The sequence below is a fragment of the Pezoporus flaviventris genome, unplaced genomic scaffold, assembly GCF_033815535.1.
Source record: "Pezoporus flaviventris isolate CSIRO_AGI_PZ_B2104156 unplaced genomic scaffold, CSIRO_AGI_Pfla_v1 ptg000031l, whole genome shotgun sequence".
Lineage (NCBI taxonomy): Eukaryota > Metazoa > Chordata > Aves > Psittaciformes > Psittacidae > Pezoporus > Pezoporus flaviventris.
Genome location: NW_026892579.1, coordinates 43,739,731 through 43,883,909, shown reverse-complemented (window position 1 = coordinate 43,883,909; position 144,179 = coordinate 43,739,731). Strand labels below are relative to the sequence as shown.

Here is a 144,179-nt window from a genome sequence, read left to right as displayed (position 1 = left end):
GCTGTTCATGTTTATTGGGATTCCACCTGTCATTCCCTAAACCTTTCCTGTCTAAAGTGATAAATGCTTTTGCCTCATAAATAGGAAATCACTATGGGAAAAGGATGCCATCTACAGGGAACTGCAGGATGCCTCCATTCTTTTACTGTTGCATTTACATCGTGGTTTGCATCAATGAGTTCTGCGTCATGATCAATAAGTCGAAAGGCACTTACAGACACGGCACTTCTTATATGCCTGTTAAAAGCGTTTGCTGTTCACTGAGAACTGAAAACTATACTTAGTGCCCGGCTATTAGGAGAGAGTATCCTATGTGTATTGGGTGACAAGGATTTTTGATTCTCATTGGAGACCTCTTGAGAGCTTGCAACTCTATACCTACTACAGCCCACTTCTGTTTAGTAACAATGAAAAAAATCTCATGAGTAAGAGTATGCATCTTTCATTACAAGGAAAATGCATTACAAGTTTAGTTTTCTCAGGCAACAGCAGTTGTCTGCAAGCAGCACTACTGTACTTGCAGATTCAAGCAAAAGCTTGATTCAGCTTTCTTGTCCTTACTGTCTATCACGCTATTTAAGTCCATAAGCCATATCACCAGACTCATGCTGCCTACTACACTCTGTCTTTGCTGTACTCTCTTATCCTGAGAAAATATGGATACCAGAGCTGAATAGATTGCTGCATTAGGTACTATAGGAAGAACAGGCTAGGAAGTTGGGAACTACTGCTCCATGTAGTAGGGAGCAACCCCAGTTGTCTGGTCAGCTGTAACTGCCCATTCAGCATCTTCCTCAGGGCTGGTAGCAGTGACCAGTACCTGGCACAGTTAATTGTCTCTAGATAAAAACCTGTATAACTCTGAAATAGTGCTCACATATCATTGTAAGTGCCTGTGATTTTATGCTTTATGTCTGGAAACCTGCTTCAGTTCCCAAATTAGCCAGTGAGTATATTACAATTTTGCATTGTTTGTTTATTATCTTTTTTTATCATGTCACTGTATATGGACAAAGACTGTTTGGGGAAACACCTAGTGTAGTTTTTGAGGAAAAATTATAGTTTTGCACTCAGCGACATCAGTCATTCCATGTTTAATTTGCCATCAGTCATATGCCAGGGCATAACAAGAGCAGCGGAGGAATCCACAGGACCTTCCTCTGAGAATCTTTCCTGCTACAGTGTGGTCAGAAAACTGCAACACTGTTCTATTATTTGTTAAAGGTTTTCCAAGCCAGGCACAGAAGTTCAGCTGTTTGACTCACGTGTGGGATCAAATCCATTTTTTCATCACTGACCTGGTAGGCACCAGAGGATAAAGATATGACCAGATGATTTTGCAGTCATTATATGCACCTGCTTATCTTTTCCTCATTTCTTTATGTTAAAAAAGATAAAGATATATTTTTTTAAACATTAACTTTTTAAAAAAGCATTGAAGTAACTGAAAAAAAGAGTAAAATAGAATATGTATAGTCCCTACTAAGTATATTTTGCATATAGGTTGTAAAGAATTAGGCTATTTAAGAGTTTCTAAATATGCTAAGAAATTCCTGAGAATCTGCTGCTGGTTTGTTGACTACAACCATTGGCCAACCATGAAGACAAATGGATAAGCTTTGTAATTCCTTCAAGAAGCATTTCATGATTCCCATCAAGAATAGGAAAAAGAATCATATGTGGAATAGTCGAACATTCTATGGTTTCATTCTGCTTCCCACTGTCCTGGCAGAATCAGGATGAAGGCAAAAATTTTCTTGGCAGTGCCCTTGACTATCAGTCTTGACTGTCTTGTCTATTCATTGAACTTTGAGTGGTTTCCTATTGCGCTTTAAGCAGGGCATGCATGGAGAGCATAGCTGATTCTTCACTCTTAGAATCATAGAATCATAGAATGGTTAGGGTTGGAAAGAACCTTAAGATCATCTAGTTTCAACCTCCCTGCCATGGGCAGGGACACCTCACACTAGACCTTGTCACCCAAGGCTCTGTCAAACCTGGGCTTGAACAGTGCCATGGATGGAGCATTTACCACTTCTTTGGGCAACCCATTCCAGTGCCTCACCACCTCACAGTAAAGAACTTCTTCCTTATATCCAGCCTGAACATCCTCCATTTAATTTTAAACCTGTTACCCCTTATCCTATCACTACAGTCCCTGATGAAGAGTGTCTCTCTGGCATCCTTGAAGGATAACATCCTTCATGTTATCTTCTTTCTGCCTCTTGTACATGGTTTCTTAAGCTGAAGGCTGTGATATTTGGTGAACAATCTCACTCCTTTGCTGACAGACAGATCAGACTCACTGCAACCTTTCCAGATGCACTGCTGCTTCATTTGTATGCACCACAGCCATCCCTTTCTCTGCAGACTAGATCAGTCTCAGTATTAAGGAGATTATATTGCTGTCAGTAAGCCTTCAGCTTTTTGCTCACGTTGCTGTAGCACAAGGATACATATTGAAGAGTAGATGAGCTTGACATTTCATTTCACCCATTCAGTATTTGAAAAAAGGATTTTTCTCAAGGAAAAGGTGATTCTGACAGAACGTTATGTAGTTTACAGAGAAAAGTCCCTCTTCTTTGTGATCTAGTTAAAAAAAAAATTGTTCTCTTTACGTACAGGTGTCATCACTCAAGGACTCATTTAATATTTAGCCAAAACCAACCTGCAAATATTGTAAAGTTCCATAGGCAGCAATGGAAAAAATGGGGAAATAGGATCAAGTTTTCTGAGTTCAGATCCTAGCTATGACTTACTCTATGTGTATACCTTAATCTGTAACAAAGTATTTCTTTCTCTTCACTTCTAAAACTGGGGAGACTCTTATAAGCCTTTAATTGATTTTTGATGAAATCTTGCCAAATATTTTGAGATTAATGATGTAAAAATAAAAAGCTACATGAACTTACCTAATTTGTCTTTCCAACAAAGCTGATTAAACACTTCCAGCTTTGATGGAAGTTCTCTGATGCATAAATTTTGGAATATTTGATACAAAATATAAATTTCAAAAGAAACTTCAGATTTAAATATTTATCTTTCTTAAAATAGACTTCACATTTATTCAAGAGCTGCATGTTAGCTGACTGGCTCAGTAATAGCCTAGCGGTTGCTGGTTTTGTTTTCTCTAATGGAAATCTCCCTGGGGGAAAAAAAATAAAAAATCCTGAACATTAGTCTCAGTTGTGTTTAGATTAAAATAAAAACAAAACCAAACAAACAAACAAACAAAAAACCCAACCAACCAACCAACCAAAAAAAAAACCCCACCAACAACAAAAAAAAGGGGGACAAAAATTGAGGAAGAGCAATGAGAATATTTGCCCAAGATAGACCGGATGATTTCCAGTATGGTTAAAAAGGAATTAGGGTGTGATTCTCAGAAGGGAGAGCAGCATGGGATTTACAGATATTCTCTCTGTAAGACAAGATTCTTCCATCTTTCACTTTCTCACAGCATCCCTGATGCCTTAATTTGCTCACTTGGCTTTGCCGTTATGCTTTTTTTTTTTTTTTGGAAAACTAGAAGTTAGAAAGAAAAACTGACGTGGCTACAGCCTCTCACAACACTTCTGGCTGCATGTCTTGAAATTGTGCATGATCTCTGTTTATGTGAGTGGCACAATAGCTGTTTTCACATTTGGATGTGTAAAAACTGCTAAAGTGGATTCCAGATCCAGGATCCAGCACCAAATTTTGCATGCTCGCTTACTTTGGGTGATATGAAATGCAAATTCCCAGAGGCTTCTGGACTAGGGAGAGTGAATGTACAGTTAGAAATGTCCTAAAAGTAGAGGATGCCAGTGTAATGTTAATGAAAGATTGTGATGGACAGAGTCCCAGACCTTATGTAACTGATGTTGCTGTTTGGCAGCTTGCTTCTTTATCTTGTGATTCCTATTATTAAGTGTCTACATTTCTCATCAGGAGTGTTACTAAGCAAGAGTAACATATATCTCCATTCAGGTTCATGGTGAGGAGTATTGTTTTTTTTTTGGAGGGGTAGGTTTGGGTGTTTTTTCCTTCTCTCTCCTTCTCATTCTCCATTTCTCAGCTTCTGTTAGTCCTTTCTTTTTACCCAGCACTTCCTTCTCCAGAACAATCCGCCAGCCTTTTTGACATTCCTCTTATTTCTTGTGAAATTGTCTCTAGTTTATGTATGCAAATAACTGTTCATTCTTCTACTATTTTTTCCTCAATGTTTATGATATATAAATAAATATTCCAGTCAGCTAATGAAAGGGGAAAAAAAACATGGAAAACTGGAGCTGTAGACATTAGGAAATGTAGTTTGTGAGGAAATTTTGGAAAAATTTGGGGTTTGTGCCAGTCTTTGCTTTTTTTTGTTGTTTTTATATATTAAAATTTGATCTAAGAACAGATGACTGAGCACTAGGTAATTATTTTTTATTTACACACACCCATTTCCTTCAAGATTGAGCTGCTTATTTAACAGCTTATGCATGCCATTTCTCATTTTTCCCAGCAAGAGATTCACAAACGTTACTCAACACAGTCATGTATCTTCCAATATCTTCCAAATCTGTGGTACTTTGCAAGAGCCCAGCTTCACTGTCAGGGCTCTGAGATGAATTCTCAATTCACAGCCCTGAGCTGGAATGTCAGAGATTCTAAACTGGGATTTGGTCTTTAGATTGATGCATACAAGTGACTGGAGGAAGCTGGTGGAATCTGACCAGTCATTTTCTGAATTTAGTTACTTCCATGTGTGCTGAACTCTGATAGTTTAAAGAGGATTTTTTCACTGCAGATTTTTTTTATATCAACATTATGACCCATGATAACAAATCTACTCCTAGCAGATAGCAAAATATGTCAGAAAGAAAGCAAAAAATGAATTTGAAAGAATAATAGCAAGTTAGGAAGACCTCTGAGTTAACGTGTTGTATAGGCCTGACTGAATAATGGGAGAGCTTCACTTATTTTCCACAGTACAGAGTGATGTGAAAATAGAGAAAGGTCAGTCTGTTGAACTCTTACATCAGTGACTTCTTACTTTTGTGAAAGTTCATATCCAAATGAACAGGAAACACCCTGAGTTACCTGTTGCCAGTTTTTAATAACAGTGCTTGAGATTTGACTTAAGCCTCACTTTTCCTTCTTTCCACAAGCATTCAACTCTTACATGGATTTTGCTCAGAGCATAATCCTTTGAAACTAGTGATGCTGAATGCCTTCTCCTGTTGCCTGTTTAAAATATGGCTACTGGGTACATGAGTATTTGCCCAAGCTATTACACAACTGGGACATTTTCAATTTAAGTGTACGTGTTACATTGGGCTTATATGAGCCATTTCAAATAAGCCAGGAGAATTGATGGAGTTGCAATTGTCAATGAAGCCATTAGCTTCAGGGGAATTACTCACTGAAGCTGGATGTGTTTTGGATTCCACTGAGTTTTTCAAAGGGAAGATATGAGCAGCTTGTCTTTCACTGAAAGAGCCCTCCTGATACTCACTAGTCCCTAAGCTCTACATATTAAACTTGTGTTTTTAAATACTTCAAAGCTGCAGGGCTACTTTGAAAAAGTACACACTGGGTATCAGTAAGTTATCTATAGTTATTAGCATGGTTTAAGTTTTGAACATATACCAAATTCAAAATTTTTTTTATGGTTACAGACTGTGCTCCTACAACTATGCAGAACAGTCCTTGCCTTTGGTACACATGTAGTTGATTTCATTAATTTCTTTAACATTATGAAGTGCTAGTCAGTAGAAGTTCACAAATTTAAGTCTGATGGTTTTGGAGAAAAGGATAAAATCTTTACTTGTCTTACTTGCAAGTGAAAAGAGATTTAGAGCCAGAGGCCTATTCTATTCTCTTCATCAGCTTTGGTTTGTTTATTTATAGATTAACTTACAGGTCTTCCTATCATGGAACGTAAGTTATTTCAGACTCCTAGATTTTGCAATATGTCAGAACAGTTTCTATATGAAATTTGTAAAACATGAAGAAGTTTAGCCAAAAAGGAGACTTCACTTTGTGCACTGATATTAACTCTGTATCCTCAAGTAAATTGTTGAAGATTGATGTGCAACACATTCTGACTCCTGAGATTCCAAATCGCTCTGAGGAGGGTGACAAGAATGATTTGTTTGCACCTCCAAAATTGTCTCACCAAGTTCACAGTAAAGTGAAGGAGAAGCACATCACGTTTACCAAAGTTCATTTTTAGAAATTTTCAGTGATTGAAGAGATTTTTTTAAAAGAATATTTTCGTCCTAGCAAGACAAAACAGTCTTCAGTTCCTCATTAAAAATTGGACAGAAGGTTGCTAAGGACACTGCTGATGCTCTTTTGCCTGTCAGCTAACACAGCAGAGCTAGCTAACTGGTTCTTCCTCAGACTTTGGGCTAATATCTGTGTCGTGGTTTAAACCCAGTCAGGTAACTTGTTCACTCACTCCCAGTGAGTGGTGCCGAGCTGACAACAATCAAGGTCCGCGTCCGTCTCCCCCCTCCCTGCACCGGGGCTCTCCCCTTCCCCGCTCCCGGAGGAACGGGGAGGAGGATCGAGAGAGTCCAACTCCTACGGGTTGAGACAAGAACAGTCCAGCAACAAATCACCACCGCTACTATCAGCTAAAACAATGATAAGGGAAAATAACAAGGGAAGAGAATACGATACCACCGGCCAAGAAAACGAGTTCCACCCGGAAGCTGTTGTCCTTCCGGGTAACTCCCCGTTACCCCCCACCCCGGGCATGACGTGCTGTGGTATGGAATACCTCCCCGGCTAGCCCGGGTCAGGCGCCCCGTCTCTGCTTCCTCACAGCTTCCCCTCCTCCCTGGCAGAGCATGAGCCTCACAGAGTCCTTGGTCAGGGTAAACATCACTTAGCAACAACCGAAAACATCGGCTTCACCAACACTGTTCTAAAACTAGAAGTCAAAACACAGCACTGCACCAGTTAACACAAAGGAAAAAACAAGACTGCTACTGCTGAACCCAGGACATTATCCACCCCTTATTCCATACCATTCACGTCGTGCTCAGATCCCACATTTTCAATACACCATCGCTCTCCCACATATATACATCCATATACATACAGACCAAGAGGAAAAAATCATTTTCTTAGTGCATGGACCAATCCCTATAATGCTGCCGAGTCCATTCGGTCCATGATGTTCCAAGTTCATTCTCTGTTGGGATGATGGCTGGAGGGAAGTCAGGGCCAGTCGCTGGTGACCTGGAGACATCTAGTTGATGGGCTATAAAAGCATTACACAGCAGGCAACGGCATACAATTGAGTTCACTGGCTGTTTTCCCCTAAAATCAAATCCCCTTGAGGTATACATCGGACTTCCCCATCTTCCCGCATTACCCACCAAGTATATCCAGGTCCCTGAGCAAAAGCAATTCCACGAGTGGGTTTGCCTTTACCTGAAGCAGGAATAACCCAGACTGTCTTCCCCAGCAAATTCTTCATATGCACCACGGGAACTTTGTCCCCCTCTACAATATGTAAAAGTTCTGACTGGGCTGGGCCAGCCCTGTTGGCAGATCCTCTGGTGTTGACCAACCAGGTGGCCTTTGGTAAATGTGTATCCCAATGCTTGAAAGTTCCCCCACCCATCGCTCTCAGTGTAGTTTTTAACAGCCCATTGTACCGTTCGATTTTCCCAGAGGCTGGTGCATGGTAGGGGATGTGATATACCCACTCAATGCCATGCTCTTTGGCCCAAATATCTATAAGGTTATTCCGGAAATGAGTCCCATTGTCCGACTCAATTCTCTCTGGGGTGCCGTGTCGCCACAAAATCTGTTTCTCAAGGCCCAGGATAGTGTTCCGGGCAGTGGCATGGGGCACAGCGTATGTTTCCAGCCACCCGGTGGTTGCTTCCACCATGGTAAGCACATGGCGCTTGCCTTGGCGGGTTGGTGGCAGTGTGATATAGTCAATCTGCCAGGCCTCCCCATATTTATACTTCAACCATCATCCTCCATACCAAAGAGGCTTTAACCGCTTGGCTTGTTTAATTGCAGCACACGTTTCACACTCATGAATAACCTGGGCAATAGTGTCCATTGTTAAGTCCACCCCTCGGTCACGGGCCCATCTATATGTTGCATCTCTGCCCTGATGGCCTGAAGTGTCATGGGCCCACCGGGCCAAAAATAATTCACCTTTATGTTGCCAATCTAAGTCCATCTGAGCCACTTCAATCTTAGCCGCTTTATCCACTTGTTGGTTGTTCTGGTGTTCCTCAGTGGCCCGACTCTTGGGTACATGGGCATCTACATGATGTACCTTCACCACCAGGTTCTGCACCCGGGCAGCAATATCTTTCCACAGTGCAGCAGCCCAGATGGGTTTACCTCTGCGTTGCCAGTTGCTCTGCTTCCATTGCTTCAGCCACCCCCACAGGGCATTTGCCACCATCCATGAGTCAGTATAGAGATAAAGTACTGGCCACTTTTCTTGTTCAGCAATGTCCAGGGCCAGCTGGATGGCTTTCACCTAGGCAAATTGACTCGATTCACCCTCTCCTTCAGCAGTTTCTGCAACTTGTCGTCCAGGACTCCATACAGCTGCCTTCCATCTCCGATGCTTTCCCACAATACAGCAAGAGCCATCAGTAAACAAGGCATACTGCTTTTCACTTTCTGACAGTTTATTATATGGTGGGACCTCTTCAGCACGCACCACCTCCTCCTCTGGTGACATTCCGAAATCTTTGCCCTCTGGCCAGTCCATGATGACTTCTAGAATGCCTGCACGACTGGGATTTCCTATTCGAGTTCGTTGTGTAATTAGTGCAGCCCATTTACTCCATGTAGCATCAGTTGCATGATGTGTAGAGGAGACCCTGCCTTTGAACATCCAGCCCAGCACGGGCAGCCGGGGTGCCAGGAGGAGCTGTGCTTCAGTGCCAATCACTTCCGAAGCAGCTCGAACCCCTTCATAGGCTGCCAGTATCTCTTTCTCAGTTGGGGTATAGCTGGCCTCAGATCCTTTGTATCCCCGACTCCAAAAGCCGAGGGGTCGACCTCGAGTCTCCCCTGGAGCTTTCTGCCAGAGGCTCCAGGTAGGACCGTTCTCCCCAGCTGCAGTGTACAGCACATTTTTTACATCTGGCCCGGTCCGGACTGGTCCAAGGGCTACTGCATGAACTATCTCACGTTTAATTTGCTCAAAGGCTTGTTGCTGCTCAGGGCCCCATTTAAAATCATTCTTCTTCCGGGTCACATGATAGAGAGGGCTTACAATCGAACTGTAATTTGTGATGTGCATTCTCCAGAACCCCACTGCACCCAAGAAAGCTTGCGTTTCTTTCTTATTAGTTGGTGGAGACATTGCTGTTATCTTGTTGATCACATCTGTGGGGATCTGTCTACGTCCATCTTGCCATTTTAATCCCAAAAATTGAATCTCCTGTGCAGGTCCCTTGACCTTACTCCGTTTTATGGCAAAACCGGCTTTCAGCAGGATTCGGATTATTTTCCTCCCTTTCTCAAAGACTTCTTCCGCTGTATCTCCCCACACAATAATGTCATCAATGTATTGCAGGTGTTCTGGAGCTTGCCCCTGTTCCAGTGCAGTCTGGATCAGTCCATGGCAAATGGTAGGGCTGTGTTTCCACCCCTGGGGCAGTCGGTTCCAAGTGAACTGGACACCTCTCCAAGTAAAAGCAAACTGTGGCCTGCACTCTGCTGCCAAAGGAATTGAGAAAAATGCATTGGCAATATCAATCGTGGCATACCACTTGGCTGCCTTTGACTCTAGTTCATACTGAAGTTCTAGCATGTCCGGTACGGCAGCACTCAATGGTGGTGTGACTTCATTCAGGCCACGATAGTCTACTCATAGTCTCCATTCTCCATTAGACTTTCGCACTGGCCATATGGGGCTATTGAAGGGTGAGCGGGTCCTGCTGATCACTCCCTGACTCTCCAGTCTACGGATCAGCTGATGGATGGGAATCAGGGAGTCTCGGTTGGTGCGATATTGCCGCCGGTGCACTGTTGTGGTCGCAATTGGCACTTGTTCTTCAACTTTCAGCAACCCCACAGCAGAGGGATCTTCTGAGAGAGCAGGCAAGGTGGACAGCTGCTCAATTTCCTCAGTCTCCAAAGCAGCAATACCAAAAGCCCACCGGTACCCTTTTGGGTCTTTGAAGTACCCTCTCTTGAGGTAGTCTATGCCGAGGATGCATGGAGCCTCTGGACCAGTCACAATAGGGTGCTTTTGCCACTCCCTCCCAGTCAGGCTGATTTCAGCCTCCAGCACAGTCAACTCTTGGGATCCTCCTGTTACTCCAGAAATATAGATGGGTTCCACCCCTTGACAGCTTGATGGCATCAGGGTACACTGTGCACCGGTATCTACTAGAGCCTTATACTTCTGTGGGACTGATGTGCCAGGCCATCTGATCCACACAGTCCAGTAAATCCGATTGTCCCCTACCTCCACCTGGCTGGAGGCAGGGCCCCTCTAATGGTCGTCACAGCATTGGACACTTAAATCGTGTTGAAAGGGATTATTCTTCGTTATCACAGGAGCTGGAGTAAAATCAGCTCTTCCACTCCATCTGGGAAACTGCTCACCAGAGACTGAAGCCGTAGCTCTCATGGGACGATCAGTCTTGGCCCTTGCTCCCCTCTTCAGTTCACTCACCCGTCCCTCCAAAGCTGAAGTAGGTTTTCCATCCCACTTTGTCATGTCTTCTCCGTGATCCAGCAGGTAAAACCATAGGGTACCCCGTGGCGTATACCTTCTGTATCTCCTCTCTTGAATAATAGGACGTCTTTTGTTAATAGCTGAGGCGTGTGTTGGTACACGTGAGGAGCTGGATAAATCAGATACATCGTCCCTCAATTTGTCGAGGTCCTGGGACAGTTTTTTCACAGCTGAGATGATGGAAGGAGTGAGATTGTCTTCGAACTCTCGGAGTTTATGAACCATTTCATCCACTGTTAGTGGTACTATGTCATTCCAGGTCACTGTTGCCAATGAATGGGCATATGATGACGGTGCATTCCATGTAAGTTTTCGCCACATGGGTCGTGTACATTCAACTTCATCTGGATCTATAGGTGTATCCCCGTTATTCGGCTTGATGTGATAGATCATCTCTACGATGGCCGATTCCCTCAGAGACTGGATGCCTTTGTCTATAGTAGTCCACTTGGCCGAACGACTCGTAACATCGTCCTTGTACGGAAACCTTTCTTTCACAGCTGCCAAGAGCCGCCTCCAAAGGCTGAGGGACTTTTTCTCTCTTGCGATTGCTTTGTCAATTCCCCCTTCTCTAGCAAGTGATCCCAGCTGCTTGGCTTCTGTACCTTCTAGTTCGTGACCATCGGCCATATGTCCCAGCATCGGAGTAACCAGGTGATGATGTGCTCCCCTGGTTGACGGGTAAAATCTTTTCGCATATTCCGCAGCTCGGTTGAGGTCCGCGGTCGAGAAGTTACCTCTTCTTCTTCTTCTTCATCATGTGATGATGACTCCTGATCAGATTCTGGACCGGGTGGTGAATTCATTGGTTCTTCATCTCGCTTCACCCTTTTTGCCTCCTTTTTGCTTGTTCTCTTGCGTACAGGGGCAACTGATATTGGTACGAATTGGTCCTCTGGTTTGGCTGCAGTGATTATCACTGTGGTTTGAGTAGCGACTGTACTTGTTGCTGGGGGTGGTGTAGCTACCGTGGTTGGAGCTGGGGTAACCGCGCTGTCTGTTGCAGTTGAAGTTTGAGCACCTGCTGTACTTGCCACTGGGGTAGCTGCGCAGTTCATTGCAGCCAAAGTTTGAGTAGCGACTGTCGCTTTGCCCTCAAATCCGCCGATATTCTTTTCCTTTTGAAGGTGCTGGATAGTGTTGAACAAGGCCCTGTAAGCATAGGCCAAGCCCCAGCACGTTGCCGTGATTTGTCCATCTCTGGTATGGCCAGAATGACCACACACCTCATTTAAGTGTTTTACTAATTCTTCTGGATTTTGCAGTTGTTCGGTAGTGAAATTCCAAAATACTGGAGGGGCCCACTGACCTAGATACTTGCCCATACTATCCCACACACCCTGCCACTCATGGCTGTCCAGCCTCTGGGAAAATCTCTCGGTCCTCCTACATCGTTGTTTGACCCCAGACAAGACCCAAACCTGAATCTGCTTAACTCTTGAAATCAGTAGTGGGCAAAACACAATCTGTATGCGTGTTAGCATGGTGATTCCCATCACCATCAGCAAACAAGTCTCAAGAGCATTAAAAGGCCATTTAAAAAATTCAAAACTCTCAAATGTAAATGGTCTGGGGGGACGACTAGGAGGGTAAAAGGATGTCTCCTTCACAGGTTGAGCACCTGAGAAGGAGAAAAAAGATGTGTAATTGCTAAGCACCTCCATCATATACCTCCCAGAGTATAAAGTTGGTGACCACACTGGGAACATAAACCAGATCAGTTTCATGATCAATGATTCTATTGTATTACAAGTCATTACCATAAAGTACAATGGGATAAAAACCTTAGCCCAAGCCCCACACTTGAAAAACACTAATACAGCCAATACCGGATGGACGTAAGATATGGTATACTGAAACTGTGAGATCAAGAGGAAAAACCTTGAGAGCCAATAAATCAGCATTGTGACGAGTGACTATCAATCCAGTCAGATCTGTTCTTATCTCAACCCCTCGTGCCCCACGTTGGGCGCCAAAAAAGAACTGTCGTGGTTTAAACCCAGTCAGGTAACTTGTTCACTCACTCCCAGTGAGTGGTGCCGAGCTGACAACAATCAAGGTCCGTGTCCGTCTCCCCCCTCCCTGCACCGGGGCTCTCCCCTTCCCCGCTCCCGGAGGAACGGGGAGGAGGATCGAGAGAGTGCAACTCCTACGGATTGAGACAAGAACAGTCCAGCAACAAATCACCACCGCTACTATCAGCTAAAACAATGATAAGGGAAAATAACAAGGGAAGAGAATACGATACCACCGGCCAAGAAAACGAGTTCCCCCCGGAAGCTGCTGTCCTTCCGGGTAACTCCCCGTTACCCCCCACCCCGGGCATGACGTGCTGTGGTATGGAATACCTCCCCGGCTAGGCCGGGTCAGGCGCCCCGTCTCTGCTTCCTCACAGCTTCCCCTCCTCCCTGGCAGAGCATGAGCCTCACAGAGTCCTTGGTCAGGGTAAACATCACTTAGCAACAACCGACAACATCGGCTTCACCAACACTGTTCTAAAACTAGAAGTCAAAACACAGCACTGCACCAGTTAACACAAAGGAAAAAACATGACTGCTACTGCTGAACCGAGGACAATCTGAGAAAAGAAAAGTGAAGCTGTTGCAGTTTAAGCCCAGCCGGTGACCCAGAACCACACAGCCACTTGCTCACTTCCCCCCCTTCCTCTCCCCAGCTCCTGGGGAGAAGCTTACCTGACAGAAGCTTGCCTGGTAAGAAGGTGTTGTGATGTTGCAGTATTCATATATCATTAAAACTATACACATATCAAAACCACAGTGTCTCATGACGAGTTGTTCATGGACTATGGCATCAATTAAATAAATGACAAAGTTCTCCCATAGAATGAAGGGTTTTTTCCCATGTGTTTCCTTAGCTTGGGTGCTTATCCCGGCAAAGATGCCACTGATTTTGCCTTACAAATTAAATTTACTATGAAAGTAGACATCACTATTTGCCTCAGCAGTTCTTGCTGTAAATTAACAAACTCATTGACAATGAATTGGCTCCTGATTATTTTTTTTTTCTTTCATAACATTCAGGTAACATTCAGGGTGTAGGATGTGACTCACCTCAGACCTCCATGTGGAGCTGGATGGATGCTGATCAGTACTAGCCGTGCTCTGTGGAAGTCAGACTGAGAGCACTGCTGCCATTATTTAAGATTTAGCAAATAGCATTTTGGAGATGTCTGTAAAGCTGCATAGTCTCATTAAACTTTCTTCTGTGATACAACATTGACATCAATGCTTCTTCCTTACTGGGGGAGAAAAGGATACTAGAACATTAGTTAGCACCTAGGAGAAGTATGTTCGCATCATCATAGTTTCATTAAAGGTAAACGTCACAATGTCACAACATAAGATCAATAAATGCAATGACAAATTCTAAAGCATATACATGCATTCAAGCAATATCTGTTGCAACACAGCTCTTCTTAGGTAGGAACAAAGCAATTGTATCACTGGGGGCAGATGAGTTATGATCTCCAGAAATTTCCAGTATTGTGAAGGGAAAAGGGAGGTTTGTAAAGATGAAAAAATAAAAAGTAATCCTCACCTTGTTCTTATTGCTGCTATGGAAACTGAACAAAGAACAATAACTACTTGACAATTTCCTCTGGCTCCTACATTGAATAAGCCTCAAAAGCTGAGATTTCAAGGACAAGAACTGCTGTCAATAACTAAATATTTTGCTATTCTGTACTTACCAGCACATTACCTTGAAGTTGTTTAGATTATAAACCTTTGTGAAGTTGGGTGTTGTTTTTTTTTTCTGAAGGGCAATGCATTATAAGTACATGAAGCATGCTGTTATGAAAAGGCAATTAATTTTACATGGGGAAATCAACTGAACAGTCAATCTGGTCCTGAAATTAGGAATGTATACACTGTATTTTATTTGTATCTGTAAAGAACAATGCTTTTATAAAAAGAAGAAACGCATTAAAGGTGTGCATAGCCCTACACAATACCTGGGAGCTTATAAGGAATGAAACATCATTCTCGTGAACCTGTCTGAATGGGTCCAGAGGAAGGCCAGGAAGATGATCAAAGACTTGGAGCACCTCTCCTGTGAAGGATGAAAGAGCTGGGCTTGTTCAGCCTGGAGAAGAGAAGGCTCTGAGGAGACCTTAGAGCAGCTCCCAATAACTAAAGGAGGCCTACAGGAAAGCTGGAGAGGGACCTTTTACAAGGGCATGTAGTGATAGGACAAGGAGGAATGGTTTGAAATGGAAAGAGCAGAGATTTAGATTAGATATTAGGAAAAAAATCTTCGTTATGAGGGTGGTGAAGCACTGGAACAGGTTGCCCAGAAAAGCTGTGGATGCCCCATCCTCGGAAGTGCTCAAGGCCAGGTTGAACAGGGCTTTGAGCAACCTGGTCTAGTGGAAGGTGTCCCTGCCTATGGCAGGGGGATTGAAACTGGATGAGCTTTAAGGTCCCTTCTAACCCAAACCTCTCTGATTCTATGATTTTACATTTATTGCCACACAGTTATAATATGCTCATTACATTTGTATCCATGTAAGGGGCTACTGCTGAAACAACCTTGCTTCTGAGTTACACATATTTCATCTGTGCAAGGGAGAAACAGCCAATGTATTTCTGCCCAATAATAACTTAAGGCATGCAATATTTTGTATATTTTAATAACTTTTGACTTTACCTGGAAATGAAGATGCAGCTATTTTAAGGCATAGAGTATGACTTTCAGTATGGTTTCATCATGTTTTCTCACTCAGAAAACAGTAACTAAATCCTAAAATTATTGTAATGAAATGGCAGCATTTATCACTCATTTTGGAACAATTTGTTAGCTGTTGAAATTTAGAATAGAATAGGCAAAATTAACCACAAGGAAGGTTGCATCTGTGGTAAAAAATATCTTCTGGCAACTAAAAGGTGAGAGAATTCACTTCTGTTTTCCTTTGCCTGTATTTACAGTGGGTGGCTTTGTTAAAATATACCTCTTCAGTGAGAAAGGAACATATTCCCTTATTCAAATTCCTCAAAATGCTCTCTACTGTCAGCCAACATCATCTGTATCTTACCCAGTCTGTGTTCAAGACGTGATATTCTTCCAAGTAATTCTCTCTGCCAGATGTTAACTTAAATATCCTCCAATGTGCAAGAAAAAGATATATAGTTTAAGTATCTCTCTGCTATAATTTATCTTACAATATCTCAGTGACATGAATATTCTTGCTGTAAGTTGGAGAGGGAAAGAAAAGTGATGGGGTAGAATGGGAGCTGAAGGGTTTTTAAACCTCAAGGACCCCTTACTTATGAACTCTAAGAAATATTAAATAGCCATCCAATAACATGTTTTAAGGATCTCTTCAAGCAGAGTAGATTAAAAAAAAAGAAAAAACAAAACAAAAAAAAAAAAACAAACAGGTCTGAATTATGAAAAATTTGAATAAAAAATAATAATGGAAATCACAGATGATAGAGAAGGCAACTCACCATCAACAGCATTCCCTAGAAAGAGTGAGTTGGTTATTTTCCTGTAGTATCATTTCTAAGTTGTCTTGCAAGCGCACCTCAGCCATAACAAGTGTGACAATGTGGAGGAGATACTATAATTCACCGTAGTAGCAGCTATAAATACTGAACACCTCAAAATTAACACCTAAATTCCCAAGCATTTCCAATCCAATTAGGCTTTTTCCTACTGAAGAGTTTCATAAATTCATTTCAGACAGTCATTTACAGGAGCCTCTGCAATTTCTAATCTAACCTGCAATGCAAAGCTTTCCTGAATATAATATAAACACAATACAGTATCACCAGTTGTTGCCCTGAGCTTTTATTATATATTTATTTTTAAGACAGAACAACTCTAAAGTATTTCCCTGTCAGGAGTGTATGATTCTGGAAATACCTTTCTGTTACAGCACATAGCACCAGAAGGCTGTGCTTTGAATTTGAAGGAGTTTCCAAATATTAATTTCCTCATAATTTTCCAATATAGCAGTGAATGGAAATGACTTTATCTGGCTGGATATTTTCACCTTGTAATATAGTTATGACACAAATCTTCCTCTCATTTGTCACTCTACCCATAGACAGTAGTCAGTAAAATGTAGAAATTTAAATTGCCTATAAAATCATATAACTGTGGCATTGCAGAACTGCAGGAGTAGGTGGATACAACGCTGAATTTCAAATCAAATAAGAGGGTAATTATTATTTTACTATATCTGTAAAACCCATCCAGTATTTGCCATGTATAAAGTTGGATTTTGAACAGGTTCATTTGCATATCTTGTCTTTTCTTTGTTTTCTACTTCTTAGTAAATGCTGTGATTCTATTTTGACATGTTAGCAATGGAATACACTTAATATTACATGCATAATTAATGACAGTTATATGTAACATACGGGCTTAGGCCAAATATGTGATATGATACATTCATGCAAGTAACTGTAGATGTGCACTAAATAAAGTCTTTCTTAGCTCTACTTTAGTAAGTAGGGCTACTCTTAAAATACATGGAGTGTGGGGGGGAATCTCTGCATTCAGCAGAGACATTTGCAACCCAAATCAACTTAGTTTTGCTGTGCCATGAGTGGAGGGAAATTAATAAACTCTGCAGTCCTAAATATAGCTCCACTAAATTTGTCTGTGATTCTATCAAGACTAATCGTAATTTCGTGTGCTACAGAACATGTTCATCACATGGCAGAAGTTCACTCCAACACTTACAAAATTGCAGGTGGATTTTTGGCTGTGTGAATCTGAAGGGTAAAATACTTGCTACTTTTAGAGAAGCCAAGATTACACCCTGTATTTTCACATGTTTGCAGAAAAAAAGATGTCAAGAATATTGGTCTGCAGGAAGTGATTTCCCTTACACCAGATTTCCTTTAAAAGCACAATATAGCTTGAAGTGTAGTCACAGCTTACACTGGCAAAATTGTGTTTTTGAAGGTATCATTAGTACCAGACTTCCTGATTGAAATAACATTAAATTTAGGCCTCTTAGTATAAAAGCTAATAAGAAAATGAAAGAAAAGTAAGATTAAGTGATATATCAGAATAAAAAAGTATTATTTTAAATATCTGTATTAATTTTTGCTTTTATAACTGTTTTATAGTATCATTGCTTTATCTTAAGAACCTTTTTTTTTCTAGCCTTTCTAGCCATTTTATTTCTAGCCATTAACTAACCTGATCTGTGTTTAACAGTGTTTGGATTGTTCATATCTTCACGGTTTTTGTTTAATGAATGTTGTTTCTGGAGACTAGATATATACCTGTAAATTAGTAATTAGTAGAAGCAGGATTTATTTTGATGTCAAAAAAACCACACTGACCAATATGTCAGGGTGTACAGATGCAGGATGGACTTCTGTGGCAGCTGGAGGCTATGTCAGATCTCTTGCTGCATCTAAAGTCAGTATCTAAGAGCAGGTTAAAATGTTCTGTGATTCCTTATTCCAGTGCACCATAAGCAAAGTTTTTCTGTGAAATGGTTTTAAGATCATGCCAGCAGACAAGCTGACATCAGGAAAGACACTATGTGTTTGAAATGTGATGCATTTCCAACACACACACACAAAAAGAAGTTGGTACTCCTTCCTCCAAATCAAAAAATTATCTGAAATGAAGCAATTCTGACATCTTCAGATAGAAGCATTCAATAATTACTTTAAATATCACCCCCATTTGCTGGACGACACGTCCTTTCCTCTTAACAAACATAATGGAACCATGGAGGAAAATACTGATGAAGAGTTCTTAAAAGGGTTAATAAAAATTTAGCCAAATCATTTTCCAATTAAGAATGGGAGCTTTTGCATGAACATTTCTATTTTGGTTATATTTTCTACAGAGAGCAGGCAATGTAAATCATTCTAGTTTTGTTCTGACATGAACATCTGCCATGTAACCATCCATCCACTTAAATTGCTACGGTCTATGCACGCCTTTGACTCCAGCTTACTAATGCTCCCTCAGACAAAGCCTGAGCATACTTCAGGGTTAGCACATACCAGCAGCATGAACAATAACAGCATTTTGTTTTGAATGCTCTGTTCTATGGGAATAAGGAAGATCAGCTGTAAGGACACAGACTGCTGCATGTTCAAGAATGTGACTGACCTATTTTATTTGCACAGATAGAGCAAACAAGAAGAGAGGGAAGACCTACTCTTGGAAATGTCTCCATAGAAGAATAATGTTCACCAGACAAAAATTGTACTTCTGTTTTAAGACTTGCAAGTATTTCACTAACAGCAGTCTAATTTTTATAAGATGAAACTGAATAGCACTACAGCAGCTTCTGCTCTCATGCCACATTCCCTCGCTGGGGCCTGATGGGACTGAAGAATATTCAAGCTAATTTCTAGTGGGATCTGAAGAAGATGTTTGTTCTTCTGGGTGTATGTGAAGGCAAACACCCAGAATTGTGTAAGGGGTATGTGTACTGTTACAGGATTGATTCGTCACATCAAATAGGTAAGAAAAAAGTGGGAATCGAACAAAAAGACGTTGTGTTTCAGGTAATTATCTAATTATCTCTTGAGTTGTGGGGTTTTGTGTTGGGTTTTTTTTCTTTTAGATCTTTCTCCATGCTAATCCCAGTTATATTTATTTTTGCTTTCTCCTACCTATTGATTTCCCCTTTATCTTTTGGAGGGAAGTTATGCAATAACTTATGTTTCTTTCTGGCTAGCATGAAAGCTCAGTATATTATCATCATTATTCACTGCTCTCTACAGATAAGAATTCATTCTGAATATAACCCTGTTTGAGATTTACTGCAAATTATAGCTCTATGCACAAGGTTACAAATGCCAATAAGATACGGAGGGCTCAGAAATAATACTCAGCACTCTGCAGCCAACATGTAAGGATCAGCCTAGATAACTGAAAGGAAGATTGTTTTCCATCACACTGATAATTTCTATTTCATTTGGCATTTTGTCCTTGCTTAATTATATACTTCATCTACATAAACCAGAATCTGATAAACTTTTTCATTAACTTTTTTGCATCTAAATAAAAAGTAATTAAAATCATTTCTATGCAAAACACTGGAAAAATTTTAGTTTGTATTGAACAGATCATGCTAATGCAAGTAACAACAGTGAAAAGATGTCTTTAAATTGTCTTCCTCTCAAAGAGCAAGCAGTCAGAATGTCAGCACATTTTACTTGATTCCTTACTCAGATCATACTGCTGTTCATTAGCATTCAGCTCCAAAAAATTACCAAAGTAGTGCATCACCTTCTATTTCCTTTTGCAAGTTATTCAAGGTTGCTATTGTATAAGATCTGCTTCCCATGCCTTTGGCCCAGTAACTCCAGACTACATATATGCCATGGTTTAAGCCAAGCTGGTAACTCAGAACCATGCAGCCGCTCTCTCACTTTCCCCCCCTTTTCTCCCCCTTGCTCCTGGAGGGATGGAGATGAGTATCAAGAGAATGCAACTCCCACGGGTTGAGATAAGAACAGTCCAGTAACTAAGGTATCACACAAAACCACTACTGCGACCACCAACAATAATAATGATTAGGGAAATAATGAGGCGAAAGAATATAAAACTAAAAGGGGAAAAGGTAAAGAAAACAATAAACACAAGTGATGCACAATACAATTGCTCACCACCAGCCAACTGATACCCAGACTGACTTGAGCAGCAATTTGGGCCTTCCAGGTAACTCCCCAGTTTATATACTGGGCATGATGCGCTGCGATATAGAATACCCCTTTGGCTAGTTTGGGTCAGGTGTCCTGTCTCTGCTTCCTGCTGGCTTCTTGTGCCCCTCCTCACTGGCAGAGCGTGAAAGACTGAAAAGTCCTTGATTGGAGTAAATATTACTTAGCAACAACTAGAAACATTTTCTGTTATCAGCATTGTTCTCAGGCTAAAGTTGAAAACACCACACTGCACCAGCTACTAAGGAGAAAAATGACTGTTGCAGCTGAACCCAATATGTCATATATAAAATCAAATTACATTGTGGAGGGTAAATAGATTTGCATACTAAGGCACTTAAATCACAGATATATGCAGCGTTATTTACTACACGACTTCCCTATGCTGTGGCGGAGATGGTGGTGAGAGAAAGGAGCCAGCTGGGTGTTAAGAGGCTCCTACATGACTTCCTTGTTCCATGTGAGAGATGGTGCAGTCCTGCGGGGAGGCTTGGTAGTGAGTGTACTGGTTCTTGCTGTCCTATTCATAGTCCTGGTGCAGGGTTGTTTGGTTTCCCCCCTTGGAGTAATTTTTCAGCCATTTTAATTTATCCCAGTACTCTTCAGTGTCCTTAGCTGCAGGACTGACTAAAGAATACCTCGCTGACGATCAGATCATTTGGTTTTTGATTTCCTATTGGTTTATGATTTGTGTCACTATTGTTGGTGCTCACAGTCTTCTGGACACTTCAGGTGGGACTTCTCGATAATCTACAAGGTTTTTTTACCTAATTTGACTATGTATTTCCTTGATCACACCAAAACTCTCTGGTTGTCCAAGGCAAGGGATTGATCATGTTTTCATCTACTTCGTGGGGCACGAAGGGTTGAGATAACGACAGATCTGACCAGATTAATAGTCACTCATCACAATGACGATTTATTGGCTCTCAGAGTTGTTTCTCTTGATCTCACAGCTTCAGAATGTTGTAACTTACGTAGAGCCGGTATTTGCTGTGTTAGTGTTTATCAAGTGTGGGGCCTGGGCTAAGGTTCTCGTCTCACTGTGCTTTATGGCAATGGCTTGTAATACGGGCGGGCTCCAGCAGCAGGGCGGGACGGACGTGGCCGTGGACTTGTACCTGGCCGTCCGGCTGCTCTTCACCGTCCTGGCCCTCACCCTACTCTCCATCTTCGTGAGGCTGCGGGGAGCCGAGGGGGAGCGGCCCCGGGAGCTGGCGGCAGCCGAAGCGGCCCGGGAGAGCGGCCCCGGGGACCAAGCGGCGGCGGGAGCGGGGCCGGAGGCCGTGCGGGGACGGCTGCCGGTGGAGGAGGTCGGGGCGGTCGAGGAGAGGAAGGAGGCGGCTGCCGAGCAGCGGGAGAAGGCGGCGGAGGAGCCGAGCCCCGCGGCCGAGCCCAGCCCCGCGGCCGAGCAGAGCCCCGCGACGGCAGAGACCATTCCCCGGAAGCCGCCCGCCGAGCCCCAGGAGGACGCAGGAGACCACGCAGCACTTCCCCGCAAGGCAGAGGAGGAAGAGCTGGACTCAGGAAAAGAGAAGCTGGCGGTGGGAGAGCCGGCAAGCACAGCAGCTACACCAGCCCCAGTGACAAGTACAGCAGCATCAACTGAGAGTTCTGAAGGTTCTGAATGGCCTTTGGGTATCCTTGGGACCTGCCTGCTGATTGTGATGGGGATCAGCATGTTGGCACACACACAGACTGTGTTTTACCCACAACCGTTTTGTCTGATCTCAAAAGTTAAGCAGAGTCAGGTTTGGGTCTTGTCTGGGGTTAGACGACGATGCAGGGGGACCAAGAGGTTTTCCCCAAGGCTGGAGAGTCATGAGTGGCAGGGTGTGTGGGACAGTATGGGCAAGTATCTAGTCCACTGGGCCCCTCCAGTGCTTTGGAAGCGTCGGAGATGGAAGGCAGCTGTATGGAGTCCCCAGCAACAAGCTGCAGAAACTGCTTAAGGGGACAGTGAATTATTTTGAGCCTGGTGGGCCCATGGCACTTCAGGCCATCAGAGCAGAGATGCAACACAGAGATGGACTCATGATCGAGGGGTGGACCTAGCAATGGACACTATTGCCCAGGTTATTCACGAGTGTAAACACTGCACACAGTCTCTCCTGCTCTGGAAGACTGTTACAAGAGATGGAGCCTGACATCAGGGACCAGATGGACTCAGCAGCTTTATAGGGACTGGTCCATGCACTAAGATAAGAGTGCACTGAGATAAGAGTGATGGTATATTGAAAATGTGGGATCTGAGCATGACGTGAATGGTATGGAATAAGGGGTGGATAATGTCCTGGGTTCAGCAGTAGCAGTCATTTTTCTCCTTCTTGGTAGCTGGTGCAGTGCAGTGTTTTGACTTTCAGCTCAGAAACAGAGCTGATAACAAGGATGTTTTGGTTTGGCCAAGGACTTTGTGAGCCTCATGCTCTGCCAGGGAGGAGGGGAAGCCAGGAGGAAGCAGAGACAGGACACCTGACCCAAACTGACCAAAGAGGTATTCCATACCACAGCACGTCATGCCCAGGATGTAACTGGGAGTTAGCCGGAAGGGCTGGGAGACTGCAGGGTTGGAGGAGGTATGGGTCGGTGCTTGGTCGGGGGCTGGGGGGCCGAGTTATCGGTTGGTTGGTGGTGAGGTGTTGTATTCTCTTCCCTTGTTATTTCCATTATCATTGTTATTATTGGTAGTAGCAGTAGTGATTTGTGTTATACCTTAGTTACTAAACTGTTTTTATCTCAACTCGTGGGAGTTGCATTCTTTTTGATTCTCCTCTCCGTCCCTCCGGAGCAGGGGGAGGGAAAGAAGGGGGGAAGTGAGCGAACGAGTTACCTGACTGGGTTTAAACCACGACATACAGCAAGAAGTTGATTAACATTGGAACAAATGTATTACAAGTTGGACCCACTGGGAACAGTATTGACTCGTACATCTCAAGGAAAGAACATCTGAAAACATACAGATCATCCAAAAAGGCAGAAAACCTTGGCAGTTCCATTTCTGTATTCTCATACCTTAATCTTCATGAAAATGCTTAGACCTCTGATTTGTGAAGAATGAGAATCTCACTGACTGGGATTCAACGCAGAAATTTATTCCACTCTGTTCTAGAAGGAAATTCAGAAATTCAGCCTGGACTATTTATTAAACTGTATGTTTTTTACACTGTGCTTGACTTCCAGATTCTAATGCTGTAAGTACAGAAATTTGTTACCAAGGAAACAAGAAGTATTTCTCTTATTATTCAGTAAATTTGACACAAACTACAAAAGCATCTATCCATTAGCACTCTAAAGCTGGAATGTTGTCCTGCTTCCTTTCCTATAATTCTCTCTGTCTTTAATAAATGACTTATAGCTTCAATGTCAGGTATCACAGATTGTATACAGACCATGGTAGAAGAAATTAAAAAAAAAAAAAAAAAGGCAAAAAACAAAAAGCAATTCTTTTCCTTGGCATAGATGAAGAAGGATTTATGATTTCTGTTTCCTCCATAGATGAAATGTTTCTTGCAGAGCTGCAGCATATTACCCAGCAGTTCCCACAGCAAAGAGTCATAATGGAGGGGTCAAATATTCCAGAATGCTAAGACTAGCTTTCAGACATAGCTAATTCTAAGAAAGTGCTGATAAGAATAATGATGATGTTCTGATTAATGTACATAATGAGGACTAGGAAGACCAAAGTTAATCGTATAGGTTGGATAGAGAATTTTCTGTTCTGTTTAAAGCAATGCTCAAGGTTTCTTAAGCTTAGTTAGACCCCAGCCAGGCTGAGTATTGAAGAGAGTATGAATAGGGATTTTAGTGAAGAAGAGATATTTATTAGAAATAATTAATGCTAAATTAACTCTTTGGCTTCTACTTCAGAAGTAAAAATAACATCATGCATGACTTACAAACAACACTGAATATTCCAGTGTTTGTGGTTATGTTTTGTGGTTTTTTTTGTCTGTCTGCAACCATAAGAAGTGTACCAAATAAAGTATTCTGCACAAACTAGGTTTAGGTTTATCCATGTTGCTGTTGATGCATATACAGTTTGGGTTGCAGACAAGCATCACCCAACTGCCATTTGCAACAAAGCTTTTTTGTGAAATTTGTCAACAATTCGAGAATAAAATCAAGGTGTCAAACTGTGAAGGTGCAAATAACAATCAAGTTACTCAGTGCCTTTTACTACAAATATATGATTTATTTCATCTGTCATAGTACCAAAGCAATTGGTGATTAGTGGCAAAAAGAGGAAGTTAGGGTTGGTGCACACAGAAATTCAGATTAGATCAAAGCATTCTTGTATAGATATACCAGATTGGCAACTTGATATGATTCATGAACTGTTAATTAAATCTCCTTTCTGTGTCAGATTCAATATATGAGTATAAATACCTTGATTTACATTGATAGCAGATAGCCAAACCATCATTTATCTGATGACTGTACATGGCATACTGATGAAAGTCTAGACTCAAACAACGCTTTGTAAATATGACAATGAAAAACAATCACAAGGAGAACAAATTCCTAAGTAAAATTGATAATAAAATTGATAAATAGTACCTGTATTTTCTGTAATCATGTAATGAAAATAATTTTATAAGTTGCAGCTCCAGCAAGTTTGCCAATGACACTAAACCTTGTGGTGCAGTTGACACTCTGGAGGGAATGGATGCCATCCAGAGGGACTTTGACATGCTCAAGAGGTGGATCAGTGCCAACATCATGAAGTTCAACAAGGCCAAGTGGTGAAGCACTAGAACAGGTTGCCCTAAGAAGCTGTGGATGCCCCATCTCTGGAAGTGTTCAAGAACAGGTTGTATGGGGCTTTGAGCAACCTGGTCTAGTGGAAGGTGCCCCTGCCTATGGCAGGGGGGTTGGAACTATATGATCTTTAAAGTCTCTTCCAACCCAAACCATTGTATGACTATTATTTCATATTCAAAGTATTTTATTAAGGTTAAACCACCCATGGTAATTGCTAGAAAAATATTAATTCCTTGATTCTAATAGGCCGCTAAATTTACCAAAGGAAATCTTGTTATTTGCTAATAACTTTTAAAGTATAAAATAGTTATTTTTTATTACAATTGATCTTATGGCTATGATGTATAAAATATAAGAATTAGTTTTGTCCAGCAAATAAAAGCAATATCTGTGGCATCCAATTCCCTGTAGTATAATCTAAGCTAGCTATTTTGTAAAATGAGTTGTGCAAGGATGCGTTTCTCATCATTTGAGACATAAAACAACTTTCACTATGTGGTGTGATATTCGTGCTTTGAACGCTAGCAGCCCTGGATAGAAATTCAGTAGTGTTATAACAAATATTATATTCTCTTCTATGTAGTCTCATCATCTGCTCTGTAACTTCTAGTATACATAACATCATTAGACTTCATTGCAAAAAGCAAGAATGTGGAGCAGTAGAATATTTTAACAGTTAATATGCAGAAGAATATTATAAAAGTTTTATTTTTGTATCTCTGTAAAGGCACACTAAGTCTTGATTTTTGTATTCACTTGAATAATTAAATTCTAATCTTTATAACAGTTCAGAACGCTAAGGTGACTTCCTATTGCTGTAGCATTCTGTGTATACACAGCACCTCTCCTCTAAAAGGGTGACTACAAGCGATAGTTAAATACTGTTTACATTTCTGTCTTTTCTTTCTTTTACCCTTCAGCTATAGCATCTTGGTCTCTATTTCTTGTTGTCTACTATTTTACATCCTATTCAGCATTATGGGAGGTCTAATGCTGATGACATTGCAATTATACTATTTATTAGCAGAGGATAATAGTGAAAATGGAAAGGATCATTAATAAATGTTAGAAGGGGGAACAGGTGAAATTTAGAAAGCATTCTACATTTCCAGTATTACTGACATTATATGTCTATGAAGGAAATTCAAAATACTACACTTCACAGTATTCACTGGTTGCAGTGCTATCACAATTTCTTAGGACATGCTATTACCCCAAAGTAATCAGATTATTAGTTTTGCAAAAAGAATACAGGACAGAATGAAGTGTTCTTGTCTATGTTATGAAACTTTTACACCTGCACAACATCGCTATCCATCACATCATTTCCATTTGATTCTGTGTGATTTTGGTCATATTTATTTTACCTGACTTGAGTCTCTTGCTGTCTGCCCAAAACAGGGAGACAACAGACTTAATTCAGTTGTCTGAATGCACATATTCGTGTCCATTTGAGATAGCCTAGAGAAGCCTCCAGCTGCTGCTACAGGAGGTTGCAAGTCTTGCCAAGTCATGTGTTGTGTTGGTCATGCAGATGTTTGGACAGAGTAGGACTTCCCAAATGATGCTAGACATCCTGTGTTTAGTCATCTGAGTGAGACCACACATGTACATGTGTTCAGAATATAAATCATCCCATTTGTTTGAGGCACATAACTCACAACTATGAAACACATTGAAAGAATGTACCCTTTCTTTGCATTCAGTAGAAGGAGTCTAGGGACTTCATTCGGTTCACTTCTGTGCTTATGCTTGTCGCTATATATGTGTTCGTCATAACAGACAAAAATGGAAAAAATGTTGCTACAGTAATGTTTCATAATACAGAAAAACTGAAAACTGAACCCAAACTAGAAGCCTCTCCACTGCTCACTTTCTCTAAAAGTGCCAACAGAGATTAAGGACATCTTCCCATTGTAAAACTTGAATCTTTAACTGGGAAAAAGCTGTTGGAGAAAAATTAGGAACCATGGCTCATCACCTATGGGATAGTCTTCAAAAAGATGGCAGGAATACTTCTTGTGTTGCTATCACTATTACCAGATATGCTAACTGGTAATAGTAGAAGATAATGCACTTTGGGGAAGAAACCTCTACTGGATAATTTTGCAAATATATTAATAATGTATACAAAAAGATATTTTGCTTGAGACACTGTGGCACTGAAGTCCCAGAAAATAAGTATTACTTAAAGCTTTCATCCTTCTTGAAATCACCTAAACACCTTTGATGTGTTCCTTTCTTGCGGAACACAACATAATATGCCAAAGTCCTGAAACTTGTTTCATTATGAGGCCATTATTGACCACAAGGCATCTACAAGGGGCTAATAGATATGAAACAGGACCTGTAAAAGGCACATGCCTTTCCTTCTAGAATTGCAGCCACAGACCTTGGATGCCCTAGTCATCTGAAATGGTACTAGGTAACTGTGTAAGTAACTGAATTCCAATTACAGTGTTCACCCAATTAATGTAGTGACACTTTTCCTCCCCTTTTCTTACTATAGCAACTCAAAAGTTAGAAAATTAACTACAGTTTAATTTCTACCTGTAGTTTAGAACTTTTTTAAAAATTTGTATAAACACGCTTTAATAATCTTTGGAGCATGGATTAGAAAGCTGATGTTTGACTTTTGTGGGATTGTCCTAACCTCCAACCTCCAGAGCCAGTCTGATGCTCCATCTCGGGCTGTGGCAAGCTTTCACAGCTGCTCCAGAGCAAGGCAAGGCTTCAGTACAGTCATTGCAGGCAAATGCTATAATAATTCATCTTTTAGGTAGTAAAAGAGGAACCCTAATACCCTTTTTGCTGGTTTTGCAAGGATGAGTCTGTCTGTGAGTATGAAATCCTACAAATCCTGTTTCATGCTCCTAAAGAAAGTTTGTTTCAGTACAAAACGCATTTTTAAAACAGCACACACACTCACAGAAGTACTGCAACTTTTCAAGACATTTCCCCCCCTTAACCATCCTTGAGCAGATATTTGCTATGATCTTTGTATGGAAAATCAAACACAAAACAATCGGTCTGAATAGGATGTGTAAATTCTGTAGGAATACCTGTTATTTCTTTATTGTATCTAGATTTTCAAACTTTTCTATGGGAGAAAATTTTAAAATGTTACCTTAAATTTTATAATATGTTATTAGATATTTATAATAAGGAAAAATCATGAAAAAAATTGCAAAACTTTTTGAAAACTCATCATTATGCTGAATCCAAAGCAATTACTCAAACAGCTAATAATCCATTGCTTATTGGTACAACATGTATTCTTCAAGCATCTGGATGGGGGTGTTAAATCCCTAACAGCTGTTAGCGATTCCCTGCTGTATCCCTGTATTTTTATTACTGTAATCCATGTTTTGCTTGAATATTAGAAGCATTTTAATACATAGAGTTACCAAGCAACTGTTCAAGACAGCTTTATTATACACGTTTCTTGCATGCTTCATGAGATTGCTCTGTGAACAGAATTATCAAATAATCATGAGACTGCTCTGTGAACAAAAGAGTAAGTTGGAGAAAGAAATCAGCTAAAGGAAACAGCAGTTTTAGAGGACTAATTCTATGAACTTCACTTTAATAAACCCCAAAGGCTCAAACTGTATAGAGGCTGTTAACTTACTTCAGCTCCAGGCTTCACACTTTGCCGTATGAGATTGGCTGCAAGCTTCTTACCACAAACTTTTCAAGGACTCAAGTCCTTCTGTCTTGGTCCTAAAATTATACTTGGGTAAAGCATGTTCTTAAACATACAACCTTAAGTACAAACCTAATGACCCCAACATAAAAAGCAGCTTAAAATGACACAGTTTGTGTATGTTGGTAATACTCTCCATAAAATGAGGTGTGAACATTTGTCATTTTACTTAGTCTCCGTTTTGCACCCTTTAGGTGCATATTTTTAGGCCTGTTTTCCAATAACAAGAGAGCTCAGAGCTAACATTTTTATAAAAGCCGCATAATTCCTGTAATCACATGATTACTCAAAGATGCAGGGCTTGGTGGGCAGCAATTACATATATATTTGATACATATATTGGTCAGCATACTTTGATAATGGTGATATTCTAAGAAACTGTCATGCCACAGTGTTTATAGAAAACTGCAATTTATCTACCCGCTAATGCTGGAACTGTAGCAAAAATACAGTTTAATAAGAGATGTAGGAGTAAATGGAAAATAATATTCCCTTCTGGAAGACAAAGTGTTTCTGAGAATGCTGACACTGAATGGTATAAAAGAGTGAATGTATGAGTCTTGAAACCTTGTTCATTGAAAGGATTTTGGTTTTAAGGCTAAGTACTTTGTAAGAAAACATAATTTTGTTCAGTATGAAAAATACAGACTGTTTTTCTTTGTTTCTGTACTTCTAACTCCATGTGTGCTATAGAAGCGAGAAATGAATTCTCTGTAATTCTTTTTTCCCTAGAAATAACACCCACAAGAGGATCTGCAGGAGCAAGCACATCTCCTGCAGAGCTTGTGTTCAGGCAAAATGAATAAATTTTTCTGGACAGGAGCTGATATGGAATAGAGCCATGTGTCTTTTCCTTGTAACCTCGAGAGCTCCAGCTTCCGGGAACACAGTTTACTGCTATGGTAACAGGTCTGTTACCTACATGCAGTTGTCTTCGGCTTTGCTAAGTGGTTATGCTGCTAGCTTTGGAAGCAATATAAATGCATTTACATGCTACTATGCTTTGACTCATAATTAATAGTCCAAGCAGAGAAAGTACCAGTGTCCAATCTGCAAGCCAGATAAACTGTTTCTAGATAAATGAGAGTCGTCATTTAGAAATGCTACAGTATGCTTTCATGTACTTAATCATATGGGATACAAGCATGCTGAAAAGCTGTAGCAACCATATTTTGCATTAAAAGGATGCCCACCTTAGAGTTAAAGAAAGTGAAAATCTCTACAGGATAGTTTGAAAAAATATCTGTATGGTATTAGCAGGACAAATCTGATGTGTTTTCCAAAGTATAGTTCAGGATCAAACCAATTTCTGATTATCTGGATCATGAATTCACATCAAAAAACTGTGGCAATCATTTTTTGAGCAACTCAGATCCAAGAGCTGTACTAGTGGTTGCCATAAATTGCCATCAGAGAGAAGGAGGACTGATGAAAAGAGAGGATGACTTTCTCCATCCCATTTAAAACCATTGTGTGAATCAGCGCAACAGCTGAGCATAAGCCTACAGCCTGTTTCATGACATAAAGAACATAATAAACCAGAAGGACTCACACTAGGCACTTTTAATTTCTAAGAGGTTTATCACAACATGCAAAGCCTAGTTTTATGTTGCAAGGACACAAAAAAAATTTGCTTATGGGGTGGTTTGCTTGATCCATTAGTAACTGGCCACACACTTTCACGTATTAACATCCTGCCTTTTTACTGCCAAGCTGCTGTGAAATTCTACCTGCACCTGTGGGTTATAAAGCATTAACCCTTCAGGCATTATTTGAAAGATTCATCTTTGTTAATAAAAAGGTCCACTGTTTTTTGACTAGAGGCCAGCAGAAGTCAGCACTAGAAGGACACAAAGCATGCTGTTGCATGCTGTTGCAGGCATTTTCTCTAGAATTACGCTCACCAGCCTTCCCTTATTCCCCTGAGGAATTATGCAAGATAATAAAGATGGTCTGGACTTCACTTATTAAGACTGTTCCAGTTTAGCTGGAGAAGGAACACAGCACTGTAGATAGAATGCGCTTCTATTAAACTTGTTTCTGCACAATATCTAGAAAAAGAAAACAGCTTTGTGTTTTCTTTTGCGTAAGATATTAACACCCTGTCAGCTATAAATAGATTCAACCTCTTGTCAGATTCCATTTGTATTTCTATTTAATGTTTTCTTCCCCTCCTTTCAGCACACTGTTTGACACTCTTCGGTATTTTACTGGCTGCTTGAAGGTTTGTCTACACGAACAATTAATTCAGCAACTCCTCCGGATATTCCTGTTTTGAAATCACAGAATCATAGAATGGTTAGAGTTGGACAGGACCTTAAAAATCATCTGCTTCCAACCCCCTGCCACGTGCAGGGACACCTTCCACTGTAAGAGTAAAAGATTCTTATTCACTTTTAGGTTTATCTGATTTGTGGACTAATTTGAATAAAATATTCTAATGAGGGTTTCTAAATACATTGATATTCAGGAATAACAACCACAGATTAGATTCAGTCTCTACCTTAACCCAAAGTAGCTTTATAACTTTACTCTTAAAGTCTATTGCTATTAATACTCATCCTTACGAAATGAGATTATGCTTGATGCTGAAACTATAATTAAATGAAGAATAGGCCAGACCAAACCAGACCAGGCTAGACTAGACTGGAATGGAATGGAATTAGTTTTGTTTCATCTATTCATTGCACCTCTGGTCACTTTAAGCCACTAACATAAGGGTCCCTAAATCATTCCATTGACTAGGGATGGAGTCTGGAGGGTTGAGCTGGGAGAATGACACATGCCCTGGGAGGGATGCTAAGCACTGAGACCTATTTTCCACATTGCATCACTGTTCATTTCCCTGCTTCTTTATTGAAATCTCCAACAACATCTACCCAAGACAAATCCTAGGATAAGCTTGGCGGTAGTTTATTCCTTAGTTTATTCCAGTATAATTAACTCTACCTCAAATTAGGTTCTCTCTGCCCCTCAGATCAAATGTGAACGCATAGCCTAGTCATTGCTATATGGTTGTGGGCAGCCCGTCATAGAGGGAGCTAGGTCAGGATTTTGTTAAATAAAGGAGTTTAATTTACTTTTTATTCCTACTCCTTCACTATCATTCCCCCCCAAAAAAATAAAAATATTATTATCCACTCCTGCCAGTGAAACACTTCTTAGACCTGGCATTTAAGACACCTTTAAGAGTAAATTACCTCAGTGCAATATTATATAAATTGTAGATGTCATTACTGAAAATGTAACATTTCTTTTTGTTTGAAAAGTACGTTTCTATATGTATACATATATTACAAGCAAATAAAAGCATATTTTTAACTATAAACTTGTCAAAATCCCAATTTTCTACAGGGTCTTATGTTGGTATATTTTTCTATCAGGTTTTATATGCCAACAGTGCATTTGCTGGAATTAGATTTTGGGGGTTTACACAGGTTAATTTACCTTATGGATTACTTTGGAACACAGCAATTTATCTACTGTACCTGGCACTTAGGTCCTAGAAAACCTTATTTAAAGCAAGAAGCTGTCACAAGGATTCTGCACTCACTCTTAGCCCTATACAAGGCAGGAGGAGCAATATAGCTGTCTCTAACTTCAGAAGATTTTTATTTAGCAAAAGAAAGAAAAAGAAATTGCTTTTTAAATCTACACTTTATCACTTCATATTCTGTTTGTGCTATTTACATATCAAACTTTGAGTTAGGATGCTAGACCAGAATAATGACCTCTTACATTTTAAATGTAGTGAGAGCTGAGATTAACCTGATTTCTGAAGGGAGAGAATTCAGTGGCTTCTCTTTTATTACCAGTAACTTCAGGCATCTGCCTTTGATCTCTCTGCTGGGCCTGGGATTATAACATGGTTTTTTTCTGTGTTAATGGAGGAGGAAAAGAAAAAGAGGAGCAAATGTCAACACAGCGATGTCTTTAAAAGGTCAAAATGAAACATGAAGTTACATCCTTCATGGGAGAGCAGAGCAGTGCACTAAAAAGGGAATGACCATCCCTGAGGAAGTATCCTGGTATTTCTACACCAGACAAACGGCAAGTAGTTTTCACTGTGTTTACCAGCAAGGGCACAGCATTCAACACGGTTTTTTTTAGAGATAATGAAATGCCAGTCTGTGTCCTCTACATAGACTCCACAGCACTGCATTGTCCCCTCCGCATGGAGATGTAACAGGTCCAGCCTCCTAAAAATCTGCTCAGCACTTTCAAAGTCATTGTCAGATCCCATTGACAACAGACCCCAATGCTCTTTTTTTCTTATACAAGGACAAAACAAATATCTGAGATGTATCTGTCTTTCATTTATAATATCTGATTTTACTGGGAAGCAAGTAACTTGTAAATATGGACAATGTTTGACTTATTTTTAGTTTTATTTCTAATCAATATCCCAAGGAATATTCTAAGGATTTTTGTTAATAGTGACTTCAAGCATTAAAATATCTGATTCTTATGCCAAATATTTAATGTAGTATAGTGAATAGTTTGTACTAGGACTAAATCTCAACAGAATGTGCAGAATTTCTCTTAAAAATTCTGGTGCTTTTCCGCAGCAATTAACTGTCATTTCTACTCACATTATGAGGGAGTCTGGTTTATAGGAATCTCAAAGCAGTCTGAATCCCCCAGGATGCCATTAAGGAGCTTGCAGAAGACCTGTCAACAGCTTATCAACACCTCACCTATTCACCAGCTAAAACTCATTATGACTGTTTACCAACGACATTGAAGTATTAGCTGCAGGGTGATCACGAAAGAGACACCAAAATATCTGTAAAGCACAAGAAAACGTAAACAAAACACACACACACAAAAAAAAAAAAGCTTTTCTGCCTTCCTTTTCTTTTTAAAATTTCTTTCTGTGGTGCTGAGCTCCATCTGCTGGATGGTGCCAGCTCACACTAATACCCATCCCCAGGCAGAATTGCTGAGTGAAGCAGATCTTGCCCCCACATACAAAGACAACGCATTTTATAGAAGTATCCTCCCAGTCCTCATAAATGTAGGCGACTGATGTATGTTTTATCATTTATTCCTAAACACTGGAGAGATGCTCAGTATGTCAACGGATTTTGTGCTGTGGTTGAAGTGCTAAAATAAATCAGTGGTCAGTGTTACAGTTGCATACTTGTGTATCAGGCACTAATTTGCTCTTACCACCAAGCAAGCACTGTCCAGAACATGCCGGTGAAACGGCAAACTCTAATCCTAATTATCAGCCCTCATGTTTACGTGCTGTTAGAAGATATAGATGTAAAAATAGGGTTTTAACCTTCCACATTTGTTTTAGGCTTATAACCCTGCCTTGTAATGTAACAGCCATACTCTGGCATATTTGCTCCTTAACAAATTCCAACCAAATTTCTCCAAAAGGTCTGTTTTCACTGACTCCAATACTTCCCCATTACAGACTATTAGGCATGTATGAGGAAAACACAATCTCATCTTCTAAACCCCAAGACACCTACTTTAGATGTCTTACCAATTGCATGCATGTAAACTCCACATTAAAGTGCCAACTCTGGTCTTTATTAGCTGTTTCTTTTTCTTTTTTTACATTAATTTTGTGAAGATTAGTTTTAAGACAGGAGTTTCATGAAAATCACTGGGAAAAAATAGCAATATATTTTTATTATCTGTGCTGTCACTAACATACAATTATTATCAGTGTGGAGCTGAGTACAGTTATAAAGAGAACTGTATGAATTATTTTTAATACAAAAGTAGCCTTGTCTGAGCTACACCTTGAAGAGGAAATATGATAAAGAAGGAAGCCTCTCTTCTAGAATTGCAGGGGGGATTTGTCACAAATATGCTGATTCCTACCTGTAAATTGAAGCAAAATGGAGGTGTTGCTGAAGGCGAAGGCAAAGGCAAGACTAAATTGTTCAGAGGGAGGGAGAAAAGAAAACCACAGGAAAAAAAAAAAAAAAGAAAACCACAGAAGACCACATTTCTATCCACATGCCCCAAAATTCAAGCCATTTACTTCAAGAAAGACACGTGACAAACAAATCACCTCACGAAAATCTCCAGGTTTTATTTTTCCTTTGGTAGCATGGGATATGCAGACCAAGTAGAACGTACAGTTTACAGTGCTTACAGTAAATAAATACCTTCTACTTTTTTTTTTTCTTACTGCCATTCCAAATGATAATATTAAGGATTTTAGAAATAAAGAAATAGATTGCTGGGGGACAGAATAAAAAAGTGGAAAATCATTTTAAGCTATTGATACTCAAAAAATGAAATCAACAGCACTAGCATTATTGTTTTCCAGATTGCACAGTGTTATTACCACTGTGTTCCTATAGAAGTGGAAACAAAAATAAGACTTATGGAAAGATGGAAGGATCCAATGCTCTCACTGCCAGAGAAAAATGTTCTTCTAACTCATGTTAATACTAAAACACATTTACTGAGATAGAATTAAGAAGTCATGGCATAATATAGATTGAAATGGATCTTTGGAAGTCATATGGTCCAACTCCTCACTCAAAGTAGAGCCAATTACAAAGCTGAATCCAACTTTAAAACTATGAGGGCTTTGCCAAGTCAAATTTTGTATCCATGGATGGAGATCTCACAGCATCTCTGGCCAACCCATTCCAGTGTTTCACCACCCTTGTCAGAGTAATTAGTTTTGTTCTGCTATTTAATTGGAATTTTAACAGTCTGCAGCCTGTGCCCATTACCTCTAGCACTGAAGGCTGTACACCTCCAAGTGGAATCTGGCTCCATCTTCTCTACAAATGCCCACTAAACAGTTGAAAAAGCAATCTGCTTTCTCTTCTCCAGGCTGCACGAACCCATCTCTCTACATCTATCTTCATGCCATGTCTATCAGCCCCCCCATTATGTTGATGGCTTTCTGCTATACTCGATTCAATTAATTGCTGTCTTATTTGTGCTTGGGAGCACAAAATAGAACACAGTACTTTAGATCATAGAATCGTAATATGGTTTGTGTTGGAAGCGACCTTAAAGATCATCTAGTTCCAGCCGTTGTGCCACAGGCAGGGATACAGTCCACTAGACCAGGTTGCTCCAAGCCCCATCCAGCCTGTCCTTGATCATTTCCAGGGATGGGCATCCACAGCTTCTCTGGGCAACCTGTGCCAGTGCCTCACCACCCTCACAGTAAAGGATCTTTTCTAAATCTACCATCTTTCAGTTTAAAGCCATTACTATTAAAGATGCAGTTTTGTTAAGTACTACACTGAACAGACAGCAGTAATCATGTCCCTCTTCCTGATGGCTGTGGTCTTACTAATACAGTCCAGTATGCTCTCAGGCTTCACTGCAATACAGACAAATCAGTTGCACAATACACACAAGTCAGTTGCATATAAACTGAACACCGGTGGGCACTTTGTTTCTATAATATAATTGTAATGTCTCTGTGTTGGATTGAATTTCCAGATAAAAACTGTAGTTAACTGCAGTTACTATTTAACAAATAATCATATCATGGAAACCATGTTATTTATTCTTAAGATAATATCAATGAAATTCTATAAGCTGGAGAATCCCTCCTATGCGTTGTACAGCAAAATATCATGTGGGCAGATACACAGCAAACGCAACTGCAGTAGAAATACATACCACTTTGCACTCAGTTAGTTTTATCCAACACTTATGAAGCTTTGTAGAACTCCTACAGAGCAGGTAATTATTACATCCATTTTGCAGAGGGGGAGTAACTGAAGCATAAATAAGCAACAGAATTAATTTTAAAGTCTGCAGGGATGGCCTAAATGACCTCATACTGAGTGGGAGTTTAGGAATGATTTAATTAGAGGACAACTAGGTCAAGGCCAAGTGCTTTTGAAAATCTCACACTACCTTTTCTAACTCAAGGTCAAGAAGAGAACAGAAGTCAAGAGAAGGCCTGCCTTCTAATCCTGTAATTTATTTTGAGTGCATATTATAAACAGTGAATCAGATTCCTTCTCCCCAGGTACTAACATTCCCATTAGGAGCAACACAGAGTGAAAAGGGGGAAAATTGGTTAATTGGGCAGCTCAGGGATGAGGGGGAACATAGCCAGCTAGATAGATGGATGCAGTAGTAGATATTATTGTGCAAACTATTTCAGTAATTTAGATATTCAGTGCTTTGTCTACAGTATGTCAGTGCCCAGGACATTCTTCACCCATTTCAGTAAGATAATTTTCCATGAACCTCATTTTTATCAGTGCAACCTCTTAAGTTTCCCTTTTAACCGCATATTTCCATAGTAGGATTAGGCAGTTTACTTAATTTCAAATCCTGTAAAGTCTTTTAGAAGGGGCAAGGTTTTTTTCTTTTTACTTAACAGTATGAAAAATTTTGTCCAAAGTGAAATAAAAGTTCTCAAAAATGTTCCTGGGTGAATGGGGAAATTTATTTAGGTGGTTTTGGGGGCAATATTTCAAGAATAAACTTGAAGACCTTAAAATTAAGGGTGCTTGTTACCTCATAACAAAAATTAACACTCTTGAAAATGTTGACCGTGAATTATAATGTAACTGAAAAATCAGGAAATTGCTATACGACTGATGACTGCCACAAGATGGCACTGTTTTATGCAACCTGATCTACTCTATGCGTCCTGAAAACCAAATAGGTTTTTTTATAAAAAAAGTAAAAGATGCATATACAGGCTTATAAAAATAAAAAATAATAGCAACAAATTATCAGAAAATATTAAAAAGTTAGATAAATAACTGATTCAGTAGAAACAGAGTACATTGAGCAATGACATATCTGCACTGATGTTACCAGGAGGCAGTCAGGGACTGGAAGTAAAGAAAGACAGCTGGTCTGGTTCAGAATAAGCAAGAACCCATTAGTACAATTGCCAGGTATTTAAACTTTTGTTATAGGTCTTCAGTTTCAGGAAATAATACTTAATTGTCCTCACAGCATTTCTCAACCTTTTTCTTTTCTTTGAAAATTCATCTGCACTATTTGTTATGGTCAGAAAAAAATATTTTGCAAGAGGAAGGAGTTCTATAGTATGGACACTTACACATTTGTGAGAGCCTAAAAGTAATTTTACCCAAGCTTCCCAGAACATGACACAAAGTACCATGTTTTGATCCTGGCAAACAGGAATTTGTTTTGTGTTGGGAGAAAGGAGGATCAAAAGAGCTTCTCAGGCACACCCAATACACTCAGCTTGGCATTGGTGGTTGAAACTTAAGACAGTAGATGCTTATTCAGACCTAGAAAATTTTGGCTCTTCTGTTGGTGGGTTGCTCCATAAAGCTCAGGTAGCTTTCTTCTCCACATTCCTGAATGAGGGAGGGTATGTCCTACAATTTCACTGCATTCCTCAGGGAACATGTTGTTATCAAGGGCATACAGAGGAAGGTATTCATTCTCACTGACTTCACTGGGAAAATGTAAGCCATTCAATTCTGGCCTGATTAGAAATCATAAGTTCAACATAGAAGTCCTGCTGAGGAGTCTGTCCCACATTTAATATATGGCCCGACTTTATGTCAATACAGGTAACAGGAAACTTTCTTACTTGTGGGAAAACGTCTAGCTAAGATTTTTTTTTTAGTATATCTTTGAAACACAGGCCTAGGACAGTTGTTCTTCAAGTTTTGAGTTGCCACTCACCACAAGTAGATCTTTGTTTTCACATAAAGCCAAAGATAACAGGAACGTCCCTGATGAATTTCAAGGAATCTTGGAAATCCATCCCTTTTGGATTCTTTAAATATTACCATTATTTTTCTATTTATATTATGTATTTGGAACATGCACAAAAAGAAAATGTTTTGATATAAAGTGTACATATGCATTTCTTGACAAAGAAAGATCAAACTTGATAAGCACGGCAAGAAGCCTTTCTAAAAAACTAGTGATTTCTTCATTTAAAATGTTTCCCATCCTCTTCTTAATAGAATCATAGAATTGTTTAGATTGGAAAAGACCTTTAAGATCATCAATCCCAAGCATTAACCCAGCGCTGCCAAGTCCACTATTAAACCATGTCAGTGCCACCAGACATTTTAAATACCTCCAGGGATGGTAACTAAACCATATCCCTGGGCAGCCTATTCCAATGCTTGACAATGCTTTCAGTGAAGAAATTTTTCCTAATATCCGACCTCAACCTCCCCTGGAGCAACCTGAGGCTGCTTTTTCTTGTCCTATCTCTTCTTACTTGGAAAAAAAGAGATTGACACCCACATAATCACCCACTATGTGAAAACCACAGCGATAGTCAGTCTTAAAAACCTGTGACACCATTGATCGAATGTCCATTCACCCAACTACACGAAAAAACTTTGCAGCCATTATTTTATCCTCCTAAAAGCAGAAAAAAAGGAGTAGGATGAAGGAGTTGGGGTACTTTATCAAATCAGGAAATTAATAATAAAGGTGAATCTTGGCAAAGGGTTTCTCAGCTTGTATCTTTTTGCTGGGAAGGAAGGAGAGATGGGAGGGGGGAACAGACATAGTGTTTAGAAGATTGGCTCAGGACCCTGAAATACATGTTTGTACACATGATCTGTAGACAGTCCAGTCTTCTCATGTCTCTAAGCAACAAGATATGTAATATGCACTTGCACTAACACAGAGTAAATTGCCTCAAACATGCATAAATTTTAAACCAGATTTGAATCTTTATTTAGTGATTGAATTATTATCACAGTAAGTAGAGGAATAAATATTGTAATAGGTTTAAGACGCTCATAAAGTTTATTATTTTTCAGTATTCATATGAGAATAATATCTAAGGATTATTTATATTCAGAATTCTGACTATGTTCAAAAATGTTGTGTGGCCAAGGTCTTCACCTGTAATAATCACCTTTCGGTATTTTTTCAAGGGTCAGTGATGACAGGATGTAGAAATCTCTTGATTCAGTTGCATTATATTTCTATGTAAAACATGCATTTTTTCCAGTGCTTGTTATCGGTATGACACTAAAGGTTATTAATAAAACAGTAAACAATACATGTCTCTTGAACATAAACTAAATCTAGAAATAATTTGGGTTGAATTATGGAAAAAAAAACAACAAAAAAACCTTTGGCCACTGCATTAGAATGGAATTGCCACATGCAAAATGAATATATTACCTGAACTCAAGATGTTATAAAACATGCCACAAATTAGATATAAATCTTTCTCGCAATTCATGACATGCATTCAAAAACATACAGGTGACATAAGGTATGATTTTAAAAGGAAAATTAATGTTTTGGAGATTAGAAACAAAAGAATATTTATGGGACAGGAAAAGTGGGCTTTTATGCATTGTTTTTTACTCTGCTTTAGGGTCATTAGAAGCATTTCAAAATATAGATTATCAAATTTTACAGCACAGAAAAAAAACATTCTATAACACAAACAATAAAGAGAGGTTAGTAACGGGTCAAATGCCACATTTAAAATGTCTAAATTTGGCTGTTATAGTTGATGCTATTGAAGATGTGGGAGATTCATTTATTCATTAAACATGCCAAAGCAGACATATAGCAACAACATTCCTACAGGGTAACATTTGAGGTCAATGTGCAAGTGATGCAAATTGATATATAAATTTATATGCAGAATGATACAACTTAGTTATGTTGGACAGGAACTTGAAGAAGGTTCAGTGCATTTACCTTACTTAAGTCTCTTTCATTGACAGTCTTCTCTGAAGTATATAGTCTTGAATAATAATAAAAAAAAAAAATCAGATAATTGTTTAGACTTTATAAAATATGATTTCTTCCTTTCAGTTACTGAGTAGCACAGTAGGAATGGGATTCAAATCCAGATTTGGACATCCTGAGCATAATTCAGTCATTGCAAAAATTACCATCTGTTGCTATTTAAGAAATTACAGGACTTTTGGAAGACTTGTGTTTCTATAGCAGCTGTTGGGGGCAAGGTACAATCCTCTGGGGCATCTCATAGACCTTTATCTACCTATATGCAGGGGCAAATCAAGTTTTGTTGACTGTAACAAGATTTTTAGACACCAAGTACATGTACAGACTCCTACAGGTAGAAACCTAAGCATAGATGTCTCTATCTGGAGCTGAATCCCACCCTAGATATGTTTTTACAAAGATAGTAGGAAACTGATCTTGTTGCACGCACATTGAAATGTAGGATTGTTTGATACATCTTAGTGTTTGACCCAGTCCCTCACTGCCACTCCAGAATGGCCTGGATCACTGATGTCATATTTGACAAACTTCTGCAACTCTTTCAAATAACCACGGCATCTTGAAAAGCAGTGGATACCTATGTTTGAGCAAGTGAGTAGAGGATATCTGGTATTTATGAATCCCTTTACTCAGCAAGCACCTAACACCTATAATTTTTCCTGGCACTGTGTAGCTTTAAGATACAATCCTTTCCCCTCCACCATTTCATTCTCCACCCCCCATTCTCCATCCCCTGCTTCCTTTGTGGAATGCTTTACATAGTCTGGTCTCTGCTTTCAGATAAGTTTAAATAGTATTCATTTGTCCTATTTTAGACATCTTCATCTGATCAGGTCTTATAGACTAGTTTTATAGTCAAGGAGACTACGACATACTTCTAGACTACAATTAACTCATCCTAAAGTATGTGGCTAAAACAGGTCAGACGAATCACATGCCAATTTGCCAATTTCTCCTCATTGTCTATAAAGTGTGGCTAGCTCAGGTGCACACATCCAAAGTTAGGTCAGATGAATCATGTAATGCAATATGCCTCAAGGACAGAGTTGGAGGGAGGAGTTACATTCCTTCTCAAGTGACTTGTTACCACAGTGTCTGGGGCTGTCAGAAGTCAGAAAGATTAATTCTACTTATATATTTGTATAAAGGGTGATTATCATTTCACATGTAATTATTTATAAGTCTCAAATAAAGTTTCACACTCAGAAAACTGGTATACTGTTATCAATACTTGACTGAGCATTTTTTGATCACCCAAGAATTTTAAACTAGTTTGGATTAAAACCAGGCATATAATCATGTTTTTGCAGAGTTAGTCTTGAACATATGACACAAAATTTATGTTGGCTTTATGTCTTTCTGACCATCTCTATGCTGAATATGGGAGAATGGCAAGCATTTGACACAACATACAGTGGATCAGATAGACAATGACTTGCTATGCACAAAACCTATTATTGCAATGTCCATGCCTCACATAAATTAATCATTAAAAGAACTTAACACAGCTGGTTTATACAAGAATAGTTATCATGTATTCATTTTATTTTCATCTGGTGCTAGGAGTCCTAAACCTAAATTTACTGCATTCTCTAAACAAAGACTGAAATGTGAATAAGGCCTTGCTGGGGTGGATATTTTACTAAATGCTTTTGTTCAGCATGGAAGAATCCCCTTCTCTTTTCCCCCAGTTCATCAAATGTTCAGTTATGCAAATACAATTCCTTGTAAGCAGTTCAGTGAAATTATGGGAGATAAAAATAACTGGCATAATCTGAAAGTCCAGCAAATAAGAGGAGAAGAAGGAGTAGAAAGCAGGAATGAGGAGGATGAGTAGGCTTCACTGTCAAACTGACTGCTTCAGTGTCAAGAAAATGCCACGTTTGCTACTAGGCAGTAATAACTGCATATGTCCATGACAAAAGCACACCATGTTTCTAAAACTCAAGTGGCTTGAACAGTTGCATAATGACAGGAAAGTCAAAACACCTTCCTGATGGAACTGAGGACCAAGAAACCCATAAAGAAGGAAAAGACATGTAGGACTGAATAATCATTGAATATCCTTCAAAGACAGTTCTAAAGAACTATCCTGAAGTTCAGGTAAATACCAGCTCTTTCACAGCCTGAAGATTTAATATTGAAGGAGGTACGTACATATCCTTAGCCAGAGGACTGTGAAGCAGCTACAAGTTAGTCAGATGAAGGATGAGAGAAACCTTTAGAATCTAAACATTACATAAATACATGTGTTCCTATATTTACATTAAAACTGTGTTTTACAAGCCTTTATGGAAGTATTGTTTATCTTTGCTCAAATGCCTTCATAATGAGAAGACTAATCTCTTTGAAGCTCTCAGTTGGGTGACCTGGTTCTGCTCCCCATTCCCTGAGCCTGGAACTTGCAACAGTTTGACATCATACTGACCAAAGTTTAGCTGTGTTTAACTCTTTGCTACTTCACAGGAATTGAAAACAAAGACAGACAGAAAAGAAAGTAAAGGAAATGAGATATAGAAAATAACCTGTGTTCAAGGAGGTGTGAATCTTTATGTGATTTTATGCGGTTTAGAATTTTTTTAGCTCTATTTTTAAAGCACATTAGTGATTATTTTAACATGGCTTTTTTATTATACCTCCCTGCATTCTGTATCACCTATAACTATTCTATCTCTGGAAAAGCTATATTTCAGTGGTTTTACCATCGTGAATTTTGCACCCTAGATTTTCCACAGAAAAAACAAGGGAACACAACAAAATTTAAGCAAGAATTCAAATGAAAGACAGTCTCGATAAAAAAGAACATCTTGAAATAAGCCAGTAGACCTCCCAGGAATGTTCTATTCCAAATATTGTCATAGTTGGAATGAATACCTCCTGCAACCCAAGCCTGCTACAGTAACTGGTCTGATTTTGTTACAAGGTGACCCAATATAGAAAAAAACACAACCAACACAACCCAAAATTAAAAACCCCCAAAACCCAGAACGGCAGTGAAATTTTAAAGATGTGCAACGACTCTTGAGGGCTATACTCACTGACTATGACACAGACATGTCATGTTCTTAATGTCCCTTCCTACAGTCAGCATTTTAGGATGTGCAGCTATTTATTTATTTATTTTTAAAGAAGATCCAATTTCAGTAGAACTTTTGCAAGGGCTTTTTAGAACTGGTTAAATAGAAGCTGCCACAACCCATATTTACCAGTTCTTTGTACAGTGAAGCCTTCTCTGTAGTGACCTCTCTGGTGGCAGTTGGGTCACCAGCCCTACACTTTGTTACATTTCTTTCAGCAGTATAAACAGAAGTTAACTGAAAGTATATACCTACAAAGAAGAAAAGCCATACAAGCTTGATCAAGAACTGATGTGTATGTTTACAAATGTCTACTAACATTTGACTTGTGACAGATCCCATGTTACATCTGAATGTCTGTAAGTGCCACATACAGGCCTTTGAGGCAAAAAATGATTAAATGACCCAACAGATATTTCAGGGCTGCCAGGAACACCAGCCACTGATGAAGATTTGGAACAGATCTGTCCTAAAAAGGATCACTGGATTTTTAAATAGCTATGAAGAAAAATTATTACTATTTTTTGACACAATCAGCGAGAAGACAAAATTTAGAAACTTTGCTTTTCTTAGAAAACTCTTTGCTCAAGCCTAGATTATCCTGGTTTCTACTAAAAATCATATTTCTTACAGACATAGATTTACAGAATAATTATAACAAGAATGAATTTTGCAGGTCTTGGCCCTGCTGCATCATGGCAGGGGTTGTGGCTGACCCCGGTCCTCCATCCTGGGCTCTGGCACTAGGGAGTTGAGCCTGCGGAGTGAGGGCACCCTCAATTTTCCACACACCTGATGTGGCCAAGAACCCTGCTGCTCCCTGACATGTCATTTGAAATGCAGAAAATCCCAGCTCTTCCCAAGACGTCTTCTGCAGAAAACGAATGGGAAAAGCTCCATACTCCATATCCTTTGCACAGGACCTGCAAGGATATGGCCCAGCTTCAATCACAAGGAGCAGCCAAGCTGTCAGGTAGAGGTGCCTTGCTCTCTGTGTGCATCAGGAATGTGTTGGCAGTTTGTGCCCTCACACAGCTGAAGCAAAATACCTATTTCTGCTTCCTAGAATGGGCTTAACTTGTAAAATAAGGGTGTAGATACTTGCTCTGAAATGGCAGCAGTTTTAAGCAAAGCCTCAAATCAAGGCCATAGCAAACATTACCAATGAAATGCTGAGGTATCTGTGAAATAGTGGGGATTTTGAGAACTGCTTTCCAGATTAAGCCATCAAATTCCAGCCTCATCCCCAATTACCACAACTTGCATTCATCAGCACAAGTATCACCTATATGTTTTTTTAAGATGACAGCTGCTGCAGAAATGTTACATTTTTTCTCAAATGCATTGTAAGATTTCTTCTTTCTTTTTCCTTTATAACATGTATCTATGCTGATATTCCTGACCCATTACTGCTGCTCTCAACAATTTATTCAGGCCACCATGGCCATTATGCCGCACAGAAGTGCACAGAACGCAGCACAGTCCTAATGTGCCCAGCTGTGAATGGAAAACGGGGAGAAGGAATCACATTTTTCCTTAACGGGTGAAAGTAGTCTTTCTGTAACTAAAGCTATTAGAAATATTCTTCATCAGATTCTCTCTTGGGTCCCTGAAGTTCCACTCCCAGACTTCATTAAAACTCAATCTGTGCAATGTTTTTCTATGCAAGGTATACAATGTCTCCCTCAAGAACAATTGCTTGTGAAGTGATGAGTTTTTGTTGCACTGTAAAATAATCCTGATTTTTCTGTATGTACATAGGTTACTTTACACATGCAAGTACTTCACAAGCAATTTGAGCTATATAAACTCATGGTAACATAAAACTGGCCCTTGACAGCTATAGGACTGTGCAAACACAGTATTATAAAAGTTTTAAGACTTCAAAATTGAATTCTTATTATTAGAAGGGTTTTGGGGTTCTATTATATGTACAAAAAGGCTTTAGCCTGAAGGAAAACAGAATGCTCAGGTTTATTTAAGAAAATCTAATAAATATTATTGTTCATTTTCAGCTCTTACTTTACAACTTAATGCTTCATGTTTTCTTGATAAAACTTGTGGTGTGTTTGTGACTTTTCACAAACACTGCAGTCTAAAAGTTCATTGCCAGTTAACTTTGACTTCTATCATTTTTTTTCAATGACAAGAACGTGTGCACATGTGTTTCCTGCTCGAGATGAGGTTCATATTTACAGGATATAGAAAGTTAGCATGACAAAAATAATGACTGCGTAGAAGGAAATTCACTTTCGTTAATAGGCACCTCGCATGATATGCCACATACCATTTCAGACACTCAAGTTCTTTTGGTGAAAACTTCCTGCACAGAAAATGGAAACTTTGACAAAAAATAATAACAATAACAATGACAAAAAAAAAAAAACAAAACAACAAACAAACAAAAAAAAACTCCAGAAGCTGAGTTTACCCTGGAAAAAATGTATCAGTTAGATGTGTTCCTCAGATACACCCATGCAGCTCCCATTGACTCCACTCGCCACATGTGAAATTGATCCCAGAAAATTATACCGAATTATTTCATTTAATAAAAAAATATTAAAAAAATAACCTTTTATTTTTTTTTTTAACCCACTGAATTCTGCTTATTGAGAGGCCTGGCTGTCCTCAAAACTGTTTTCCAAACCCTTTTAATTATGAGTAAAGCTTAATTCTTCTCACAGTTGCTGAGAAAGGATTCCCAGTCAATAGAAAATCACCTGGGGAGACTGGACTATGATCCTCAGCAGCTATCTATAGGATTACTATGGGATGAAGAAGGAAAGCAGTAAATTTGCAATCATAAACCCTCAAAACACCGATCCAGAGACCCAGTCACCAAATTCATAGCATAGTCAAGCCAGCGGCTGGATTCACAATGATGGGTGAACTGAAGAGCTGATACTCTGTCAGCAGGCGGCAACCACAAGAATGAGTCATTTAAAGGAAATCATTTTCCATGCACTTAACACTATCATAAGCCCTCAGCACTTAAAAGCTGGGCTCCATGTGACTGCAACTCAGAGCAATGAAATTATATAAAACAAGGAGAAATTCCCATTAACTGGTGCAAAAATTTTTTTTTAAGTTTTTTTTGTTTGTTTTTTTTTTTTTTTTTAGGGTCTCTATAACAATCATGGGGGGAAATCTGTTTATCTGAATCTTGCCAGAAATGGCACACTTTGCATTTTTGGTTTAAAAATTAAATATTCTGGATGCTGATTTCACTCAAGATTATAATCACCAGCAGCAGTTCTTTTGCAAAGGCTGTTACACTAAAACTTAAAAGGACATGAGAAATTATATTCTGTGAAGCAAGATTTGACCATAAGTCAGCTCATATGAATTACTGAGAGTCATGGAATAATATTCTTCTTTGCTCTCTGATGCATGAATTTAAGTTTGCATAACGATATGGATCACTGAAAATGACCATTTCCAGGGTTATGGAAGAGGTTGGTGCTGATTAGAAATCATAAAGTGCAACTGAATTTAGGTACAAAAAGGCTGAGAATCAGTTTAAAGATCTGAAGCTCTAGCTTTTGAGAAATAGAATGTGTGAATTGTTCATTAGCTACTAAAACAGACCAAGTGTTACAACAGCAAGAGCATGTAGATCTTACTTGTGTAATAAAAATATGGGTGGTAACAAATCATATTGCTGTGAAGAGCAGATGAGGAGAGACGCCTACTGAAACCTGATGCTGCCTTTGAACTTTAAAATTTTGAGTTAATAAGCTCTGCACTGGTGCTGCTTAGCGAAGAGCTGTCATGAAGAGCAGACTGGTTTCACAGCAGAGCTACTTTATTAAAAAATCCCCAGCATTTCCATAAAGTCCCGATTCAGAAACAGAAGGAGGAGTTACACTGAACTTGACTGCTGACCTGACAGTGAGAATGGAGCTATTGTACCCAGAACTGAATATGCATATCTGTGCTTCTTCTTGATGAGCTTCACATGGCAGTTACCCTCGGAGAGAGAGGAACCCTTCAGAGAACTGAAAGTTGCTCTCTGCCAGACACTGAAACCCTGAACCAGACCCTAAAGTCAGCAGGTTTCATAGCTGTTAAGAGGTTAAAATACAACTTTTAACCTTCTCCCTTTTTTCCCCATTTGCTGTAGGGTAATCAATGGACTGCAAACAGCAGCATGGCCCATGTCGTCATCTTTGTGCTATTCAGCAAACTGCAAGCTACATGTGCCCAATTACTAGTAAAGATTATCAGGGAAGCAGAGCTGGAAGTGCTTATTTGGTACCGCATGAATTGAACCTGCTTGTCTGAATAAAACACTAATTGCCTCACTGACTCTTGCATTAAGCCTCCTCTTTGTACTGTGCTTTACTTGGTTGGAAGAAGTTATTACAGTTCAGTACAAAATGTGACACAAACTAATGCTTGGGAAGGAAAAACTCTTAATGGCACATTATGTGTTGCACATTGCATGCATTTCCCTATTACTGATGAACTTTCAGGATAAAGAAAATATCATCAGTAATCACTAGTCGCACAAATAAAGCACACAGAAAGGAAATTTATTCTCTCATCTTGAACCTCAGCAAAAGGCAGAGCAGCATCCACCTAAATCACTTTTTTTTTCCCACATTTTAACTGAATTTCAAACTCTGTAATGGAGATAGATCTGCTTATGATTTGGTCTAGTGATGATGGCAAGAAAAGGTATTTTAGTTGTTTTCTCATCTGCCATCTTTGAGACATAGAGAATGCCTTATCCAGGAGCTTTCTTAATGCGTTTTCGATATTCATCTATGGTTTTCTTCTGTTTTCATCCTGACAGAAGCTGTGATGCAGTTAGACATTTTCTTGTTAAGGCTGCACTGAAACACAGCTCTCAATTCAGTCCTACAGCTCATTTTAAAAGTGACACCAGTAGCAGTAAGCCATCTCTCATAAGCAAAGAAATGTAGAAAATGCACTGAAAGACTTAAAGGAGAGAACATGCTCCACTCCAGTTATGAGATCTGTAAGGAGCTGATGAAAAGCTTTTTTATGACTTTCATTTATTTTATGCAAAATTAATCGTTATAAAATTCAGTGTTCAGTTTTTCCTTCTAATAACTGAATGAACATAATTTTTGCCACAGAAGAAATAGCTCTCTGCTGCCACCTATTAACGAGCTAGAAAAGACTCTGCATACTATGTTGTTAGAGATACACTTTGTTTGCATCACAGTGACAAAGCTGAAATAACTGTACAAGGTAGAACTGCAGAGTATCTAACCAGAGCTATTGAAGAAAGCAATGCCAATGCAACAAGACACTCTCTCTAACCCCTAGAAACTTTTTGTCGCTGGTGGCAAGTGAGGAGCTTCTCTCCCTAGAGTATACGCTCAAGGCAACGTCATGATGTAAGATGGCTTTGGGGGCTTTGGGGTGAATGAATCCCAAAAGACAGAAAGGAGGGTAACAGGTGATTAAGAGAGGTGACATTATTGGGTAAACAGAAGAAAGTGAGATGGTGTAAGATATTTATTTCCTATTCATAGCAACTGATAGGAAAAATGAAGCAAAGATTTGCTATTGTATGTGACTATTAGAGGTGACTAACAGTAACTTTCCCATGCCCATGAGAAAGTTATCAAGAAGACAGGGCCAGGATCTTCAGCATGATGTCTGGCAGGAGTAGGAGATACAATGCATGTATGCTGCAAAAAAGTAAGATTCAGACTGGATTTAAGGAAGTCTTTTCAGCACAAGGACAGTCAAGAACACAACAGCTTTCCCAGAGAGGCTGCACAGTTTCCGTTCCTGGCGGGTTTCAAAACCCAAACGGATAAAGACCAGAGTAACATGGTCTGTTCTCACAGCTGATCCTGCTCTGAGCTGGACATTGGACTAGAAACTGCCTGAGGTCCCTTCCAACGTGAATTATTTTATGATCCTGTGATCCTATGACTGTTCAACTTACTGTGGAAACAAGTCTTTTTTCTACCCATATAAATGAACTTTCCATTTATCCTTATAATTGACTCAGCATTAATTATTGTTCATTATACACATCTGCTTGACTGCTGACTATTGACTTTTCATAATGTTGTGGTTTAACCCCAGATGGCAACTAAGTATCACCGAAACCAGGTTATATAATTACCACTGTATTTATCTTTCAGATAAGTAATATTTGATTTCATTTACATATAAACTCAATGCTTGCATGAAGAGATGCAAGGTTAAACTCAGGAGAATGTGTTTAGCTTTCCCAGTCTAGATATCAGAAAAGGCTGAGATAGTTTACTATTAATGAGGACATTTACCTTTTGTAAGTAGTTTTAACATCATCTATCAGGAGGATAGTATGTGGGCTACAATTATTATATCTTTTATAAGATGATAATGCACTTTTGGAAGTGAAAAAAGCGTTATCTCAATGTTCCTAACACTTCTATGGCTGGGCTGTTTGTATTACAAACTAGATGAATGATAGCCTAAGCTTGGAATGCCTAGATTTGTAGAGGACTTAAACTTTTTTCATGTTGGCACCACGTCAAAATTGAGTGCTGTTACACTTAAATTTTCTTTGAACTTTTGACTAAGAAGCACTCCTTTTTAAAGAGGTGCCATTCTTGACTCTTCAGATTTTAGAGAAAAAAAAAATGGAATGTGGGGGCTTTTGTCAGATGAATAAAATATGTAAGACAATTTTAAACTTATTTATCATCCTTGATCTCAAATAAAAACAGAAAAGAGAGAGGAGTCAGTCTTCTGCTGCTTTGCATGTAGTATAGGTCCCCTCCAATTTGTGAAACACAGGTAAAGGGAAAAAAGCAACCTTCAGGAAAAAAAAAAAAAAAAGATTTACACCTAGTGATTTTTATATATCCTCAGATTTATTTTGGGTACATCAAACCCAATAAACAGGTACAGATAAACCCAAGTGACTTAATGAAATTTATAGCATGTGCTTTAAATATTTTGCTATATCAGAGGAGCCAAATAATTGTAGAATAGGGAACCCAGTTTTGAATGCCTTAAGTTTGCTGGATGCTTAAGCAGATGTGCACTCCAAGAACAACCTGCCCATCTCTCTCTCCACTGGAAGTTGTCACATTTACTCATGTCTTCCTGCAGAGTTGACAGGGTAAGCATATCATTACATGGTTCAGTTGAAATGAGATGACCCAGGAAAGACCTAGAAGTAAAACTGTTTAATCTAACCTGTCTAATATAGTCAATTAGCAAATCATCCCAGCAAATCTTTGGAGACAATAAACACAGGCAAGAAGTTGACAAACAGCTGTGAGCAGTCATGTCCTTTGCATTACAGTAAAACTGAGAAGATAATATCCATTCACAACTTAATGCTCTTTCAAAGGAGAGCCTGGATCCTGCAGATCATTTCCAAATAGTGAGTGGAAGACAGAGTATTACAGTATTTAAAGCTGCAGAGTTAAGAATTAGGATATACCAGAATCAAGAGCTGAATATACTTTTCCTGTAGTCCAGCTGGGCCCCCCCCTCCTTTCTGGCTGAGTCAGAGGCTATGTGTGTTTGTTTATAAACATAAAGCATTCATGTATATGGAGTTAGCAAAAATATCATAATGTATATGTATTGGGATCCACACTGAGATTGTATGGGCAATTCAAACCCTCGCTTTTCCTATTACAAAAGCAACCCAACTGTTACTTTAAACACGCTTGCGTAATTTCCTGTAGCAACTGCTCATCACTTCATACATCATCAAATGGAGTTCTGACCTTTCAACTCTCTAACAAAGATTCCAGTCAAACTTAAGTTCACTGACTGCCATGTAGCAATGGGGCAAACTGAGATGGCTGAAATTTCCATTTTCATCACCTATGTACTCCTCTGTTTTGACAGAGCCAGTTGTACTCAAGGAAGGCTCTACTGGTTATCTCATGAAGCACATTCTGAATACTGTGTTGGTCACTACCATGTATGGATGGGTCCTAAGGCACCTGCATACTTCAGGGACTCAGGAGTTGCTTCATAAACTGTTGACCCATTCTTGCTGTACGTACACTTAGCTCTGCTACAAGGACAGGAAAAGTGACCGAGGACTATTTATTTCAGTTGTCGAATTTGAATTTATTCTGGGTATAACTGAGTCTGGATATACACTGGTGTATCCAGATTATTGTCTTAGAGTGGAACAACAGTAGCCATCATGTACGTTGATGACTAGCTGGCGGGATTCTGGTTCAATGTACCAGCTATGTTGCTACAGAAAGTTTCATTTTTCATTGTTGTTTTAGAAGGAACTATATAGGCCTGGCTTGTTAAGAGTATGCAGGTTCAGTGATTCTGATCCAAACTGAAAGCTCTTGAACACCACAAGTGGAAAAAAAGAAAGAAATTCTTTTTATAGACATTTGGCTCTTATGAAGGTATTATATCAAATGTTTCTGTAAACAGAGCTTTGTCCCAGCAGAACTCCTTAAATCTTCTCAAAGAAACTGTTTTGATAATAAAAGAATATACTGAAGATATACAGGTTTCTGCAAAACCTCTTCTATAGCAAATGCAAACAATTCACACATATCCACCAAAACCAGAAGATAGGCTTCCCTGAAAAATGTCCTTTCAGTGACATTCACACACAATATGATAAAAAACTCATACATATCACTTAAACCTAGTGTTTGCTGTAGGGACTGTATTATCAAATTTTCAAGTCAGCATGCAGTCAAGTCAGATGTGGTCAATGTTTGGAGCCTCTGCTCTTCCTCTTCCCCCTGTAAGTTCTATGTGAGTCTGGGGAAAATTGCAATATTTTCAACTCAGAAAATAACACAGCAGGATGAGGCCTGTGGTGTGGGATAAGCATTACTTCCCAGGACACAGCTTGGGTTGCTGCTGCTTTCCATTTTGGAGTAAAAGTATGTGAACCATGTCAGATAAACATTTTAGTTGGGTAGACAGACTGAAGGAAATGTTTAATAGGTTATTAAAAAAAAAAAAATTCCTCACATGGATTCCTAGTCTTCTATCTATAGCTCTGAATAATAGAAGTTATCCATCTCAAATTCTCGTGATTTTTGCAGTATTGGTTACCTCATTTGAATAAAATGAATAGAATAAATTGTTACGAATCCAAAAATATACGGTTGCCAGGATACATCTTGCTAGATGCAAATGAAAATGGGTTTGTGCTGACCAGCTTAAAATAGTTCGGTACTTAGACATTTTCTTATTAATAGTGATAAATGAAACATTACATATCCAGTGAGCTACTGAAATTATTACTATTTGTTTTGCAGTAGGAATATTATTTCAAGCAAATCTGAGCTAATTTTTTACAATGTAATTACACTGAAATACTCTGCAGTTTCATTGTAGAAGCAGCACACAGAATGAATAAATTTTCTGTGTTTGCTTCTCAATAAACTTTTGAATTAAAAAGGTAACTTTCCTGCTAATTGTTTTTATGATTTTCAGTGCTACAGCATTAACAAGAAGCATGTCTCAGTGTATACGAACACTATTATTACGCTTTGTCCATGTTTATGTGAATAAGGTAGTTACAACTAAGAACCATACACAAAAAAAGTCCTAGGGTCTAATCACATTCCTATACAGTTACATAGCCAAAGTCCCATCACTTAATGTATATGTGTCTTTTAAAGGGGATTTTATTTTCTATATACTGACTTCCAAACAGGTAGATAAATACAGGTCAGATTTCCAGCTGAGACTCCTGTATTTTCAGTGAGCGGCGTAGCTGCTCTAATCTGCCATGGTTGGTCCCTTGTCAGCAAAGATCAGGCTGCCCATGCTTCAGTTGATACAAGAAATAAACCGGAGGGCTTACTGTAGTAAAGGCTCAATGTTATGCTGAGAAAGCAAGCTCTTCAAGCTGACTATATCTACAACAATTGAGATGAAGAAGATATCTCTGCTCCCTTAATAATGATTGTCCCAAGAAGAAAGATACTGACAAAACCACAGCCGCATAATTCTGTCATAAGAAACAATTTCAGACACAATTCAGAGTCGTAAAATAATAGATTAACTCCCTTCTCTGCTCCCTCTGTTTGTCTCAAAAGGCTTTATTGCTAATTTTCAGCAGAAAATTTCAGAGAAGAAAATTCTGTCCCTAAATTCCAAAATAGCACTGGAGTTCATCTTCACAAGTGATGAACAGCTACAATTCCAAACAATATCACTGGTACCATGAATTATGCAAGTGATGACAGGATCCTACTGAATATTCATACAGTTTACTTCATAGAATATATTAGCATTATCCTTTTTTTCTGAGTTAACCACAAAAATAAAGTACTTCCAAACTGAGGATATGATTAAGGGCCTGATTCAATGGCCACTGAAATAGAAGACACTTCCCCTTGAATTTGGTAACCTCTGAACTGAGGTTTAAATCTTTCTTTTTCCAAGGAATGCTCTTCATACTAACCTTCATTTCAGTCTGCACAAAGCTAAAATGAGCATTAAGAAAGATGTCCTTTTATTCACAAATTGATTCCTACATGCAATGCTTAAGAAAACTGCTAGATAAATACATTAGTTCTGCTTAGCAAGCTAAACATCAAAAGCTGAAAGCTCATATTCCCATCTGTTCTGAGACCTCTGTTTGCATCCAGATGACTGTTAGTGCAATTTTGCACAAAGCCATGAATTTCAAGACTTGCAAGGCACCAACCTCTACAAAAGACTAAACAATTCTCTTCCAGGTAGACAAAAATTCAAGTATCTGCCAACATTGTAAGTGACTTGATGAATCATTCCTGATAAAAATACAACCAAAAAAAAACCAACCAACCAACCCACAAAAAAAAAAACAAAACAACACCAAAAAAACTCAAAACTGTGACAGCATTCAAAATACAGCAGATGTTATAAGGGCAGAATCTTAAAAAAAAAAAAAGTGTTCAATTTGCCTGACATTTGAGATTGCAGACTGGTTTGGATGAGATTCAGTGTGGGATTCAGGCTCTTAAATTTTAGATGTCTGTATGAAGGTGTCTTCAGCTAGGTGTCTAAGGTTCTACTGTAGTTAAGACACATTCATTTGCATAGCAATGGGCATTCTGAGTTACCTGAGATAGGTCACAAGGACCTACAAGAGATCTGATGCTTTTGAAGAGCAGTAGAAAACAAGGCATGATACCCAAGTGCACCTTAAGAAGCCCTGAATACATCTGCTTACCCTACCTGTGGAACAGGACCTGTGTCAACAGAGCCTGGGTAGCTTTGATCTGTGATAACACAGCCTCTTTGTGGATGGTCCATTGTGTGGCTCACCAGGGAACTGACCGTAGGCACCTACCTGTTTCTCATGATATGCAAGACAAGTGTATGAAAGCATCAGGCCTGGACCCTACTCCTGACTAATGGGAGAACAGATACCTAATTAACATCTAATAACATGCAGGTGTTTGTATACCTACATTTAGAGGCACAATTCACATGTGTAAATGCAAGCGCATTCTTTCATCTGAGAAAGCTTAAGGTGTTTGAAACACTGGGATGGGGCTGGTAGCCATGAGACAGAATTTTAATGGGAGTCCTGCACTTCTTCAAAGACAAAACTTGGGCACTATATGAGATCCCTCACAAAGTCCAAGGAGTAAGAGGTGACTTCATTGAGGAATCTGAAACCTACCGATGTGCCTCAAAATTGATTTGTCTCATGCCACCACTAGCATAACAGTTTAGCACAGATAGCTACTGTTGTCTTGGATAATATAAAAGTAGCCAGTTAAACAATTATTTCCTGGTCTCTAACATGATTGTGCAAAGCTGAGAATCTGAAATGTGTCACTTGCCTGCCATGCCACTACAGCCTGTTCAACTTCAGTCTTTAGCGCAGTATGTGATGCTAAAGCTATGTAGATGTTCTACAGTTCATTTCATCAATATATAACGGTCCCTTTGTTTTGCAGGATTTAAAAGTTGGACTTTTCTAGCTCCTAATTACTATCTGTATCAAGAATCAAAATATTCTTCTGTCCTTGATGCATTCAGTGCAGACAATCTGAGTGCATACACATAACATGCACTAATGGAGTCAGAATATTTCCAGATGATCGGTGACAGCTGCCTCTTCTTTTATAAAAGCATCCAGCTAAAGACATGCCCATTACACAGCAGTCAGAAGGCATGCCCCAGAAAAATAAGAGAACATTAAGCTGCTGAGAATCTGAGGTTCAGTTCTCTCTCCTGGTTCCAGTTTTCCATGTGACTGTTCTTCCTGTTTGAAAGTGGAGCAATGTGATTTATTTCTTTTAAAAGGTACTTTGAGACTTGAGGATAAAAAATGCAAGCCAGCAGCTTAGTGTTCTACTAAGCTGGGTGCTGCAAGGGTTCCTATATTAAATATGTGCTTCAGTAACAGATACCAAGGCTTTTAATAGACTAAGTATGTCACTCAAATTATTTTCTAACTAGAAAATTTGGAATTTTCAGACCAAAGAACAATTCAAGGACATCTGGATACAGCCTGGGTAAAGGCAAGAAGTTAAAAGCATTCAGTGATGCTACTCTGGGATGCTTGCTCAGAGGGTGTGAAAGGGCAGAGGGTCAAGCCGGCAGCAAATCCTACGTGCTCACAGCTCTACCAAACCGCTCGGCTTCCCAGCGCTTCACAGCTTGCCTTATTCATGAGAATCACACCTCTCAGTGCACCCAGACCCTTCCTTCGAGGCGTTCGCCCCAGGCAGAACGCAGCTGTGAGCTCTCTGGTTCACTGGCACAGAGCTGTACTTGCTGGCTTTGCGGTCAGCATCATGGCTTCTCACATTTAAAGAGCTCGCCAAGCAAACCCCTGGTATGAACAAATATCTAGATATTTTTATGCCGTGCTTCCAATACTGTAACTTGTAGGCTTTTTGTTTGTTTCTTTCTGTAAATGACTCACATACTTGTCTTTTAGGGAAGGGGGAGACCAAGCGCTGCTCCACCACTCTTGCAACTTCTAACCTTATTTAACCCTCAAAACAGCAAGAGGAAGTACAAAGTATTTTCACGAGCTGTGAACGGGCTCAGATCTGGTTTTGACGTCTTGAGGAAGTGCTGCCTTCTGCAAAGCCAAAAATGCGAAAAATGTATGCGCAGTCCTACTGATCTCAAACACTGACACACACGCAGTCCGGCTCTCCCCCTTCCCCAAAAATAAGAGCCGACCAGCTGGGAGGAGAGGGGATGGGATCTCTGCAGATCTGGGCGGATTTGGGTCAGTACCGATAGCCCCGGGCGCGGGGGGACAGCACGGGTGATGGCCGCTCCTTTCCCTGCCTTTATCTCCAAGCAGACGCCCAAGCTCCCCTTTCCCCTCTGCATCTGCGGAGCGGACGGACTCCCCGTCTCTCGTTCCCGTCGTTCACAGCCGCCCGGCCTTCTCCCTGTCCGCAGCCACACCGGGGACCCCTCCTCCTGCTCTGGGCCCCGCAGAGTGCCCCATCCCCACCCCAGCCCGCGGCGGCTGGAGGCGGGTCCGAGGGAGCCGCACGCAGCCACCGTGGGGCGGGCCCGGGAGCGTTGCGCTGGGCTGGGCTGGGCCGGGCAGGGCAGGGGCGCGTCGCCGGCTGACTGAGGTGCGGGGGATGGACGAGAGTCGCTGCAGCAGCGAGCGGCGACGGGCGGTTCAGGTAAGCAGGAAGGGCAGAGGAAAGGGAGGCAGTGGGGCTGGGTGCTGCCGCCTGCCCGGGACTGCGCAGTGGCGAGCGGGCTGAGCCGCTTCTGCCGCTCGTTCCCGCAGCGCCCCCCGCATCAGCCCCGCAGGCAGCGGGGCGGGGACGGAGCTCTGCGGACCCTGCGCCTTCTCCGTCCGGAAGGTTCCCCTCGCCCCCTGCCCTCTCCGCCGCTTGCTCCAGGGTCATCGCGCCCCGGCCGGTGCCGCAGGCGGCGCGACTGCCCCTGAGCCCCGCAGGGCGGCGGGAAGGGGGTGTCCGGGGGAGGCAGCCAACTGTTGCCCGGGAAGGCGCCAGCCGCAGGCTGCTGCCAGCTCGTGTAGCATAGGGGCGGCGGGCGCTGGGTGCGCTCGCTTTGCCTCGGCTGCCGGCTGCGTTTGGGGTAGGCATCGGTTGCGGGGCGAGCGCCAGAGGAGGTTCCCCGGTTGGCCTTTCCCCAGCCGGGAGGAGCTTCCCCCGGGCACAGGCCCTCAGCCCATCCACAGGGGTGGATGTTGCTGGGTCTTCGTTGGCGGCCGGTGAGTGCCGAAGCCGCCGCGGCTGCAGGGTTGCGTAGCGCCGGTACAGGGACCTATCCCTGCCTGCTCCCGGCCCAGAAGCCCGGCTGAACTCCGGCCCTGGCCGGGGATAGCAGCCAAACTGCACGTCCTAGTGCCTTATTGGAGTAAGTATGCCTGGGCTGTATGGGAGGAGATAGCGGGGGGGAGGGGGGGTGGGGTGGTTAAGCTCACAACTTGAATTATGCCGAAAACTTTCTATTCCAGCTGCCGATCGTTGTTGGATGCAGGGAGTTATAAATGCGGTATTTCCAGAGGGATGTACATAGGCATAAGCCAAGAAACAAGATCTGCTATACTGCATTCATCTCATGTGAATCACTCACTGTCCATGTAGAGGTGTGTTACAGTGAACAGATACCATGCTTACATCTATTCTTCCTATTTTTCTTCCCCCTAATTTAATTTCATGACCGTTGAGCTTTGATTTTGTTTATCCGGGTTTTGTTATGCTAAGGTCTTGGTAATACATGACGTCACTGTCGAGCGCTCCATAATTCACTGGTAGCAGAGCAAGGCTCTAACTTCACATGCTTTCAGTGGCATTGCTAGTAACTGGCCAAGGGTGGTGATGTGGGTTGGTCTCCAGCCTGTTCCTGGCTGTGGTGGCTTAAACCCAGTCAGGCAACTCATTCACTCACTTCCCTCCCTTCTTTCCCTCCCCCTGCTCCCGGAGGGACAGAGAGGAGAACTGAAAATAATGCAACTCCCACGGGTTGAGATAAGAACAGTTTAGTAACTAAGGTATAACACAGATCACTACTGCTACCACCAATAATAACAATGATAAAGGAAATAACAAGGGAAGAGAATACAACATCTCACCACCAGCCAATCAATAACTCGCCCCCCCCCCCCCCCAGCCCGACCAAGCTCTGACTGATACCTCCTCCAACCCCACTGTCCCAGCCCTTCTGGGTAGCTCTCAGTTACATCCTGGGCATGACGTGCTGTGGTATGGAATACCTCTTTGGTCAGTTTGGGTCAGGTGTCCTGTCTCTGCTTCCTCCTGATTTCCCCTCCTCCCTGGCAGAGCATGAGGCTCACAAAGTCCTTGGCCAAACCAAAACATCAGGCCGAAAGTCAAAACACAGCACTGCACCGGCTACGAAGAAGGAAAAAAATGACTGCTACTGCTGAACCTAGGACACTGGTAATCTTTGATTGCTGTACAGCCCATCTTTTTGCTCTTTTTTTTGTCAACCAGCTCCTAAACGCAGTTTACATGTGCATGGGGAAAGGGTGTGTTAAGGGGGACAGAGATGTTTTTGCATTGGTGCTTCTGTTCTCACCATTTGCAAGGTCAGGAAAAAATGAAAACGACTTAGTGAACTCTTAGGTGGGGAGATCTGGAATGAAATGCTGTTGTGACAGGAGGTTGCTTTGTGGGCAAAGAATTTCATGTGCTCAGTGCTGCTCTACAGAAATACTCCAACTCATATTACACAAGGAAGAACCAAGCTGGTACTTCCTTTTTTCTGTTATGCTAACTTTCATAATGTTATAATACATAAGGAAGACTTACACATCAGCAACACACTTCTTTATGCTTTTAAGGAATAGAATTTGTAAGTTCTTGTGTTTGTACTCTCCTGTAATTCTCCTTCCCCCACAACCCCTCCCCAAGGCCTGAGTTAAAAACTAATGATAAAGCCCTACTACTCATGAATTTAACTTTCCTAGAGTAGGCTTTAAAGAGAAGTTGTAATGACATTACAAATTAAGGGAATAGCATGAAGGGTTTGACTTACATTAATAAAAAGCATAAAGTAGCAACTGAGAATAAAATTCTTGAACTTCAGTTTCTGTCTGGTCTTTAAGGTTTCAGTTAAATGTGAATTATGGCAAGTGTAAGTGAGGCTCTCTGGGTTTCTTAGTGACTACCCAGTATTTTACTGTATCCTGCTCTGTATTTTTTCACTACCCTCCTGTGTTGTTTTTGTAGTGACACAAAATATTCCTTAATTAATGTTTTTAGAGCAACTGTAAAAGAGTTTTGTGCAATCACTGGCATTCTTTAGTACTATAATGCATGGCATAGCACATGAACTTGATCATTCAGTTCACATTTTATACAAAACAGAAAAATATTATTCTATGTCCAAAACCTGTATGCAATCCAGACATCATTAGGTCTCCTATTAAATCTCTGGAGACTAACTGAGTATGTCAATGTGACCTATAACATCAGTGGACAGAATATGCATACCAGTAATACATGTTGATTTGAAGGAGCCAGAACCTCTTGGTGTTTCTTCTGTACTGAATTCAGTATGTATTTGGATTTGTTTCAGTATTATCAATCATTCTTTTTGCACTGCTTTCTACTTGTGTTATCTAGGAATGCAAAACAGTTACATTAAATCAGAGAAAGCATGAATTAAAATCTTTAATATATGGGGCAGCTTGAGAGTTGCAAAAATGCAGTCATAAATTTGAATTTTGTAGTTTAAATTAAAATTGTAATAGAAGCTGCTATGCACTCATGTGAATGATGATGAGAGCAATCTGAATGATGTGAGATGTGCAGGTCCTAATTCTTCTTCTATTTTCACAGAATTCCATTTTACGCTTCCAGTTAAAATGAAAAATGTGTCTTATTTTCTGTCTTTATATACTGCTTGCTACTAGTTCTTGGTTAAACTTGTAGTAGTAGTTACTTCTACAAGAAAAAATACAGTAATAGGTCTAGGACAGGTGCATTTTAGGACATACATGACCCAGTGCAGCACTGAGACACGGATTTTTATTTAGTATTGTGGATTTTAAATGTAAGAAATGATTTCATGGTTGATCTCTCCATGTTGACATGAATATGAGTCAGTCTCACATTAATTGTGGAATGGTTACTTCCTGTCTGTGACTGTAATTTTGTAGGGCTGTTCATAGTGGCAGTGGACAGGTTGACTTTTTACATCATGCTTTGGATGACTGGCAGTGCAAAAGGTGAAGCTAAAGTGTAAATTGCATGCTTGTTTTTGATTAAATCTGTGTAAGGAGGTTGTGAAGCTTGTGAAGTGTGAAAAGGTCATTTTGAATTTTTCAGTAGCAGTGCAACTCATGGTGTTGTGCAACTTATGCCTGTCCCAAGTGCTGTCTGATTCGGTTAAAATCTTGAGTTAATAAACGTGTTTCATGAATATATATGCCCCTCAGACCACTTGAAGAGCACTGGTCCAACATGGGAGTTGTCACATAGAGCATACTGGGAACTTGATTTTGGTCCCCTGTGGTGAGCTCTGGGTTGCTGAGTCATCTCTGGGCACTGGAGTTTGCAAAATATAGTAGCACTGTGGAGGTGGTTTGGTGTTTTTAAGTTGATGTGTAGACTTCCTTACATTTTAAGTAAGAGCCATTCTGTACTCTCCTGTATCTCTCTGATACACACAGGTTTAACTTAAATTTTAAGTAGTTGTTAGAAGTTTTTTTTATATATAATTTATGGGATTTGGCAGGGGGAGGACTCCTCCCTGTTGTATTACAGCCTGAATTCATAAATTATTTGAGTGGCCTATTTTACAATTAGATGCCCCAAAGCTAAGGTTGATGTTCTTAAAACTCACGTCTGAAAGCACACTGTTGTTTGTATTCTTTACTGTGAAGAAAATCAGACACACAGAGCTTCATTTCTGAATCCCTCCAGAGCTGTTACTGCTGTGACTTCTGGAGAGTGGCATCACTCTCCTGTATAACTGCCTTTGGCATCATGAGATGGGAGTGTTCTCTTGGGATTTGAAAAGCTTGTTTTGCTAAGAAAATAAGTAAGTGCAAGCTATTTACTCAAACAAGAAGCAGAAGCATTTGCAGTGACTCTTCTCTTTACAGTTGATGGTACATTAGTTACATCCTTTACTCATGAAGTTCTCTGTCCCCTTTTCAGCATGAAGTAACTTGGGCTCACATTTCCCTCTCCCCAAGTGACTGCAACAAGCAGCGTGGCATACACTGTCCTTTATTTCACCTGCAGCTGTGCCACTCTGAAAAAATTAATTAATTATGCCAGAGGGAAAGTGACTTCTGCTCTGTGATGAAGGCATTCAGGTGTGGGGAATCTGGTTTCTGTGGATGTTTCATTCTTTCATCCAGTAAATATTTTTCCATTTCATAGCTCAGCAGGATAGTCCAGGACAGGCTATAGTCTGTGGGTTAGGGCACTGCCCTGACATAGGTGTGGTTGTGAGCCAGCCATGCAACCTGGAAAGAGCCTACCACCCACTTTTACTTCCTCTGTGGTTACTTTCCTGATGTTTTAAAATTGCTTGATGGTGCTTGGGGGCATGCTCATGCCTTGCCATCCGAAACTTTAAAATTGCATGACTCCTTTCCTCATCGGCTTGTGAAAGGGATGACTTTGTATCTTGCTCCTGGGGAGGCCTGAGGGTTTTTCAGCCCTTTTTAATAACATAGGTACCTCTTGAGCTTCCAGGATAGGTGATGTTTAAGCTACAGCTTTCACAATTTTGTTTCCTATTACCTTAGATGGCATCCTGCTTACCATCCCAGCTGTCTTAAATTCCATTATATATGCAAATTTATTGTAGCCATGCTCAAAATTCTTCTGTGAGTCCATTTTGTACTTCTAGCCTCATATGGACTAATCTAAGTGTAGCTCTTTTGGAGGATGAAGGCCATAGTTTGGCAAGACTGAGGTTCCCTTCTCGAGAAAGTTTTCATTTTGGGGTTAGAATACAGTTTGAGCCTTGTTTGATTGAGTTATCCATCATCATATGCTGATACTTTGACAACTGAGCCAAGCCCAGCAGTGTCCTACGACTATTGTTGTCTAGAGTGAATGTGGTTAGACTGAGAAGCGTGAGGAAGGGATTGTTCTCTTGTTTTTCAAAGACATTTCAAAGAAAGCCTGCTTTCTGTTTTTGTTTTGTTATTGTGACTGTATTTGGTACCTAGCCTGATCATTATAATTTTCATTTTGCAGCTGCCCCAGATTAAGTCTGGAAGGTTAAGTTGAGTTAATGGCTTTCTGAGAACATGGGGAGAAAGTTTGTCTTCTGGTTTCTCTCATGCATATTAATAGTGGTGTGGAACTATGGGGCAAAAAATCATTACTCATGGTTGTTTGCTGGTACACAAGTGCTGCCTGATGGTGCCACTTACGGAGCTGAATTGATTTTGGAGGAGGAAGGTTCTCCGTGGTAACTGATCCATATGATCCTGTCTCCAGTAAATTGGTTCCAGAATTGTGTTTAAATAGCCTTCATGAGAGATGTTCAGTGGTATTTATTTGCTGCAGGTGATTTGCTGGTCCTAATTTTTTTTCAGAGGGTGCTTGTTTAATGCTGTGAAAATTGGGTGTGAGACGCAATGGTGAGGGGAAAAATTTCTAATAATATTCCTTAATATTATTGAGGAGTTGCTGCAAATGTTGCTCAGACCTGTTTAGATTTTAGAAGGCTACATTGTTAAATTTGTTATGTTTTATTTCCAGGAAGGGTCTAATTTTGTCTTAGTTACACTTTCTCCCACCCACATATATACCGTCTGACTCCTTGTACTGTAGTGCTTTGTAATTGCAGAGTGTTTTGCTTCAAGGATCATCTGTAGACTTTTTGGTGACTCCTTCAGATAAAAGATTTCATGACAGAAGTTTACATCTTTAGAAGCTTCTGGAAATAAGTCTATAATCATCTCCCTAATAACTGATGGTCGCAGAGGAAATGGGAGATGATATTCTGTAACTGTTTTTCCTATGTTTTTATTATTAAAGCATAAATGCCCTGTAGAACCGGAACACTTCCTCACCCTCTCACAAGGCTGTGCCGCAGCAGAGCTCTGTAATACCAATTACTGCAGGGACGGTTTACTGTTCCAAATGAGATCACGATGGGGATGCTGGAAAATGAGTCTCTCTCAAAATGTGTTTCATGCTCTGAATGCTTGAGAGATTTTGTTAAGAGTGCAATACTTAAGTCTAAGGGCTTTATGCTTTTAATTAGAAAAGGTGTTATAAAATCCATTTATTACTTAATATTAACATCTCTTGTTTTCAAGAGGAAAGTGCAAAGAAAATAATTCATGATCTTGCAGTATTCTGGGAGATGTGTCTCTGCAACTAAATCATCTTACTGCTTTCATTTTTTTTCCTAAAAGACAGGAAGAGAGTACATATATTAGAGGCCTTAGAAGCATAGATAATCTGCTTGTCCATTTTTATACTGTGAGACAAAAATTGATTAGGGTCTGACTACTTACGCCTTTGTTTTAGTGAGGTTTTGATTCATTATGGCACAGACAGTATCATGTTGTCCTTTACTGAACTAAATCAGCCAAAAAAAAAATCCCCTTTTGTTCTGCTGCTGAGGAACACTGTGGGCTGCCAAATCCTAGCAGTCTGAGTCACCACAATCGTAATAAAGTGTTTGTACTTTGCGGTTGCTGTTATTCAGTGTCTTCTAATTTATTCATAAGACAAAGGGACATCTACAGGTTATAATACTACTTTTTAAAGAAGTATTCCATGTTTATACTGAAATAAAATTTGACAAAAGAGAATTAAATATACATTGTTAAAATGTCAAAGCTTCCAAGGAGCAAATGGCAATCTTTAACAAGAAGAAATATTTGTAGCTATTTAACAAATTTTATTTTCGGTGTAAGAGCAACATTGGACTTCAAAAAAATGGGGATTATTTTAAACTCCCTACTGAACTTTGCTGTTTTGGCCATCTGAGCTGAGCTGATAATGATCTGAGAACCAGGGAGACTGTTTCCTTCCTTAAAAAAAAAAATAAATAAATTAATGTTTTAAGGACAGAGACTCTGACCCTGGAAATACTTATCTGTATTTCAATTCTGATGCATGGGCTGTGACCCAGCAGCATAACTCATGTAACTGAATTCAGTGGTTTGCAGGATCTCCCAAACAAAGCAGTCAAATCCTGAGTCACAGTATTCAAGTGGAACTAAGAGTGACTGCACATAAACAGCTAAGGGAAAGAAGGGTAGTTCTGAATTAATGATGGGTACCTGTAATGCTGACAAATACATTCCCTGGCTCCTTGGAAGATGCACGGAGGGGTCCTGTGGCTGGCTGCATGCACACTATGGGCTCTGGGTGATGTACCCTGTCGCTGTGCTTGGAGGGGAGATGACAGTTCTTAGAAATTTTTTATCCCATCACCTGTGCATGGAAAGGAGATGGGCTTCCTTGTAATTTATCAGTTCTTTAGCTATTGGGTAGGAGTCTTCATGATTTAGGCTTTTAACTCTAGTATCAGTTATTGAGGGAGGAGCAGTGATTTATTTCTGTTGATAGAAGAACAGCAAGACTTTTATTCCTTTTTTGCCTGATATATAGAGAATTCTACATGTCATTTACCTTTCTCTAGCACTGAGCTACTGAAATTTCCACAGCTGTCTCAAAAAAAGCCAAATTTGGTAAATCAGATCATTGATTAACTTCTCCTGACTCCATCTTGTAGAGCTGCTGGAGAACAGGAAAGTGGACTGAGCTGGGTGTGGGTGGTGGGCACTGGGGCAGTGAGGACACGTATGGAAATTCATGCGGCATGAAGTACTATAATTTTAATTGCTGCTCTGCATCATGCTATCCCTACAGCTGTTTCCCAAAGAAGAGCCTCGCATGCTATTCACAGGACATTCAAACAAAGGGCGGTGGTAGATAAGCACATGCAAATACATTACATGCCCTCCATCCTTTACTTTTTAATACGTTCAGTAGTGACGAGTTCAGCGTGAAACACTTGGTGACATGTAATTAAGTGTGAATTAAGTAAATGGCAGTTGATTCATGGTACCCCTCTCGCAGGGTTTGTATTCTTAATGCGCTCAGGATGGATGAGCTCAGGGCAGCGCAGCCCGGCGCCTCTGGACGCGTGTGGCAGCTCAGCTCCTCTCGGTCGCTTGGTGCTGACTTCCTTTCTCTTTTTTTTTTTGCCCATAAAAGGAGAAAAGTGCTGCCATACGACTCGCTTTAGGGAGGATCACGAGACGAGGCAGAGGGGGAGGTTGTTCAGGTAGCTGTGTTTTTGTACGCAGCGCAAGACATTCTGCTATGTGTGTTTAATGTGATCCTGCTGGCAAAAAAAGGTGTTTCCTTCTGCTGACACTGGAGTAAACCCTTTCATTTTCTAGTAACTTGTTTTCTTTGTTTGTATGAGATTGATGTAGAGAGATTATGAAGGGAAGTTGGATATAAATTATTTTAGAAAGAAGGCAAAAATCCCAGTTCTCGGGGATTAGGCTGTCCACCAAACTTGCTGACACTTCTGTGCTGGTGGTTAAAGAATGGCTGCATGTGGTATTTTCCCGTCACTGTAGTTAGGCATGCCTAAGGTTATTTCTTAATTTTGCAGTATTAAAAAGTTTCATCTCCAGTTTTCCAGAAAATAGACTGTTGAGGTGATGCCCTGAAAACTTGCTCAGAAATCACGAGGAGATCTCGGTGCCTTTCTGTAACCAGAGAAATCTCCAAGCCTGTTTGATGCGCAGTCTTAAGTGACTTCCAGTGTACAGTAAAGCATGAGTTGCCTGACTTCATTTGACATATTCTGGCAAAAAACATAGCCCACCCTCTGATGATGGTCATATTTTCTCTGTAGAGCGAAAGCAATTAACAGCTCTAAGTAAGTTCCACCCAGCTTCTGCCATGGGCTAATAGGTGGTATTCCATGGGCTCCTGATTCAACATCAGAGTGTGCAGCCCACACCAGGATGATCTTGAGCTGTCATCTTCTAGCATGTTGCCTGCTGATATCCTGCACGTGTGTTTCAAAGCAACTCGGAGTCAACGATTCACAGTATTGATCAGCTTACATTTAGCCTTGTATGTTCCTTTTACTTACTGATGCTGTGAAGCAGTTTGTCATGGGGGCATATAAATTAGCTGTGTCTCTTCTTGCACAGTCCAACACAAGATGTTTTGGAAATCACAGCAGAATGGACCTGCCTATAGCAATGAGACTTCTTTTTCTCTCTGACAACTGTGAAGAGTGGGGATCTTTGACTCAAACATTTACTTTGACTTTCTTATGAAATGAAACATTTTGTGAAGGAGTCCAAATGGAGATGGAAAATAAATTAAGATCTTAGTAATGCACAGTCATTTCCCAGCATCATTGTTATCTAGTGTCACTGTAGGTATCCTGGGAACAGAACAAAAGGACCATTTTAATTCTGGATATAAAGTCGCTGTTTCTTTCAAGCAGGTTTGTTAATTTTTTTCCACATCAGAACTAGGTTGTAGGCGAAATTCTGTGAGAAACAGATGTCTGTCTCATGCTAGCGGTGTTATCATTGCTGGGATTTAATAAATTTGTTACTTCACTTTTAAAGTGAATTTCTCCTTTTCCTACCACCCTGATGTGAGTAAAGTGTGGAGAAGCAGAGTCTCAGCTGCTGTGCATTGGGACACTGTCCATAGAGAGATGCCCCTTTATACCAGCTGACTGTCAGGACCAGTGTCCTACTGACAGCAGTGCAGGCTTGCTGAAATCAGGAAGTCAGGTGCTCATCTTCAGTCTGCCTGAACACATTAAAAAACTCCAAAATGTAAAGAGTGCACTTTTTCACCTGTGCTGCATATTATACGTATGCATGCGTATATATGTGGAAACACAAATACTCAACTGTTACTCATTTACTTGGTTCTGTTCTCTTGGGCTGAAAGCAACAGCCACGTAAGTGAGGATGTGATACTAAACCCAGAAGAAGCTATCATGCCTGAAAAAGGTGACCTGTTAATTCTGACATGCATTGCTACTTACAGAATTGACTTCTGAAAATTATGTTATCCAGAAGCAACTTCGTACTTACAGTCGTTATGCATGTTCATAGTAGGAACTAAATAAGGAATAGATACAGTATGCGACTGTACTGTTACGTTTTTAGTACTGTTCGTGACAACAGTTTTGGCCTGTGCCAGCTAACACTTTCCCAGCTAACACTTTCCCAGATAATGCCCAAGCATAGTTCTGGGGTTAGGAGAGACGATGGACCATTTCCAAAAGGCTGCTTGGATCTGGCCAGGCTTTTTCAGAGGGATTTTAGGTGTCCAGCCACGAGCTGTACCGTGCTTGCTGCTTCCAAGCCCAGAGAATGGCTGTGTGCCCTGGTCTGGTTTATTTTCTGACATACATGTGGCCTCAGGTTCTGCTTTCCAGGAAGCTGGGTTTCAGCAGCTTCTCTGGTGGTAGGAGTGTCTTCATGTGCGTAGAAGGCTAGGAGAAAAAATTATGTCCAACCTGAAAGGAGAAGCTGTGTCTGGAAAGCTGGAAAAATAAACCAGAGCAGCTTGAAATGATAGAATAATTGAGTTTCATATTGTTTTCGTAAGAAAAGCCTCAGGAAATATACAGGTGTAATTAGCCATTTTGAAAGTACTAGTTTTTTAAAAAATATTTATAAAGAATTACCGGCTGTCATTTTGAATCAAAATGAATAAATTAAATGTAAGCAGATGGCATCTGCAGTGTCTTCAACCAGAGGATATATATCCTGGAGGTAGTGTAAAACCTATCCCTGTCCTAAGCTTTACCTTCTGTTAACTACAGGAGCAGTAGCAACCTGCTAGTGCAGACCTGAGTTGGCATTATATTTAGGTTTTCCCTGGGGAATCCCTGTCTCAAGAAGATGTTTCGCCCTCTTCTAATTGTCTGATTGCTTCCTGTGAAGAAGGTGCAAGTCTGGTTTTATATTTAGTCAAAACTATAGGGTATGGAGGGCAGTTGTGTGGGGTTTTTCCTTTTTTTTTTTTTAAGCAGGGTTAAAGCCATTGAATTTTAATGATTTAGCAGTGTGGTTCTAACAGACAAGTCATGAGTTGACTCCAGTCCATGGAGTGCTTCCATTTGTCTCTCACCTCTCTTCTGTAGATGAGGATGGTGTAGGTTGCCTGGTGAACTGGCCATGTATCCCCACACCTGAAAGCGGTCTGGCAATCAGAAATTTAGTTCCTGGTCCCTGTGCGGACAGTGATGGGCCAAATGCCATTCCTGGGCTGCAAATTCGTGTTGTGGTTTGTGGTGTGAGAGGAGAGAACTGAAGTTCTGATTGGGATGCTTTAAGGATGAACTGCCCTGAATTACCTGCCATTGACATCTCTTTCATCTTTCTGCATAATATTTAAATAGTACCAGCTTGGTAGCAAAGGCTTCAGTGAGTCTGTGCTTTTTCAGAACATACAATGTTGTGTTCTGCTGCTGCTCCTTTTTTATTTTTAATACTGAAAATACAGATTTCATTTTGGAATATATACTTTCTACTTTTTGGGTGAAGTACTTCTAAAACATGAAATAATGTTGTTGCCTAGGATTAGGATTCAGAGTCTTGCTTCTGACACACATTTCATCATACTTAACTCTTCTGTTTCGCCTTTGTACTGCAATATTATGTAGTCCATTCTGTAATGTGACTTCACTTAACTCTTGATTTGCAAGTAGAATTAATGTAGCATCTTTGCTATTTATGCTTTGTTGAACACTGATCATATAGCCTTAATTATTTCTTACACAGCAGGAAACTTTCAAAGTAGCAGCTGTCTTTTGCCTCAACTCAAATTGGTTGTGGACTACGACTGCTTAAATCCCGGGGTGGATAATAAGCTTTACTCCCAGCAGGTCCCCCAGACTACTACGCCAAGGTTACCCAACTGACTCTGTGTTTCATTCTATAAATGCATTTTAACTAGGGATAAGTTTCCTTTACGGGATGCTGCCAAAACAGTAAAAGAGAATTTTCTCTTTTGCATTAACATGTGGTGGTTGTCTTCCTTGTTGACATCCTTGCCTCAGAGCAGCGTCAAGCTTTTTGCTAAGATTTTCAGAGTGTCTGTTTATTTCTGTCTGTTTTTATCATACTGGTGTTTAAGAAATGATCGCTTGTAAATTCTCCTAAGGAGGACAGCAGCTGTTAATAACCATGTTTCTTACCCCATGTTTAGGTCAGAATATTATCATTATATCATTATTTATATCATATAATATATATGATATATCATAATATCAGTATTTAGGTGTTTTATAAACATAGTAAAATGTTGTCCTTCTTCATTCCCTCTGGCTATATCAATCTTGGACTGCTTATGTCAACCTGTAAGGGAACAGTTCTGTTTTAAAGACCTAGAACTGGAAATTTGAAGCTTTTTCAGTCAGAGTGGTTTATCCTTTCTCTCCCATGGCAGTTGCTTTCCTACTTGACAGAATTTATCTCAGTCCAAATGTCTTACCTCAGTGAACTTTGCAGCTTGTTCCACCCAGTTATTGCTTGAAGCAATAACTTCACAAGCACAAGAAGGAAGCACAAGTACTGCTTCCTGGCAGCTGTCCATAGTTGTCTTTTTTAATGCCATGTCACACCTATTCATCGTAGTAACTCTATGAATTGGACTGACATTTTTTTTGATTCTCCTCCCCATCCCACCGCAGCGGGAGTGAGTGAATGGCTGTATGGTACTTAGTTGCTGGCTGGGATTAAACCATGACAACATTCCATTTAAGATCAATTTTGTTCTAGACTGAAAGAAATTTGGATATCTCGGGTAAATTGTAAAAAAAGGTTAAAAAGCAGACTTCCAGGATGTAATGCGTATTTTGTTAAAAATTGAATTTCATGCTAGCTAGTACTTAAGTTGTGCTTAGGACAGCTATTCTGTATAATTCGCAAAGTTTTTGTAATTCCATGAACAGGAGATAACTCCTTGATAGTTGCTGGTTTCTTGTTTCCAAAATGTAGTTTTCCTCTATAAAAATGTGTTTTGACTTCTGAATTAACTGTGCTGTAGTCTGCTTTTCAGTCTGTAAGCTTTTTGTGAGTATATTTTGTACCTGTGTCATGTGAGAGCACTTATTGTCGCCAGCACTCTTAATTTTCTTGAAATAAGCCAAGTTATATAACAGAACAAACTGGTCTAACATTAAAATATGGAAATTATAAATATAGCTCAAGAAAACTCTCATTTACCTTTCCTTTGGTTTGTGTTCTCAAGATTTTTAATCAGCTCACTAGGTTTAGCTCTGATGAACATACAGTTCTTTTATGTTATTTCACTTCTTACAGCAATTTTTTATTCCATAGAGGTTTGTTTTTTTCTGTCCCACTTGATCAGTTTAAAGGTTTCTGGCAATTTTTTACCATAATTAAACTTTTAAGTCATGTTTTATAATTAATTAATTTTCCTGAAAAACATTTCTGTTCAAATACTTCTGTAGATGAATTTGAAGGGAACGAAATAGTTGTTCACTCTCAAATTATGAGTTTTGTGCATATTTCCATTTAATACTTACAGAAAGAAGCAGACATTTAGTACCTTTTTTCCCTCACTAAGGTCTTTTTACTTCTGTTTTCTTTCTTGTGGTAACGGGTTATGAATTCAGACTGAGTTGCCTGTGGCTTCAGTGACTAAAACCTTTCGCATTGTTGAACTCCTTCTGGGGTGGATCAAATAAATGGATCAGGTCATGGGTCAAATAAATACAGTTCCACAGGTATCTGCTTTGGTAAGAGGTATTTAATTGATTAATATATTTAAGGTATTTAGCTAACAAATAGTTTCCTCCCCTTTCTCAAACTGACGCAGGGTCTTTCTTCATGTTGTGACATTCCAAAGCCAGCTGATGTTATGTCAGCATAGTCTGTGCTAGACTTGCCCTTTCAAAGCTAAATTCCACCATTTTTATTTCTGACAATCATCTAAATTTCACAGTCCTCTTTCTTTGCTTGAATGTTTCTGTTTCTGTTCTTTCAGTTTCTTCTTCCCACCTGTAATCCTTCCTCAGAATTTTCATCCATTCTCTTCTACCACCTTCACTTTCATTCCTGCTAGTAAATCTGCTTTGGTTTCTGTTTAACATGAATCTTGTGGTTTTGCATAACCACTCTTTCCAGTTCACTTTTAATACACAAAGCTTGGAAAATACCTAATGCTTAGTAGCTTGGGAGTTAACACGGTCTGGTAAGTGGGATGCCCTCTTTGAAACTTTTTCAGGGATGCTCATTTAATTAGTGCTGGTGTTCTCAAGTCTCAAGCTTATCATTTTTGTTGTGTCAAGAGGGAAAGGGTCATGTTTTCATATGTCTTCAGTAAATGTTGTAGAAAACAATGGTATGTAGAGCTGGTTTTTGCAACCTGGCAGGGCTGGAGGGTCAGAAGTTGACTCTTACCACATCACCACTCTGTAGTAAATGGTGGTTTTCTGAGTTCCATGAGGTGCTTCCAGTCCTTTCTCTGTCCTAAGGTGTTCCTGCTTTGCGTGTTCTCTGATGCTCCCTTCCCAGCTTCTTTCCCATGTAAGCTGCATCACTCTCTGGAATCTAAGTGTTCCAAACATGCTGACAGTAGCTCACTATCCTGATGTGTTGTCCTATGAGTTTGCCAGCCTGTGTATTGTACTGTTGTACTGTGTACGTTTGGTTTGGGTGAAACACATGGAAGAAGATACCTTGCAGCAGTACTTGTTGCTTTAAAAAAAAAAAAAAGAAATTACTGTGTTTTGAAGACATTTAAGTAATTTTTGTGACTTGTAATTGAGTTTCATTAATAATGATTCTTTCAATTTTTAAAATCCACAGATTGCAGCCTCTCTCTAAGTATCGGGAAGGATCTGGATAATCTTCAGCCAGGTTAGAGTCAACTCTGTACTTTTCTGTCTCTCACAGAACAGCTGTCTAGCAGATTTGAATGTCATAAATGATAAATGAATACTCAGACTCCCTTGAACAGCATCCTGTTATGTAGCTTTACTGTTGCAGCTAACTGGTCCTTTCAAAATGCAATCTGGGCATTATAGTCTCATTTTGAGGTTTTTATTTGTTTGCTTTTGTTATTATAGAACAACAACTGAGAATTATTCTTGCCATTTACTTTTTTTCATTTACTCCACTGTTTGTTTTAAATCATTTTACTGTTATCGTTCTGGTCTGTGTAAACCCTTGGGACAGAATTGGCCTAGGCAGAGAATGGGACTTGTTCTAATGCCTTTTGTAGTCCTAATCTGTGGTTAGTTTTTTTTTGTTTTCTTTTCTTTTGGTTTGGTTGTTTGGGTTTTCTTAGACCTTCTACAGCCTTTTTTTTTTTTTCCCTTTTCCAAATCTTGACCAGATTCCCATTAAACTCTCTGAATATAAGTTCTAAGCGTCCTCTGTTGTTGCAAAAGTGGAGAGAATTTGCAGCTAGCAGCGAACTAAAACAAGGCTGAAAATAGACATTTTTCTTCTAGAGAAAGGGAGTTCCCTGACTTGACCAGCTATTAATTTGTACAAAGGTTTGTTTACCCAGAGGAGCTATTCCTAATTAGTTCCCTATGTGGGTGCTCTACTTGGGAAATTAGTGTTACATTCTGATTTAATTTAATATGCTTTTATAATGAATTGTTACAATTTGCAGCAAGGAATTTATTTTTAGGAGGTTAAAAAAAATCCTGCACTGCCCCACTTATAAGTTTCAAAAACTAATTGTTAGACAGTGATCAAGCACCCTTGCTATTTTGAAATTAAATGAATAAAAATCCATTGTTAGATTAGAGACAGGTTTTGTTCATAACTATAAATATACCTGCACAAACACAATCAACATGTTTTCCAAAGCCAAAGCTTAATTCAGCTGATTTATAGATCTGATGGCTTGACCTCTGCTTTGTTGTAGTTGTGAGGATAGTAAACCCCAGAGTTTTTGGGAAGAGTGTTTTTGGAGTTACATTAGCATTGAGGCTATGGTTGAAATGGAAGTGCACTTGTGAGCTTTTCTGTAGTGAATGTCTTAAACTGATTCCACATTTGTTCTAAGAGCAAATTTGCATCTCTAAGTTTTTTTTTTTATGTAAGAGTTGAAAAAGTAGTAAGAATAGCTGTCCCTGTAGATCCTTATGAAGGACTTGTGGTCCCCTTGTTTTCCTCTTAGCCTCCCTCTACCAACACTTGCAGGAAAAAAAATTGTCACTATTTAAACTGCATTCTTTATTTCAGTAGTTTCAAGATTGGAAAATTCATTTCTTCAAACCACTTTAACCTGATCTATTTCAACGTAAAGATTGTTTGAAATAAATACAGCTTTTGCAGTAAAATGCTAAATGCTTTGGAGTTGTATTCTTATTTTTGACCTTTCATTATTACTTCTTTTAATTCTCAGTATATGCATACCAGTGCCAGTATGCAGTACCAGTGCTGGTAACAGCTCACTATAAAACCCAAATTAAATTGAATATGTTCTGCAGAATTCTATAGGACAAAAATTAGTTTAAGGACCTGATCATTTCAACCCAGCAGCATTTTTGAGTGGTACTGCTGCAAAAATTTTTTGGATGTTACAAATTTCAGTTTGAAAAGAGTAATTTCTGATTTCCATGAATATTTCCTTTTTAAGAGAAAGTCTCATCTGAAAATAGGGAGAAGGGGAAAACACAGTGATTCCAAGTGTAATCTTGAATATTTTTCATGACAGACGGACGTTGAATGTTTAGCATCATTACTTCTTTGGATTTTTGAATGTGAATTGGAACAGCTGTATTTCTAGGTAAGACATAACCAAGTGGTCTTTTTAAGTATCCCCTTTCTTTTATATATGAATTGTGAGAAAGCTAGAGTGCAGTATGCTGGACCTTACTTTGTACAGAATATTTATCTGTTTGTGGAATGAATCCAGTGTTATTTGAGCTTTTAAATAGTAACAGTTTAATTGTCCTAAATTTTTATAGTCCCACAGGGAAACCACACCAGCAAGTCTGCTTTGTCTCTTTGTGTTTTTGATTTAATTTTATCATCAGGTGTGTAGTTGCTTGATTAGTGCAGTGCCAGAGTGGCAGTTCGGTTCTGTCTGCTCCTTCTCTTGCATCACCATCCTTCAGAGTGTGCTGGTTTAGGTATTTTGCTGCTGAAAATCTATGGGATTGCAAAGACTTCTCAGAGGAATAAATTTATGACAGTTTAGACCTCTGCATCAGCCACTGTGGACTCAAACATGTACTGGTGTCTATGCAAGAAAATCAGTGACAGTACTTGCAGCAACAAATTGTTTTAGTGGCTTTAAACTTCTTGCTTCTCTCTGCCCCGAGAAAAGGTCTCATACGTGAGGAAGACTATGAAAGGGTTGTGAACAGCTGCAGACTTCAGTATCTGAGAAGGAAGCAGAGGGTGATAGAGATGTGCTAAAAGGTATTGATCTGTAGGCATAATCACTGAAGATTACCATTTTCTTAGTGAAATAATAGAGGTCATGCTATTTTGGCTACTTCTGTTTACTGCATAGACTATAGGGAACAGAAGGGGGATCTCATTGTCACAGTTCACACGTAGCCAAGTCATGGTAAGCACTGTGCTGGGGCTCCGGGGCTACAACTTGCAGACACTAGTTCTGCTGGTTCTGACCCAAACCTGCTGCTGTTTGCCAGCGCTTTCTGGCCTGCTGGGAAATGTGAAGCAGACATGACATTTCAGCTGGGTGGGTGCAGCATGGAACACTTAAAATCTGAGAAGTAACGATATCTTACTTTACTGTTGGAAGTAAGGCTATGCAAAATGGTAGCTTCCATCCAGTGGTTTCTCATAGAGAAGGGAGCCATCGAGTATGGAGAGGACTCCTTAAGCTAACTCTACTTTGTCATAGAATCATAGAATGGTTAGAGTTGGAAGGGACTTTAAGGATCATCTAGTGCCAACCCCCTGTCACAGTCAGGGACACCTTTTACTAGACCAAGTTGCTCAAAGCCCCATCCAGCCTGGCCTTGAACACTTCTGGGGATGGGGCAGTAACAGTGAGTGCTGTTATTAATTCAGCTGCCATGAGAAGCCTCCAACCAGTGGTGCTGTGGCAAATGACCACAAAAACTTAATTTTTTTGCAGGTAAAACCAAGCCCAGCATGACAGCAGGCCAACTGTCAAAGCAGGTTTGCAGTAGCCAAGTGAGCCCAGGGATCTCAGTGGCAGTCTGTCAAAGTAAAGGTGTTTGCTAATCATGTGGATGCTTGTTCAGAAGAAATAAAACTGCCTGGGGAGGCGTTTGGAAGGTGCAGAGATTCATTAATTTAAGACCATAAGGGTTTCTGGTGAATGTGGAACCAACATAGTTGAAAGACGGTGATATTCCTGTTTTTCATTTCACTGGATGAGCAAACAAACCCAAGTCCAAGAGAGGAGGTGGATGTGAGGGGTGGAAGGAAAGACTTACTAAGATGAAAGGCTAAAGCCTTCAGTTTCTGCAGTATAGATTATTCTGTTTTACCTTGTAAAATAATGGAGTGATACTTGTAGGGACTGTATACTTAACCAGTGAAGCTGCTTTGTGTATTTTATTTTATATTTTTCTCTTTTAAAAGGCCTTCCAACCTTCTATTTTGTTACAATCATAAGGAATTTAAAATAGGAATTATGTATATGACACCTATTATATAAAGATAGCATTTCTACTAAAGTTTAAGGCCCATTCTACTTCTTAAATGAGGAGTGATCTTTCTGAACTGGAGAGAAGAGGATCTCAAAAATGTGTGCTCTTCATGGGCATATCCACTCTTGTAGGGGGGAGAAAGATGAACTGAAGGATGATTGTGGAGATAGGACAAGTAGAGTGGAAAGAATGAAAGTTAAAAATGGTAGGAGTGGATATTCTAACATGTCAGAGAAACAGGAAATTATAAGAAATTGAGTATGAACGGAGGAAATAGAGATTTATTAATTGTGGATTCCTTTAAATTTAACCTATACAAAGTTAATATTACCATAGTGGTGTTCACTGCTTTCATTAATTCAGTTCGTAGGAAGTAATTAACTGGTGGGAGCTAACACTGGTGGGAAATTTTTTTAGCATTCTTTTTCTTGTTAAATTTTTGAAGTCTGAAGTGTTTGCTGTTGGAGACCTTTGACTGATATTAAGACAAATTGTTTTTTTTCAAAATTAAACTCTTAGTTATGCCTTTAATGACCTTAAAGTTTGACTCTTTCAGAAGACTATGACAAAATGGGGACTGTAGAAGCATCTAAACAGGGGTTTTATTTCTGGAAGAAAAGGTTCTGGAAATCAAACCTTAATGTGGCAGTGACAGGCCAATAATAATTTCTAAATACTAACGCAGCAGAAGAAATTCTTTGTGCTCTTAGCTGTGAGCTGTTTGAACTGTGTTGAAAGTCTTACATGATGAGGTTTTTCATTTCTGTTGATGGAAAGAGAAAGATTAACTCTCATAGGCTGTGTTTAAAATGACCAGTATCCTTTACAACTGTTTTGAATAGTATGACATGAAATGTTATTTTAATTCTCCATAATTTGAATTTTCTTATTAGGTTAAATATATGTATAACTGTTCACAGAAATGGTTTGTGTGTACATATGCGTGTCTATGCTGTTCTATTAATGTTGTTTTTTAAATGACCTTAGGGGTCAGGAGAACAGAGAGAGTAAACTAGTTTTCGTTTTCAATTCCCTGTTTTCTAAGAATACATAGGAAAGATTCTTAATGAAATAATATGATAGCAGAAGTTGAAAGATGAACTGTGATGATACTTTTCAGGTCTTTGGGTGGCAAGCATTTTTTTTTAAATAGTAGCTGGATGACAAGTATTGGGCATAATTTTCTACTAAAGCCAGTGTGAGCTGCAAAGATGAAGTTAGCAGTGCAGAAACACTGAAGATTAAGCCTAATTCACAAAATTAAGTTGCATTCCTGGATTGATGCTTAGGTGCCAGAATTAATATCTAAACCTGAATCTATAGAGTGAATTTGCACTTCCCACGCTGTGTCCTTTAATATCACTGCAGACCATGATATCTAACTACTATTAACTTCTACTACTTCTTGTCTACCTTGATAAATTGAGGAGCACTGTGGTTGTGGAACTTCAGAATGCATTTCAGACATTTTTTTAGAAAATATTTGGAAGTTCACAAGAAACAAGATGTAATGTTTCATATCTGTTACTGTGCAGACTTTGAAAAATGTTCTTTTTTTTTATGTTCAGAGAATATCTTATACAGATGTGTTCTTTACTGTCATGAGGAATACCATGTAATGAGGAGTTTTCAATACAGGTTACTAGTTAATTCATTGCTAGGTATTGTACAGATTTATATTTCAGGGAGAAATGTGCAGAAAGATACTATAGTAACTATAGTTGGTTGCCTTGCATTGTTGGCCAGATGTGTTTTCCAAAGAACTGGGCACACTCATTCTGGAATTCAGCTTCAGGCTTGATTTTGGTCTGTAGTGGTAGACTGTGACTCAGAGCCTAAAATTAAAATGCTTTTCCTGAATTTTGCATTCTCAAAGGAGGATGGTTTCCCGGCAGGTGTTGATGCGACATTGCTAATTTAAGGCAGTGAAACTTACTGGAGTTCTTGAAATTAAGAGTATAGTTTTCCAGAGGTAGCAAAAGATGAGATTCTGTTGTCTTCTCCTGAAACATAGTTCTAATTTTCCACCAATAGTAAAAAGTAGGGTTTTCTGTTATATTTACATAGAATAGAACCATAGAATCAGCTATGTTGATTTAAGATAATCATGTCCAGCCTTTGTTCAAGGACTGCCAAATCCACCACTAAATGATGTCACTATTTTTTAAATAAAAAAAAACACTTTAAAAGATATTTTTGTGTCATGAAATTTTCTTTTTTTTTTTTTTTAACAAAGTTCACCTTCATTAACAGAACTTGCTGACTTCCTTCCTCAGCTGCAGTTCTTCCTACATTCAGAGGTCAGAGAAGAGCAGCATCAACAAGCCACACATCTGGCTGTCTCTCTTTCCAACTGGAACAAAGAAGCAATTTTTTTTTAATAGCTTTTTTTGAGTTAATTGTAAACAATTTGTTTTTGGAGTCGCTGACTTGCAGCAAATGTTTGTCGTAGGTGGATGTAGGGAAAAAGGGCTATGTCCTGATGCAATTCCCCTGTGGCCAGGAAGGGGAAAAAAAAAAAAAAAAAATCACTGAAGAAAAAAAGCCAGGAATGCCTTGATTGTTGTAGCATTAAAGCATGCTCAGAATTTTGAGTGCTTTATAGGACATTTCACAAGCTTATAATACATGATTTGATGAGACAGAGAAACAGAAGTAGTTGCTCATTTCATTTTTCTGTATTTTTGTATACAGTAATACTGATAATTGTCTTTTTCTGCTTCGTTTTCAGTAGTATGAACAAATTGACAGTGATAAATGACCAGAGAAAGCAATAGGAATGTTGGGGGAGTAAACTACTTTAAAATCAGAATTCTGTTCTAATACTTTTTTCTTGTATTTATACTGTTCCTAAATGCTTTTTTTCCCCCAGTAAACATTTCTCAAAAAACTATATTTACAGTTATTAATCCTTAAGTAATATTTTGAAAACTAATCCTTAAATAATTAGTGAAACGTAGTACTTACTTTCCCAATTATTGTATTTTTAAAAATACCCTCTAGCAATCGGTAGCATCAAGTTACCTAATCTATTAGAATTACTTTTATTGAAGTGCTGTATCTGAAGTAAAGTAGGCATCTGGTGTGACTTTTGTACTTTCATACTTGACAACAGGAAATACTGGAATTGTTGATGTACAGCACTTCTGAAACCCCAGCTACTTTCAGAATACCATATTATACTTTTCTGTGTCTGATTTGAGCTCATATTACTGCAATATTTTGATTGCTTTGTTCAGTAGGTCTGTCATAATAGTTTTATTTCTAACCTGACCATCATGCTGAATGCGAATGTCTTGATGTGAAAAGTAAATTGGTAGTGCTGATTTACTAATATATTTGACTGTTTGGAATGATGTCTAAATTTATGACAAACTTGAATAAAATGAATTGCCTGTAGGAGGCAAAATGCACTGTACTGTGATTACTTTTTGTCAGATGTAGGTGTTTGAGTTGATAATGCCACTTAGTGGATAACAGAATTAACTGCAGCCTTTTTGCAGAACGAGATCAGGTAGCAGACAGCTATCTTGATTTATATTGGAGTTTTCCTCTTGGCTAGAATATGGCCTCCTGGCTAGAAGATTCCTAAAAAGGAATCTTATGATAGCCAGTTCAGTTTCTGGATGAAGTGTATTAAAATGTAGGAATCATTTATTACAGAATTTTAAACTTCTTATAGGAAAACAGGGAGCTTGTATTTAATTTGATAGGAAAAGTTAACCATTTTGGTCCTCTTGCACTGGTTCTTTAGGTTAATGAAATTTAATTCGTAGGAAGGTGATAATTTTGGTGTTGAGGCAACGCTTTGGTTTAGCCCTTATAGTTGGAAGATTGGTGACTGGGCAAACTCTGAACTAGAACAAGCTGATTCTTCAGGAATTGAAGAGGACCTGATTGAAAGTAGTTACTGCCTTTTTTTGCATGGCAGTGTGAAGGGCATATACAAAATGGGATTATAGGACTGGCCTGGGTCCTTCTTTAGTTGGACTTTGTAGGCTTCGCATAGTTCTGCTTTGGAAAATCAGAGAGGTGAGATAGACACCAGGTATCTATTCCACCACTGTTATTTACAGTTATTACTTCCTGAATATATTCTATTTATAAAGTTTCTTGTTTGCTAGGTACTTTGGATGTTAGTATTTGATACCAAATTTATCTATATAAAAATTCAAACTTTTTGCCCGAGACCATAAATCTACATATATGTTCTTTAGATATGTACATGTATGTATTTTTTCTAATATCACTGTATTAAAAAAAAATCCATTCTGTCATAAGAGAATACTGTCATCCGCAGTTTACTTGCTTTTCTATGGAAGAGGTTTTCTGCACTGTTGAGACATATATTGATTTAGGTCTTTACATTCCTTTTCGAGCTTTAAACTGTGTTCTTTGAACTTTTTCCCCCCTAAGTAACTTCCCATTATGCCCTATCAACCCTCATAATCTTCAGTCACTAAGCATTTTTTTTCTTAATCTCTCAGGCTTTTCCGAAGTTTTCAGTTACGCTATTTTTGTTAGTAAAGTCAGTTGAATAAATTGCAATTAAAGTAATGATTGGCTCAGAGGAGAAGGAAGATGTAATTCAATTTCCAGGCCTGTCTCAGTGCAGAATTACAGGCTGATTGTATTAATGATGAAGACTGAAAGACAATACAAAGACATTTATTGGCTTAAGTAACAATATTTTTCAGATAGTCTTTATCTTCCATTTGTTTGACGTGGAATTGTGAATAATTGAGGATTATCCCATCCTCCAGGGAACTCGCATCATTTAAGTCATGAGCTAAGAGGAACCTGTGTTTTACAGCTGTTGTTAGTGCTGAAATCAAAATCACAGAGGCATTCTTCCTTTCTGTATGCTGTGCTGTTTTGCAACTGCTTATGTCTCTGGATAGCTAGAAGAGATGGCTTTGAGTTGGCAAACAGAAAGCTTTGGTTAAGTAGATTATTTAAATCTGGATTTTGTTAAAGTTTTAGTCTTGATCTTTTTTGTTTTTCCTGTAACAAGCAACTAGTTGTCAGTTTTTGCTTAAACATGCTCATTTGCAACTCTATGTATGCATGTGTTTGTACATATGTATATTTATGTGTTAGCATGTGTATTTTTTTAATACAAATCCAGTTTTTCAACAAGGTTCTGAAACATTTTTTAATTAACTATTTAGTTGAGAAATTTTATTAGAAACTATTGAATGTTGCCTTTACAAGGCTGTATTTTCTTTACAGGTGACTTAAGACCACCTGAAAGTGTGGATGGAGAATTAGTTGCACTTAAAATGCAATTAATTAGTTACAGTTAAAACAGGGTTCTTAGATCATTTTTTGCAAAAATAAAACTTAACTAAATTTTGCTCTAAACCTAGGTATAGTGTCTTTTCTGTAGTTTCTAGTTCTACAAGATACGATTTGCCTTTCAAATCAGGAGTATTCAACAAATGCAATAAGAAAATCTTGGATAGAACTACCTCCATTTTAATTTTTATATCCAGCAGATATAATCAGCTCCATTTTTGATTACAGATCGCTGGCATGTTAAAGTTAGCTTCTCTCATCCCATGTTAACCTGGTTTTTAGTGAGAGACTATAAAAGAAAAACCAGATTTTTTTTATCATCTTACTCTTCTTAACTCAAAAGAAATAATGCTAGTCAAAACTTCTTGAATAAGTGTAAATACACATGGCATTTCTGTTCAGAGGGAGAACATGGGACTGTTGCCAGGGCCTGGTGCAGCATGTGTTTGACACTGGGCTGGATGCCCTGATAAGAACACTCACCAGCTCTGGTTGTTCACTCTGCTAAGCCTGGTCACCCACGTGCTGTTCAGCATTCTGTTAGAAATGACAATTTTCCTAATTTTAGATGCAGACAGTTATGCCTGGAGAAGAGAAGGCTCCAGGGAGACCTTAGAGCAGCTTCCAGAGGGGTACAAGAAATCTGGAGGGGGACCTTTTACAAGGGTCTGTAGGAATAGGACAAAGGGGGGGGGGGGGGGTGTTAAACTTAAAGAGTAGATTTATATTAGATATTAGGAAGAAATTCTTTAAGGGTGGTTGAGGTATTGGCACAGGTTGCCCAGAGAAGTTGTGGCCCCACCATCCTGGCAGTGTTCAAGGCCAGGCTGGATGGGGCTTTGAGCAGTGTGGTCAAGTGGAAGGTGTCCCTGACTGTGGTAGGGGTGTGTTGGAACTAGGTGCACTTTAACATCCCTTCCAACCCAAGCCATTCTGTGATTGTATGATAAATTCTGAGTTTCAGTAGGAGGAAAGAGAAAGCAGTGTAACTTCTTTAATGTTGGTACTTGTTCTGAAATGTGCCTATGAAAATACTACCTAGATTAGTTTGGCTTTAGTTTTAAAAGTGTGGAGTCATCCCCTGACATCAGAGCTGCAGCCCCTGCAAAAATTCAGTCTGAATGCAAAAATTCGCCTGCAGGCATAGGTTAGAACTGATGAACGACTACTGGTAGTCTGAACTAATGACTGGATCTAGCCGTGGCCTTTTACTTGGGCACACGGGTAGTAAGGTGTTTCTATGTGAAGCGTTGAGTTTTCCGTGCGTGGAGTCAGAACCCCTGGAGTGGTCTCTGGGGCGCGGTGCGGGGCCGGAGCAGCAGGGGGCAGCAGAGCACACGCAGGCTCTGCACAGGGCACTGCAATAGGAGGACTGGCTTCCAGGAGCCATTAATTACTGCGGAGCCCGGCAGGGTCAGCGTGTTACTGTAATCTTCGGTTACACCTACAAGAAATCGAATTTTTAATGACAATGACAGTTTAAATTCAGCACTATCAGCAGTGCTCCTTCCTTATTTGTCCTATTGGTCTGCAAATAGCAGACTTGTTAATACACCCCCGCCAAAAAAAGTCGGAGTGGTTTTTAGCAGCTCATCTCAGGGCACAAAAGCTTGTTTGGCATTCTGTGTAAGTACACCACGTTGTTTGTAAATAGATTTACTAGAGAATGTGCTTCTTATAGTGTTAGGCACACTGCAAAAACGAAGAATCTCCTTGTTTACATCATTAAGAGGGCTAATGGGCTTGTCTGTCAACCAAATGCAATTTTCAGGACAGGCTATTATGCTGAAAAATGCCATGGACCAAGTCTGCCCCTGTACATGTTAATAAATTCAGTGTTTAATGTGAAAGAATAGGAATTAATAAAACAATACCAGAAGGGATTTAAAAAATGACAAAAAGCTAATTAAGAAAAAAGGAGGGGTTTCATTAGAATTTACACTTTCGGTAACTCCTGCATAATTACAGATTAGTGTTTTGGAGAAAATCTGGTTTTGCTCATTATTCAGTTCCCTCATCACTTTAACTGTGAGAGCAATCTTTGAAAGATTCTGGAGTTCAGCAACTTTCTGACCTGCCTTGTGGTAAATTACTGTCCACTGTAATGATTAAATTTTTTTCTTCTCTCAGTCTTTCTGCTTACCAGTCCATCTGCATTACTGGATTGATTTGTTTTGTTCCTTGAGTGGACTATTTCACATTTGTATTTACTGAATTTCTTCTGGATAGCATTTCTAGTACACCAAAGTGATTTTGCGTTATGATCTTGTTTTCCAGAATATTTATTTCCCTTCTATCTTGGTGCGTATTTCAATTAGTGACAGAGAAGAAGAAAATACATTTTAAAAGTATTGAACAAAATCAGATCTATACCCCAGATACCAGATACTGTTTGAAAATACATGCTCTTTTTTTTTGCCATGAAAGTGCTGATAACTTTCAGATTTTCAGTGCAGCAGGAAATTTATGGTATTAAATAACATTTCCTCTTTTCTTATTTCCAGCAGATTGACAAGTTTTCCATCTTTATATATTTCTTCCTTCAATTCTTCTATGCTTATACAGGCATATTGATTTCTAAGTCTCTATTTTGTCCATTTGAATAGCATGCTGTGTATTTTCTTAACTTTTGAGTTTCCTGTGCTCCCTTATCCCTTAAAGCAACTTTCTAAAAGACCTTTTCTTTCAGATACCTGAGATTACTGGAATTGCTTTTTGGAAGTCATGGTCTTTTAGTGTGCTGGTTTCTCCTTGTTTAGTAACTTAAGCGGGTTGTAATTATTTTTTCCTGTATTTTCATCATCATACTCAGTTCTTCCCATATCAGACAAGTCTAAAATAGCTTTCCTCTACTTCTGTGTTCTAGAAAGAACATTTGTCCAGGAGCTTGTGCAGATACATGGTTAAATAGCCCTCCTGAAGCTTCTTGCGCAATTGTTACTGAGATGGCTCCACCTTTTTTACCATGTTCTTGGGATTAGGCGGTCTCTCAAATTGCTGTCTTGGGGTGGTACCTGTTCTTTCATCATGTACCCTCACCCAGAGACACATAGGAAGTTTTTCCTTTTCCTGAAATTTTAAATAAACACCTAAGAAAACAAAACTCTCCTCCTGTCTGTTCACAGTGGTTTTCAGAATATTTTTTTTTCATGTGAAACTCTTGCTGTTTCCATAAACAACATTGTAACACAAAGTGGTCAGCAGTTTTAATATTCTGTGTAATGAGGTAAGCAAAGACCATTATCATACAAATGAAAGTGCTTTAAACTGATAGCAACTAATCCCTGAAAAAGGCCCCCATTTCATCTTCCTCAAATCTTGAGCTGTTGATACATAGTCAGCCACAGCTATGTTAATTCTAGTAATGTCAGTATGTTTCTTTGATCAGAATTGTCTCCTAAGTATTGTAAATTATTGTTTGATTTCTCTCCCCTTTTCCAGAAAAGAATACTTGTAAAGACTGCTTCAGGTCCATATTTTATAGATTATTACCATTTAAACCAGAAAATCAGATCTAGACGGCAGAATGCGTTGTGTCCTACATACTGACACATTCAGATCAGATCACTAGCAAATATGCAATAAAAAATCCAGTCACTGTAGGACTTGTCTGGCTTGTCTGATATTAGATGTACTGTTTTACCATTTATATATTAAAAAGAGAAGTAAAATAGATAAAGAACAAAGTTAACATGCAAAGACTTATTCCTGTTATCAAATGGCACAAGAAATAACTTGAAAATAAATTCACTTGGAGGAATATCTTCCCCATAGTTGCACAAAGAACTAGAACATGATAGTTTTCATCTTGGCTTCTTGGACACTTGCACTGGCTTTTCTGGGAGTATAGTACAAAATATTCTGTGTAGCGTAGTCAGAAGGCTGAATAATTGGCAGTGATTAATAGGCAGAATGAACCAGCAATATTTTTCCCTGTTTCTGATTTTTCAACTGAGAGCCCCATTTCTGATTCTGTATCTGAGAATGTTTATGATCTAGAATAAGATTTTTCACTCATTATATTCACAAACGTTGAAACCAGGTACCTTCTCAAATGCCAAAAAGCTTAGTTTTTGAAAAACGGAGTTAATCTCCTTTTTCACTGTGATTTTGGTGAGAGAAGATAAGGATGAGGAAACTTCAAGAGGAAGATGATGATGTGGCTGCTCTTCTCTTAGAAGAGTTCAGAAGAACTGGGTCAAACTCCACCTGAAAAAAAAAAAAACAACTAAACCCAAAACAAACAATGTTTCTGGTTTGAAGGAAGAAGCACTTAAACTAGCCAGGCCTGTTCTGTTCCTGTTAAATGTGTATCTGTCTCCTCTGTATCAGTTTGGTAAACATGAGTATCCTGCTTTGGTTACCTAACAGCATCGATTGATAGGTGCTTCATGCACTGTGTATAGGGAAGTTGTGTCCCTGTTTTGTGTACAAGCATTTGTGCATGCAATGCCATATTCAGTCAACATTACTGTGCACTTGGGTGGAAGGATCAAAGTGCAGCAGTGTTTTCTCAATTTCAAATATAATTATATTGTAATTACTTAATTGGCTTCCATTCTACATTTTTTTGTAGGCATTTTTAATTTATTATGACCTATGAATTGGAATCCAGATATTTTGTTTGCCTGGTTTTCATCCTTTCATGATGGCTTTTCTGAGTTACGCATTTTGAAAATATGTAAGAGTTCTGTTCAAAGTATGTTCAGATTTGAGGGTTGGCATATAGAAAAATTCCCCTGTGTGTAAATTGTAAGTTCACCTAAGGTAACCCTTTGGGGTTTATTTACCTTTTGATTTTAGTGAAACCATGAGCCAAGCTCTTTAATCCTTGGAGCTACTGGTACTAATATTGTTGGCCAGTTCTTTTAGCATTTTTTGATTAGTGAAAAATGTATTTGTCATTACAAACTATTTGTTAACTCCCTTTGACTTGATTCATCTTTTTTGTAGGTTATGTGTCCTGCAATCTGTATATCAGTTAACAGCAAAATGGCTCGAAGTGTTGCTTTTCTAGTAATTGTAATAATTGTTCAAAGCAGGTATGATTCTTTTATCTTGGGTTAATTTCACCTTGAACAACTTTCTTCTCGTCTTCCACTTTTCAGTTCTTTACATCTGTTTTGGGGTTTAAGTTTTGTTGGTTTCGGTTTGTTTTTTTGTCTGTTTATGCTTCACCTGCATAAGACATGTATGGCGCTTTTTTTTCTTCACTTGAGTGTAGGTTGATTCTTGGTGCCACTCTTCCCAAAGCCTGTAGCATTAGATAGGGTTGTTGTGGCCCAAGTGCAGGATTTGGCCCTTTGTCTCATTGAACCTCATACTATTAGCTACAGCCCATTGGTGCAGCCTGTCCAGATCCCTCTGCAGAGCCTGCAGGTCCTTTACCAGATCAGCACTCCCAGCCAACTTGGTGGTGTCTGCAAATTTACTGAGGGTGCACCCAATCCCCTCATCCAGGTCATTGATAAAGATATTAAACACAACTGGCCCCACTACTGAGCTGTGAGGAGCACCACTTGTGACCAGCCACCAACTGGATTTAATCCTTTCACCACCACTTTTTGGGCCCAGAAATCCAGTCAGGTTTTGTATCCAGTGAAGACTACCCCCATCCAAGCCATGAGCAGCCAGTTTCTCCAGGAGAATGCTGTAGGAAATAGTATCAAAGGCTTTAATAACGTCTAGTTAGACAACGTCCACAGCTTTTCCCTCGGCCACTAAGCAGGTCACCTTGTCATAGAAGGAGATGAGGTTAATCAAGCAGGACCTGCCTTTCACAGAGTCATGCTGATTAGGCCCGATAATCTGGTTCTCCTGTACGTGCTGTGTGATGGCACTCAATATGATCTGCTCCAGTATAAAGTACTGTATAGAAGCGGGACTAATGAAATGCCAAAATGCAAAAAAAAAATCTATGGGTAAAATAAAACTTAGGGAAATGGTATGTGAGGGATGTGTAAAACACAGTTTTCTGCAAGATGTGATTCCTTCATTATAATTTGGCATCATACTTGGATATAATTGGAGCACTGTACCTAGAGTTGAGTGGCCCACTGGAATTTGGACCCTTTGAAGAGATTTACAAGAACAGTGAGACTGATCAGGTATAGTAAAACATGAGCTATTGTGATTGAGCTTAAATTACTTTCTGAAGAGCTTTAAGAATACTTTAGACAAGCATCTGTGCAGAATGACAGAGCTGCTGCTGTTCCTGCTTTGGGGTCTAGATAACCCCACCCCTAACTCCAGTGATTTTATGGCATTGCTGTGAACACATCAGAGTGCTTCCCTGACTATTCCTGACTCCAGTACTCTGCTTTTCACAGCTGTAATCATGGAATGGTTAGGATTGGAAGAAACCTTAAAGATCATCTAGTTCCAGCCCTCCTGCCATGGGCAGGGTTGATAATATTCCCAGTTTCTTACCAGTGATAAAACCTGTTCTGTTGCCTGACCTCTGCAGAACTCCATTCACATGCTGATGATATGAGTGAGAAGTAGGGGAGGTGTGGGGGGGGCACCTATGGGAAGGTGCTGCTGTCTATGCTTGTACCTTTGCTCTGTGGATGACTCTGAGCACTGCAGCATTCCAGTTTCCTTGGAGCTAGTCTTGCAGAAATAGAGGTTAGGTTGTTTTAATATGTTTATTTCAAAGAAGGAAAAAAAAGAAAAAATGTTGGTAATGGTGTTGGCAAATCCAGTTAAAAATTATTTTCCTTTCTCTCCCAAGCAAAAAACAATGGGTGATTCAAGTTTTCTTCAGAAAAAGTGGATTATCGTTGTTAAGAGATTTCTGTGTTTTTTAATCAGGATTTCTTCATTCATTTTGGGTTTGTTCTGTAATAGAACAAAAACAGTTTCTGAATATTGGACTTCTAATATCTCCTTACAAGCATCTTAACAAACTTTGTGGGTGAATATCACAACAATTCGGTGTCATGCTTTTGATCTGAGAGATCTTAAATTCAGATGTTGGTATTTTTTTGAAACCACAGCTAATTATTTGTGCAGTAAGATCAGTTCCACTGCTTTAAAGATGCTAATACACTTAGTACAGTACCGTTCCTCAGACTGTGGACTGGATTCCTGTCCCTACCCGCATAGGCGTGCCATTATTATTCCTAGAAGTTATTATTCCTTTGCTGTTATCACTCCTAAGAATGATAACTTTTATGGAAGTTACCATTCTTAATCATTCACTGCCACCTCTGAACTTGGGAGCCTCTGTTTCCCCTGAAACACCAAATGGAGCTGCTCATGAGAATCCTCCCATCCCCATATTTTTAGTATGATCTAGATGAGTTTAAGCAGTAGGTATTTGCTGATCCAGCTCATTTTGACAAAAGCGTTTTAGACTGTTTATGTAAGCAGGCAGAGTTAGGAAATAGTTTCTGGTAAAGGAGCACTGATGAGCAGCAAAGGGTTGAGCTGGTGAATGTGTCCTTTTTCACCAGCACGAGGTTGTCTGTTATACCTTCAGCGTAGCTACAGTGCTGGTGATGAGTTTCAGTTGGTACTGATTAAATTAGTCCGTAAAGGAATAAGAAATAAATTAGTATTTCTCTAGCAATTTATGTAGCAATATAGCTATAATTTAAAAGTAGTACAAAGCACCACATTTCAAAACTATTTAATTACTTAAAACAGTTTGTAAACAAAGAGTTAACTAACGTGATGCTTAGCTTTGGGCATGCAATGTTTAGTTGGTAATACCTAGTTTCTGAACATTTACCAAACTTTCAAAACTGGTTTTCAGTATCTGATAAATACGCACTTCAGTATATTTTGATTATATATATATAAAATCTATGGCTGATTTGGGTTTGTTTTGGGGGGGTATTATTTATCACAATTCGAGAGTAAGCAGTTTGGTTTAGTGGGGGAGAAGGAATTTGTTCTCCTATCTGTCAACAGTAAACTGTCAACAGTAGTTTAGAAAGTTTCTTCTGTATGCTTATGGAATATCCTAGGATAAGCTTTAACGGTTTGGAAAACGTGAAAACACAAACATCATTGTCATGTCAACATGTAATTTTTAAAGCATACTGTTAAAAGTTGGAATTCTGAGGGATTTGGACTCTAAAGAGAAGCTGCTATCATTTCAGAGTGCTGTAGCAGCAATATTTTTTTTTCTATATTCATTGAGTCTCATTTCCACATTTAAACTGATTTTACAGTAAGTAAAATGCTTTCAAGGTTTAATGAAATGGAATTTTATGCTCTTAAATGAAGGCTTTCTGGTTTGCTTCTGTGCATCAGCTGCTTCATTGTATTTTTGTTGCAGCCACAGTATATATGCTGATCTGCTCAGAATTTATATCATTAGTTACTTTGAAATCTCATTAAAAATTATCCTGGAAGTGACTTGCAGTTCTTGAAATTTGGAATACATCATTAGAGTTTTCAGGGAAAGACGGTTTGGAAGGTCCCAGTACTGGGAAGCAGCAAGCTAAAAGTAATAAAATAATTCAGTTTGGGGCAAGGAATTACGTTTATAAACATTTCCATTAAAGTGAAGGTTGGCCTTTTAATATGGGGTTAAAACCTTAGCATTGAATGATGAGTTATAGTTTAAAGAGAAAGTTTCTTGGAACTAGATCCTGCTTTTAGTTTTGGTGTTCAGGAAGCCTAAAGAAATTATTTCATATCATAAGGAAGTAAAGCGTGCTTAGCAGCTACCTGAACCATATCTTCTAGATGTCGATGTTGAGTATCACTGGGTTTTGGGGTGGTGTATATTGGAAATGGATGATATCAAACCAGTACCTTCAAGATCATTGGAAAATTCAGGCTGACCATGAGAGTGTATAAAGTTTGTGGCAGGGTTCTTGTTTTATACTTGTAACTTAAATGGCTGAATCAGTTTCTGCATGGGGATTGAAAGAGAAGGGCATAAAATCAGGTTAAAATATAGACTAAAAGTTCAAGAAAAATACTTGCACTCAGAAATCTCCAGAGCACTGATGTGCTGTACTTCTGTAAGAAGGATCAGAAACTAGAGTTTGGGCGCATAACCTCAAGCTACTTGATGCAAATGAGGGAGCATATCCTCAGTTTTTTGCAAAAAGGCTTCCTCACTGTTCGAAGCATACTGTCAACTAAACCAGTCTTTGGATGCAGTGCTAACTTTGGCAGTAGAAGAAATGGTTGGATACTCTCTGAAGATTGAAGGCAATGAGGTAAGATATGGCTTAAAACAAGTTGTAAGTGAAGAATCCAAACTGACTCAGTAATTTAGCTTGTGATTGTATTTCATAATAATATAAATTGTTTCTTCCGGGGTTATGAAAATGAAAATAAATGTATGCACAGTATCTTATCTGTCTTACTTGATGCTGATAAAATGTATTACACCGGTGTGATGAAAGTGTTCAAATTACTGAAGATAGAAGTTTTAATGCTGTATAAAATCGATGCTCTTTTGTATGTTTTCTCCCTTTGTAGGCTAATCAGAAAGTCAGACGCAGCTCATACAGTGCAGATCTTGTTCTGAAAGTAAAAGTGCAAATTTTTTTTCCTTTGTGTGAATGGATGTAACTTTATGACTAATGGAGAATGTTTCTTTATGTTTCAATATTGTATATGCAAGATGTTGCTAATTGTAAAGGGCTTGACAGGCTGCTCACTGGATTTGTTCTGGACAGAAAATTTTGAAGAAGCATTTAATGCAAAAAAAAAAAAGCCATTTGTCTAACAAAAAACTGTTTTACCTGAAGCTACATGCTCCGAACAGATTATTGATTAAATTTATATCATTTTATGGACTGAATAGAGCTGCTTTGAAATCTCTAAGACTTACATTACCTTCCTAGGTTTTCCTGCTGTAGAAATATATCCTTTACATGCATATAGACATTAGGGTTGATGATACGTTTGTCATACTTGGGGGAGAATTTGAAAAAACGTTAGTCTCCTCATACAGAGTATCAGCCATATACATGCTTAGAATAATTTTCTGTGGTCTGACTTCGGAAGTGAGAAGAAAGTTTAACTGAAAAATAGATGAGCATCAGATGTGAACCCCAAGAGCCATAGTTTAAGAGTGCTGAGAATATTTATCTTTGAGGCAAAAATCAGTTTTCAGTCGGAGTTTTAAATCTAAAATTACATTTTTCTCCATCCCTCCAGGCAGACCTCTTCATCCTTATATGTGCTTTTCATGATTTAATTTTTCTTCCTTCTGAGAAAAAGTTTGCCCTAGGAAAATATACTTTTACATAGTTTCGGAATAATGTATCTTCCTAAGGACTGTACTGGTAAAAAAACTTCAAATCTCCTTCTTTCTTGTCTTGCATAGAGACTTGCCTTTTCAAGAACTGATCACTTTTCCTTTTGTGAGTTTTTCATAACTTCAAATGCAAAGGGTTCCAAGATGATAAAAGATAGGAATAACACACAAAAAAAGATGAAAAAGATAGCGGATGAACCTTTTTCTGTTTTGTTTGTTTGTTTATTTTTCCTCCAAAAATGCATAAGCACATTATTACAAGTTAGAACAAACTTTTTAGCTTTTATTTCTGATACATCTTTACAGTAATATTTTATAAAACCATATTGATTAGAAACAGATTTTTCTCCCCCTTAAATTGAATTACTTTCATGAAATAACATATATTTCTGCTAAAGAACACAAACAGAGGATTAAGACCTCATTTTTTACTCTGGAATGGTATTCAGTAATCTTGAATCCAGCAATTCATAGTATTTACAAATACAGATATTGTTCTGAGTTTGTTCTTCTGGCTAATAAACTCATAAATATCTGTTTGTTCTCTGTGTTGTTATACCGATACATTTCCTTTCCAATTTGATTAAAGAAATTATTTCTCTTGTTTATCTGAGTTCTTAGTCTCTCTGTCCCCTTGCATAAATATTACAGAATTAACCATCAAAATATATCTCACAGTCCAGAACTTGCCAAAATGTTTAATATACAATGCAGACCATGTCAAGCCCTTAGTTGTAATTAGTTGTAGTATTCTGAGTTTACATATATAACTGTTGATGATTTTGTTGCATTTACTAGGTTTGCTGGGATGGGTAATCTTCTTAAGGTCCTTACCAGGGAAATTGAAAACTATCCACATTTTTTCCTGGATTTTGAAAGTAAGTTCAAACAATTACAAGACCATGAGAGAATCTTTTCTCTGACTTAACAGCAAACTGAGGAAAAACTTTTAAAACCTGATTGCTTGCAGTGTGTATTTTCCAGCAAAACCAATCTGTCCAGTTCCTTGTCTTTAAAACCATTTGTTCACTCAGGACTCCTTTTCTCTTCCTTTTCTATTTTTCAGGAACCAAATGGGAAATCTTTTAAAAGTTCTCACTTGCACAGAGCTTGATCAGGGGCCAAATTTTTTCCTTGACTTTGAAAGTGAGCAAAGCTTCTTGCCTGGCTTGCCTTTTTTGCTTATTATTTCCTAATAAACTGCATGTGCTTACGCATCATAAAGCAATTCAAAAGGGATTTGCAAACAAATCAAATTACACTTCAACTGAAAAGTGCTTTTTGATATTTATAAACCATACAAAATTACTTTTAATTCATTCTGAGAAGGGACAGAAAGATAGATATGAAAGTAAAATCTTACCTTGAATTAATTTCAAAACCCGAGCCATTGTTAAATTTACATATGAATGATCTTGACTTCAGCTTTCTTTAGCAAATCAGTTTAAAAAGAAAAATTCTTTAAGTTGCTTCCTTGAATGGAAATATGTGTTGGAAATAAAAAGCTGAAAACATATAAGCAGTGGAGGTGGCACAACTTTTGCCTGGTTCAGCGATGATTTAAGTGGGATTATTATAGTTTCTGAAACGAAGGGAAATGGTCAAAGTGTATGTGCTTGATTGCATCTCTCTTAATTGCATGGTTATCAGTTTGCGAAACAGTGTTCCACATTCTAATTCCCTTGTCACATCTATATCTGATTCACAGCTATTTCACTTTTGCTGGTTGCAGTTTCCTTGCATGTACTTCAGATATTGTCTTGGAAACTGGTTATCAAATCCTTAAATATGGGTTCAATCTTACTTCACCACTGCTATGAAATGATTTTTATTTAAAATGCTAACAGTGTGTGATGTTTTGTCTCTTAATAGCTTCATTCTAGGAAAAAAAGATCAACAAAAAATGTTGTGAGAAGCCAGTGTTTTTAAAATAACTTTGTTTTGAAGTATGGTTTAAGAGACAATTTCAGGTGATTATAGACACCTATTTTATCACCTTGAAAGTTTTCTTGAATCACTTATTCCTGAATTATTTTTCTGAAAATTACTGACATGATGCGAGATTGTGTGTATATACACTGAAGCACTGATTCAAGAAGTCATTTAAACACATACTTCATGAAGTTGTTCAGACATGCTTTCTTGGATGAGAGCTGGAGTGTATGACTATAACTTTGCACATATTTTAATCTTCTCATTTAGATATTATTTACCTCATTATGAAGAACGAAAAAAAAATTTTGATAAGTTGGTTTGGGTTTAAGAGAAGGTACTGTGAGCCATGTATTCCTTTTTCTTTCTGTATCATTTGAGAATTTTATTGTAAACCCAGAGTGTCAAACCTTTATCCAAATCACCACATCTTTTTTTTTTTTCCTCTCAAACATTTGGAGGCTTTGGTAGTGCTCTGTAGCTTTGCCAAGCTATTATTAAGGTTTTCAGCTGCTCTGAGCTCCTAGGTTTAATGAGCTCCGTCATGTCCTGGATGGTAAGAATATGCTGCTGACCCAGGCTGCAGACTTGGCAGGAACAAGAGGTCTGGCAATGGGAAGCCTTTATGGCATGGAGGTGGCAGTGAGAGGGGAAAATATCTTGTTTATTGCCTTGGCAGCAGAGGTTGTTTGGTTTATTTCCTGAAAGTGCATTGCCAAGAGCTGAATGGGGTCAAGCACCCTCTCCCACTGGAGGTGACCAGTAGTTAGTGCAACATGGGCATGACATAGTCAGGTATGTCTGCCTAGAGAGGAACAAAACTCATCTCCAAATTTCAGTGAGTTTGATGCGAGTGAAAGGTTAAAATGTTTTACTTGTGAAATAAAGTTCTGGAGGTTTTTAAGGCATGAAATCTGTATTGTGTTGAAGGGATGTGACTGAAGACGTCTGTAGTTTTGTGCTTTTATCTCCTTTAATTAGCCATCATACAGTGTAAAAGAATGGATGCTTTTAGTTAGTGGACATAGATAAGAGCCTGCTTGCATGCTTCCTGGATGTGAGTGACTTTCTGTGGCCTGAGTTTTCAGTTTGAGTTCATGAATGAAAATGGTGACTACAGTTGGCCATTCAGAGCATAAAGGGGTATGTGGAGTTGATTGTTTAGTCTGTTTTGTTACTTGCATTGGCATAGTGTTTTCTAATTTTTGCGCACTTTTTCATTAGCCATAAGTTGAAATCTCAAATATGTCACTACTACTTCTGAGATGTTTACAGAGGTTTTGGATACTCCTGCCCTGTTTTGCTGGGGGTTTTTTGTGCTCTTCATTTGGTATGTATTCTACCTAAAAGGAGGGTGTATAACATACTTCTTCCTGCTGTGTGTACAATGTGCCACACAAATACTGCTTAAAAACACAGCCTTTTTCCTCATTTGCAGGAGTAGACAAGATAGAACCTGTTTCCATGCCTCAAAAATCAGAATCTTTATGGGTTGGTGTTGGTCAAAAGTGATACAAGTGTTTATAGAAAGAAAGTGGAAAAACATCACGGTGTTAACTCCATTTAACAGTTGATTTACTCTCTGCTGCTCCAAAGGGGATATCCCATGGGTGATGATTTACCACATAGTCTCATACCTTTATGCTAGAATTGAAATGTAGAGCCACACAATTGCACCCATTGTGACTGTTAGCTGCATGGGAAAATGAATGTACTAAGAACTAGCTATTAAACAGACACCCCCGCCCCCTCCCAAGCTTAACATTCTCTCCCCCACTTACTAAATACTCTTCCAGTCAGATCAGGGTGATGTGGATGATGGCATGGTTGGAAGAGCCCCAGCAATGGCACATGGATGGAAACAGAAATGCAGGAGAGGATAGCAAACATTTGTACAGATTTACATATTTTAGGTCAGTCCTGAAGCTACACAGTAAGGTTAGTGTAGTAGGTTTTTATTCAGTTGCTTTCCCTTATTACCCTTAACTAATACACGTCATAGGCAATTGTTGTGAGTTGTTCTTTGCAACAAAAATTATTGTGAGTTATTGTTCTCCAGGAGGACACTGGCACTGCATCTTTTGAAAAATGCCATTATTGGCTTTTGTGTTTGTTTTAAAATATACTTAATTACAAGTTGCTTTTCTTTGTTTGCATGCTCACTTTTCCCTTAAATATTTTTCACCAGCCTGAGGTTTTTTATATTTAGCCTTAGTCCTTTCAATATATTTCTTCTATGCAAATCTTGAGGTCTTGAAAAATGGGAAGGTACAAACAGAACTTAGAAAAGTAAGTTCTCTTAACTAATTCAAAGTTGTGGGTTTTTTTCTTCAAAAACTTTCAATGTGCTATAGTTGAGGATGAGCAAAAGTCATGAAAAAGAAGTAAGTTTCAAATTTCACCTTCCAGTTGTTGGGGGGTTTTTAATAGCTATTTTAATTTTTCCCTCGAAAAGTTTAGGCTACCAAAAAGATAATGTTTACAATTATCTCCTTTTCTCCCCATTTCCTGCAGCTGTCTATAACATTAGTTGTAATTCTTATGACATCTTTTGCTAGCATTCTTCATTCCAGATGGGGAACCATGTTTCGTAACTCCATAGTCATACTTGAAAAAGCTTGAACCCAGCATTAGTTTCAGTTAATGCAGTATAGCAGAAGCAGTTCTGTATGATCACCAGTAATCATTTCAGAGTTAAGCAGTTACTCTGGATCTGTGCAAAGAGACGCACTTTAAAGATCCATTTAGTCCAGCCTTGAAGGCTAACAGTGACAAATTGGAACAGTGGTAACTTCAGAGAGTGACATGGAGAATAGTTTTTCCTATGCAGGTGAAAAAGCATTTTCCTTGAGGTGAATACAGATTATCTGCACTCAACCAAATTACTTTTTTTTTTCTTTTTTTTTAGGGTCTACTGAAAGGTTAATGTAAAGAAAAAGGATCTCTTAATTCCCAGAAAGTGGACTGTATTGCTGTTTTAGACTTGAATCTTAGTACAGGCATTGTTAATCGAAACACTACATACTGGATTGATTATATGCCTCTTATTTTGCTTAATACCTTCTTAGTTCTCAACTAAAAAATAATGTTAGGAAGAGTGAGTGGATGGCAAGTCTTGAGAGTCTCTGCATGCCAGCATTTCATGAGCCCATAGGACAAATTCTCTTGAAATGGATTTTGTCAGTTCAAGAACCATTTTGTTCTTTTGATTTCAACCTTGTTTAAAACACTCACAAGTAAATTAATTTTGGATATTTGAAGCTCTTTCCACACTAGTTGTCAAGTGTTCTTTTTTTTGCAGAAAATCTACTGTCAAATTACTTTTGCCCATAGAGAGCCTATTTCAGGCAAAATAAATAATTCCACATGAATTCTTGGAAATACTTTGATGGTTGAGGTGAAATTATTTTTTTTTTAATTTATTTTTTAGCTTAGGATACTAAAGCTTACAGATTATGGGAGAAGGTGTTCTCAAATGACACCTTCAGTACTGTCCTTTCCTCAGATAATAAACAGCTTTTATAAGACCAAACTCTCTAACCTTAAACTGAGCAGTTCCCTTTTTTCCTAAATATTAGGGGGCTTGTTACCTGATCCTGATTTAATCCCCCTTATACTCCCAACAATCAAGGACACTTATTTTCTAGGATTTCCCATCCCCAGAATTATTAATGAATTTTTCAGTTATCGTTCATGTATGGTTAAAAGTTCTTATTATTAGAACATGTCTGGCAGGAGAGCAACTGCCCAGTTTTTGCATAATAGGGTATTAATACCCTCCCTCTGTAGGTGCAAGGATAGAGATGGATTCTGTTTCCAGCCAGCTGGAGATTAAACTCTTGTCTCCTGTGCTGTAGGGAGTACCCTAAGCAAGAGGCAATGGCTCAGTTAGAGAGAGAGGCTTGTCCACTTTGTCACACAGCTGAAGCCTAGCAATTATATCCCTTGCACAGCACCATGCCTGTAGCAAGTATTAACAATTTAGGGAGCTTCATTTTGTTACAGCTAGTTTAGAAAGTTTAGATTCAAAAATCCATTGTAGGGTACTGTTTCTACCTAATACTATTCTTCTTTAATGTATGGAGTGTAGCAGGTTCTGATATCCTCTAAAAGGCATTATTCAGTGTAGTTGTAGTCACTTTCGTCTTTTCTGAGGACATAAACTAGCTTTTTTGTCTAGTTTTTCCCAGATTGGAATAGGAAAAACCACTGCCATGGTGACAAACCTGAAATAAGACTTTAGCATTATATGATAAAAGAGACTTACTGCTCTCATAACTAGTCAGTGACTAGTGGAATTATTAGCCACCTTCAGCAGTGGATAGAAGAAGAGCTGAAAGTGGAGCCTGGAAAGCATCTTGTTTTATTCATTCTTCCTCTGCTAGGCTGTCGAGGCCAGGAGGGTATGATGTTTTTTTGACAAATATGATTCCACATTCACAGAAATGAAAGCACTAACCAGCTTCCATGGGAATCCTAATCTGCACAGTTTGCCTGAGGGGAGAAAAACATTCTATGCATCTGGTCTGCATTTCAGATGCAGAAAGGGTGTGTAGATTAGATGCGATTTTTAGCACTGTCTTACCTTTTCATACACATTAATTATTTGGATATTATACTTGATTTTGCATTGATAAAAGCTTCATATGCTTCTTATATTTAATCTTGTCCTGTGAGTATTAATGTATTACCTTCATTGCAGTTTCTGTTTCTTTGAATTCTTCATTTGGTGAAGAACGAAAACTCAAAACTGTTCAGAAAACTATTAGGGTTTGTTGTTTTTTTTTTTTGAAGGGGAGAAAACAAAACAAAGTACAGGTATTTGTCTAAACAGGAACGATGATTGCACATTCGTACCCCACCAGACACCTGAAATACTTAATGCATCCAGAAATGGATTGTGACGGGTCCAGCGTTCCACCTTCTTTTAATGAAAGTCTGAAACCCCATCCAAAACATGGAATAGACCATAAGAGGAAAGAGAGCATTTGTTCATGGAATGGATGAATTGTCATATCCTGATTATTTCCGATGGAGCCAATGAAATTGCATTCCTCCCCAGAGATAAAATTTTTGCTTTCTAAGTGAAAATTTCCTGGTAGAATGTATATGTAATGTATATGGTGGAGTCAAGCACGGTCTGACTCTTGAATTAATTTGATAGAGGATTCATTTAGTTGTCAGGTTTAGGATTTGCTTTAGAAAGATTTAGGCAAAGGTGAAAGGGTTTCCCATTTGTCTTATTAAAGACAGTGTACTCTGAATGCTAATCATTAGTACTCAAAGCTCATGAAATGCAGTAAGTCTGGTGATTTTGATAACTTATTATTGAGAGGGCTTGCATTCAATGTGGATTAGTCAGTGCCTGTGGTTTTATTTATAAATTGGCTCAAATTGCCTAAATGCATGCTGGTTCTATGGGGTATGGGGTAAGAGGAGAGCACAGCCAAGCACTGATTCCATGCTGTGATTCACGAATGGCATTTTTTTACTCAGAACAGGTTTTGGTATTTTTGGAATAGAAAACCAGTTTTAAAAGCCAAAAGCTGTCATGAAGAAATCTATATTCTTTTTAGTTGTTGTTGCTGCAATTACTATTATTGTTGTTGACAGCAAAATGAGATCTTTTTCAAAGTGATTGATTACAGGTATTTTAGCTGACCATTTCTGGCGAGATCTTTGTATATATCCCTTTTGAAACACGGCCGTGATCTTATCAGAACATCTGTTTGCATAACATATATTTCATAAGTAAGATGCATGGGTTTTTTTTAAAAGCCTGAATCATCCTCCCAATCCTTATTTGTAAGCTAAACACTTTCAGCACTTTCAGCATTAATATAAACTGCTTCTGCAAGTGCAAGCTAAGCCTGTTGCTCTGTAGCTTTTGCAACCCTCTTCCTCTCCCTTCCCTTTTTTTCCCTTTTCCACCCACCTACCTTCCTCCTACTCGTACTTCCCCACGTGCTGAGATCCTACAGAAAGCTTAGTGGGTTTCAAATTCTCAACCTTCCCCAACTTATAGAACTGGGAAATTTTTAAAAAGACTAACAATAGGGGTGTTAATAAAAGTAATTTTTAAGTTCCAAAATGCTGAGCTGGCTATAGTGTTAAATTTTTTATTAGAGGCTAACATTTTTTAAAGTAAATAAATTGTAAAAAGTGCCTTAGAAGCACCGTGTTAACCAACCCCTGCTTCAGGTGATGTAAGTGCAAATTTTACACTTATGAACTGTACTGATAAGTAACTTACTCTTTTATGTCTTAATATTCACTGAAAATGTTACTTTATTTAACTTATATTTAACTATTAAAATACAGATACTGATTTATAGGTGACACCTGGCTTCCCTCACTCTGTTGTTGAATGGCGTGTAACTGCTTAGCAAGATTGCTTTCTCCATTAAATTCAGAAGTATTTACTGTTTTGTTTATCACAAGGTGACAGATCCCTTACTGTGTACGAATGAGATTTCTTGCAGCTTGGGGAAAGAACCAGTCAGTAACACTGTAAACTTAAACTGGCTAATAGGTTGGTTCAACAGCTGTGTCCCAGCTGGGATTTTCCTGTTAGGGACAGTTTTTCCCTTTGGTGCTACTTTCCCTTGCCTTTTGTTTTTTGTTTTTTGTAGTTATGTAAAGTATTTTGGATGTAAAACCCTGCTGAGTAAGCTTGGCTTACTTTTGCTTTCACTTGTTCTGTCTTTTAAACAAGATTAGAGAAAACTTCCATAGTGAAACAAAAGTGAAATCAGATTGTTTTGTGTGCCCAATCTCATGGGACTCACTGTGACGTAGGAATATAAGAAAGATTTTAAGTGTTAGTTTCTTCAGAGCCATGGACATGTAAATCTCACCCGTATGTCTCATTCATGCAAGGTCCCTAGATAACTTGAGACATTTAAACAAATTATCCTAACCTGAAATGTCATGGAGAGAAAGCTGCTCTTTCCATACACTCAAAAGTGAAGTGATTTATTTCTTTCTAAGGGGGGGTGGGTAAATGAACACAGTTATGATAGGTGGGTGGAAAATTGTGTCTTATTTCTTGATGACAGTGAGAAGATTAAATAGAAAAAGTACTTCTAAAATTTCTTGTCTTTTAATGTTGAGATGTATACAGTAGCCCTTAATCGGTGTGTTTAGCACTGAAGGTATTTCATTGCCTTTAATTCAGACAAGTAGCCCTTAAGTCCTAAGATGCACCTTCAAAGTACTTTTTTCTTCCATAATAATTAAAGTTCTATCTTTTACATGCAAATACACATTTAAAGGGAAAGAAAAAAAAGTGTCTTTATAGTAATCTTCCAGGACAACGATTGTTTCTACAAATACTGATTACAGGTCTATATGTAGGTCATCCAGTCTTCAGTCAGTGCCAGTTGTCTTGATGTTTTAAAGCAAGAGAAGGTAGAAGATGTCTAGCATGTTGATGTTCTAGGGACAACATCACTCTCTGGTGTGGCACTGCTGTGGAAATCCCATTGGATGGGATTTGAATGGGAAAATTGATCTACTTCCAAATGTCATTTCTCTGAACAATAAAGGTCTGTAGGTCACTCCCTCCCTGAAAACTGATCATTGACAGAGCTGGATTTATTTTTGTAACAGGAATGATCTCTGACATAAGAAAAATGTTTATTTTTAACAATACTGTATCTGTGTTATACAAAAGGAGAAATAAATTACTGTTGTTAAGGAAGCCTGGAGGAAAGTCAAAGTGGCATAATATCCCCCTGCTCTATCCTCTGAAAAGCTGATTTTATCCCCAAGCTGCAAGAGAAGTGAACAACTCTTTGTAATTGAGCTGTAGAGCTCATGAAAGAAGAACGTTTTTACTAAAGGATTGATGCATTATCTATTTCCAAGTAACATTGCTTTATGATACTGCCTCACTTTAAAATGCTGCGTTTTGAGAAGAGTCATTATGAAGCAGAGTATACAAAAACCGTAGAAAGCAGAAACTTGAAAGTTAGCAGAATAGCAGTGCAGTATAATTGTATCGTTTATAAAAACACATCAAAATGGAGTTACACATAGTCAAGCTGGGTATAATGTTAAGTGGAACTGAGTAATCTTGCCATTTGCATTGAAGCTACCTTTTGACTTTGTACATTTTGCTTTTCTGTTTCTTAGATGCACAGCCCACGGATGGAGAAAGGGAGGTATGGAATCAGATCAGTGCAGTTTTACAGGACTCGGAAAGTATGCTTGCAGACCTTCAGGCGTACAAAGGAGCTGGACAAGAAATTAGAGATGTATGTTTGTTAATGACAGTTCTTTGGAAGCAAAATCAAGCGAAAAATCCCCAAGCACGTTCTATGAAATGTTATGATTTAGAATCATAGAATGGTTTAGGTTGGAGAGGACATTAAAGCTCATCTAGTTCCAGTCCCCTGCCATCGGCAGGGACACCTTTCACTAGCAGAAGTTTCTCAAAGCTTCTTCCAACCTGGCCTGTAACACTGCCAGGGATGGGTCAACCACAGCTTCCCAGCAGATCCTGTTCCTATGCCTCACCACCCTCCTAGTGAAGAATTGCCTTCTTATATCTAAGCTAAATCCACCCTCTTACAACCTATAGGCAGTAGCCTTTGTTCTATCAATACATGCACTCATAAAAACTCCCTCTCCGCTTTCTTGTTGGCCCCTTGTGGTGCTTGAAGGCTGCTCTAAGATCTCGCTGGAACCTTCTCTTCTCTAGGCTGAACAACCCCAACTGTCTCAGCCTTTCTTCACAGGAGAGGTGCTCCAACCTCTGATCGTCTTCGTGGTCCACTCTTGACCCACTTAAACAGGTCCACATCCTTCTTTTGGGCCCCAGAGCTGAATGCAGTACTGCAGGTGTAGTCTCAGGAGAGCAGAGTAGATGGAGGGAATCACCTCCTTGTTGAACTTCATGAGCTTCACATGGGCCCATCTCTCAAGTCTATCTGAAAACTCAGAAAATATAGGTTATGTGTACCATTGAATACAAAGACCTAATTATTTTTTTATTTTTTTACTTCTTTTTGCTTCTTAAGCTTACTGTTAGTAATTACTATAATTTTCCACTTTTAATAGCACTGTTTCATATGCCTCATTTCATATATCTCATGGTAGAAGTCAGAGTTGAGGACGTGGAAGAAAATATTCAGATGTCAAATACACTATAGAAGCAGTTGAAAATAGCATTCTGTGTAAGTGAAATAATGAACCACAGTAAATTATAACCTTACATACACTTTACAGGCATCTTACTCTGTGAAACTGGTCCAAAAGTACAATTTTGAACTTTTAACTTAAATTTTAAATATTCAAGGCCATGTTGGGTGAGGCTTTGAGCATCCTGGTCTTGGAGCCAGATGTTCTTTAAGGTCCCTTTTAACCCAGACTGCTCTATGATTCTGTGTTTTTTCTCAGCTAACCAAACATTTTTCTGCATCAGCTTCACAGTTACTGTTAACGTGTTGGTTGCTTGAGAACCTGAATGTGTTGAAGATTTCAAAAGCATAAAACCCTTTATAAAAGAACTGTCATGGTTTAAACCCTAGCCAGACAGCTTGTTCACTCACTCCCAGTGCAACTCCTACGGGTTGAGACAAGAACAGTCCAGCAACCAATGTACAACACAAATCACCACCGCTACTACCAACGACAACAATGATAAGAGAAAATAACACCGGCCAAGAAACAAGTCCCACCCGGAAGCCCGTGTCCTTCTGGGTAACTCCCAGTTACCCCCCACCCTGGGCATGACGTGCTGTGGTATGGAATACCTCTTTGGCTAGCCTGGGTCAGGCGCCCCATCTCTTGCTTCCTCACAGCCTCCCCTCCTCCCTGGCAGAGCATGAGCCCCACAAAGTCCTTGGTCAGGGTAAACATCACTTAGCAACAACCAAAAACATCGGTATCACCAGCACTGTTCCCAGGCTGGAAGTCAAAACACAGCACTGCACCAGCTACCACAAAGGAGAAACATGACTGCTACTGCTGAACCCAGGACATTATCCACCCCTTATTCCATACCATTCACGTCATGCTCAGATCCCACATTTTCAGTACACCATCGCTCTCCCACATATATACATCCATATACACACAGACCAAGAGAAAAAGATCATTTTCTTAGTGCATGGACCAATCCCTATAATGCTGCTGAGTCCATTCGGTCCATGATGTCAGGTTCCACCTCTTGTAACAATCTTTCAGGGCAGGAAAGGCTGTGTGCAGTATTGGATTGTTGCCTGCTGATGCTGGTCGTTCCTTTACTGTGGAACTCATCCGGTTCTATCAAAGTTCATTCTCTGTTGGGATGATAGTTGGAGGGAAGTCAGGGCTAGTCGCTGGTGACCTGGAGACGTCTAGCTGATGAGCTATAAAAGTATTACACAGCAGGCAACAGCATACAATTAAGTTCACTGGCTGTTTTCCCCTAAAATCAAATCCCCTTGAGGTATACATCGGACTTCCCCATCTTCCCGCATTACCCACCAAGTATATCCAGGTCCCTGAGCAAAAGCAATCCCACGAGTGGGTTTGCCTTTACCTGAAGCAGGAATAACTCAGACTGTCTTCCCCAGCAAATTCTTCATATGCACCATGGGAACTTTGTCCCCCTCTACAATATGTAAAAGTTCTGACTGGTCTGGGCCAGCCCTGTTGGCAGATGCTCTGGTGTTGACCAGCCAGGTGGCCTTTGGTAAGTGTGTGTCCCAGTGCTTGAAAGTTCCCCCACCCATTGCTCTCAGTGTAGTTTTTACAGCCCATTGTACTGTTCGATTTTCCCAGAGGCTGGTGCATGGTAGGGGATGTGATATACCCACTCAACGCCATGGTCTTTGGCCCAAATATCTATAAGGTTATTCCAGAAACGAGTCCCATTTTCTGACTAAATTCTCTCTGGGGTGCTGTGTCGCCACAAAATCTGTTTCTCAAGGCCCAGGATAGTGTTCCGGGCAGTGGCATGGGGCACAGCGTATGTTTCCAGCCACCCGGTGGTTGCTTCCACCATGGTAAGCACATGGCGCTTGCCTTGGCGGGTTGGTGGCAGTGTGATATAGTCAATCTGCCAGGCCTCCCCATATTTATACTTCAACCATCGTCCTCCATACCAAAGAGGCTTCAACCGCTTGGCTTGTTTAATTGCAGCACATGTTTCACACTCATGAATAACCTGGGCAATAGTGTCCATTGTTAAGTCCACCCCTTGGTCACGAGCCCATCTATATGTTGCATCTCTGCCCTGATGGCCTGAAGTGTCATGGGCCCACCGGGCCAAAAATAATTCACCTTTATGTTGCCAATCTAAGTCCATCTGAGCCACTTCAATCTTAGCCGCTTTATCCACTTGTTGGTTGTTCTGGTGTTCCTCAGTGGCCCGACTCTTGGGTACATGGGCATCTACATGACGTACCTTCACCACCAGGTTCTGCACCCTGATATCTTTCCACAGTGCAGCAGCCCAGATGGGTTTACCTCTGCCTTGCCAGTTGCTCTGCTTCCATTGCTTCAACCACCCCCACAGGGCATTTGCCACCATCCATGAGTCAGTATAGAGATAAAGTACTGGCCACTTTTCTCGTTCAGCAATGTCCAGGGCCAGCTGGATGGCTTTCACCTCGGCAAATTGACTCGATTCACCCTCTCCTTCAGCAGTTTCTGCAACTTGTCGTCCAGGACTCCATGCAGCTGCCTTCCATCTCCGATGCTTTCCCACAATACGGCAAGAGCCATCAGTAAACAAGGCATACTGCTTTTCACTTTCTGACAGTTTATTATATGGTGGGGCCTCTTCAGCACGCACCACCTCCTCCTCTGGTGACATTCCAAAATCTTTGCCCTCTGGCCAGTCCATGATGACTTCTAGAATGCCTGCACGACTGGGATTTCCTATTCGAGTTCGTTGTGTAATTAGTGCAGCCCATTTACTCCATGTAGCATCAGTTGCATGATGTGTAGAGGAGACCCTGCCTTTGAACATCCAGCCCAGCACAGGCAACCGGGGTGTCAGGAGGAGCTGTGCTTCAGTGCCAATCACTTCCGAAGCAGCTCGAACCCCTTCATAGGCTGCCAGTATCTCTTTCTCCGTTGGGGTATAGCTGGTCTCAGATCCTTTATATCCCCGACTCCAAAAGCCGAGGAGTCGACCTCGAGTCTCCCCTGGAGCTTTCTGCCAGAGGCTCCAGGTAGGACCGTTCTCCCCAGCTGCAGTGTACAGTACATTTTTTACATCTGGCCCGGTCTGGACTGGTCCAAGGGCTACTGCGTGAACTATCTCGCATTTAATTTGCTCAAAGGCTTGTTGCTGCTCAGGGCCCCATTTAAAATCATTCTTCTTCCGGGTCACATGATAGAGAGGGCTTACAATCGAACTGTAATTTGGGATGTGCATTCTCCAGAACCCCACAGCACCCAAGAAAGCTTGCGTTTCTTTCTTATTAGTTGGTGGACACGTTGCTGTTATCTTGTTGATCACATCTGTGGGGATCTGTCTACGTCCATCTTGCCATTTTATTCCCCAAAACTGAATCTCCTGTGCAGGTCCCTTGACCTTACTCCGTTTTATGGCAAAACCAGCTTTCAGCAGGATTTGGATTATTTTCCTCCCTTTCTCAAAGGCTTCTTCCGCTGTATCGCCCCACACAATAATGTCATCAATGTATTGCAGGTGTTCTGGAGCTTGCCCCTGTTCCAGTGCAGTCTGGATCAGTCCATGGCAAATGTTTCCACCCCTGGGGCAGTCGGTTCCAAGTGAACTGGACATCCCTCCAAGTAAAAGCAAACTGTGGCCTGCACTCTGCTGCCAAAGGAATTGAGAAAAATGCATTGGCAATATCAATCGTGGCATACCACTTGGCTGCCTTTGACTCTAGTTCATACTGAAGTTCTAGCATGTCCGGTACGGCAGCACTCAATGGTGGTGTGACTTCATTCAGGCCACGATAGTCTACTCTTAGTCTCCATTCTCCATTAGACTTTCGCACTGGCCATATGGGGCTATCAAAGGGTGAGCGGGTCCTGCTGATCACCCCCTGACTCTCCAGTCTACGGATCAATTGATGGATGGGAATCAGGGAGTCTCGGTTGGTGCGATATTGCCGCCGGTGCACTGTTGTGGTCGCAATTGGCACTTGTTGTTCTTCAACTTTCAGCAACCCCACAGCAGAGGGATCTTCTGAGAGACCAGGCAAGGTGAACAGCTGCTCAATTTCCTCAGTCTCCAAAGCAGCAATACCAAACGCCCATCGGTACCCTTTTGGGTCTTTGAAGTACCCTCTCTTGAGGTAGTCTATGCCAAGGATGCATGGAGCCTTCTGGACCAGTCACAATAGGGTGCTTTTGCCATTCCCTCCCAGTCAGGCTGATTTCAGCCTCCAGCACAGTCAACTCTTGGGATCCTCCTGTCACTCCAGAAATACAGATGGGTTCCACCCCTTGACAGGTTGATGGCATCAGGGTACACTGTGCACCGGTATCTACTAGAGCCTTATACTTCTGTGGGACTGATGTGCCAGGCCATCTGATCCACACAGTCCAGTAAATCCGATTGTCCCCTACCTCCACCTGGCTGGAGGCAGGGCCCCTCTAATGGTCATCACAGCGTTGGACACTTATGTCGTGGTGAAAGGGATTATTCTTCATTATCACAGGAGCTGGAGTAAAATCAGCTCTTCCACTCCATCTGGGAAACTGCTCACCAGCGACTGAAGCTGTAGCTCTCATGGGACGATCAGTCTTGGCCCTTGCTCCCCTCTTCAGTTCACTCACCCATTCCTCCAAAGCTGAAGTAGGTTTTCCATCCCACTTTGTCATGTCTTCTCCGTGATCCCGCCAGTAAAACCATAGGGTACCCCGTGGCATATACCTCCTGTATCTCCTCTCTCGAACAATAGGACACCTTTTGTTAATAGCTGAGACGTGTGTTGTTATATGTGAGGAGCTGGATAAATCAGATAGATCGTCCCTCAATTGTTTGAGGTCCTGGGACAGTTTTTCTGCAGCTGAGATGATGGAAGGGGTGAGATTGTCTTCGAACTCTCGGAGTTTATGAACCATTTCATCCACTGTTGGTGGTACTATGTCATTCCAGGTCACTGTTGCCAATGAATGGGCATATGATGATGGTGCATTCCGTGTAAGTTTTCGCCACATGCGTCTTGTACACTGGACTTCATCTGGATCTATGCGTGTATCCCCGTTATTCGGCTTGATGTGATAGATCATCTCTACGATGGCTGATTCCCTCAGAGACTGGATGCTTTTGTCTGTAGTAGTCCACTTGGCCGAACGACTCATAACATCATCCTTGTATGGAAACCTTTCTTTCACAGCTACCAAGAGCCGCCTCCAAAGGCTGAGGGACTTTTTCTCTCTTGCAATTGCTTTGTCAATTCCCCCTTCTCTAGCAAGTGATCCCAGCTGCTTGGCTTCTGTACCTTCTAGTTCGTGACCATCAGCCCCATTGTCCCAGCATCGGAGTAACCAGGTGATGATGTGCTCCCCTGGTTGACGGGTAAAATCTTTTCGCATATTCCGTAGCTCGGTTGAGTTCTGAGGTCGAGAAGTTACCTCTTCTTCTTCTTCTTCATCATGTGATGATGACTCCTGATCAGGTGCTGGACCGGGTGGTGAATTCATTGTTTCTTCATCTCGCTTCACTCTTCTTGCCTCTCTTTTGCTTGTTCTCTTGCGTACAGGGGCAACCGATATTGCTACAAAGTGGTCCTCTGGTTTGGCTGCAGTGATTATCACTGTGGTTTGAGTAGCAAGCTGTACTTGTTGCTGGGGGTGGTGCAGCTGCTGTGCTTGGAGCTGGGGTAGCCGCGCTGTCTGTTGCAGTTGAAGTTTGAGCAGCTGCTGTACTTGCCACTGGGGTAGCTGCGCTGTTCATTGCAGCCAAAGTTTGAGTAGCGACTGTACTTGTCGCTGGGGGTGGTGAAGCTGCTGTGCCTGGAGCTGGGGTAGCTGCGCTGACTGTTGCTTTGCCCTGAGATCCGCTGACATTCTTTTCCCTTTGAAGGTGCTGAATAGTGTTGAACAAGGCCCTGTAATCATAGGCCAAGCCCCAGCACGTTGCCGTGATTTGTCCATCTCTGGTATGGCCAGAATGACCACACACCTCATTTAAGTGTTTTACTAATTCTTCTGGATTTTGCAGTTGTTCGGTAGTGAAATTCTAAAGTACTGGAGGGGCCCACTGACCTAGATACTTGCCCATACTATCCCACACACCCTGCCACTCATGACTGTCCAGCCTCAGGGAAAATCTCTTGGTCCTCCTACATCGCCGTTTGACCCCAGACAAGACCCAAACCTGACTCTGCTTAACTCTTGAAATCAGTCGTAGGCAAAACACACTCTGTATGCGTGTTAGCATGGTGATTCCCATCACGATCAGCAAACAAGTCTCAACAGCATTAAAAGGCCATTCAAAAACTTCAAAACTCTCAAATATAAATGGTCTGGGGGGACGACTGGGAGGGTAAAAGGATGTCTCCTTCACAGGTTGAGCACCTGAGAAGGAGAAAAAAGATGTGTAATTGCTAAGCACTTCTATTATATTCCTCCCAAAGTATAAAGGTGGTGACCACATTGGGAACATAAGCCAGATCAGTTTCATGATCAATGATTCTATTGTATTACAAGTCATTACCATAAAGTACAATGAGACAAGAACCTTAGCCCAAGCCCCACACTTGAAAAACACTAATACAGCAAATACCAAATGGAAGTAAGATATGATATACTGAAACTGTGAGATCAAGAGGAACAACCTTGAGAGCCAATAAATCAGCATTGTGACGAATGACTATGAATCCGGTCAGATCTGTCGTTATCTCATCCCCTCGTGCCCCACGCTGGGCGCCAAAAGAACTCATGGTTTAAACCCTAGCCGGACAGCTTGTTCACTCACTCCCAGTGAGTGGTGCCGGGCTGAGAGCAATCAAGCCCCCCCCCCCCCCCCTCCCCCCGCCCCGGGGCTCTCCCCTTCCCCGCTCCCAGAGGAACGGAGGGGAGGATCAGAAGAGTGCAACTCCCATGGGTTGAGACAAGAACAGTCCAGCAACCAATGTACAACACAGATCACCACCGCTACTACCAACGACAACAATGATAAGAGAAAATAACAAGGGAAGAGAATACAATACCACCGGCCAAGAAACAAGTCCCACCCAGAAGCCCGTGTCCTTCCGGGTAACTCCCAGTTACCCCCCACCCCAGGCATGACGTGCTGTGGTATGGAATACCTCTTTGGCTAGCCTGGGTCAGGCGCCCCGTCTCTGCTTCCGCACAGCTTCCCCTCCTCCCTGGCAGAGCATGAGTCTCACAAAGTCCTTGGTCAGGGTAAACATCACTTAGCAACAACCAAAAACATCGGTATCACCAGCACTGTTCCCAGGCTGAAAGTCAAAACACAGCACTGCACCAGCTACCACGAAGGAGAAACATGACTGCTACTGCTGAACCCAGGACAAAAGGCTATTTCTGCAATCAGACAAAAGGTGTTACCTGATGCTTCTACAGTAGTTTTGCTCCCAAAAGAATATGTTAAGACATATTTCTGTACATAGTGGTGTATTGGAATGAATAATCTTAAATCAGTGCATTATGGGGAAAAGGAAAGATGGAAAGCATAGTAATTGTTGAACTTAGTAATTTCCTATTCCTGTGCAGTGTAATTTCTTATCATTGTTCTATGTTTTTTAATGCTTACTTTCTAAAATGATATGGTTAAAAAATCCCAAACCACCTTTTGCTTGTTATTTATATACCACAGTTCTTAACAGTAATATTTTCATTTCAGGCAATACAAAACCCCAATGATATCCAGTTGCAAGAAAAGGCATGGAATTCAGTATGTCCCCTGGTTGTAAGGCTGAAGCGCTTCTATGAGTTTTCACTCAGATTAGGTGAGTCCTGGTTTAGTATGTCTATTAGGTTGCTTTATATATAAAGAAATAGGAAGCTTCTTTTTCCACAGCCTTTTAAAGGGTAGTTATTATTATTTGTTTAATATGAACAGACATTTAAGTGCAATTAAATTTACCAAGGCATATTTTTAATCTTAATTTGATTTCAAAATTACCGTCGTTTGTTTGTTTGACACTTAAAATAAGTCTGTATTCTCTAATTACAGTACAAGCAAAGAATGCAATAAAATTGTGTCAGGTTTTTCTCTGGTGCATGTCACTCTCTCTGTGTTTCACTGTTCCATACTGTACAGATGGAATTTATTTTTTTGTAATTTGGGTACTTCAGAGTTTTAAAAGGAATGTAAAACAATAATACTTTGAGATATTTTAAAACCAGGGATAATGGGGTAACTATCTCAGGGAGAAAGGGTATTAATAAACTCTCTCACACAGTGAAAACCCAAAGTTTTACACTGACTTTTTCATCCCTACAAACCCAAAACATGGTGTAATTACTCCTTAAATTAGGACTCTGGAAGAGAACCAGTATGCAATATGTATGTATGAAGTGGGAGAGCTCCCAGTGCAAGGAAATTCTTCTACAACATTCTGCTTATTAAGTCTTTCATTTTTTGAGTTATGCTAGTAATTATAGCTGCGGGAGCCGAATTACATTGCTATCAGTGCCTAAGAGTACACTTTTAGTAACAGAGATGCCAGAATAACCTCTATACTGAGTTGATGGCTAATTGGGAAAGATGAAAGAGAAAGATTTGACTATCTGAATGCAGTAAAAATTCTTTCTCTAGAATTTTTGATAGAGAACCCAGATAAAGGGTGATAAAAAGGAGAAAAGAGCTCACTGCTAGAAAATGGAGAGGAAATGGCAGAGAGCCTGAACAGTCAGGTATCTGACTAATATTTCTCAGAATAGTAAGAAAAAGCATTTCCATTAGGGTTCTGCATGTTTGGAGGGTTCATTCCCTTCAAATAACATATATTTAGATATTTAAAATGTGTCATAATCTGGACTGAATAGAATTTGTGCTTCTGATTTTTATTCAGAGAAAGCCCTGCAGAGCTTATTGGAGTCGTTGACATGCCCACCTTATACTCCAACTCAACACCTGGAACGGGAACAAGCTCTAGCGAAAGAGTTTGCAGAAATCTTACATTTTACTCTTCGTTTTGATGAACTTAAGGTTAATAAAATCTTGTAATACATGATGTTTTTTTCTATGTATTTTGGACTGAAACTGATTATTTCCTGTTTTTCTTTCACAAAGATGAGAAACCCAGCAATTCAGAATGACTTCAGTTACTACAGACGGACAATAAGTCGCAACAGAATAAACAACATGCATGTAAGTAAATAAAACCTGATCTGCTGCTCACACTGAGGTATTTTGTCAGTGTGCATTTATACTGTTTGTGGTAGTATTCTTTCTTTTGATTTGCTAGATGTCATGTTCTGTCCTTCACACTGAGAGTTAATCAGCAGTTCACATGAAGCAAATCGAGTTGAACTATTCATGCAACAATCTGCTTGCTGACATGAGCATGTACTGTGTCTTTTTCCTGCTACTATCAAGAGTTTTGCTGACTATTTTTTCTCATGTTTTTCACCAGCTAGACATTGAGAATGAAGTAAACAATGAAATGGCCAATAGAATGTCCCTGTTTTATGCAGAAGCCACACCAATGCTGAAAACACTGAGTAATGCAACTACACATTTTGTATCAGAAGTAAGTAATGGGGTAGAAAAGGTCTATCACAGACATGCTTGATTTTAATTTTACAAGACCTTTTATTGAACTTTTGCTGGTTTTTACCCTTCTAGAACAAAACATTGCCAATTGAAAATACGACGGACTGTCTAAGTACTATGGCTAGTGTTTGTAAAGTCATGTTGGAAACACCGTAAGTTTTACATTAAATCTTATTCTTCTTGAGTGAGAGAATTTTGTATTGTATTTTACATAGCCATCTGGGATAAACACAGTTTCTTCCAAATGAATTCCTTTATGTATGCCTTAAGCTGCTAGCAACTTTATATACAAAGCATTGTATAGCATGTATATACATTTATATGCAAAGCTTTGTATATAAAAGTGTATTAGAAAGCCTTGCCTCCTATTTTAACCTCCTTATAATATTTTTAATAAATTTTAATGTATTATTATTTTAATGAATTCAGTTTTCTCAGGGGGAGCTTAACATGGTCAGCCTGCCTTTCAACAAAAGGCTAAAATTGTGTAATAGGCTTCAGTGTCTGTGTCTTCTCTAACAGGGCCTTAGGCTGCCTGCTGTTTCTTGTTTGCCTATGCCGCTCACTTACTAGCATGCATAGGGGAAAGATTTTGGCTTTTTCAAGTAGTGCTTTTACAAATGATACACATAGCCTATTTCAAAGATCATTTGTTTGGATGCAGCCATCTTATTCTGGATATGAGGAAGTTCATCTGTATAGAAACTGTACAATTGTGTTTGCATCTAATAGTGTAGGTAGGACCAGTGGGCTTGCTATTGTTTAGCTATGCATTTAGTCAAGTGTTTTTTAGGTTAGATGTTTACTTAAGTAGAAAACACATACGAGATAGTCAAGGTAATCTTGTCTTTGAATTGTTTGTTCATGGTGCCATATAAAGGACAGAATTCCTGAGGTTACTGTGTTTGTTTATGAAAGTTCTGGAAAAGTGTATATAGGTGGTAGGACTCATCTCTCAATCCCAGGACATCCTAGTAACTGGAGAGTAACCTTATGTGTCAGCTCATTTTTTTGCAAAAGTAGAGAAACAAAGTTGTGAGTCATGTACCAGAAGGTTATCTGATATTCAGTTCTAGTTGTGGGCTAGTCAGGCATTTTCAATATCAAAATGTCTGTAGCCTTTAAATCTCTTCATGTTATGATGCTGTGTAAGAATAAAAGTTGAAGTTATTCTAAACTGAAAGGTAGTACAGGACAGATTTTAGTATTTTAATGATACATTTAAGTGAAACAATCAAGTGTTATATTGAAAATCAGTGAATGACAGTAGACAAATTTATGTATTATATATTCTAAATATTCATTAGAAAAAGTGTCATATTTTCTGGGTTTTAGGATTTCTGTTTTTTTCTACTGTAAGTAATGTTTTTGTTTCCTGATGGTGGTTTCAGGGATTAGAGCCACAAGGGTCTTTTAACAGTGAGCCATCTGTATTCTTATTTTGGAACTGAAAAGTCAAAGGAAAACTCCTTAGAATTAATTCAGTACAGTTGTGTTTCATAGGCCTCTGCATTTCAGATTCTCAGTGAACCTGGATTGTTGAAGCTGCTTTTAGACTTAGAAAGAGATCAATGACTATGATCCACCAAGATGAAGTCCTGAATTTACTAGCTGCTGAAATAAGATCCCACTAAACCACATCAAAGTAGGACTTTGAGCAAAAAGAGTAGCTTTCCTTTAAGGTCCCAGTATGTTGTGTTTCTGATGTTAAGCAGAAGTACGATCAGTCTCCATCATGTGTCATGAATTGTGGAAATCTTCTGTGAATCCATCTCAGACATCTTGGTGAAGTGAGGATCTGAACTGTGAAAGGGGTATCGGAAGAGGTTTACATATCTTCATTTGCTTTCTTTCTAACCATTCTTCTAGATTTACTAGGATTTACGCAATTCAGAGATTTTTAAAGTCTTACTAAGATGCATCTTCAACCTTAAAATATAATTCTAGTTCAGATTTCTTGTGCTCATAGTCTTAATTTGTAGAATTGTTCAGTACAAAGTCAAGACTATTTCTTTTTTATGTTCTGTTTTCCAGAGAGTACAGGAGTAGATTCACCAGTGAAGAGACCCTTATGTTCTGCATGCGAGTAATGGTGGGAGTTATTATTCTGTATGACCACGTTCATCCTGTGGGAGCTTTCTCAAAGACGTCAAAGATCGATGTAAGAATGACTTTTCTGTAATACTCTGTAGATGTGAGAAAATTAGTCTACAGCTCTTCTTAAACACAAGCTTATGGCTTTGTATAAATCATTTTAATTACTTTTGAGTAGCAAAATTTGGAATTTATCTTCACCTGCATATATATATATATATCAGCTAGTTTGAAATTAAAATAAACATCAGGGTTTTTTTGGTTTTGTTTTGTTTTTTATTTTTATTTTTATTTTCTTCCAGACACAGATACTTGTTTTTCTGTTATCTCTGTTTTCCTGCCAGCTATATGGTTACACTAAAATAATTGTGTATTATTTTGTATTATACACCTACCCTGGAGTAAGTGCTACGGTCATAATTTTTTATTAATTACGTAATTTATTTATGCTGAAATGCTCATCTGTGACAGTATTTCTGCCGTAAATAAGCAGATACTCAACATTGTCTTTGTTTGGCTGAAATCTGAAGTAAGAGAACTGAAATGTTACTGTTGTAATGTTGATAATGAGCCTTCAGGTTTAGCTTTGGCATAAGCAGTCACAGGGAAATCAACCTTATTATTTAATTTCAGATATTGCAAGCACACACAAAAAGTATTCTGATCTTTGCTATGTGTTTTTAGAAACCAAAAGCTCATCTTTTAGCAGAAATAAGCTGTTATGAAAAACAAGATGCACTCTTTCCCTTTACAAGAAAGCCTACTTCAAAAGAAAATAAGTTATATACCTATGTTATGACATTCAGTCTTTGTTACCATTTTTCATCTGAAGATACCAGTATTTTACCGCATCTCCTCTTTGACTCTGTTTTACAGAGGGAAAGATATGTCACAAAGAGGTGAATTGATTTGCTCAGTCATGCAGCAGACAGAGCCTGGGAATTGAATGCAGACTTCCTGAGTGCTAATTCAATCTCTTGCCTACAGGGACAGCACAAGTAAAATTTTGATAGGACCAAGTATATAATGTGTGTACTTTGTTTCTCACATTTATCCTAAAACCCTGTAACCTTACAGGAAAGTTAGCTAGGTGCAGATGGAAGGCAGGAGATGTATGAATCAGTTTTTAAAAATGATTACTGATTCGAAATCTTAATTCACCTCAATAGTTTAGTGATTCTTTCCTAATAAAAATTCTTTTAATATTTTAGCTGATCAGTTTGTTTTATTGTGAAAAACAATTTTTTTCTCCAAACTAGTCACTTCTTGGGGGCTGTTTCAAGTGAATTTCAGGAACAGTGGAACAAATTGCCCTTTCCTTACTCTTTCAGGACTGGAGACTCCATTTAAAACTTCTCTTTTTTGACTGTTTTAGGGATTCTGATTCTAACAAAACCAGAAAAGAATGGTTTGAATTTTTACCCCCTTTGAGTTGGTCTGGTCTGATGGGGCATGTAAACCTGTTCCGAGTGATGTGAATATAGTCTTGAAAAAATCTTCAAAACATGTGCTGCTACCTGAGAATTTCATCTGTTCCATTAGTTGCAGAGTTGGTTTTGTCTTCCAGGTAGATATGAGCCAACAGAACAGGGATCAGGGACTGTTAGGCTGGCCATTGTGCAGGAGGCTGAGCTGCATTTTCCACGTAATTTTTATTGGCAAATTAACAGTCCCTGACTTCAGTTATGTATTTCATCATCCACTTCCATTATAAGGCAAGTTGCTCTTCAGCTGCAAAGAACGTACTGGCTTTTAGATTTAGCACTGTAATGTGACTTGGAAAATGAGACTTTTAAGTAAGATGGAATTCATCTAGACTAATTTCTCATTAGCTATTAGATATCTTCTTAGCAATGGAAAGAGAATAGGTACTTCTGGAGTGTGACTCATTATATATGAAAGTGTATTCTGGACAGGATAAAGGAATTTCTTATTTCTCTGTATTGACTAGACAGCGAGTTCTACGTCTTGTTTTTCTGCTTCATTTCTACAAATTTGGACAAAGTTTCAGCCTGTTGTACAGTCTCCACAAAGATATTCATTCAATGTGGTGTTTAAAATCAACATCATGGACTTTTATCTCAGATTAAATTCATAACCATTAGTTATGAAAAAAATCATAAGTTATCACCAGTTAGGTTTACAGCTGAAAACTGAATACTGAAAATTCCTTCTTGTGTGCAAGTGTATATATAAAAGTCAAAGTTAAAACATCTCTTTGATAGTTGCCAACAATAATGACATGGAACTTGCTTGCTTTTTTTTTTTTTAGCTTATATCAGCTGTTCTTGATAATTTAAGTTGGAAATGGAGAAATTATGTTAAAGATAAAATATATGTTTATTATCTACAAATGCTCGTTAAAGTAGATTATGTTTTCTCAAAAGTTAGCATTTTAACTTAATTTTTAGTAAGCTATGATTTTATTGTATCATACAAAGCAGCATTAATATTCAATAGTGAAAAAACCTGCCTGTGTATGGTGAAATGTTTCTTTATTTTCAGCTAGTGCTATTCATATATTATTGTTCAATAGTGGCATGCTTCTGTTCCCAGATGAAGGGATGCATAAAAGTTTTAAAGGAACAGCCACCCGACACTGTGGAAGGGCTTCTGAATGCTCTCAGGTACGTATGGAATAATTGTTTGATTCAGCCATAGCATATTCCAATTTACTTTTTTTCCAGATCTCTTTATATTTAAGACTTTTCACCTTAGAAGCTTGATTTATTAAGAAAATATGTTTATTTCATTTCACTTTGATAAGCAATCACTATTAGTAACGGAACTCATAATGTCCTTCTTGAGAGACACTTAAAGCTTGCTTTATTGCCTGAAGCTTATCTAAAAAGGTAAGTATGCTTTGTTATATAAAATACCCAAGCAACTAGAACATTTTAGAAGTATATAATTTATTTCTCAGATTCTTGATAATACCCTTTTCTCTTTCCCTTTTAATATGACCCTGTTTGTTTGTTTTTTGAAATTAGAGAAAAAAGCAATCCCAATCCTGTAGCTAGGTGTTTAAGGTGCTATCTTGGGAAGGAAGACGCAATGGTGTGACTTTTCTTCAGCTGATACAGAAGTCTTAGTTCCAGGTTTTTCAGAGCTGTGCTGAATTCTCTAGCTGTTGAATTCTTGAATAGAGTGAGAACTGCACCTTCATATTTGCTTACTATGTTTTTGAATTAAAATTGATGTGGAGTTAAATCCTGCAGGTATCAGGTGTGTTTTGAGCTTATGTGGTAATCAATCGGCCTACAAACATAAGCAGTGGAGAATGCTTCGGCTTAAATATAACCCCCCCCCCCGCTAAAGCTTTCCAGTCCTCCCAGGACATTTAAGAAAGCTGCTTAAAATTAGGTTTATACACTATGCCAAAATTCAGTCTAGATTACTAAATCCTTTCATATTTACCCTATTTCTTATGTACTTCCATGATCTTACTTCTTTTGAGACTTCTAACTGGAGGGAAAAAAAGATCATTTCAACCCAGAACGATGATAATGTCAGAGATGGATGGAAAACAGCATTTAGGCAGGATTTAGACACAGTTCTCCACCTAGTAACAGGGAATAATTTACTGCAAGGGATATATAGAAGATAAAGAACACCAGACTATTAACCATTATTAATTCCAGTGATCAGTGATGAGAGGAACATGTAAGTTTTTCTTTTGTGTAATTGAAATACATTGATTTCAAAAATAGGTACTGAAGTTTTCAGACTTTTCTAATCCCTGTTCATTTTATAAAATGTTTTAACTTGTTATTTCTAGGTTCACTACGAAACACCTGAATGACGAATCTACTTCAAAACAAATTCGAGCTATGCTGCAGTAGTGTCCTGAGACAAGTAGATGTTTGTATTGATCACAGAAGATGTGTATGTTTACATAATTTAATACAGTTTGATGTTAATACTTGTGTGTATTTACATAACCATTTCCTTCACATTGCTAAAATATATGAATCTATTCATAACCTGACTGACTTTATATAGCACAGCCTAAGTTTTTATGCTAGCCTTTATTTTTGACTTTTAGAATACTTTTTTACTTAGATACGTCAACTACTACAGTTTATCTGTGCATTTTAATCCTTAAACACCTCTCTATTAGCAAAGTAAGTAGTAGTGAAGACAAAGTGGAAATCAAATAAAGAGAAATGTCAAAGACAACACAGAAAATCAACTTGAAAAACAGAGAAATTTAACGTAAAGGAAAGTAAAATTCATGGGGTATGTTTTAAGAACGTGCACAGGTTTTTAGTCAGTTTATGAATAGGAGAATACCTAAATGTTCATCACTCTCATAAGATACGTTGTCTTTCCTGTAAAAAGTGGAGATCCACCTAATTTTAAGGCTTATATGCTGGCTGGCATCAAAAAACATATTGCAAAGAAGTCATTTTTCCTTTTTTATTAAGTATAACTTGTACCTTTCAATAATTGAAGAAATTAATATCCTTTTTCAGGTTCAGTATAAATAAACAGAGGAAGTGTTCTAAGACTGTTCCTAAATTTTGCAAATTCTGTATAATTGTATTAGATTTAGAAATGAAAGAGAAAATACTAATGCCTTGACTTAACTAGGAATGGTTTATCAGTGTATATATACAATGGTGAACATTATGTCTCAAACAGGTCTACTTAGTAAGTAATCCTTTTGCTGATACAAACTGGTATAAAGCGGAATACTCTTCTGTAGCAGCAAACTTCCCTGGAGTCAAATTGGTGTTAGAATGGGGATGATATAAATAAGTTTTAAGAGCTGAGCTGGTCTAAGGAACGTCATCAAGTTCCTTGATAGTATTATTCATTAGATGATTCAGAGTTAACACAGAAATATTTGTCAGCTGACAGCTCTCCATTGGTTTTCAGTTAGATGTGATTGGTAATTCAAGGATTTGAATTACTTTGCCAAGTTGTTTGTTCTTACTTTTTAGTAATTTTTCCATAAATGAAATAGAAATACTTTGCCAAAAGCAGCAGAGTGCTCATGCTCTGTTCAGTGTGTCTTCTGGGTGGTCTGCCATTGCTGTAAATATTCTTGGAGAGGTCACGTTCTGAAAACGTGTTTGGTTTTGTGTACTTTGCTTGCATGTATGTGTGAAAACTCCAGTGCTTGTGCACAGTTTCAGAGGTTTATTTGCTTATTCCTGTGTATGTAGTTCAGGGTTTGTGTGCTCTCACTGGAATTTCCATGCATATATCACTTCTAAAAACATTACCTTAAAACTTTGAAGATGCATTTGGTCTGCTGAAACTTGTCTGTGATGTGACAGATTGAGTCATTGAACTCAGTCCTTAAACAGTATTACCTTAGAGTTTATTTCTGAGCAGAAGTCCCACTATGAGGTTTCTCAAGCCTGATCAGAACCCTTAGGTGCCAATGTTAATATGTGTTGTGATACTGAACAGCACTGCAACTCCAGCATTCGTGTCACTTCTGCAGCTGTAGCAGCAGATCACTATGTTGTTGTCAGGAACAGAATTAGAAATCACACCAGGTTTTGGGGGGTTTTGTCTGGAAGCAGTGGTTACACTGCTTTTTCATGGTAGTAAATCCACTGTTTACAAGCTCCATTTTTAATGGGGGGACATTTAAAAATATATATTGGGGAGAAGCCTGCTTTGTTCATAGTCATTTACAGTTAGGTAAATCTAGGTGGATGACAGTTCATTCTATTGAGCTTTGGTAACTGAAGTTAATACATGCTTACCTGCAATTATTTGTCAAACAGTGAAGTCTTCAAGTAGCCCAGAAGAAAGCCATTTGTCACTTGTATAATAAAAATGTAAATCTTAAAGCATTCTGTGAGTTATCATGTGCTGTTAGCCGAAGTTACTGAGTCAAAGTTACTGAGTTTCTTTGCCTGCTCCGACGTTTTTGTACAGAAGTTTGTTTGAAATAATAAAAAGTTTGGTACATTAAGTATTGAGGCTGTCTAAAATCAACATAAACAGGTTGAGAAATATTTCATTTAAAGTTTTGGATCTGATATATAGTAGGCTCAGCTTTATGTATCCAGTTTATGCCGCAACAATATAACCTCACATCATGTAATTCCTGGCTTTTTTCTGATGATTCTGTACTTGTCTGTCGTCTTGACCAGGGGAAATCGTTGATGCTCTTTACAGAGTAGAGGCCATGAATCCCTTCTGTGATTTTTATATCTTCATATCAGTCATACTAGGCTGTAGTGGCCATCTCAGGTATTTATAATCAATAAGGTTGTCAGAGGATGATTCATTGAACCTTCAAAATAAGTGCAAATTAATTGCTCTAGGAAGAAGAGCTATATAGACTAATGGTCAAAGTTACTGATCTCCATTTTATTAGTGTTTCTTCTTGACTCATCATTATGTAAGAATACATATTTGTAATATGATCAATGTTTAAACCTCTTAATGTCAGCATTTCAGAGTGTGCATAAATGGCTGTGACTAGTTTGGGTCAGAATAGACCTAAAGATTTGCTTGTTTCGTGGTGGAAGAAAATATTGTTTCAGTATGGTATGAAATTGAAAGACTAGAATTTGCTGCTGCAAACAAATGAATGGGTTTGAGACATAATTTATGACTTAATGACATAATTTTATGACTCTCTGCTGCTCCTAAGTGGCTGTCACGAAGGATAGTTACTAAGATTATATTTACTGGTAACATCACTCAGATAAACTATCTGATGTTTTCCATGTCTACTAAAATTTACAAAGCAACAAAAAGTCTCATCTGTATTGCTTTTTGTGTTGTATTTCACAGAAGAAGGTTTAAATTGAAGTGTAAGTAGTATATAAGATGGTTTGCATTCTTTTATTTACCCCGAATTAAACAAAGTAGGACATAAATTCCTCATACAAAGTGATCTCTCTTCACCCTCCTCATTTACTTCTGGAGAAGTTTAATGGAATCAGCATATTCCTACAAAAATACTGTGCCAGTTAAGTGGATGCACATTTGGGAAATACTGCATAATTTTTTCATGCTGCATCTGGTTTTGGCCAAAACCAGTAGAGAATCATTTAGTTCTTGGTCTGAGATCCTTCTGAATTGCAACATTTTGTTTAAGCTTAGTCAGGACCTCTGTTTTCATCTATGCAGGCCTCTTGCCATCTTTCTTTGGTTTGTGCTTATCAGAAGGGACTCTTCTTGAGCTCGGAGGAGATGCTCCTTGAAAATAAGACAGCTCTCCTGGGCTTCTCTCTAGGGCTGTATGCCATGCAATTCTTCCAACCAGGTCCCCAAACAAGGCAAATTAAATTACCAAATTAAATTATTCCTGTATAGCATCTTGTAGGTAGGAATATGCTTTTAAAATTGCACGTGTTTTAGGACTATTAGAAGTGCATGATACTACGAACATCAAAAATCAAGAAATAAAAAATCTTGCATATCCAAAGTTTGCTAATTGTTGCAAATAGTTGCATTTGGGGGGTTTGGGTTTGTCTTTTTTTCTTTAAGAAGTAGGACACTAAGTACCGTTCTCTTATCTAATGCAAAATCACAGAATCTATGAATTCACACCATGAAGTAGATTAGATAGTGCAGTGGAAGCCAGTGAACTTAAACCGTGACATGAATTTGATTTGCCAATAAGAGAATAATCCCCATTTTGGTTAAAAAGCCAATATAGCAGATCTAGTATTTTAATTTAGTAGTCTGTAATGCTTCCTGCTACAGACTAATAAAGGTGAATTCCTCACTGCCACATAATTCAAATTCTGCAAACACAAAATTCTTTCACACTGATTTGAAGTGAATTTAGTTCAGTTTATTCCACTGAAGCTGTTTCTGATTGACATGAGTGTAAACGATACCCTTTGTCTTTTATCAGTCATGGCCTTTGACCTAGGTTACTTATTACTGAGCAAATTGAGTCTTCTGCTAGTGCAGATCAATGACATAATATGATGATCTTGCAGGGATCTCTTTTGCTTGACTGCTTTGAAATTAAAACTGAACAGTGAAGAAGGTGTTCTAGAAAATCAGTAAGTATATACTTAAATAGGCCAACCAAGCACTAATCTCTAGTTCAAAAGGCAGATATATCATGATTTTTCAACAGATCTCAATTTGGTATCCAGCTGGCATTAATGTAACTCCCTTGTCTTGGATGTTTCGGCTGTTGATGATTAAATATGTAGACTTGGGTGTGAGAATTTGGCATACGTGTTGACAGTTTAAAATTGCTAACAAAACTTAAAGGTTAGAATATTTGTATGTGGCTTGGATCAAAATTGCTGTTACAGCTCATGATTGTTCTCATTCTGATTCAGCACCCACTTTAGTGAAATCCTAGGATTTAAAGACATTTTCCATGGATTTTAGTGATGTGTCAAACAGCTTTTCTCTTACTGGCTTGAAAATTGGGAAAGAGTTTGTCAGTTCCCTCTGGACACACAAAAGAAGTTGAAAGAGGGCAGTGGAAGGTGCTCAACCTCATCTCGTTTAGATCATAATGAAAAGAGGACAAAGCAGGAAACATGACGTGCAGTCACCATGCAGTTCAGAAACTACGCTGTCCTGTGGGGTGTGGGACATGGCAATATCTGAAGGTCAGATCATGTTAGATAGACAGGGAACTTCTGAAGTGCTTTGATCAGGAAATTGCCCAAAATGAAGAACCCTGTCTCTGTACAGACCCAATCTTAGGATGCCATGGTAGGAGGAAGCTTAAAGACTCTTCCTTACCTCCCTTTCTGTGGCAGCAGTAGAGCACTGTGCAGTGTTGCTGCCTGAGGGCCCACCTCAGACTGTAACCTCTGCTCTTTGGTGCTTTGGTGTGAGACAATGCAAGGTGGCTTACTTTGGCTCACCTGTATGCAGCCTCCGTCTGCCTTCTCCTCTTGTTAATGGAGTCTTCCCAGTAGATTCAGAGAGATGGGAACTGAACCTCATTTTGGTTATATTTCTGAGAAGGTTATTGAAAAAAAGTGGTATTATTTTTCAACAGTAATTAATATTTGACAGTTTCAGATATATTTCTAAATTGAATGGTATAGTTTTATTGGATTTTTTCTCCCATTAGAATTTTCTGTGCAGTTCATATTTGTGTCTTTAATAAACTCATAATAAAGAAATGTCTGAGTGTGAAATATGCTAGTTCCATGATTTTTTTGTGCTTGATTTAGTTTAGGGTGTCTGGGAAAAATAATGTTAAAATCCATTTCATAGCTTTCTTTTTGTACTGCATACAAGGGTGTGATTAATTATAGGTACTTTAACTATTAAACTCAGGCTTCAATAGCATGCAGCATTTTAATAGAAACCTTCCCAAACCAGATTAATTACATTGGACTTGAATTAGGTTTCTTAATTGAACTTCACCAAACAGGTATACATGGTCCCCATTACTGAGATACTGAATATATCAGTATAAGACTGAAACAGGTATTGCATCTCTATGAAAACTTTTAATTTGGAGGAAGAACAGTTGTATTATCTAGCCAACCTAATTAAAGGATTTTGCAGGGGGTTTTGTTAATGTGGATCAGATGATATGTACATATTTATTCTGATCTATTTTGGATTCCACATACTCAGGTATATGTTCATAGTAGCATATATGATGTTTGTACAATGAAAGATTATTTGTAACCACTGACTTAGCCAATTATTTACAGCTATGCTTTAAAACTACAGGATGAATGTCACATTTGTTTTGCGCAGTCTGTCAAAGTGGCATTTCCTGTATTAAATTTGGAGGCTTAAAAAACTAATGAAGATTCCTTTTGTTCAGTGGTTTCATATTCACGTTGAGACCCACTATTCTAATTGTATGTTACAAAACTATAATTACTTTGTGATATGGAAATAGGTCCTCTTTTTTTTTCTTTATTTTTGTCATTCATGATCTAATTGGCCAGATTTTTAAATAACACAATCCAGTGTAGGTTAAATGAAGTCAGAAAAAGTACTCAAATACATGCTATCTGAAAATTAGTTTCAGTTATTTTGTTGAAAAGTATTACATCTGAGATTATTTTTCAAACAAGTATCAGTAGTCCTCATTATATATATTTCCTAAATAGGAACTGGGGTTTTACTGTTACAGATGCTACCTGAATATGCAAGTACTTTGAATCAAGAGGTGTGGTGTAACTGAGCTGAGAGAAGACAACAGTTTTGATGGAGTTTGACACAGGTACCCAAGCTGCTGATCACTGTTCATGTTGGAAAGTTTGAAATTCTTCAGTTCTTTCATACTTCCGAAAGTAAAAAGTCTGTCCTCTCTGACCCCAAGAACAATTTGAAATGCCATATTTAATAAAAATCATCTAGTAAAGACTAACAAGCAAACATTTGTGGTTTTTAGCTCTGAGAAGCACAGGCTTCAATTTAATTCAGTTATCTTCATGCCAGGTAGTAGTGGGGCATTCCTGTGTAAAACAAAAGGCCCTGAAATAGCAGGGATTTGGCCTAGTGGAAAGTCAGTCTAGGATTTTGTGTCTATTTGGAAAGTTCATTTCTCCTGGGGTATTCATTCAATTGTATCACAATTGTATTAGAAGCTTCTGCTGAAAGAACTTGCTGAGACATCCTTTATTGACTTCATGGGTCAAGAAGCATAAAAATGAAGGATGCATTCAAGACTTTGCACTGACGGGTCATTTACCTCACTGATCTTGAAAGCACAAAGAAAGAAATTCATGGTCAGAGTACTGGTATCAGAGTTGCAAAAGTGACATTCTCTCCCCTTCCTTTAAATGGCATTATTTTTTATTTGTTTTTAGCATTTCTCCTCAAAATCAGAACATATATTTTTTCCTCTGCTTGAAGCAGATGAATTCTCTGTTCACAGCTTTGTTCATATTGACGTAATACACTGTGCAAATCAGAGACTTTTAAGTCCTGCCTACCACAGACATCTAGAAAATACAGGTAGCAGGTGTTCTAACCTTAATTTTCACTTGACATTTCAAGGGACATCACTTGAAAAAGCCATATGTCCTATGTGCAGTCCTCCAGAGAGTATAGACAGACAGACCTACTGCTAAAAAACCCTCATTCTTTCTTCAACTTCTGTGTCAGGGGGGCCTGAATCAGTCCCCAAAATGCCTCTGTCTCTCCATGGTGGAGATCCTGGGTTATTACCTTGGACAACTCTTACACCTATCACTAAGAATCTAAGTGTTCCCAGCACCTGCAGGTTTTTTTGCTTTGAGCAATGTCTTGTGCTATCCTGTACTGGGATTTCTGCAACAGCAATAGAGGCAACACATCCAGCAATATAAATGACTCAGGTTTTGTTCCATGTAGTTTATCTCTGAAGATCTAATTCAAAGCCTGTTCAAGACATTAGCCTTCAAATTGTCAACAAACAAAAAACCCCAAACAAAACTCCTTCAGTCCTACAAGTTGTAACTTTTCCTTCGTGTGCACTAATAAATCATCTTTTCTGTCTAGTAGCACTCAGCTACCTGACAGCATCACTAGCGATGCTAATTTCCACAACAGGGTTCAGCAGTTCAACCTTACTGGGTTACTAGGAACTCTTTTGACTTGCTCTCTCTGGTCTCTTCCATCTGTATCCACTTTGAATAAATGCCCTCTAAATACCATGTTTTAAAGCATGTTACCTTACATTTACCAAACATGAGGTTTGTGCTCTGCCACGGCAGAGTTATACTAAATTTCCATAGTAATATCTGAGCGTGAATCTGTTGTAATTACAGGAATCTTCAAAGCTATTTTTTATTACCATGAATAATTGTTCAATTGGAAATATTCAATAGGTACTCCAAAGCATTTACATCAGCAGCAATATACAACTGATAAAACCAGAGCTGTATTATCACAAAGATCCTAAAAAATTTTGCTTACAAAATTGCAGCATTTAGTAAAATAATAAACACTAATATATGCTTATTATATTCTAAGTGTCTCCTTGCCTTATAAAATAAATGTCTTCACTGTTTTAGGCCTGTTATTGTTTGCCTTATTTTGAGATAGATACGAAGAATGTTTGCTGATAGGATGGTGTCCAAGTGTGGATTCTAGAACACACAAAGGGAAAATCTGCTCTTGAAACCACTCCAAAAGTTTTGCTCATCCAAGCAAAGTGTAATAAACCTTCACCTCAGCTGGAGGTCTCAGCATCAGAACAAACCACTGTTCCATAACAGCTTTCAGCATCAGAACAAACCACTGTTCAATAACAGCTTTCAAAGACATGTTGATATTTTGGATTTGAATCCACTGAAGAAAATTACAAACTACTGATGGGCAAACAGCTAACATGAAACAATTCAAATTTGTTGAGTTTTAACTTGAACTGTATTCAGTAAAGACTGCATAAATCTTGGCTGACTTTGGACTAGGTTTAAACTGACTTTTAATGATGACCTTAATTTCAATGACAGATTAAAAGCAAGTAAAGTTATGGCTCTTTTTCATTTAAAGCTTATTGTGATTATAGGAGTTAGAATTGTTGAGTGAAGTTATAGGACTGGGTCATTTACCAAGACTGAATTTGCTTTAATTATTTATATTTTTCCCTGAGCTAGACTTAGTTACTCTCAACTGTTCTGACATGCAGAGATTCTGACAACCATGGGCAAAAAAGTCTCTGCTGGTGCAACACTATTAATACAGGTGTCCTAGGTGTAAAAAATAGCTTTTTATCACAGATACGGTATGTTGCATGAGACACAAGTCCGTAATGTGCTATTTATACATCATGAAATGCAAGACAGCATAGGGAAGGACCGAATTTGGCCCTTAGTTTAATCTTATTAGGTATTTTAATTTTTCTTGGTTTTCATTGCAAGGCGGATTTCTCCTTTATTACCAGTGGTACTTTGGAAACTTTTTTTTTTTTTCTGTACTTGTATTTCATAGTATTTATTTTTTTTCTTCCAGTCAGATCTGCTTTTGTCTTATAGGGAAATAAAAGACCGGTCTGTTATCTCATGTTTCAGTTAAGTCTAACATGTATTTGCTTAGGGGTAAAAAAAGTTGAAGAAAAAAGGGAAATGTCAAAAATGAATAATAAATGGCTTATAAACAGAAGCAGATTTTCTCTAATATGTTACCGCTGATAAACTTGATAATGTTTCCCAAATGTGTTGCCTTGGTTCAGATCCAAATCTACTGGTCAGATTGTATGTGCTATTTTTAATTTTACTGCTTAAAAAACTTTACATCATCTTGTAGGAATTCCCTCCTACTGCATTGCTGTATCTAGTTATTTGTAGGTTGAAATTCTTAATATAGATTCATATAAAACATGTGTTACCACAGAGGCAGCAAAAAGACAGATCTGGGTGGGTAAAACAAGCTGGATTTGCAAGGAAACTCTTTTTTTCTTATTAATGAAATATGTTTTCCTTTGAGGTCACTTTGCTGTTTGATATTGTAGACTCCAAGGTCCTTCCATTCAGTAAACTTTCCTTGCCCTTTAAACAGTGAAATCAGAACGTCAGAGGTGAATACAAACAACTAGGGACAGGAGGACTGGCAATGTTTAGGATCTAGAACTTGTCAGTGAAACCAAGAGGTATTGCAAAGGAATTCAGCTCTTTGGAACACTTAAAAACAGAAATTGTCTCCTGTAGGTACTACTGCACTGACTTAGTGGAGTTACTCTACTCTAGATTGATAGTAGTGGAGATACTTTTAGAGAAAGAATCTGTGGAATCATTAAAATGGTGGGGGAAAAGAAAGGCTTTCAATGGCACATAATACTGGTACAAGAAAACAACCCTCATAATTGAAACCTTTGCAGTGTTACTTGCTGCTTGGTCTGTCAGCTAGTGTTTTTTCACTATTTCCCTATAGCAAGTAGTAGATGTGCTGCAAGTAATGTCCTTAAATAACTGAGTTTGTGCTTCAGTGCCCCAGCCTTAGCTAAGTGTTTGGAGTAGATTGGGCCTGATGAACTTCATCATAAGGTATTTGGTGAGCTGGCTTAGCACAGACTGTACTTACATGTAGGAGAAGTGACACAAGTGCCTGAGTTTAAAATTCAGGAATTAAAAGTAAGAGCCCAGTTAGAAAACGGGACATGTCAGACCATGTCAAAGCAGTATAGTTTCCTTAATACAGTGGAAGAAGTAGCAGGGGAGAAGCAGCAATTTTCCTCCATGCATTTCTAATACTACCCCACGCAGATTGCACAGATTGCCTATAAGTAGCTAAAGAAATATGGTCTAGATAAATCTGTTACAAGGTGAATAAAAGCCCTTCCGTGAACACAGACACTGTGCAACTGTATGGGGCCACAGCATGGGTGTGAGTTCCGAGTTTCTTGATGCCTGGCATGCTTCAGTAGCACCCCATACCCCATGTCCTGGGTTCAGCAGTAGCAGTCATTTTTCTCCTTCTTGGTAGCTGGTGCAGTGCAGTGTTTTGACTTTCAGCTCAGAAACAGAGCTGATAACAAGGATGTTTTGGTTTGGCCAAGGACTTTGTGAGCCTCATGCTCTGCCAGGGAGGAGGGAAAGCCAGGAGGAAGCAGAGACAGGACACCTGACCCAAACTGACCAAAGAGGTATTCCATACCACAGCACGTCATGCCCAGGATGTAACTGGGAGTTAGCCGGAAGGGCTGGGAGACTGCAGGGTTGGAGGAGGTATCGGTCGGAGCTTGGTCGGGCTTGGGGGGCGCGTTATCGGTCGGCTGGTGCTGAGGTGTTGTATTCTGTTCCCTTGTTATTTCCTTTATCATTATTATCATTGGTGGTAGCAGTAGTGATTTGTGTTATACCTTAGTTACTAAACTGTTCTTATCTCAACCCGTGGGAGTTGCATTCTTTTCAATTCTCCTCTCCGTCCCTCCGAGAGCAGGGGGAGGGCAAGAAAGTGGGGGGAAGTGAGCGAACAAGTTACCTGACTGGGTTTAAACCACGACACCCCAGTACCCAAGAAGGTCCACCTACAGCTCAGGTCTTTGCTGTGTCAGGTGTAACAATGCAGTTCTGAAGACAGAGAAAGAGTAAGGATATGGGTATAGCCAAACCATACTTGTCAACCCACTGCCCAGAAACTAGACCAGTTCAATTTATTAGTAGTGCTACAACATTTTTATGTAGGCACTTTGAATTGTAATCCAGGTAACTGTGGTTCAAGAAGACAGAGATGTTGAGTGGAGAAAAAAATATGGTTCATCAGTGAATTTGTTTGTATTCCATTATACCTTTTGTGTAGTTAGTCCTTTAAACAAACACCAGAACATATTCATATGCTTTAAGGAAAACATAGAATCATAGAATCATTGCCTCCCTGGGCAACCTATTCCAGTGTCTCACCACCCTAACAGGAAAAAATTTCCTCCATATATCCAATCTAAACTTCCCCTGTTTAAGTTTGAACCCATTACCCCTTGTCCTATCGCTACAGTCTCTAATGAAGAGTCCCTCCCCAGCATCCCTATAGGCCCCCTTTAGATACTGGAAGGCTGCTATGAGGTCTCCACGCAGCCTTCTCTTCTCCAGGCTGAACAGCCCTAACTTCCTCAGCCTGTCTTCATATGGGAGGTGCTCCAGTCCCCTGATCATTCTCCTGGCCCTTCTCTAGACTTGTTCCAATAGTTCTATGTCCTTTTTATGTTGAGGACACCAGAACTGCACACAAGAGGTCTCACAAGAGCAGAGTAAAGGGTCAGGATCACCTCCTTCAACCTGCTGGTCATGCTCCTTTTGATGCAGCCCAGGATACAGCTGGCTTTCTGGGCTGCAAACGCAAACTGCCGGCTCATGTTCATTTTCTTATCAACCAATACCCCCAAGTCCTTCTCCACAGGGCTGCTCTGAATCTCTTCTCTGCCCAACCTGTAGCTGTGCCTGGGATTGTTCGGACCCAGGTGTAGGACCTTGCACTTGGCATGGTTAAACTTCATGAGGTTGGCATCAGCCCACCTCACAAGCATGTCAAGGTCCCTCTGGATGGCATTCCTTCCCTCCAGAGTATCAACCGAACCACACAGCTTGGTGTCATCGGCAAACTTGCTGAGGGCGCACTCAATCCCACTGTCCATGTCAGCAACAAAGATGTTAAACAAGACCGGTCCCAACACTGATCCCTGAGGGACACCACTCGTTACTGGTCTGCAGCCGGACATTGAGCCATTGACCACACTCTTTGTGTGCGGCCATCCAGCCAGTTCTTTATCCACCGAGTGGTCCATCCATCAAATTGATGTCTCTCCAATTTAGAGACAAGGATGTCATGTGGGACAGTGTCGAATGCTTTGCACAAGTCCAGGTAGATGACATTAACTGCTCTATCCGTGTCCATCAGTTCTGTAGCCCCATCATAGAAGGCCACCATTCCTTTTTATTAAATGGTATTATATAAAACTAGCCAGCTGGTGAAATGCAAAATCTGCCATGCAGTCTAAAATATGAGGGATTTACATATCATCTCTCATCCCCTGCTGAAACACCATAATTGATTTCATAGACAAGAATTTATCCTGGTTGAATTTTGTGACCGTTAAGGCAAAATACTAACATTCTAACAATAATGTTTTTAAAGCTTCGATAGAAATTAGTGGGTAAGATATCCTGGCACTGTTTTTTTCACTGGGAAAGCCACGTTTTTGCCTTTGTTTGCCAGTTCTTATAGCAGGAATAATTATGCAAGGCTAGATCATTTAATCAGTGGGTTAACAGGGCTTGCATAAGTATACTGGAGTCAGAAATTGCATTTGTTTTTCTTCCTTTGACTGTAAGAGTGGTTTGCTAAAGCCATTTATTATAATTAATATAATCTGAGAAAGGTGAAGCGTAGCATAAGTGAATGTGGGCAAAATGTTACTCTCACTCACTTATGCCTGCTATATAATTATTATCAGCAGATAGTCAAAATAAGTAAGAAAAGAACAAAAGAAAAAATAGTTACTGTGATGGATATAATAACCATGGGTGCCAAGCAAGAACTGAAGTTTGTGAGTGGTTCTTTAAGTCAGTTGTATAACTCCTTGATCTTACCTGCCAAAAGAAAAACCCTTCTCTCTTTTTAGCATAAGCTCTTCAGAACGATGTTTTGGAAGCAAACTTAAACCAGTATTACACATTTTGTGCTTTCTTCTTTTGTTTTTTATATATACCTGTAGAGTAAAACCAGGGGGGTGTGATTTATGGCTGACATAGGCTAAATGCTGAGCCGTGGACTTCCCCACCCTGCGGTTCACTTTGCTGCCAGAAGCCGAGGGTCTCAGGATCTGTTCAGAGAAGGTCCTGGCCCCTAACTGGGCTGATGTTAACTGTGTTCCTGTAAAGTGCAGGCTGGTTTCAGAGAGAGATACTGTTCCTGTGCTGAGTCCGAGCTCTGCTAAATCCTGAAAGAGGCCAAAGAAGGAAGCAGGACACAGCAGCAGTAAGAATAAAGAGATAAAAATAGGCTGTGTATTGGACTGGGGAGAGGGAAGCAGCAAAAACACAAAAAGGCCTCTGAGTGAGTTGGAAGAGGAAACAATAACAGCTTTATACAAACCACACTCCATGGAGAATGATGTGTGTGCAGCTCAGAAAAAGGGTTTCTTTCCTCACTCAGACGCCTATGTAAACATGGCTTAGGAGCCTGAGTCTCTTCTTTTGCAAATTGTTTATATTCTAGTGTAATTCCATTAGTTTAAATGACATCAGAAGGTAATTCTAGGAAAAAAAAAAAAAAAAAAAAGCTTTCCTTTAATCTAAATGCTAGGAAAAGAAATTATCCCTCTTGTAAAAGCCTAAGAAAAGAAATCTCACATGTTAGCTTTGCATAATCTTGTTCCATTCATAGTGGGAAGGTACAAGAGCAATATAGGAAACCCTATAGGCCTTGTACCCTGTTGGAGTATGAAAAGCACAGTACATCTTTGTGGTGCCTGTCTGTGAAAACCAATTAATATGAAGCCGAGATATAAGAAAGAATGCTATCTAGGGAATGCAGCTGAGGTCTCTGGTGAGGTGAGCCCTTCCATAAAGTTGCCACCTGAGTAAGGATTATTTGAAGACTGAGGAAGGACCTCAGTGTTGGGTTGAGCTGTGGCTGTGCAACATGAGAGACATATGCCTTCTACCCATGTTATGTATGTTGGGATTTACACTTGTGAGGACAGATTTTTTTTTTGTCTCCTGCCTTGTGTGAAAAGGCAGAAACCGGAGGCTGTAGGTGAAACAGTTGTAGGACACAAGGATTACTACAGATGTTATCTGTAGCAGGCGTTTGCAGCAGGCTGAGTATCGGTTCCCTGACTTGTAGAACAGCCATCTCTCTGGTTTGCCCTGATACATGACTGCTACTGCTGAACCCAGGACACTTAGTCATAACCAAACTGGAGCAGCAACCCAAAATTCACATAGGTAGGATAGAGGTACAGGATCAAGATGGTGCTCTCTAAGAGTCAGCATAGAAATAAGCTTGCAATTTTGCAATACACCTGCAATGGCCGTTTATATTACTTAAGTACAGTACTTCACTCCTACCCTATTTAATCCTATTTTCAGTGAATTTCCCATTTGCCAAGATTATTTTGAATGCCATTTCTGGCCTTCAGTGTATTATTGGGTGCAATTGCATGGTCCCTTTACAATGTCTGTGGCTGAAAGGGCATCATCCCCACCTGCCCCTAGCTCTGTTCATGCATTTCCACCCTGTTCTTTGGTCTGAGCCACATGTCATATCACTTCACAGTCTACAGTATGCATTGAAAATTAATCCTTTGGGGTTTTTTGGTCACATTATTTTCAACTGCTATGTCAATGATTGTGTCTGAGGGAAAGAATAGCCTGGGGAAAATGGGACCATGTTTCACGAGCAAGCTGTACCCAAGGCTTTCTGTTGCATTCTCAGTCCTTCCCACATTAGTACTGTCTGTAAAGGTAGACTGTAAGTATGTTTTTCCTTTATGAGATTAATTGAAGTGAATTATTTTGGATTAACCTGGAGTTTTAGGTCGTGGATGGTTTTTTTTTGTAGGGTTTGGGGTTTTTTTTCATTTTTATAGGTGTGTTTGTCTATGCAGCCATGCTCATGACAAGTTGATAGTCTGTAAGGTCTCTAATAGACAAATGAATTTATAATAAATACTTCCCCTTGAACATCCAGGTGTTAGACTAAAGAGGTAGTTCTTAAGATTTCACTCCTATGTGGAATTAATGCTCCTAATATGGACAAGTGCTGGGTGTAACATTTGATTGTCCATCGACAAGAGTTTCATAGATGTAGAGATTTTAAATTAAGAAATTGTCTGAACCAAATGCAAGGAATTTATTCCATCCATCTTCAAGGATTCTGTGTCTAATTTTTTAGGAACAACTTCTTCCCATCATGTTAAAACATCTCCTGAATTGACACAAATTAGAATATCTTTATTTAATGAGCAACTCTAATTTATCCAAGAAGATGATGTGGCCTTCCAATCACTGCATTCTGAGTCAAAATACTGGCAGTTTTTACTTTGAACTGTGTTTAACTACATTGTCTATGTAGAAATACAGGCTCCTATTTTCAGCGTGGTAACACTTAAAAAAAAAAAAAGGAAAAAATAGTAGAAGACAGGAAAGATTTCAGTGTAAGCTGAGAACTGAAGGCAATTTTTGCCTAACAGTGAGGCCACAGCACCTACAGAACTGCCATCACTAGAAGCACTGATGACTGGGATCCCTGGCATCAGCAGGATCTTCTTCAGTGCCATGAAAAAAAAGCAATTTGCAGATATACAGAATCTGCAGTATGAGGTTTAATTGTACTAGTTTTGTGCTAAGTGTGGAAGATTTTAGGTGCATTAGTCTCTGAGGCCAAGTATTAGGTACTGAAGTCTTGAGGTGTGCTTACATGCTCTCAGGTCTAGTCCTCAGAGTAAGAATGATAAAATAAGTGATGGGTAATCTGCACTGAATTCCCAAACAGAGTATCATTTCAGCATCTTTGTCAGGGCATACAACAAATTCAGATAGTTTTGTCATTCCCCCTGCTCAAGGCAGAGGGGTTGGATCTAGATAATCTTTAAGGTCCCAAACCATTTCATGATTTCATGATTACCATAAAAAAGAGCTGTAGGAGTGTAATAGTGCCACTGTTTTGAAGAGAGAGGATTTACCTCTCTCTGATGGAAGTTTTTACTCAATTCTAAAATTAAAAAAATTAGAGTAAACAAAAAAAAAAAACAAACAACCCAAAACATACCCCCCCCCCCAAAAAAAAAACAGCAACAAAAAAAGGCAGGAAATGGATAAGAAATATGTGCAACTTCGCTACACGATGCAAGGCATTTACCTGAGGAGACCCTGGTTTTGGAGGGAAGAGAGCTGAGGTATGTGGGTGTGAGCCAAGCTATGATCTTTGTCAAGTGTTGTTTTCAAGCATAGGCATAACCTGAGGTCATCTGACATGTATTTTTCACTTCCTTAATACCCAGTCTGCAGATTAGGTTGAGGAAATGTGAGTTGCATTTACTACCTCTTCTCTTGCATCTGAGATCTGTGTGTGTGGTAAGGGCAGGATGGTTGTGGCTTTTTCTGCAAACACAATAGCCCACAGCTGGGTCTAAGATGAGGGTTAGTGACATGGCAGAGTTTGCCTCCATATGCAGCAGGCCCTCTTGCAATAATTAAGCAATGTATCTGGATGTGTCTGCATTAGTTTTATAATTTAGATCAGAGGAATGGAGTTTCTGAAGCAACTCTCTTGCCCATGTGGCGGAGCTGTCTTGGAGCATATGAAGCATCTCCTTTCCCCTGATACTAAACCAGGAGATGTGCTCCAGAAGTTCACTTCAGAGCTCTAGCTGCTAATGAGTTTTCAGTCCATCTCACCCGAACAGATCTGGCATTAAGTAAAACCTCCAACATACGTATACAAGGGACATCATGGCAGCTCTTCAGGTCCTCCATTCCTCTTGAGCCACACAACTTCTTAAATTTCACAGAATTGATAGGATGGGAAGGGATCTCGAGAGATCATCTGTTCCAAGGGTTTAACATAACCAAAGAATGATCAGTTAACATTTTTTGACTTCATGCTTTGGCTCTTTTTAGTGCAGACATTGAGTAGGAAAGGGCCAAATTTATTTTCATTTAATGCTAGTCAGAGCTTTAGTATACACTTCCTTATTGCACTGCTGTTTACCATAATCAGCAGAACACTGTTTACCATAATCAGCAGAACACTGCTGGTGGTAAAAGGTGCAGCATCTTCACTGATTTCCTAGCAGTTATAAGAACATGTAACTTGCATCCATATTCACCTTAAGAAAATATTTGTATCAAGCTTACCAGAGCTGCAGCACCTCAAACAGGAACCAGCAAAAATAAGAGGCTCACTGAAAATGAAATTGAAAATTAAACCAAAATCTAGCAAAGTCCACCTTCCCTTCAAACAGCTGAACTCCTGCATGTGAACATCAGTTAGTAAAGCACACTGGTATACAACATCTTATTTCAAAAATAGTTGGAGAAAACTCACCTTCCCTTTTAAATCCCTATTGTTCCAGTGCTGCATAATAAAACATAATCCAGAAGTGCCCTAAAAATTGGAATTAATCGAAAATTTTTACCACTTCATTAAGAGATGCTCCACTGGAATCAATTTCACCCAGATGAATGAGTTAGGATCCAGTATAAGATGATCATCTCAAGATGCCAAGAGTATTTGGAGAAAAGAAAGTTCTCTCTCTGCTTTTTCCTGTGTTCATTTTCTTGTTCCTAGCTATTGCTTGTAATAATTTCCAAGTGTGGGAGCCTGATAGGGTGAAACAATTGAAAGTTTTTTGCTGTCAGCAGCAACCTGAACTAATTCACTTTACCGGTATTATGCAGGATAATGTCTTGCAGAACTGTGAAGGCTTTCTTGGAAATATTTCTGACAAAACCTACTGGAAATTGGTTTCATCATAATATAAAGATGTTTTCCAAATTCTGTGCTGTGTATTCTCCATCAGAAATAATTAACAGAGAATTATAATCTCATTAGGCAATCTCAGTAATCCAAAATTAATATATGTGTATAGAAAACTGCTCATAGCAATGTTTTTCATTAGTGAGAACAGTAGGAAACAAGTTGAAGCCTCAACACATGGACAGGGACTATATATAGAAAGATTAGATACTGTAATTTATGGAAACATATTGTCAGGGCAATTTTAAATAAATATTATGACACAGCTAATTCTTGTCAATTCAAATAGGCAAACATTAATGGCACAATGTTATATAATACGGTAATGTTCCTTAGGAAAGGGATAAATGTTGCACAGTTCCCCTATGTGAATAGTTTCATTAAAATCATCAGAACGGTATGATTTTAATCATGTATGACTAATAATCAAAAATTTAATCAAATTTAATGAAAAAGCTTAAAAATAAAATTTAATCAAAAATCATGTATGACAAACCAAGCAGGTTCTTAATTGTAATGTAAGATTTAGACTCTGCCCAGCAGTGCCTCTGTGAGTCACGGTGAAGAGAGGTATTCCCAGGACTTCTGTTCAGCTGTATTCAGTCATCCAAGCCAAATTCTTTGCACTGAATCCAGCAGCTCTACACAAGTGGAGGTTCTGCCTGCTAGAAATGTGCAGATCACCTGTGATTTCAAAGCAAACCTTATGTGCTTGCAAACAGTTATGCTCCACCGCCCTACACCCTTATTAAAGCTGGTCTCAGGAATGCAGAAATCACAGCGCAAGGAAGTGAGCAAGCTAAAGGGAGGTGTGGGAGGGAACCTGTAGGGAAACAGTTAAGGAACCTTGCCTGAGTCTCAAAACGATCTGTTAATCGCAGTAAATTACAAACTGCTTAAGCCATTTATCATTGAGATTAGAACCACTCTCACTTTCTGTAAAGTATCTCAGGAAAATTTTCATAAATACCACCAGTTTGTGTCTTAAACTGAGCAGAAAAGAGTATTTGCATCAACCAAATTCATCAAACAGCATGGTGGAAATTCCAGAAATAGTTTGGGAACAGGCACGAACCTTACTGGCAATCTGCTGTCATCTTTTGTAAGTTATAGAAATAGAAGAATTGGGTTTGGTCTTTTTTTGTTTGGTTTTGTTTTTTTTTTTTTTTTAGAGAAATTCATATGGCTTGCATCAAGATTGTTTGATGCAAAGGGTAACATTTGGTATGCGATGCCAACCAGACTTGAATTTTTTTAAGGTCTCTCTAACTTTGTATCAAATCCAAATTTTCATAATTTAAAATAGAAGCGTCACTGCCTAAAATGGCTTTACTGCATTGCTTTTCAAATGACCTGTTTATGTGCTGACAAAATCTAAAGAAAATCTGTTCATCAGCAATAGAAGTGCTTCATGAAATTAGTCAGAACAAGTCTGTGTGTTTTGTGAGGTCAGGAAATTGACACTCTTAAGAAACAAAACAATCCAAAAGCTGACAATCAAGGTTACCATTGTACCTTTGAAAGCTGCAGCAGTTCACCTCAACAGTTCTGTCTTGTTGCTTTTCCAGTCCATCTTCCTGTCATTTATATTAATGCTTTCTCATTCATTTTATTATTCAGCTTATTGGCATGCATTCTTCATTGCTTACCTGAAGTCTGAATTTATAAACCTGTCAGCTGTGTAACACTGTAACTCAGAGGCCTCTGTATTAATCAGTTTTGCTGTGTTTTACTGAGGTATTGGATTTTGTGTATTGACTAGTAAGGTAGGGAATACACATCAATCAAAGTCTATCAGGAGCAAGCTCAGGCAGTTTTTTGTTGCTTCCCCAAGCTTCTTTTTGTCTCTGCATCATCATCTACAGGTGCAATGACTCCACCATATGTGCGCATTAAGTTTAGTCCTCTCTGTGATTTATCCTGGAAGCATACCCTCCTCCCCTAAATTAGCTATGCTAAGTAACTGCATTTGCAGAGAAAACACACCCTTATGCTGATGCTTGAAAAAGGCCATTGATGTGGTATGTCTACACCAGTTTTAATGGCAATGTAAGCATTCTAAATTTTGTACACATAACCCTTCATTAAATTAATCTCTTTTTAAAGATCACCCATTCTTCATCCAGTCCTTATCCCCCCCCCAAGCCCAATTAATGACATTATTATCTCTTTTATAATATTTGAACTTAATCCTTCATGATCCTTCTCATCTCTTTATCTGAAATAAAATAGAAAGTGAGTGAAAAAAAAAATCTGTGTGAATCTGCAGGGAATTTCCTTCTTTCTGGTAAAAGATCTTTTGTTTTAGCTTACAAAGTAGCACCACCGTTGTGCTACCAGAAGTATTAAAGCTGCTTTTGTTTTTCCCCTATGTTATAAACGATAAGTTTGAATCACATATCCAAGAGGAGTTTAGATATTTCAGAGCATCTTGGAATTTAGATGATATTGAGGGGAGCGGTTGAATCATAGAGTTGAATGTTTGTATCACTGGAGAGCTAAACAAGCTCATGAAAAGGTATGTGATGAGCATTTCCTCATGTAGAAGCAACTAGACTAAAACCAAGTTGAATCGTTTATGTGGTTTTGGACAAGCGTCATAGGCACAGACCAAAATCATGCAAAGGCAAGCAAGACATGCGGAAGGCTGAATTCAGTGGTCCAGGAGGAATCCACTGCTCACGCTCTAGTTCCTGTATAAGTGTCTCCCTGCAGGAGCCCCAAGGGATACACTCCATGGTCATGTCGGGTGGCAGTGACGATCATGAAGCACAGAGCACCTGAAGTGATGGAGGTCCGAGCATGGCAGCGAAGCGCGGCGGGGTAATGAACACGGACCGCTCGCAGCGCCACGCAGCGCCCCGTCGGTGTCCGTCTGTCCCCTCCATAAGCGCGTCCCCCGGCTTGGGCCGTAGGTGGTGCTGCAACACCGGCGGCCGCGATCGCGCAGCGGCGCCGAGCAGGCCAGCGCGCACCCCCCGGCCCCGTCGCGGACAGCGGGTTGAGGGCGCAGCGGCCCTGGGGAGAGGGGGTTCAGGGCCGGCTGGGGCCGAGGGGTGGGATAATGACCGCAGTGTGCCGGGCCTTAAACCGCGCAGTGTTGCGGAGGACGCGGGGAAGTCGTGCCGGTTTCTGCTCATCCATCACCTGTCAGGGCTCAGCTCCAGCGGCCCCGAGATGAAAGAGCTCAGCTTTGTCTATTGTCTCTCTCGCCGGTCAGTCTGGAACCGCTCCCGCGCCGGAGCCTTGATGTTAATCCCAGTGAACTGGGGGGCTGTCAAGCCAACGCGCCGGCAATTCAGTAAGAAATCATTTTGGGGCAGCGCTTCACTGAGTTATCTTCCCTATCGTGTCGCTCCATCCCTTTGCAAGCCGCCCTAATCTTTTTCCCATCAGGAACAGGGCTCTGGGGACTCACTCACATGCGCCCACAGCCCCCACCTCCTGTGGGGTAGGTGAAATTATGGGCTGTGAAAAGCTGCATATGGCTTCCTGCAAGGTTAGGAGGGGGCAGCTTTTAACTCTCTACACCTACAGCAAATGGTCCCTTTCTTAGCAGGAATAGCTGAGAAATGAATGTCATGGCCTTACTACATGACCCATGTAGTTTCCCTCTTTATGTTTATTTCCCTCTTTACATTTATTACTTTTACTAAACACTCTTATCATGCTTATTTAAGAAAAGAAAAACCCACTCTGCCTCGCAGCATCTTTTTCTCCTAGGGCTTGCAATTTCCCTCCTTACCTGATGTTTAAGAGCTCGGTAACTTTATCTTGGGAATCTTAATTAAAGAATAGAAATAATCTCTCAAACTTTGGTGAATCAAAGCTCAGTGTTATGGAGAAGCTGTAGTTGCATAAATGCTAACCTGTGTCTTGGTAACCAGTTCAGGGCTTTTTCTTGCTTCTTAACTTCTCAGCAGATGAAGATTTTTACCATTAGCTACATTACAGATACATACCAATGTACTAGCTTTTTCTTACCTGTCAAGCAGATGATAAAATTGAAAATGATCTATTATGCATGTACTACTGAAGCATCAGGACCTGTGTCTGAACACTGAAGTTCAGTTAGCTCTTGAGTCTGCTGGAGGCATCTTTGATTCTGCAAGAGCATCTTCTCCCAGCTGCGATTTGTACATAGGCAACCTGTTTAAGAAGCACCAAGAGTGGTGACAAGTGGTGTCCCCCAGCTGTCTGTACTGGGACCACTGCTGTTTAGCATCTTGATTGATGACATAGACAGATTGAGTGCATCCTCAGCAAGTTTTCAGATGACACCAAGCTGAGTGGTGAATTTGACACACCTGAGGAACAGGATGTCATCCAGAGGGAAATGGACAAGCTTGAGAAGAGGGCCCATTTGAACCTCATGAGGTTCAACAAGGCTAAGTGCAAGGTCCTACAGCTTGTTCAGGGCAGCCCCCAGTATCAGTGCAGACTGGGGGATGAAGGGTTTGAGAGCAGCCGTGCAGAAGAGAACTTGGGGATGCTGGTGGATGACAATCTGAATATGAGCTGGCAGTATGCACTCACAGGACAGAAAGCCAACTGCATCCTGGTCTGCATCAAAAGGAGCACAGCCAGGAGGTTGAGGGAAGTGATTTTGCCCCTCTACTCTGGTCTCAGGAGACCCCACCTGTGGTGCTGCATTCAGCTCTGGGACCCCCCAATATAAGAAGGACATGGACCTATTTGAATGAGTCCAGAGGAGGCTAGAAAGATGATCAAGGGGCTGGAACACCTCTCCTATGAAGACAGGCTGAGAGAGTTGGGCTTGTTCAGCCTGGAGGAGAAAAGGCTCCAGGGAGACCTTATTGAGGCCTTTCAAAACTTAAAGGGGCCTTGTAAGAAAGATGGGGACAGACCTTTTAGTAGGGCATGTAGTGATAGGACGAGGGGTAATGGTTTTAAACTAAAGGAGGGAAAATTCAGATCTGAAACAAGGAAGAGTTTTTACACAATGAAGGTAGTAAAACAGTGAAACGCTTGTCAGGCGTGACCATTGCACAGCAATTGCAGGGCTCTTGTATGCTCCAAGAAACACACATGAACAGGGGACAGAAAGTGAGGCTGAAAAAAAGGTCCTTTGGTATAAGCATGTACAAAAAGCAAACGCTATTTGCAAAAATCATGCCTTCATGTAAGGTCTTGAGCTATCTTAAATGGAAGGGCAGAAAGTCCTCAGAGGACTAAGAGTTCTGGAAATAAAATCATGTTTTCAATGGATATTACTCCTGCATGTCATCAATACATTATGGTAACAGGACTGCAATTCAAATGGTATGAAAAGAAGCAAATGTTTTTTTTTCGCATTAGCATCAGCCTCGCAATATTATTTCTTCACCAGTAAAAACTGAGTGGTCCTGTCTTGCTTAGTGAGCGCCTGTTGCAATAACAATGGTGAAGGAGTTCTTGCTTAGTGATTCTTTGGATTGATTTTTTTTGTCGTTGTTCTGAAAATCTTCTATCTTTGCCAAACTCTACTCTTTATGGAGCTTTTCCAGTGACTTTGGTTGGTACAAAATTCACTTAATGACATACTTTTTGAAATCCCACCTTAGAATGTCCATTTAGAAGCCATTGGAAAATGCATATTTTAACGGGAAAACATCATCAAGGTTGACAGAATGCTACTGGTGCATATTCATGTATAATAAAGGAATATGATTTTTTTTTCTTTTACCTCAGGTTTTACAGAAGTAGGGAAGAATGGTCTTGCAAAGAGATTTCTACACTGCAATCTAAGTGTAGACTAACACTACCAAGTAACCTTTTGGGATTAGTGCACAGGAGGTCTAGATGTGCAGTCATCACAGACACACATGCACCACATGGTTGTATTTGCATGCTGCTAGCTTGAATTAAGCTCAAGATGAGATTTTATCTCTCTTGGGTGCAGAATAAGAATACTTAATTCCCTTAGAATATTGAGGACGAATTGATTAAATCAGCCCTACCATATTAAAATAGGAACAAATATAAACAACTGCAAGCCATGTTGAAGTGCCACACTTGAAGAATGTATTTCAGAAAAGGAATTTTGCAAGCAACAGTTCAGCATGTCTCACTCTGCAACACCTGATGGCCCATAGAAACCTCTCCTGACCTAGCCTTTGTGTTCATAAACTTTTGATGATCACTATAGCATAGCATATTTACTTGACTTCCTTGGCAATATCATATTAAGAGTGTTCAGTGGCTTCTGCCCCAAGATGGTCTAAAATACCAACTGCCTACTAGTGTTCTTAGTGCCTTGCCATCGACTGGTATTATCTAAAAGAAAAACACTTCTTGTGGATGTGCATTTTCTGCAGCAGCGAAATAAAAACCCAACAGCAACAAAAAAATCCCCAAACCCACAAACAGACAAAAAAAAAAACCAAAACCAAAACACCTCCATAATCCAGAAAGGCCACTTTTCTCAGTAACACACAAGGCTTGTTTGTGTGCATAAGCTTAAAAATGTATTATTTACAAGATAAGCTGTGCTGTATACAGGCTAGGAGAAGATCAGATTGAGACATCTTACTGAGATGCATCTGCACTGGTCTGCAATCCATCTCTTCATCCTCTGATATAGAGTATGGTAGCCATGCAAATTTGTTCTGGTGAAAAACAAGGTCTTTTGGGTGAGGTGCAAACTCTTAGGGTGGAAGGAGGGTTTAGGAGCAGAGCCACTGTACAGGCAGAGTCAAAGTAGTGCTCAGGGTATCACTGCAGTTTTTCTCCTGACAGTTGAAAGACGTCTTTTCTGAATCAGGAGATACTTGCTAGTACTTTTTCTACCATAGTGACATTTGACATGGCATTTCAGAAGTGCATGAGCAACTTTGATGAACCTGACTACTGATTTCTCTCTATCCCCTGTGACCATAGATTCGTAACTTACCATATGTCAGCTGAGTGGCGGCAGCTGGCTCTGTGTGTGTGCTTTTAGTTTGTAGCAAATGTAGTTAAACTGAGTCACACCAGACCTCAGTGAAAAGGTAATACTTCTATGTTATCCTTGGCAGTACCAGTGGGCTACCATTAAGTATGCAGGAGCTCTGTGGTTCAGCTGATGCATAGTCACTCATTAATATTCAATAACTTGATCATGTGGCAGAGCCCTCGGTTTTCTTTAGATCCTTTTAAAACATTTTTGTCAGGGATTGTGCCTTGCAGGGTACCTTCCACCTTGGAAAGGTGTGATTTTCCCAGGAGTTTAAGCCTGCCGTAGCTGGGGGATATTCTGTCCTTGATACTGTTGTGAATCTACGTAAGAAAAAACCTCAGACCCCACCATGGCCTCTGGCTGGTACAGTAAATCTGTAAAAATCATTCCTGCTGAGAGGTGTGGATCCACACAGACCTATGCAGAATGTAAATCACATAGCCCTGAGAAAACTGCCTGGGCTACACAGGAGAGAAACTGTAGCATGCACAGAATACGTAAGAAGGATATGTGCAAAAGCAGACTCTTCCCCCACCGGTGGTTTGTGAGAGTTAACATTTGGTTTGTGAGAGATTCAACCACTACCTTCCCCCCCCTCAGACTTGTGATGCCTGGAGGGGAAGTTGCAAGCTGCTCCTTGCAGGATGAAAGAACAACAGAGCTGGGTGGCCCAGGCAAAAATAAGTTTTACCAAGCAAATTTTAAAACCTAGGCATTTAAACCCAGGGTGTTGTACCCTTTCTGTCAGCTAAAGTGGCTTTTTATGGATATCAGCTCATGGGGCTTGACTGAAGGTATTCCAGGAATGTCAGATAGGTCAGCTGGGTGCTGAACTGACATGTCCTAAAGGAGGTGAGACACAATCCAAGAGCAATACCAATATCAAAACATGTGTTAGAGTGTGTCAGGACAGAAAATGATCAATACCTACTACTTCTAATAGTCCTCAGTTCTGCACAGCAGCACTGAGCAGTCCGTGAGGTGTTTTACTGATGACACTATGTGCTGTGAGTCCAATTCCATGGATAAAGATTTTCAGGTTTGCTTTA

General features: G+C 39.4%; 1 protein-coding gene and 1 long non-coding RNA gene across 10 annotated transcripts; one reads left to right on the top strand and one right to left on the bottom strand.

Moving 5' to 3' along the window:
• Nucleotides 1-54,487: 54,487 nt before the first annotated feature.
• Nucleotides 54,488-56,809, bottom strand: LOC133273456 (uncharacterized). Its single transcript, XR_009744817.1, has 3 exons — nucleotides 56,734-56,809; nucleotides 56,468-56,629; nucleotides 54,488-55,801 (listed from the first exon to the last, which is right to left on the bottom strand). It is a non-coding gene; the product is annotated as an uncharacterized LOC133273456 (long non-coding RNA).
• Nucleotides 56,810-57,098: 289 nt separating this feature from the next.
• CYRIA (CYFIP related Rac1 interactor A) lies at nucleotides 57,099-118,546 on the top strand. 9 transcript variants are annotated; one of them, XM_061460854.1, is made up of 14 exons: nucleotides 57,099-57,197; nucleotides 72,341-72,391; nucleotides 74,208-74,279; nucleotides 92,474-92,553; nucleotides 92,742-92,821; nucleotides 101,744-101,865; nucleotides 110,394-110,499; nucleotides 111,568-111,704; nucleotides 111,789-111,866; nucleotides 112,132-112,248; nucleotides 112,344-112,423; nucleotides 114,306-114,432; nucleotides 116,922-116,992; nucleotides 118,144-118,546. In XM_061460854.1, exons 5-14 carry the CDS (start codon nucleotides 92,749-92,751, stop codon nucleotides 118,205-118,207), a joined length of 975 nt encoding a protein of 324 aa, XP_061316838.1. In that variant the 5' UTR covers nucleotides 57,099-57,197; nucleotides 72,341-72,391; nucleotides 74,208-74,279; nucleotides 92,474-92,553; nucleotides 92,742-92,748; the 3' UTR covers nucleotides 118,208-118,546. The 9 variants fall into 9 exon arrangements, with proteins under 9 accessions (XP_061316838.1, XP_061316840.1, XP_061316837.1 ...); XM_061460856.1 differs by lacking the exon at nucleotides 74,208-74,279; XM_061460853.1 differs by lacking the exon at nucleotides 92,474-92,553.
• The last annotated feature ends 25,633 nt before the right edge of the window (nucleotides 118,547-144,179 follow it).

Excerpts from the sequence above, each read along its gene's own strand:
- CYRIA (XM_061460855.1), top strand. The coding sequence starts at position 92,749 with ATGGGAAATCTTTTAAAAGTTCTCACTTGCACAGAGCTTGATCAGGGG. Across the intron at positions 114,433-116,921 it reads CAAAGACGTCAAAGATCGAT|ATGAAGGGATGCATAAAAGT; the intron begins GTAAGAATGACT and ends TTCTGTTCCCAG. Across the intron at positions 116,993-118,143 it reads GGGCTTCTGAATGCTCTCAG|GTTCACTACGAAACACCTGA; the intron begins GTACGTATGGAA and ends TGTTATTTCTAG.